The sequence below is a fragment of the Stigmatopora argus genome, chromosome 2 (assembly GCF_051989625.1).
Source record: "Stigmatopora argus isolate UIUO_Sarg chromosome 2, RoL_Sarg_1.0, whole genome shotgun sequence".
Classification (NCBI taxonomy): domain Eukaryota; kingdom Metazoa; phylum Chordata; class Actinopteri; order Syngnathiformes; family Syngnathidae; genus Stigmatopora; species Stigmatopora argus.
In genome coordinates, this window is record NC_135388.1 from 20,636,765 (window position 1) to 20,780,943 (window position 144,179).

The following is a 144,179-nucleotide window of genomic DNA, read 5'->3' on the forward strand; positions in this document are numbered from 1 at the left end:
AACTGATATAAAATGCACTTGAGTATTAGTTGCAGGCCTGTGTAAACTATGAAAAAAGTGCCACTTATAGTGCGGAGAACACAGTATATAAAAACAGTCAGTCGTGAAAATATGGTATATATGAAACAGGCTGTATTTATTTTTATATATATATATATTTTTTTATATATATATATATATATATATATATATATATATATATATATATATATATATATATATATATATATATATATATATATATATATATTATTTTATTATTTATATATATATATATATATATATATCATTGCATCATAAATTGTTACTAACAAAGTTTTTTAAAAAAATGGGACACGCAATTTACTGCACACACCTAAACCGCATCTGCTTACCCTGATGCCCAAAATCATCACATCTTTGCATTTATGTTGCCTAGATGTCATGAATAAGAGGATGCTTCAAAAAACGTCAGGTTGAAAAGTGGAAAGAGCAATAGAGTAATAACCTCACTGCGACATAAATGAGAAGGTGACACGAGGGTCAGACTGGCTAGATATTGTGGGTGGAAGGGCGCTGTGTTCTACAGGCATAGTGTCTGGTGTGCTGCTGGCTCTCTTTAAAAGGAGACAGTCGGGCAAATATTCACACAGAGCTTTGATAAGAAATGGTGAATCCCCAGTCCAAATGTTTCTTCACAGGCCAGCTAATATTTGAAACTAGTCAAGACTGAAAAGACCAGGGCTTTTCTAAGAGACCAAGCATGAAAGTGCAGGTTGGAAATCAATTTAATCATGCCTCAGATCACAGGTGTCAAAACTGATTCCAGAAAGGGCCAAGAGGATGCAGGTTTTCCTCCCTACAGAAACAGCGCAGAGAGTTAAGCCAATGAGGAGGTCTGCTGGAACAAGCAGCACCTGACTCCAATCAACTGATTACAGTTGTAAGAGAACTGATTGGTGAAAAGGTGTCGTCTCAGTGGGTTGGAACGAAAACATGCACCCACTCGGCCCTTTCTGGAATGAGTTTGACACCTATGCCTTAGATCAGGAGTCTGCAAACTGGTTCTCGGGGGCCGATGTGTGTGCAAGTTTTTGTTCCAACCGATCCAACACAAAAAGTTTAACCAATAAGGTTTCTGCTGAAATAAGAAGCACCTGACTTCAATCCACTGATTGCCCTTCTAAGATACCAGATTGGTGGAAAGGTTTCCTCTCATAGCAGGCATGTCCAAACTATTCCACAAGGAGTTGCAGTGGCTGCTGGTTTTCATTCCAACCCACCAAGAGGACACCTTTTCACCAATTTAGTGTCCTACAAGTGCAATCATTGGATTGCAGTCAGGTGCTTCTTGTTTTCTGCAGAAATCTCATTGGTCAAAATGTATGTGCTGGATTGGTTGGAACAAAATCCTGCACCACAGTGGCCCTTGAGGACCAGTTTGGCCACCCCTGTCTTATAGGTTGGAACGAAACTCCAAACTTTCTGAAATAGTTTGGAGACCTCTGCCTTAGATGATTTTTGGGTGGTGCCTTGGATCATTGTTTATTTTCTGACCCACAACAAACTCTCAGGTTCAATTTGACTGCGTTCTGAGTGTGGAGTTTTCCCTGTGCTAGTGTGGACTCCTTCCAGTTTCCTCCCACAATCTAAAGACAAACTTAACTTCCTCTTAATGAAGAATTGAAATTGTCCATAGGGGTGACTGAATGGTTATCATTCCGCCTCAATCCTTTGATTCACCGAGGAGCCATCGATAACTGCCCTGAGCTTCCCTGTGAACAGTGTTCCCCAGAACAGGGATAAGTAGGATAGAAAATGAATGGGCAGATGTTGAACCCTGCTCGTTGACTGGATCCATATTACACTGTCATGCGTCACTTTCCTCCCACTGTGGTGTTGGCTGCATGTGGAAGTAGAAGAGTAATTGGGTTGAATCTACATACCTGTCAACCTCTGCCGATAACTGCCCTTATAAATGATTATGATTCCCCTTACAAACCCCAAAAAACCTTACAAACACCGTACAAGTCGTACGGTGTTTGTAAGGTTTTTTTGGGGTTTGTAAGGGGAATCATAATCATTTATAAGGGCAGTTATCGGCAGAGGTTGACAGGTATGAATCTACAGCATTGCTCGATCAGGTTGGTTACCCATCATTGTCCACTGTGCAAAGTTAAGAGCACCATAGGGTTATGCAATGCAAGGTTTTCCCTTATTACCACACTAGATCCTGAAAAATAGGTCTCCATTTAAGTGGCTTCTCGTGAATATTTATTCATTTTTTGGTTGTTTAAATAACGTCGCAATGTTTTTAATGCATTGTGGGATACTAGAGTTATTTTGCTTTAAATCAATTCTGAACATTCATTCATTCACTTTTCAAACCCCTTATCCTCACAAGGGGCGTCGGGGTGCTGGAGCCTATCCCAGCTAACTATGGGCACCAGGCGGGAGACACCCTGAATACAAATTCAGTGTGTCACCGGGCCAGCAAATCGCAGGGCACAAGGAGATGCACACACTCATGCCATGCAAGTTTTTGGGATGTGGCAGGAAACCGGAGTACCTGGAGAAAACCCAATCAAGCCTGGGAAGAACATGTAAACTCCACACAAGAAGTTCTGGACTTGGAATCAAACCCTCGATCTAGGAACTGTGAGGCCCACGCGCTACCCACGCGCTACCCACTCGCCCCACCGGGCCGCCCAATTCTAATCATTCTTTTGTTTTTCTTACCATTCCTTTGGTCGCCATTTTCTGTGGGAAAATATAGTTCGGATGCACTTCCGTACAAAATTAGACATTGAGGATGAACGGCAAATTCTGTTTCGAGAAGCTTTTATGTCCGCTAGCTAGCGGGTTGACAAGGCACAATTTATATGGTTAGGTATGTATTGGAGTAAACACATTTTTTATTTTAGATTTTTCTGACACTATTATTATGAACAGAATACAAACAATGCTAATTTTAAACATGTGAAATGCTTACTAAAACATTAATACAATTATATTTACTTAGTAAATTCCGCTTTTATTGTCTCAAGTAATATCGTTGTCATGCCAACTGCCTCATTGGTTTGGTCTAATTTTGCAATGGCTTTTTTGGTTGTGTATTTTATTTTCTTATTTTCTTTCTTCTGCCATATTTCCAAAATAAAGCATTCAAATCAAATCGCCTGGGGCAACACATAGGTGCTGCTTTCGGTTCCATCTCCTATTCTTTCTCCAGAACCTTCCTCAATGGTGTCTATATGGCATCATCTCTTCTTTTAATCAGCTCTAGTTTTTGGCAACTTTGTTTTTCCTCTGCTCCCTCGCCCCCATTTCCCATCAAGTTGTGCTCCCCTTCCCCGCATGTTTCCTCGCCTACCTTTTTCCTCTTATTTATTTATTCAGTTTCTGCCTTGCAATGCCACACGCCACTGTCAGATTCCTTTCTTCTCTCTTTCCACCCTCTCCTCCGCTACTCTCTCATTCCTTGCTCATTTTCTGGCTGATAGAATACTCTCCAGCAAAATCTCCCACTCTCCTCACTGCACGTCTCTTAGTCTGCCTTTCATATCAGCCTCGCTCCTCCTGCTTTTTTCCAGCTTTGGAGCATCAGGGAACGGCAGCACTTTCACTCAGAGCTACAACCACTCGCATCAAAGAGAGGGAAACCTTTGCTTATTTATTGATGTTTCACCTCTTCCATTTTTCACTTCTTTCATTTTGTCTCATTATTTCTTAAAAATATTTTTGAGGACGCTTTTTCGACTCCATGCAAGCTGGAGCTTTACTGCTACTTGAGAATGACGTTTTTTCTTAGTTAATAGTGGAAATAGATAGAACAACCTTGTAAGTAAATATTTGTTATTTTAAATTTATTTCTTAAAAGGTTAAATCATTTTGAATATAATAACTGAGAATTTCAAATATGTGAGTGTAATCTTGATGGATATCTGTTTAACTACTGTGAGGGATCTCATTTGTTGTATTTGAAGACTTTTTGGAAGGATGCTGTGGCTTTCCTCTTCATTTTTTTTAACTGGCAAACAACAGTCTCATTTGAATGCAGTGGGATAAAAAAAATAGAGACTGCGATTTGAGAATAATGGACTCACCTGTAATGGCCACTGTCCCCGCAACGTCTTCTTCGGAGAATATTAGTCAGGCGTCGTTTGCCTTGTCAAGGTCCGCTCCTCTGCCTCCGCACTCCCAGGTGGCATCAGTGCTCATCATGGTGATTGTCACGGTCATCATCCTCGTGACGGTAGTGGGGAATGTGCTGGTTGTAGTGGCCGTGTTTACAAGCCGTGCCTTGCGGGCTCCTCAAAATCTTTTCCTGGTGTCACTGGCTTCGGCGGACATACTGGTGGCGACGCTGGTCATCCCTTTCTCCTTGGCCAACGAGGTGAGGTGAAAACAAATGATTCATCAGGACATTGACTCACTCAGTTACTTTTCTAACTTTAAAAGGTCATCCATCCATTGCTAACATATATAAGATGTGATATGAAAAAAGCTAAAGCTTAAAATTCTTTAGCATTTACATTTGTCATTGACACCCATGTGATATATGGGAAAAAAAACTTTGGAATCGATTCAGATGCTTGAACAAACACACTCACTTTTAATGTAAAACCTTTGGTTTTGATAGCCCTTTGTTAAACGCATGCGAACACTCATGAATTAGTTTAAGTTATATTGTATATAAGCTCCTTGTGAGCTTAAGTGGTTCGGAAAATGAATGAATGTATATAAGCTATAAATTAGGTGTCAAGATGTGGGGGGAGCAAGATGGACCCATGCGCGAGGGAAGCAGTTGGACACTGGGGCAAACACGAGGGCATGAAGAGATACTGGGGATGATGAATGGAACTGGACATGAAACGACAGAAACAGATGATCTAACAAGGGGTAGACAATGACGAAGGGTTTAACAAAACAGACGGGTTGACAAGACAATGTGGAACAGGTGGGTGACACAAGAGGCAACGAAGTAGGGGAGGCACGAGGGACGGGCAACAACAAATAAAATCAATGGGTAATCACATGGGCAAGTGTAACACAAAGTGAAAAACTCATGAAATCAACTTTCGAGACTAATTTGGCAAAAGCTTCTTCCAAAATTGTCGGTCATTCAATAAATATGGGGATTTTTTTTTGTATAAGGACTTCTTAAACAGATAGCAGCTACATTTTTTTTAATTTTGCAATGCATTTTCCCAGCACTGTCACACACTTCCCATTGGTGCACAAACTGCCGTATTCCCTCATTGTAAAAATCTTTGGACTGCAGTCTCAGCTAGTCGCTCACAACACTTTTGACTTTGTCACTTTCAAACTTGGTGTCAACGATGGTGAACGGCAGAAGCAGGTCAAGAAACACATAAAGAATAACTGCACGGGTCATCAGTCAGAAGGGCTCATCGTGGCTCATGACAAGGCAAGGCCTGACACAGCAGTCCAAATGATGCAGACCATCAACAAGCTGGGCTGGGAACTGCTCTCTATTCCCCTTTACAGCACAGACCTTGCCCCTTCACCTTTTACCAGTTTGATCCCTTTCCGTTCATGAGATCCAGTGACTAAGTTGGAAACAAAAAGTCTACATATATACATATAAGTCTACATAAATATATATAAGTCTACATAAATATATATATATATATATATATATATATATATATATATATATATATATATATATATATATATATATATGTATATATATATATATATATATATATGTATATATATATGTATATATATATACATGTTTCAGCACTATTTTCATAACTTTGGGAGCATTTGTTATAGTAAATATAATTTCAGCATTTTTTTTGTTGACAGTTATGTTTTTTTATATTTATGAATAATTGTATCTTTTTAAAATTATTTGGACAATTAGTTTACTATGGTGGCAAATTTGTCGATATTCACTCACACACCCACTCAGCCACTCACCAATTATTTTGACTGCTCGTGTAAAGGCATTTAAAAACAAGTTTTAATAAGTAATATTGCACAATCGAAAATGTATTGCAGAAAAATGTAAAACAAACAAATCTTTATGTTTACAATAACATTCATTTAGACCTGCTCCTAATTGGCGCCAAGAAAGCTCTTTGAAAGAGCATTGTATGTGAATAAAAAATAAAGATGTAGTGTATCTTTGAACTCTAAAGAATTGCACTCACACAAAAACATACAGGTCTTATTTCTATCAAGTATTGAACAACCAATACCTACTTATTTAAGTGACCACTTATTCAATGTTGACTACTTATCTATGTTGACCAACACTTACTACTTATTATGTTGACTACCACTTATTTATTACGTTGACTACATATTTATTGATGACCTATTTATTTGATCTGTTTGTTTGTTATTGTGATTTGTGTACTCCCCTACATAGTTATGTTGTGACTACTTATTTATTGTTTATTATATTTATTAGTTATTTTTATTATTTATTTATTTGTCTGTTTATTGTTGTAATTTGAGCACTTTGTGATGAAGCTTTAAATCTCATTCTACTTATTTAATGACAATAAAAGCATTCAATTCAATTCAAATCAAATACTTGAAACTCTTTAATCGATTACAATAATATTTTTATACTGCTTTTAACCGATTCTTACCGACACATTGAATCACGTTTTATTCAAAGAAAATTAATTATACAGCATGTAATTAGTAAGCCCATTACATATTTAGCTGCACATTTAGCATTCACAATGTGCCTACAGTAATTAATTAATAGCTGCATGAACTAGTCATAAGCCACTCGCGACTAGTGCTGGCTGGCTTCATACTAATCATTAACCAGTGACATATTTATGTCAAACATATTATTATTAACATTTTTTAAACCCAGAATGTTTTTAATGAATTTTTAAACACGACTCAGTTGAGCAAAATAAGATATTCGAGCACAATTAATCATTGAGACTTAATCTATATGAAAACACGCTTACCGGAGCTCAACATGAGTATTTACTCGACGACCACAGCTCTTCATGTTAACATAAATGAACCCTTATTTGTCCTAAGAAGCAGGAAACATGTTGGACACCCATATAAAATAGATAATCATTGTTTTATTTGATTTCTGCATTATATTTTGTTCATTTATGACACTCACAGGAAGTTTCTCAAAATGTGAACATGATAGATGAGAGTCATTGGAACACTACTAATTAGTAAATGAATCATTGAAGCAGCAAAATTGAATTTGAAGTGATTATTCTCATCATTACATACTTCATACAGTACTTAACATCCTTAATCTTCTCGGGTTGGAGTTAATCCATTTTCATTTTTCTTCACGTTAAGTACTATCAGTGTACCACTACTTGCATTGTTATCCAATCTGAATCACTTACAAGAATTAAGGCAATCAAATAGTGACTGGTCATCGAATGATCGCTGCCGACCCTCCCAGTCAAAATGGATTGCAAGTACGTATAGTGCCATCAACGAAGAGATGTTTATATATAATATGAATGTTAGGGTTAGTTGGGGTTTTGGTTGGTTTCTTTGCTTTTTGCCTCTTGTGTCCCTCCGGGCTTCCCTTCCTCTTGTAACCAGCTGCTGGTGATCTGGTAATCAGTCCATTTGTGTCTACTTAAACCCTGTGTGTTTGTGGGTCGTTGTTCGGGCCGGCCGGGACGACTCCCTGGCGGGCCAGCTCGCCGCGCTTCACGGGCCGCACCGGACGACCGTCGGAACGGCCGGACTACATTTTGAGGCCCCACCGCGCCCTCACCGCCTGGATATTTAATTTTTTTGTTATGGACATTCGATTAAGAGTCACAATTTGGACAGCGGACTTGCCCTCCTCCGGGCCCCCTGCCGCCCGCTTTTTGGGTGATGATAGTCTAGTTTTGGGACATCTGGGAGTCGTCTCTGGGGGGTGGGGGTTGGGGGGGGTTGTACTGTTAGGGTAAGTTGGGGCTTTGGTTGGTTTGTTTGCTTTTTGCCTCTTCTGTCCCTCCGGGCTTCCCATCCTCTTGTAATCAGCTGTTTGTGATTTGGTAATCAGCCCATGTGTGTCTATTTAAATCCTGTGTGTTTGTGAGTCATTGTTCGATTCGTCTACCTTGTTTGATTCATGTCAAGTTCCTCGTTACCCCATGTCTTTCCACGTCAGGTTTGATTTTGTTATTTGATGCCAAGTCCTTGTTATTTTCTGAAGATTCCTGCCCTTAAGTAATTAAAGGTTTGTTAGAGCACTCCTTCCAAGTCCTTGACTGCGTCCCTGCATTTGGGTCCAACTACGACGCCATGCTAACACAACAATGAACCTAAGTAAATGCAGTTGTGTATTTTTTCCAGTGCTGTGTATTTGTCAAGCATGAAATGACTTGATTATACACTAAAAATTAGTGACGGGGGTAATTGGAAGGGTAGTGATTCACATAACGGACCTTTCTTTATAAACAACATGGGAATTATATGCACTTGATGACACTGACACACAACACTGAACTGTCATGTCCTAATTGATTTCTACTCTTTCTAGGTGATGGGCTACTGGTATTTTGGGTCCACCTGGTGCTCCTTCTACTTGGCTTTAGACATTTTGTTTTGCACTTCATCCATCGTCCATCTTTGCGCCATCAGTCTCGACCGCTACTGGTCTGTCACTAAAGCAGTCAGCTACAACCGCAAACGGACCCCCAAACGGATTAAAGTGATGATCAGTGTGGTGTGGCTGATTTCTATCGTCATCTCTTCCCCACCTCTTCTCATGACGCACACAGAAGGGAGATGGGACCTCACAGATGAGAACAACGGCACTCAGAGGCAAGAGTGTCTTCTCATCAACCAGACATGGTACATCCTCTCCTCCTGCCTCGTGTCCTTCTTTGTACCAGGAGTCATCATGATACTGGTCTATTGTAAGATTTATCGGGTTGCTAAACAGCGTGCCTCCACTGTATTTGTGGCCAAAAACGTGATGGAGTTCCAGCCATCCCAATCTGAGACCTGCTTTGCTGGCGCCCATCGGTCTAGCCCGACAGCCGAAGCCAAGTGCAGGAAATCCCATTACAAGTTGGAAGACGCGCCGACGGAGAGCAGTCACAGCTCTACCAAGACGGAGAGCAACCGTAGCTGCCACAAGATAAGAGAGTTGGAAAAGATTAAATTAGAAGAGAGGACGAGAGAGGATGACGTCAAAACATCATTTTCTGCTTCACATCGCTTCTCCAGGAGATCTGGTGGGAAGGGGAAGATGGAGGAGACCAAGGGCACTGAAGGGCAAGCATCTAGGTTAAAGCCTCCTCCTCCATCCTGTGCTTCAATATCATGGGTATCATCTGATCACTGTTCCCGTCACTTCCTCCTCCCTTCTCCGGTGCCGCTCCGAAGCAGACAGATGTCGTTATCCAAAAGCAAAGTAGCACAAATTAGGGAGAAGCGATTCACGTTTGTTCTGGCAGTGGTGATGGGGGTGTTTGTCCTCTGCTGGTTCCCCTTTTTCTTTACTTACAGTCTCCAGGCACTCTGCAAAGAGAAATGCACCATCCCCGGCGCTCTGTTTAACCTCTTTTTCTGGATCGGCTACTGCAACAGTTGCCTGAACCCAATCATTTATACTATTTTTAACCGAGACTTTAGGAGGGCCTTTAAGAAGATTATCTTCCAGTCTTGTAAACGGGCATAAGAATGTATACTATGTGCTTAAATACAAATGTGCGCACAGTTTTAAGCCACCGTTGTATAATATGAACATTAAAGGGCTTGTCACGTACCGCAAGACTTCATTTATTATCTACCTCGTCATTTTTATTTCATTTTTGTCAGGCCAACAGCTCAGAAGAAGAGGATTTTTAGACTTTCGATGGTGAGTGATTTGAAGTATCTCAATATCAAGACAAATACAAACCCCTATTCCAGTAATATTGGGAGAATGAATGCTTGTTCAGCAAGTCGTAAATGTTTTTCACAATGATTGACACAATAGCTAATGTTGAAATCCATACATTTTATTCTATTCTATTGTATTTTTGTAAATATGCACTCATTTTCAATTTAATGCCGTCTTAGTGCTCCAAATAGCAATGACAGGGGCAAGTTTACCACTGGGTTACATCATTTTCTCCTCTAACACCCAATAATTGTTAGGAAGTGAGGAAGTTTGTTAAAGCTTTTTAGATTAGTTTTTCTTCATCATCTTGGCTAGAGAACAATTGATTAAATCATTGATGATGCTAGACATCCAATCATGTGTGCCCCACTGTTCTGAGATTGAGGGTTCGATCCTAGGTCTGGACTTTCTTATGTGGAGTTTCCATGTTCTCTCCAGACTTGCGTGGGTCTTCTCCGGGTACACCATTTTTTCCCCGTATCTTAAAACCATGCATGGTAGGCTGACTGCACACTCTAAATTGGTATGAGTGGAAGTGTGAATGGTTGTCCTTCTCTGCCCTGCAATTGGCTGGCCACCAATGGAGGTTGTGCCCATAGTTAGGTGGGATAGGCTCTAGCACCTCCTGCGACCCTTGTGAAGATAAACAGTATGGAAAATAAATGAATGAACGTGGATTAGCATTCTTAAAAAGATATGAGGTGGCAGAGAATACATGAAAAAATGAATTTACTGAATGAATCATGCCATATCATAATTGGAACACACAAGTGGATCCCAAAGAACATGAGATTTTACCATACAAGTTCAAATCGGAGGCTGAGGCACCATAACACGCCCCCCGTGACTAACAGAAAAGGAGAGACACAGGAGAGCCCAGCAGTGAAGCATCTTTGGCTCAATTTACATCAGATCTACTGAATGGTAAATGTGAGGGTTTTTATTTCAGTTTATTATACATTTGCCTGCAATGAAGTATAAGCTTGGCATTGCTAATTAAAAATGCTTTGCTCACCTTCAGTTAGGCACATATTATAATTATCATACTTGCTTGCAATGATATGCTCCTGAAAGCCTTGTTTAGTCTAAACAAAGGGGTGCCACGACACCCCGGAGTACTCGGGACCAAGTCATGGCTGACTCAAGGACCTGCAGTGAGCACTCCACCCTCGTCATCTCCACATCACCACGGACACTTCAATAGGCTTCCTGACGCTTCGGTGTTCATCTGTTTTGATTTTTATGAATGTATTTTGGTAGAGATGTACGAGGCTAAAAATCCAACCCACATGCACGCACAAACACAATCACACTCAGATGTCTCAATTGTGTAATCCACCTCTTCATTTAAAGTTGAGACATCCACGTAATCAGGGCCACCAAATGTAATAAAGCAACAGAAAAGAGGTGGAAGGTCATAACGGTGTTGGGGAGCTGTCCTCAACGGCTGTCTTCCTTGCAAGTGAAAAATCTGACAGAGTGTCTCCCTCTTTATTTGTGCATGTTTTTGGGAATGTCTAATGGTGAACCAGACAGTAAACATCTTTTTTTGTGATTGCAAATAATGCCTGCTATGTCTCACATCCGTGTTGCTTCATTTAAGAATGTTACTACGTCTAAACGGCAACGAAAATGATAACAATCGGCAGGAAGGTGCAATTTCTTGATATGACAAAAAAATGGGAACACTTACACTGCCACTTACACTCTGGTTTCCTCCCACATTCCAAAAGCATGCATGGTAGGCTGATTGGACACTCTGAATTGCCCCTGGGTATGAGTCTGAGCGTGAATGGTTTTCCGTCTCCTTGTGTCCTGCGATCGGCTGGCCACCGATTCAGGGTGTCCCCCGCCTCTTGCCCGGAGACAGCTGGGATAGGCTCCAGCACCCCCCGCAACCCTAATGAGGATAAAGCGGTTCAGAAAATGTGATGAGAGATGAGAGCAATTTTAACACAAAGAAGAATTTCAGACAACAGATCCAACAGCTTTTCAAATCACGTAATATAAGATTCAGATGACACCTTACAGCTTTAGGCTAAATACATTAAACATTTAAATGCAGCAAGCAGATGCGCTGAACTCTTCTAAGGGAGAGAAAGAAGGAAAGGGAAACAGCTTCACAATAGATGACATCTTCGTACGCATGGGGTTGATAATAAATCCCTGAAGCTGCCATGGGCCCAAAGACACAAAGCTTATATCTGCAAAGTGTCTGAGGGAGATGAGAGAGCAAACAAACCTAGAAGACATGCAGGGTCAGGCTTAGATTGGGAATTACATATATAATTATATTGATTCATATGCTTCATGGTGATTGAAGGGTGGTTTGTGCAAAAACAGAATCATATGCTTTTAATTAGAGAAAAGATAGAAATGTTAATCTTTCCCATCTTTTTCCCTTTCATCAAATAAAAACGAACAGACAAGAGGGTCACTTGTGATTGGCTTTGTGGTCTGTGCGCCATAAGAAGACCTTCAAACGTGCAGCCTCATATTTAGTCATAATTGGCAAGTGTGAAGATGATAAAAATATGCAAGACAAACTGGTACATTCTGCACTATGATGAGTTTTAATTAATGTTTCACATTGACATTCAAGTGGTTGAGCACACTCACCTCACAGTTCTGATGGTGGAGATTTGAATTGGGGTCGTCTTATATGGAGAATGAATGTTCCCCCTGTGTCCAGGTAAGATCTTCACTTTATGTCCCACGTTCTCCATACATGTTAGCAGTGGTGTGCCGTCAGGGCCTTCAAGGCCTTCTCTGCTGGCCTAAGAAATATCTGAATCACAGACTGATGTTAGTTATATTTTGTCCATGAATACTTATTAAATAATTCCAAATTGTCTGTTAGCTTCCTTTCATTGATTTTCTCCCTGGTTGCACTGCTTCCAGATGTGTGTTTTCATATTGAAGCATTTAACCAATCACATTTCAGCCATTATTTGTTGCCAGGGTCAGAAATCTGCCTCAAGGCCTTCACAATCAGCTCTGCAGGCTCTGCTACATTAAACAAGCGTCGATAAAACTGTTGCTTTAAAATCAGAATTCGATCTGGCGACACCAAGGCCTTCTCGCAGGCGTAGGGATACGTCATTGCCTTCTCGCAGGCGTAAGGATACGTCATCGCTTTCACCAACTGATTGGCTAGTGATAGAGTGGACTAGCCAGAGCTACCAAACTGTAGCTGGAGCGAGCTGCACAAGCAAATATATTGTTGTGTTGATTTAATAGCGGTTTTGTTAACCCGCAATGGCTGAAGGAGGAGAAGAAATTGATTTGTTTGCAGATTTGCTGTTAAAGCCATTTTCAAGACGGACTTTTCAAGAAAAAAAAGCTGGACATCATTAAGAAAGGTCAGACAACTCCAAAGCAAGCAAGCCTGTCACAACCGGAATCGAACATTTTCAGCACTAAATCGAATAAAAACGTTTGCCAGAAATACGACACGATAGGCTCGACTTTCAGCATTAGCTTAGATGCCGATAGAAAAGAAGGAGGAAAGAAAGGAGGATGGATATTGTGTACAGGTAAAAAGGATTTTTGGTGAGTAAAATATGTCTATATTCCTAAATAATATTTCAATTGTATGAGGTTATTATTGATGATTTTGTCGCAGCTGTAGTTGCAATAGAGGTTTTATAGCCATAAAATAGTTTTTGAGGGTTAGATTGATTCAGACATAGCTGAAGGCGTCGCTAGAAAATTCACGGACCGCCGCTGCATGTTAGTTGTATTGAAACTGTAAATTGTTCCGTGGAAAAAGTATTTGTCTCCTTCCTGATTTCTGTTTTTTTACATATTTATCACATACAAAGGTTTCAGATCAAGAAATAAATTTTAGTATGGCACAGAGACAACCCAAGGAAATACAAAATAGAGTTTCTAAATGATAATTTTATTTACCAAGGTTGAACAAATTGTCTGGAGTTCTGTGAAAAAGTCATTGCCTGCTGAACCTAATAACATGTTGTGCCAACTTTGGCAGCAATAACTGAAATCAAGCATTTACGATAATTTGTGGTGAGTCTTTCACAACGCTTTGGATGAATTTTTGTCAACTCCTTTGTGCAGAATTGTTTCAATTCTGCAATATTAGAGGGTTTTCTCGCATGAACACACATCACACTCTTGGAGTAATTTTAGTTAGCCGAGCACTCAGGGGAAGGTTTGCCACTGTTCCCAGTTCTCTCCATTTGTGGATAATGGCTCTGACATTGGTTCGCTGAAGCCCCAAAGCCTTGGAAAGGGCTTTGTAACCCATCACTTTTTCTCCACATTTTTTTCTTGAATTTTTTTGGAGCATGGCATGATGCTCTGATGCTCTAGCTTACTTCACTTTGTCTGACACATTCTATTTAAGTATTTTCTTGATTCAACACGTGGTAGTAATCAGGTGTGGTTGTGGCCTGTGAAATTGAAGTCGACTTTCCTACAATTGTGATTAGTCACAGTTATTCTGTGATTTAACACATGGGGCAATTACTTTTTCAGAGAGGGCCAGACAAGTTAGGATTTTTTCTGCCTTGGTAAATAAAATCGTCATTTAGAAACTGCATTTTCTCTTTCCTTGGGTTGTCTCTGTGTCATACGAAAATTGATTTGATGGTGTGAAACCTGTGTGTGATAAATATCCAAAAAACACAGAAATTAGGAAGGGGGCAAATACTTGCAATTCAGTTGTAGTTTTAGTTTTCAGGAAAACGATATAGAAAATAGAAAACTGGATGTTAACAAAGTTTGCTTGTTGTTATGTCTCCCCACCAATCGACTGTAAAATTACAATCGGATAGATGCATCAAGTGAGGTTTATGGCAAGTGAGGTATTAAAACGCCCTGAGAAGAAACAGAAAAGATTAAAAGGACATTTTATATAAAAGACTTAATTTATTGCAAGGCATTTAACGAGTTTAAGACACTGCTTGCTATATTGTACTTTTTTATAAGATTTAGTTTTACTATTTTGCACAAAGCAAATAATATTCTTTTTTTTCTGAGTGCATTTTCGTGTGTGCGTCTTTATGTGTGTGTGTGCATCCTTTGTATACGTACAATGTAAGGTCACTATAGGTGTAGGTCAATGAGCATGCATGCGTCACGTGTACCACTGTGAATGCTTACCATTTGTATGCGCACAATGAAGCAGACATTAGTCTGAGGGAAATTGACAGTGTGCGATGAATAACAACCCTTAACTCTTTTGGCTCATGAAGTAAATGGAACAAAGGTATGCAAACTAGCTATATTTATAGCACCTTTCTTGACATTCAAGGCACTCTGAATGCTTTGTGGTCTTTAGTGATTATGGTGTTGGTTACTATGGAAGCAACGTACTAACCAACAAGACTAATTTGCAGATTTCCACAACGATTAAAGATGTTTGTAAAGATTTTTTGTTTTCCCATCAGCAATAAGCAAGAAACACGGTGGCCTGAGTGATGGATGCAGTTTCTACAACAAATGACCAAAAATTCCACCAGTGTCACTAGTGTTTGATAGCATAAACGACGAGGATGTCTTTATTTTCATAATAAATTGAGCTTTCAGCACAAGAAAACACGAAAATAGGATTTCAACAATTAGTAAAGAAATCACAATTCACTTCTAAAAAAAAATGAAGCTCACAGAAAATCATTCAAAATATTTTCAAAATGATGGACTAGGTTGGAAATGATTTTTCTTTGATAACTTTCTCGATGTGCCATTACATTGGGGCAACCAGCCTGTGGCAGTCCCTGAGGGTTATGGAATTCCAAATCTCTTTAATAGTTGCTGTCCCATGTATGTATGTATGTATGTATGCGTGTGTGTGTGTGTGTGTGTGTTTATGTATGCATGTATGTATGTAATGTATGTATATATATATATATATATATATATATATATATATATATATATATATATATATATATATGTATATATATGTATATATATATATATATATATATATATATATATATGTATATATATATATATGTATATATATATATATATATATATATATATATATATATATGTATATATATATATATATATATATATATATATATATATATATATATATATATATATATATATATATATATATATATATATATATATATATATATATATATATATATATAATATATATAATATATAATTATTAAACAGGCAACGGAAGGAAAACTGAGTTCGGTTGTGCTTTATTTAGACATTTTACAACTTACTCACGTCATCATCACCCACAAATCCATCAAAGTCCTCATTTTCTGTGTCCAAATTAAACAATTGCCCAAATGAGTCTTCCAAAAGGCCCGCAGTTGTAGTTCTTAAGCCTCCGGGAATGACAGCAAGCTCCGAGTTATTATATATAATATATATACATAGTTCACAGTCTAGCTTTGAATGCTCTGTTGGCGTCAACTACAACCGCGGGACCCAGCGTTTTGGAAGACTCATTTGGGCAATTGTTAATTCGGACACAGAAAATGAGGATTTTGATGGATTTGTGGGTGATGATGATGTGAGTAAGTTGTATAATGTCTAAATAAAGTACAACCGAACTCAGTTTTGCTTTCAGTTGACGCCAACATTTAGCGGCAGGATTTCTTTTGTAAATACAGCCGAAATGACGGCCAGCACCAAATTAGTGTGGTCGCCGTCATACTAACTGTATTGAAGAACTGGGTGTATTAAGAACTCTATATCCCAGCAGTCACTGCGCAGTACTTTATCTACGGGAAAATAGTAGAGTCGGGGGCTGGTTTCCGTAGTTGTCCTATCGACTGATTTATTTTATTTTATCGTGACAACAATTTTAGTATTGGTCCATATATAAAGCGCACTGGATTATACGGCGCCCTGTCTATTTTGGAGAAAAAATTTGACTTTTATGCGCGCCTTATAGTCGTGAAAATACGGTATAAGGTAAGTGGAAGACAGTGAGAGGTAAGCGAGAGGTAAGCGACCTGTATCCACAATAGCAGAATGCCAATTACAAGTCCGTACTAGATTTAGGTCTTTTGCCGAGTAAACGTAGCTTATGGAGAAGCACCATCAATTTCGTCACACGCAGTTTCTGCGTGTGATGACAAGTAGGCTTTTTGTGTTGTGATAACTACAACAGGGGCCTATGTCCGATTATTATTATTATATTATATATTGTTAGGTTCACCAATAGGCCTTCCCAAATGCACGCACAAATATAAAGAGACAAGACAATCTTCTGGGTTTGCTTGCAAAGAGAATCAAACCTTACAGGTTTCTGTCCAGGTTCGTTCTTGCGTCACACGCATCTTTTCCTTGTTTATTAGCTTCGAGGACCCTAGTCACAATGGACGTCTCAGCTCTCAAGGAAGGGGTGGGAAACAGGAGTGAGACATCAATAGTCAAGGACCCTAGTTACAATAGACGTCTTAGCGCTCAAAACAAATGAAGGTCATGTAGAGCCGAAGGTTCTTCTTCACATTCCAGCAGTCCAAGAAGATTCAACCTTCCTGTTGTTTGATCTAACTAAGGAGCAAAGCATTTACTTTGTTGCAAGCAGATGTACTATAATAAGCTAAGTAAAGCAAAGCGTTCTTCATTGCGAGCAAATATATAATAATGTAAGACCAATAACCCTAACATATATATATACCCATATATATGTATATACATATATATATATATATATATATATATATATATATATATATATATATATATATATATATATATATATATATATATATGGTAAAAATTACGGGAAATATTTGACCTCTGTCATTGCCAAATGAGGTTTACATAAAAGTAATCGTATGTTGTTGAACCTACTCTTCACCAAATACCTTCTGCAACTGTAAACATTTTTTTTTTAAATTAATACATTGTAACTTCCTGGTATTTTTTATCTTTCACAAAGTTCAAGTGTACTTATGATGACAATTTCCATCTCAGTGAGATAACGTGTTAAATTGGTGGACGCTAAAGACTTGTTTTCCCCCACTGTGTACTCTGCTTTTAGCATGTATTTTTCCATTCTTCCTCCTCTAATGGTACATTACAGGATATAAGTGCACATTGAATAGGATGCATCATCTCCCCAAAGTAAGCTATTACATTATATAACCCATCTGTATTGGGTTCTTTTTCATCACCAAATGACAATGTTTACAGACTCAGAAATCAGATCATTTATGAGAATCCCTATATCCTACAGGATAATTATCAAGAGTTTAAAAGGTAGATCAGAACTCTAAATATCTAACATTCCTGTCAATAATTCATATATACAAACAATATTCCATTGTGGCATCACTAGTGCGGTATTTTTAGCACAAGCCCCTGGTCTTCTTGGATGGTCCTTTAGGAGCTGTTAGAGAGTAAAAGAAGTTAAAAGTTCCATAGTTCCTAGTATACTATGATTTGAATCATTCCAAAAAAACTCCCCGAGTACTTCTTTTTCTGCATTAACTGTACATGGTGTTTGTCTTCCATTTTTCCTTATTTCTGTCAATATCTATTTGGCAAATCATGTGAGTAATTAATATAATTTTATGTTTAGTTTAGTCTGCCAATATCTTCTTGGCCCGTCATTTCAGTAAAATAATGATTTCATTTGGTGTTTTTAGTTTAGTATACTTTGTGTTTTTATTTCTGTATGTTAAACACTTTAGTTCTGCCAAAAGCTACAAAAGTATTTTAATTTTCACACTTCAATTTAACACCTCTTACTTGACCTGGCAATCATGAGTAGAGGAAGGAGGGAGTTTAGCCAAAGAAAAGAATAACAGTAGTGGGAACTAAAAATTTGTTATACAGTATTTCTGACTCACAGTACTACAACACGTACTGTTTTGTTAAGACTCATCTCCGTAGTCATCAGTGCCCATGATTATGGATACGTGAACTGTGAAATCATTCGGGAACAGTTGTCTGCATCTACTATCAGATTTACTTTGCAATATTCTGCTTTAAAGTGTAAATACTGTGTTTATTGTTTATCTACAGTACTTTGGTTAAGAGTCTTAATGGTAATGGAAGCAAGGATTCATGCGATCTGAAAAAGATTTTTCCGTACCAGCCCCCCTTGAGGGTTTGGATCTTTGGCTCATCAAGCTGGGCAGTGGCCAACCCATAAAAATCAATCCCAAAGTCCTGCATCAGTCATCTCCACTGTTTTTATGTTTACTTCCGTTGGCAATGAGGCCAATGAATGCAAAATTGTCATTACACATCTGATGACTGGTAGTTGTGCTGTACACTGTCTATGACACTTCGCTCTCAGCGGTGTTGATTTATGTTTAATATCTGGTTTTGGTATGTTTCTGGGTTTATCTGTATTCACTATGGCGATCTGCCTCTCCTAATGACCTGAGTTTGACCTTTGTGTCATTAACCCTATTCTTTATATCCCCTCCTCTGTTTCATTGTGCTTTGCCAGTGCGTCACTTCTGTTGTTTTAATCTACGTCACAGCGATCATCTTTATGATATGGTTTTTATATCTTCATGTTTGTGATGCCATTGTTATGTCTATTACCTGGACAGTGAGAACCTGCCTGCTCAATAAACAAGGCCTGTGGAATTTATGACCCTCAGTTATCTGTGTGAGCAAAACAAGTACAGTCATACCTCTACCTACGAATGCTTCTCGGTACAAAAGTTTCAGGTTACGAATTTTTTTTATATGCAAATGAGTGACTCGAGATACGAAAAAGATCCAAATTACGAAATCCCCCCAAAATTAAATTCATTTCCTTGTCCATTATTTTTATTTTGAATTCCCCTTATTAAGCGATGAAAAACTACAAATGCAACATGGCACATATTTTCACACACATACACACACACACACACACACACAAACACACACACACAAGGCACACGTAAAAGTCTAAAATGCACTACAAAATGGCCAACTTTTGGCCCTGGTAGAACGGGCTCTTGCAGCCACCTGGCGGACAAACACGGGTATTACATCTATAACGGCCGCGGGGGGAGATATTTCAGCGGCGCGGGCACATTTTCATATGCTTTATTTATTTTAAGACATTATTAAATAATTTCCTTATAATCTCTTATTTTTGTGTGTTTCCTCACATCTTTCATACAAAATTGGGTCACTGACCAATTTTAAAGGGCTTAGTTGGTAGTTGTGTGAGGACTTTGGAAGGAATTACAGAATTTACATATAAAGTACACTTCTCCTTACGAAATTTTCAAGTTACAAAACAGTCTTGGAATTTCGTAAGTAGAGGTGTGACTGTATCTTACTTGACTTGTTTTCTTACCTCGGCAGGGGCCCCTTAAGGAATGTTTGGTTTGATGCTGGTTGTTGATGTCAGGGAGTACAGGTTGCATTTTTGTTCTCAACCCATCTCCTTTATTGGTAGCCTTTCTTTAGAACTGCATCACTATATGATTTGGAATCACACTAATTATAATGGTTACGTATATTTGCGTATTTAATCTGCATGCCTTTCCCCAGTGGAACATAATTGTTCCCTATGCAGTGAGATTCCGCCTTTATCATCAACCCCTGCATACTTCCAATGAGCCTTATTCATACAAAAACTGTTCTTACTCCTGCAAATAAATGGAGAATATGCTACTGTCAGATTCATTGTTCATGCATATACTGACCAAGCCTCTCTGCACACACATGCAAATGTCAGTGAATAAACATCCACTCTAATTTGCAGGTTGCAATCTGGATAAATCCTATTTCCCTATAAAAAGGCTGTCCATTTGAACCAGCTAAGACAAGTTTCTGAGGTCTAAACTTGTAACAGATGGCCCACTTTGTTACTTTAACAATCTATAATTATATTTGGATTAATCAGCTCGATCCAACTTTCAATTTATGAAAACACCTTTGGTCAAAATGGTCCCATTGTCCTAGAATCTTTGGCCTCAACCACCTTATGTCTTCTTGGCTGCCTGTCACGTACGGTAATCACAGCTCAACTGATTGGATTCACACAAAAAACTGCAAATTTCATGTTGAGGGCCAGAGAACTGGAACCCATTCCAGAAGCCATTGTAGGCTAGTTAATCTATCACTGTGTACACAGAAATGACATTTACTGTACCAGCACATTTAATTTGCCAGCCGTGTATTCATCATTGAGCTGTTGTAATAGGTTGACTTGATAAATGTTTCTTTACAGATTTATTTTTGACACATTTATAATAACACTGTACAAACAGCAATGCATCATTAGTATCATATGGATTAATTTTATGTCAGCTGTATTAAAAGTACAGTATTACCTCTGCTTACAAATGCTTTTACTTACGAAATTTTCAGGTTATGAAACCCTTTACATGCAAATTACTGTTTCTGTATACAAAAACAACATCCAAGTCATGAAATCCTCCAAAAATGAAAATGAATTTCCTGTATTTGTTATTATATTTTGAAATTGTTGCAGTAGCATTGGATCTTCTTGAAATTCACTCCACCTGCCTCCTATTGGCTTTTTCCCCAACAACAACGCTCCATTTTCTCCTCTAGTTTTTCGAGTGTAGTTAAAGCAACTTTCTTCTTTTTTTTAATTACTGTGAATGAAATGAAGAAGCAGGCATAAGCATAACTGCTAATCTCATTTTCTGAACCACATTATCCTCATTAGGGTTGCGAGGGGTGCTGGAGCCTATCCCAGTTGACTCCAGGCCAGAGGCGGGGGACACCCTGAATCGGTGCCCAGCAGATTGCAAGGCACAACGAGTATCCGTAGGGAAACCCACACAGGCCTGGGGAGAACATGCGAACATGACCTGGATTTGAAACGACGACCCCAGAGCTGTGAGGGCAACGCGCTAACCACTCGCGCCACCGGGCCGCCCATATTTGATAATGCAAATTGTATTTAATACTAAGTTGTTTTTAATTCATAATTTGAAGTACAGACACTCCCCTACTTACGAACATACGACTTACGAACAACGGTACATACGAACATGTCTGCAAATTGCGTTTATGTCGAAAAATGTTCGTAAGTTCGATTTTGTATTGCGCGCCTTTTTGCGAGTAGTGCTTCTTTCCGCCGCTAATACCGACGTCTGGCACTGTGAGCTCAGCTCACCCAGCATCCACCTTCCTCTGCCCAGTTCGTTGCAGTGCGTAAGTTGCGTAAGTGCGTGACGTATCTCCAGTGCGCAAAGAACCTTTTTCATTTTTATCATGAAATATCTCGTGCAGCCATTATACAATATGGTTGGTGAAAAGCGAAATGCTTCTAGTGAGGGAGGTGCAAGGAAGAGGCAAGCCATTTCATTTGAAACGAGTGGCAATAATAACGAAGCTTGATGCGCGTGAGAGTGGTGAGCGTTGCACGGGCATACAACTTGAATCGTTCGACCGTCAGTACCATTTATAAACAGAAAGATCGAGCAGCAGGACCCAAATATTGAACGTTGCACAAAGTTTGCAAATCAATGGAATGATGCCATACAGTGCTACCGCATCATTTATGATGAAAAAAAGAAGAAAACTGTGCAATCGTCGTTAGATCGCTTCTTTCGGCCAGTTTCTAATACATAAATCTCTCTCTCTCTCTCTCTCTCTCTATACAGTACTGTACATATGCTCTCCATTTTATTAAATGTTTTTCAGTACAAACCAATGCGTGTTACTTATACAAGCCTTAAACATACAAATGCACTTATATAAACCTTCAATATACTTATATAGGCCTTAAACATAAATTATAATACAAAATATAGCACTGAATCAACTTACAAACAAATTCAACTTATGAACAATCGCTCGGAACCTAACTCGTTCGTAAGTAGGGGAGCGTCTGTAATGTTGATGCGTGTTTATGTGCATGTGTTCGTGTGCATATTAACTTCCTCCTTACTACTTATGCATCAGCAGGTTGTTTTGCATGCTTGTTATCATTTTATTTATTCATTAATTCATTCATTTTCTGAACCGCTCTATTCTCACTAGGGTCACGGGGTGCTGGAGCCTATCCCAGCTGACTTTGGGCCAGAGGCGGGGGACACCGTGAATTGGTGGCCAGCCGATCACAGGGCACGGGGAGACTGACCACCATTCACCCCCACACTCATACCTAGGGGCAATTTAAAGTGTCCAATCAGCCTACCATGCACGTTTTTGGAATGTGGGAGGAAACCAGAGTACCCGGAGAAAACCCACGCAAGCCTGGGGAGAATATGCAAACTCCACACAGGTGGACTGACCTGGATTTGAACCCAGGATCCCAGAGCTGTGAGGCTAGCGCGCTAACCACTCAAGCCGCCAGCTCGCACGTTATCATTTTAATACATTCATAAACCATTTTTTTCTCATTTTTGTGTGTTTCTCACATCTTTCATACGAGTTGGTCATTTTTTTTAAGACCGAGAAACGAATTAGAGAATTTACATATTAAAATGCTGGCCTATTAACTTAAAATCCAGATTTCAAATCAAGTTCTGGAACCAATTACTTTCTGAAGTAGAAGTACCACCGTCCGTATACACGAAAACATGAGTCAATAGTTAGTGGTTAGCGTGTTAGCCTCACAGTTCTGGGGTCCTGGGTTCGAATCAAGGTCACTCCACCTGTGAGGAGTTTGTATGTTGACCCCCCAGGTACTCCGCTTTTCTCCCATTTTCCAAAAAATTGATGGTGGTCTGGCTGGACACTCGAAATTTCCCCTAGGTGAGCATGAATGCTTGTCTTTCTCATTGTGACCTGTGATTGGCTGCCCATCAATTCAGGGTGTCTCCTGCCTCCTGCCCAAAGTCAGCTGGGATAGGCTCCAGTACCCCCTGCGACCCTTGTGAGGATAAAGCGGTTCATAAAATGAATGAATGAAAAATTGAATGAATGAATGGGTTAAGGGGACAATTATTTGTTCATGGTGGTTCAGGTAGCTTTGAATAGTACTGTTTCCTGAGTAAATAAAATTATTCTTTTCACTAGGTTCATTTTAAGTTTGCCCACGTAATCCATTTGTAATATTTACATTTGTTTGATGATCTTAAAAATTAAGATCATCCAAAGGCCGCATGTTTTGGTAATGAGGTCAAAAGGCTGCTCTGCACGCATTTCTTTTTCATTTTAATTATTTATTTTTTGTTACAGCACTAAAACTTTTGTTTGTCTTTGGTTTCCATTTCAATTGAAATGTTGGCAGAGATTTCAAGGCTGAAGACATTTCTCAAAACAACTAAAAAGAAACGACATTTGAAGATCAGCGACAAAATGATGCAATAGTGTACCTTAATTGCTGGCATCTGCGGTAATTGTTCACCATTTGTCATTAGATTTGTAATTGTGTTTTATTCATCATCTATTTGTATTTGACCTTTATTCAAAGCTTTTATTATTTAATAAAAACATACATTTAAGTCTGAATACATCTCATTAATGAAAACATGCACCTATTAGATCTTGTCCTAATAGCACAATAGCCTTAACTTCTGTCAATAAAAGGTTTCTGCCCCCTGCTGGAGATACACCCAACATACAATTCCAAAAGTCCTGCTGCTCTAATCATGGATTACACCTGTTTTATCATCGTGAAATTGGTGATGTGTGCTGCAGGGTTTCAATATATTGTAATTTTCCTGGCCACAGCTCCATCTTGGGTTCCATAAACTGAAAATCCAAATGAGTTGCACAGATGTCATAAACAAAAATAGAGCCCCAGTCTTCTTATTTATAAGGAACCACAGCAGAGGCACATTTCACATAGCGACATTATATTTTATTTCAACACCTGTTAAACTAGAAAAACAAACAGTGACGTGACAATAAAGGAATTGGTAGAGCACAACAGAAGTCAAGACAAGGATGAGAATAAAGGAGAGATGTGAAATAATAAATATGAAATCATGAATATTTCATCATGTCTCAGACGTAGCCATGTTATCCACAATCCACTGTGTACGGGCTTATGCAGTACATCCATGGGTTTTTACAAGAGTATACATACATTGAATAGTTATAGTGAGTATATATTTAGGTTATATGTACATTATAGTTACTTTATTGTTCATAATGCTGTACTTGTACGATACAGTCCTGCTTGCTGATAGAATATGCCTTTGGTAATGTAATTTTTTTGTGTGTGTATTACAAAATGTGCTGCCAAAGCATCAGCTTGCTGGGTTAATAAATAAAAAATAAATGAAAATCAGTGGGACTATTGTAATCATTATATTATTTCATAGGCAGGCATCATCTGATCCAGCAAATCTTTGCAACCCAAATATATTTATATTTTCTGTTGTGGAATCTCCACGTTTAAAGTGCCTATTCTGTCTTTTGGCATTATTTTGCACTGCTGGGTCTACAAAAGCAATTGGTGAATGTGTAGAAAATATAGTAAATCACCTTTGAGTTGGTTGGTACAATTTCTTCACAATATATCTTGTTTTATCTCTTTAATAACTGTAAACCAAACTGCAATCTGTATGGTGGGATTAAATCAACAAAACCTGTAGCCAATGCAATTTTGGTGAGCATAAACTACTTGCTCGGAACGGACAGAATGACCAAGCAAGGAGGAAGAAGATGAAAACACAGAATTCTATTACAGTGATGGGCGGAGGGCCCCAAAGGAGGCAAACAAACACAAGCCAGCATTCTATTTATTATGAGTGTCCGTTCTGTAGGGCTATGCGAAGGTACAAAAGAAGCGTAAGGAAGTCATCTTGCGTAGCGTGGAGGTTGATAACCGAGAGGTCCGTAGAGGGGTCCAAAGCAAAGGTACAAGATGCATGGCCGAGGTTGAGATCATGATCGTGGTCGAGGTCGTGGGAAAAAAACAAGAGGTCGGCGATCAGGTGAGGCAAAACAAGGAAGTAGCGCGAGAGTGTACTTTAGAGTGAACTGATAAAGACAGCGCAGCAACGTGGTTAAGCTCTGGGTGGCTTAAATAGCTCAGTGATTGTGATGAGCCGCACCTGCCATTGCTTAGCTCATCAGGGGCTGGACCTGTGATTGGATGAGAGGAGCAACCACCCACCTGTCTGGCCATGGGCCTGACAAATTCTACCCCACCCTAATGTGTGCTATTTGTAGTAATGTCACCACTTTTAAAGTACAAACGTTCTCTGAGATCTTTTGACAACATTGTCGCACTGTTGCTAATCAATGATTATCAATGGGAGTATGCATGCAGAAGAATCTAATGTGAAAAAAATGTATAAAAGCCACACTAGAGGTAGTGTTGCCGCCACAATCCTCACGTAACGCTCCTATTGATGCATTCAGGACTGAGCTCTCTCAACAGCTGTTCCCATATTTTACCTCACAGTTTAGCGGAGAGCCGCATGCACCAATCAAAAGAGCCACATATGGCTCCCGAGCCATAGGTTCCCTACCCCTGCTGCAAAGTGACAGAGACGAAACGCCATAATGCAAGACAAATACAGTCATTTATTTCAAAATAGAGAAAGGATTGTTAGGTTCATCCAATTGTAAGTTTATCCTTAGGTTTTTCCAATTCAGCTTTCAATAAAAAAAGGCATCTGTAGTCACATCTCACCATTTAATTCTTGCAAGAAGAGAATACATCCGGACCGCTCGGCCGACCAAGATTATTCTAAAGAGCGGCATTATGTCCTGCCCATTTAAGGCTTCAAATCAAAACAATTACAAGGTTATCGACTCGATCCAATTGCGTAAGCAAGAAACAAAACAATTCTATAATCAAGCAAACCTAGCGTCACAAATTAAAACAATATGCTTGATAGCCATCCGCTGACCCAACAACAATTTAAGCGTCCTTCACAGATCTTCATTGCGAACTCGCATCTGGGGAAAAGGTTGAGGTGTATCTTCCAGTACTCAGTCCTCGGAGCAAGAACTCAGTGTATTGTTTTATGTCCTTGCGTACTTGTATCTCTCGCTGATCCCAGCTGTCCTGGAGAGCGACCTTGGCGTAAGCGTTAGCTTCACATATTAATTCAACTCTAACATAAAAGCGATCAACACATATATATATATTGTTTAATATAGTTACACATTTAGGATGAGCATTACTATTCCTAATAAGCAAATATATTGATTAATATAGTAAGCATCTATATTATAAGGCTTTATATTCATTGCAAACACATTTATAATAATGATTACTCCAACAAGGATAAACAGATAAAACGCTACACAAAATTTATTTTGACGTCTATGAATGAAATTCAAGAAAAAAATGCATCTTGCATAAAAACACTTGTTTGTGCCTGCCATTGTTCGCTCAGGGCATTGGCATCTTACCATAGTTAAACGTGCTCTGACTGGCCAGACGCGAGTAGCCTTTATAAATGTCATACCATGCCACCAAATCCCAATACGTAGTTGTTAAGGCTGATCGAAGGGGTTGCGGTCGATCATTAAAATATCAGACTTTATACCTGTGTAATGTGTAGCTCATGCTATTATTGCACACAGAGACTTGGTGAACACTAGACCACTATGGACACATTTCCTGGTTGTACTGTTCACGGGACTTCCTTTTTGAATGTGTCTACGTGCAGGCAACACCCTTTTGGAACACAGAAAGAAAATGACTGTACATTTGTCATTATGAAATAAAACAAAATTCTGCTTTGATTTTTTTCTTTTTATTTCTTGGTCGAAAGTGACAACAACTATTGCATTATTATGACCCATCAAAAAGAATCGAGATACTTCAACATTAGAAGCAATATGCCCACCATAACATCTTAAACTTCTGGTAAGAAAATTTTAATTTCTGTCATTAAAAAGCAAGTTCTCATCAAGATAGACTTATTTCTTTTTTCAAATTGAATAATTTGATATTTTGCATTTACAAAGACAGGCATATTACGTTCCTTATGATAATGACACAAATAATGTGCAATCCAGCAGACGATCCTTTCTATTCATGCAGTATCTCAGAAATACCACGTGCGATGATTTTTCATAAGATTTTTCCTCCAAAGTAACACATTTGTACTCCCTATTAAAACCATGAATATGGAGGTGAAAATTGTGAATCAGGGGCGTCTTATACGGGAGAAATGGTAAAATTCAACGATTATGTGTACGGTTTATACGCGGAGGCAGCTTATATGCGAGAACATATGGTATATCATCAGCATATGCCAGGGGCCCGGAAAAAAAGGGGTAGATAACATAAAGTTGGTTCCTTGAAAATAGATCTTTGTGCAAAAAAAGTTTAAGCACCACTACTCTAGACGATAGTTCGACAGTGCTGGCTGGGTATTTTGAGTAATTATACATTGTAATACAGCTCCATGTATGTGTTATTTTTAGACCTACTTTTCCGCAGCTGTGCCCTTTTTATGTCAGAAATGTCTTAGCAATTATATAATCTTTGATGTAAAATTTTACAAAGATGCGTTCATCTAGCTGAGCGAGTTTGGACAATAAGATAAGTAGAGAGATGAATGGAGTAAGGAGAGGGGGAGCGAGTTCTTCAATGTGCAATGAAGGATGGATGTCTCGCCTCATTCCTCGTTCACAATCTCCATGCGTGGGTTGGTGATGATTTTCCTGGCCTTGCCAAAAAATATATTCAGACCACAATGGCTTTAGCTATTTCCTCTGTACTCTTATCGCTCAGGGACTCAGCAGCAACCCATTTTGTGTAGAGGTTAGTTATGGTCACATTAAATGATGTCTTTCACACAAATACAAATTAAAATGTACTACACAAAGAAAATATTCTCATCTCATCACATTTTCTGAACTGCAATATCCTCACTAGGGTTGTAAGGGGTGTTGGAGCCTATCCCAGCTGACTTCGGGTCAGAGGCAGGGGACACACTGAACCGGTGGCCAGCCAATCGCCGGGCACCAGGAGACAGAAAACCATTCACGCTCACACTCATACCTAGGGGCAATTTAGAGTGTCAAATCAGCCTACCATGCATGTCTTTGGAATGTGGGAGGGAACTGGAGTACCCGGAGAAAACCCACACAGGCTCAGGGAGAACATGCAAACTCCACACAGGTAGACTGACCTGAATTTGAACCCAGGACCCCCACTGTGAGGCCGACACGCTAACCACTCAGCCGCAATGAAAATATTACAATATTTAAACTATTTGTAATGTATGGATTAATGCACTGACTGGGATTTTGGGTGTTATCATTACAGTCATTGGGCCTTTGGCTCCAGCAACCACCACGAAACCTAATGAGGATAAAGCGGTTCAGAAAATGAGATGAGATGAGAACTTTAATTAATATCAACATTGATTAAAAAAAATAGGTTTGTCGAAATGAAAATTTCCCCAAAATATTTAAGGTTATTCATATACTTTTTTCTGACTTTGGATTCAAATATAGTAATTGTTATCCCATCCAATCACAGATACTACACTCCTCAAATTCAAACCAAAATGTAGCACTAGTGGGGCAGCCGTAAAATGAAGTCACATTTTTAGACTAAATTGAAAAATAATAATAATAATATTTTCAACATGCTGAAAGGGTGCCGTGGACATATTATTTGGCTTTGTGTCACGCTGAATCTTGAAATGTAATTGTTTAAGGTACACTCTCCCGTGTCTCGCAATTTTTACGCTGACAGCCATTTTGCGACGAGTCGTGGATTTTCCCATTGTGCGATGAACGCAAACGCAGCACCACCAGCCTCACATGACCCAGTCAGCTGATAAAAGTCGACGTCGTTTGTTTTGACTTACACTCAAATTGCTCAGTCATTGTATAACGTCTTCGGCCACAATGAGAATCTTATATATCTTTCTTTTTTCGGCTTTAGCCCTGGCGAGTAATGCGATTGTGAGGTAAGAAAAAATCAAATTGTTCTACATCCCCATTCGAAGTTAAGTCATTCGAGGTAGCCATGTTAGCAATGTTTCTCTGAAACGCATGACACTTTAGAGATATTTTTTTTATTTTGTGGTAGATTTTTGGGAGGATTAGAGATTTGAAAGGAACAAAAGTATGACCATAAAAAGGCTTTTTACTCGTTTGAGTTTACACACGGTTGTGAAACGTCGTTTAAGATAAGAATTATAGGTTAGTGAGTCATACACTGCTACTAGCCCGCGACCCATCTTTACTATCCATCAAGCTGTCAATAAGCTTGTTTTTTTGTTGTTACAAGCAAAACTACGAAGCAAACCGTATGCTTTTCATTTTGCAGAATTCCTCTGAAGAAATTCCGCTCCATCAGGCGGGAGTTGACCGACTCAGGAAAAAGTACAGAGGAGCTTGTGGCTGACAAACAATCCCTCAAGTATAACCTGGGCTTTCCAGCGAGTAATGGTCCCACTCCTGAAACCCTAAAGAACTACCTTGATGTAAGCATCTATTCAAACACCCAACTTTTCTGGATAGGGTGTCCTGACGGCTAAAAGCGGCAACATCATACATGACACTGCTTTTTTTGTGATTGCTGGCCTCTTGGTCTCCCTGGAAAAATTCCCAGCTCTGATTCAATTTGCAGCAATCTTATTTATTTCACTGTTAAATCAGAAAGTGTTTGTGACAAAAAGGGGGAACTTGGGTGCATGATGACTTATTTGATGTTTCACAATCAGTTCTGCTTTCTTCAATCTTTTTCAGATTGAGATTTACAGCCACCCTTCTAAGAGGTGTCACCACTTTTTTTTTGGCAGTGGCTCCTTAGCCGGTAACCGGTTAAATAGTTCCAGGGGCTATTTAGCCGGTAACCTATTATTTAACATTAATGGAATAGGGGATTTTCTAAACCATTCAACCAATCTTATTGAAATTTGATGTGTTATTGCCAATTGATAGATTTTAACATTAGGTGAATAGGGATTTAATGACTATTATTTTGGCAGTGGCTCCGTAGCCGTAGTTTTTTACTATTTACCCCACACAGAATTCTTACCGGCTAAATAGCCATATAGGGCCATATAGGCTATTTGACCGGTTACCGGCTAAATAGCCATATGGGGCCATATAGGCTATTTGACCGGTTACCGGCTAAATAGCCTCTGGGACTATTTGACTGGTTACCGGCTAAGGAGCCACTGCCTTTTTTTGCAATTACAGTGGTACCTCTACATACGAGCAGCTCTACCTACGAGATGCTCAAGATACGAGGAAAATTTTGAGCAAATAATTATCTCTAGATACGAGAAAAATTTCGAGATGCGAGAAAGCCAGGTGGCCATGACATGAGAGGCTGTTTATCATTGTAGCGCACTGTCTTTTTTGCCGCATCTCTTTCGTGTATAACAGATATCTACGAGCACTGCGCGGAGCTTGCATTTTCCCATGTCACAGAGCTTGCTCGTTGTCATGGATGATATCGTGTCACTTGGAAATTCCTTGGGGCTGGAGGTTAACGAGGCAGATGTGAATGATCTAATCGCCGAGCACCACGAAGAACTGATGACACAGGATTTAATCGAGCTTTATCGTATTGTGAGGACATTTGTGCGCGTCATTTTCGAAACTATTTTGAAGGGAAGGCAAAAACAAACAACTCTTGATGCCTTCGTTTTAAAAACTCCCGCTGAACATCCGGGTGGAGTCAACCCGGAGAACAAAAAAAATTAAACCAAAATTAGAATTCAGTTTTGTGTAAAGTTACGTTAAACGTATGTTTGAGTGTGTCTGTATATATTAATCTAAGTTAATTTAAATTTGTTCCGTTACCAGTGTGTTGCCGTGGATAAAGGTAGACTGATTGGACACTCTAATTTGCCCCTAGCTATGAGTGTGAGCGTGAATGGTTGTTTGTCTCCTTGTGCCCTGCGACTGGCTGGCCACCAATTCAGGTTGTGTCCCCCGCCTCTGCTGGGATAGCCGCCAGCACTCCCGCGACCCTAGTGAGGCTAAAGCAATTCAGAAAATGAGTTTGAGAATCGATTGGACAACTAGTGTGATGTTTTTTAAAAAAATATTGAATGTTTTTTAAACAGCTGATAGCTTGGTGATCTAAGGCATAGGTCCCCAACTCATGGAGTGTGGGTCGTTTGGTGTCAAATATGAGTCTACCCTGCAATAGCTTAGGGGAACCAGGGAATGGAATTTCTATTCACAAGAATTTCTATGAAGGGGATTTAAGGAATAGGTAAGGTGTTGAAAAAAGTTTATATGGCAACCAAACTCAAATAATTACAAAAAAAGAATTCCTTTCAACCAATCCTTTCAAGAATTTCGACCTCGCACCAAATTTCACAATCTTTAACAGCTATCGAAAAAGGAACTGCCACTAAGTTTGACTGAGTCGACAGATGTGAATTCTCTATTTTTGTGTCACATGAAATGTAAATTAGTCTAGTTGGCAGGTTTTGAAGAAAACATGGTTATATTTGATGTGAATTGAACTGCTTGTCTCCTTAGGTGTTGCAGCACACCATCACATTGCTGATGAGAGTAGAACACACTGACTTATATTTACTGCTGGATTTGCAGCTAATCTTTCAAAGTGCATTTCTGGCTAATTAGTTATCCGTTATGGGTACCTAGCCTTTTTTCTCTGAGGGCCACTTGCAGAAAAATTGAAGGATATCCGGGTGAACTTGAAATCCTTCCACTTTGATATGTCAAACGTGAAGATATACAATAGTGTATATATGTTACGGATGTCCCTGACCCAATCTTGTAATCAAATTCTTTTCAGAGGATTTTTTCCCAGTTGATATGGATTTTATTTCTATAACTGTCCTTGGCAATGAATGATTTAAGGCCAACAACATAATGCAGAGGTAAAGATTAAAAAAGTGTAAATATTTACAGTATTGAAACGAACTTTGCAGGACAAAGTGAAAATGTCCAGTGACAGCGAGCAAGTTACGAAAATCACAAAATTCAATGACATTCTATAATTTTTAAAATGTTAAAAAAAATCCTGTTTCCTGAATTCATTTTAACATGTCACATTTGGATCCCTGGGCTAATGGGGAGTTACTTATGTGACTATCTCCATCTAGCTTTAAGGCTGAGAAATGCAACAGAAGAATATAGACTTAACTCATCCTTCATGTGCTGGCAATCTCATCTCATTTTTTGAACAGCTTTATCCTCGCTAGGGTTGTGGGGGTGCTGGAGCCTATCCCAGCTGACTTCGGGCCAGATGCGGGGATCACCCTGAATTGGTTGACAGCCAATCGCAGGGCACAGGGAGACAAACAACCATTCACGCTCACACTCATACCTAGGGGCAATTTAGAGTGTCCAATCAGCCTACCATGCATTTCTTTGGAACGTGGGGAAACCGGAGTACCCAGAGAATGGCCTGGGGAGAACATGCAGACTCCACACAGGTGGATTTGAACCCAGTTCTCCCACTGTGAGGCCGACGCGCTAACCACTTGTGCGACCTGTGCTGGGCATGCTTGAGAATATTTCCATAATTTGCTGCCAATCGAAACTGCGAAGCCGGCAACAGTTAGAACACCCTTGCTCTACAATTTCAATTGACAAGCTTTCCAGAGTGCTCTACAGTATTGTAATAACTCCAATAATGTCACCAGGCACAGTATTATGGCGAGATTGGCCTCGGGACTCCCCCACAGCTCTTCACCGTGGTCTTTGACACTGGATCCTCCAATTTGTGGGTTCCCTCCATCCATTGCTCCCTCCTCGACATTGCTTGCTGTAAGTAATTAGTGGCCTAAAATAGCAGTTCAAGACATGCTAGGAAATTGTATTAATTCACTTTAATCTCACTTTCTATAGTGCTTCATCACAAATATAACTCCGCTAAATCCAGCACCTATGTGAAGAATGGCACCTCCTTTGCCATCCAATACGGAAGCGGCAGTTTGTCGGGTTATCTCAGCCAGGACACGTGCACTGTAAGCATAACTCATGCGGCAGCATCAAAAATATGAATTTGCAATGGGAAAGAAAATCATGAGCTTGTGGGCAAACTCTTTTTCCAGATTGGCGACTTAGCAGTGGAGAAGCAACTCTTTGGGGAAGCGATAAAGCAGCCCGGTATTGCTTTTATCGCTGCCAAGTTCGATGGGATCCTTGGCATGGCGTATCCACGCATCTCTGTGGATGCCGTGGCGCCAGTCTTTGACAACATCATGAGCCAGAAGAAAGTTGAGCAGAATGTTTTCTCCTTCTACCTGAACAGGTAAGGAACCTTTTTTTACTGAAATGATGTAGAGCAAATTAGTGTTAGTTTTTTCATCTGATATATAAAAAAAATGTCATCTCACATGACGGGGAAAAAAAGGGAAATTGTTTAATTTGTGTGCAATTCTTGTGTATTAGGCTATTTAAGCAACGATTGGTTTAATTTAATGTATGCAATCCTGCTGTTAGTGGAAAAAAAATAATGTAACATGCAAAAACAGAGCACAATAGCAATCACTTGTTCATGTTGGGGTCCAGCCCAACATGACTTCTGACACTTATTTTGATCATTCCTGGAAATTTGTCATACAAGACAATGATGTTCTAAAAAAAAATGCTACCATTGGGCATTAATATCCCATTGAATTGTTAAGGCAGTTTTCCAATCACTTTTAAGCCAAGGCACACTTTTGCATTGAGAAAATCTTAACGCACACCACCAGCTGACAATCTTGAAGTACAACTATTTTAACAATATAAAGTCATTCTCATCAAAGTTTTATCAACAGTATTCAAATAAACACAAAACAAGATTTTCAATGTCTATTTTTTCACACTGGCCTAACGTCGCCCAAAGTTAGTCCATGGACTACAAACAACCTCTGGTTCACATTATGTAAAAATAAGCAACAAAACAACTTAAATCCCTTGATATTATGATTTTAATATTATAAACTAAATTGACTTTAATGTTGTAATATGACAGCACACCAGTGTCCTGCACCACATTAGTTGGGAAACACTACCTTTAAATAAAATTCAATAAATGTGTGCGTGCCTATACACAAATATATTTATTTTAGGATGCCAAAACCTTTGAGTTTTGATTGCCATATATCCTTTTAAACAATTCTTCAAATATTTAGAGAAAATAATACACACGCTTTACAAAATGAGTCGCACCTTACTTTTACACTTTGATTAGTGTTTGAGAAGGGTTTTGGTGGAACTGCTCGCTTGCATTTGTAGAGTACTAAGGTAAATAAATTAGATTACAGAACAGCTGAGTGCCATAAAACTTTACGGGACAAGACAAAGCATAAACAAGATGCGGCGTCCCTCTGGAATATAAATTAGACATAAGTTAATAAGAACAGAAAATTGACTGGATTCCCATGAACAAAAATATCGGGACTTACAGCGTCACTCCGAGCTAAATGTCTAAAGCAAACAGGCATCCATACGTCATAGGTTCTTCTACTCAAAGTAAAATTGAGTAAATTGTTGGATTGGGCGAAAGTAACGACTGTTATTAATAACCCTGCTACTTCTACCTATGAAATATTCCAGTTACAAAATGTGTCCATGGGAAAATATTGTCTCTGTATAAGAAAAAAAAAAGTTACGAAACATGAAGTCTCATAAATTCTACCAGCCCTGAAATGTAAATACACTTAGTGTGCTGTATTTATTTTAAAATTGGCACGATAAAAGCTTATTTCTCTGCTTTAGGAACCCTGACACTGAACCAGGTGGTGAGCTGCTGCTGGGAGGAACCGATCCTAAATACTACAGCGGCGAATTCAGCTACGTCAATGTCACCCGTCAAGCCTACTGGCAGATCCGCATGGACTCGTGAGTTATGAACAATAAAGAAGATGGTGGGACATTATTTATTTACAAGTGTGTCCATTCAGGTTGCAAGTGGGCAGCCAGCTGAGCCTATGCAAAGGTGGCTGCGAGGCCATCGTGGACACTGGTACGTCCCTAATCACCGGACCAGCTGCGGAGGTCCGAGCTCTGCAGAAAGCCATCGGAGCCACTCCACTCATCCAAGGAGAGGTGAGATCCTCAGGCCTCACGTCACTGTTTTGAATTTTCAGATCAATCCTGTTCAGATTTCAAACACTTGAAGAATACATCCTTTTAGGAAACGTTTTACAACCAACCCTTTCAGAGACCGTAGTCACTACATTTATTCCAAAGTTATCATTACCAGAACTGCCAGCCCAGGTCCCAGAGTATTGGTATCTAGTAAAAGAGGATGATTGCTATTGGAAACATGTTTCCATCCAGGGCACCAAAATAGTTATGTGAGGTTTGCAAGAGATTATTTTTTTAAAAGTATTCTCATAGCAAAATACACTGGGCCACAGTATTAAATGTTTCTTTTTTATTATTATCTTCCCAATATATTATTGTCATTTACCGTATTTTCACACCTATAAGGCGCATTTAAAGGTCCAAAAATGTCTCTAAAATGGACGGTGCGCCCAATCAGTCGGTGCGCCTTGTTTATGCACTAAATTCAACATTTTCTATTACCCAGACCTCTTGACTGAATTTTCTCTAAAATGGACGGGGCGCCCAATCAGTCGGTGCGCCTTGTTAATGCACTAAATTCAAAATTTTGTATTACCCAGACCTCTTGACTGAATTTCTTGCCAACTCACTACTTATTGCGATCAACCCAGTGGACGTTAACCCTAAGAATAGCCTGCCCGTGTATTCCAAGCATTACAATAATTCCATTCAAAACATCCCAGAGTGGCAAGGCGAAGTTGACTTTCGTGTGCTCCTAGCACTTCTAACCCTCCATACAAAGTCGCAGTTACGTGACGATTTGGAATGGATTGTCCATGCCTGGTCCAAAGTGCCAGCGGGGACTGTAGTTTGAGCTTTCGTCAAAACTGAAATCACTATTACGAAACCCCACGGCGACAACTCTTGACTCTGCCAATGAGATGGAACACCGCATCGTTGGCAAACTGGCCCACTTGGCTGAACTCTTTATGTCGGATATAGAAGATGAGGACTTTGACAGATTTGTAGATGTTTGAATACTTTGACTTATATTTTTGCAAATACACATTACGTCAATAAAACAGAATCAGTTTTGCTCCTGTTGCCTTTTAAAAAACATAGGCTAGCATGCATGCTAACATGTGTGACATGCTAGCACAACCATTGCAGTGCATCCTTTGAAACAAAGCACCTTTTGTAATGACAAAAAAACTGAAAATACACCCGCAACTGAGACGGCGCCCTTTCAGGTGGTGAGTTCTATAGGTGTGAAAATACGGTAATTTATAGTTGATTACTTATTTGTAATTATTTATGTCTTAATTTGAATTTTTGTATTGCCCAATGTAAATTATGTGCTGGCAGCACAATTGGATGGAGGCCCAAAATTATTGTCCTCTGAGCTGTAATTGCCCCATTTTTTAAAACATCTAAGGAAAAAAAACTTAGTACTTTGTGCATATTATCTAGGAAGAAGTATGACTCAAGTATGACAATGAAAAAGTGTTTCATAAAAATATTTTCCTACAGATCAGTAATGTGTCAAAATCAAATGTGAAGCAATTCTTTTTCAGTACATGATCAGCTGTGATAAGATCCCATCCTTGCCTGTCATCTCTTTCAATGTGGGTGGCCAATCCTATAAGCTGACTGGAGATCAGTACATTCTAAAGGTGAGAACATGTGGCTTCTTGTCCAGCAGGGGGAAACAGCGATCGCGCTTATGCTCGATAACAATACAACTCTGTGAATGAGTGTTACATCACCCGAAAAACAAACAATGGCATTCTCATTTGATTTTACAAAGTCATGAGGGGGCAGCTTTGTTATCCAGAGAGATTACACTTGTTTTGTTTTTCGCGTTCCTGACACAAGTTCTCGGCCGACATGGAATTTCTGGCAAATTTATTTATAGCGTGGTAGGAGGACCAAAACATGCAGCACAGCCTGACTGAGTTTCTTTCTCAAATGCAGGAGAGCCAAGCTGGAAAGACAATTTGTCTGAGTGGCTTCATGGGGTTGGACATACCTCCACCAGCTGGTCCTTTGTGGATTCTGGGAGATGTCTTCATTGGCCAGTACTACACCGTTTTTGATCGAGATAATAACAGGGTGGGCTTTGCAAAGTCCAAATAAGCTCAAAGGAGCTACTTGAATCCACACTTCAAAAGGCATAAATTGCTGTTGCACAAATTTTGTTGCTTTGCGATGAAACTATATGGCAATAGATTTTGTGTAGATTTTGACATGCACTCTGCTTAACCCTAGAATGGTAACCCTCTATTTCAGGGGTTACCTTTCACGCTTCTGAAATAGGGTTACCATGGTTACCGGGGGGAAAAATGGGTACCCTTCATTGCACCGTCTTGCTTAGGACCCATTTTTTCCCCGGTAACCGTCTATTTCAGAAGCGTGAAAGGTAACACCTGAAATAGAGGGTTACCATTCTAGGGTTAAGAAGTTGTAGACATCTGTGCTGCTTGTCTGCAATTTTAGCAAGTCGGTTTTATGAGTTGGTTTTCATTTTTCAGGAAGTGTTTTAAATTGTTATTTCAATTGATTTGAGTTTCATGAGAACGTGCTGCTCTACTACTGAACTTAGGACGGGTCTTATTGTGATTGGCTTTAATGCCTAAATAAATCAATTAACCAAATCCTGTGTAGAATTCTATGAAATTTATTTCTAAGACTATGCCACAAATGTGTCTTCCTGGGAATTCCATTAACGGCTATGTCAATTGCAAAGACATAATAACAATATTGGTTACAGAGAAGTGGAAAAAAGTTACTCAAAATCAACACAAGTAATCTGGAAATGCCCCGCACTTAATAGATGCATGTTTTTGGAATGTAAGAGGACACTGGAGTACCTGGAGAAAACCCACGCAAGCCCGGAGAGAACATGCAAACTCCCCACAAGAATGTCCGGACCTGGGCTAAAACCCTCAATCTCAGAACTGTGGGGCCGACATGATAACAACTCAACCACCTGGCTGACCCATTTTTACAGATGATTTTTTAAAAATCAATAAATTATGAATATAATCACATGGCCATAGGTGCACAGACCTTTTTCTGTGGCACTCATTTAACTCCGGTTATGTCCATTTGGTTTCAGATCCTCTTTGGGGTTCAGCTATGTTCGATTATTCTGGTTGGACCTGTAGGACTTCCACACACCTGTCCCTATAAAATCTTGAATAGCTCACGTTGAGCAAATTATGAGGTCAAAGTAACTGCCTGAAGAGTTCAAAGTCAGAATTGTGGCAAGGGACCGATTTGCTTAGTTATTAAACATTTTGCTGATTCTAAGTGAATCCACCTTTCTTGGGTTTAAGATATTTGGGGTGATGAGGATCATTCCAAAAAATTAAGCCACTGGGGGACAGGTGAGAGAGATTGAAGGAAGAATCAAAAAATAATTGTTGCTAAATGTCAGAGAGAAAGTTGGCAGACGGACAAAAGTTGTTTGAAGTCGAGCTTCACTGCAACCCTCCACCATTTGGGACTTCCTGGCAGGGTGGTCCAGTGTAAGTCATTACACGTTAGACCAGAGGTGGGCAAACATGTCCTCGATGTTCTGTTGTGGGGGCAGGTTTTTGTTGCAACCGATTGAGCAAAGACACTAACCAATGAGATTTTTGCAGAAAACAAGAAGCACCTAACTGCAATCCACTGATTGCACTTTTAGGACACCAGATTGTTGAAAAGATGTCCTCTTCTGGATTGGAATGAAAACCTGCACCCAGTCATCCCTCCCCTGTGTTAGAGGTTAGCTGTTGGATAAAATAAAATGGCCCACCCAGAGCTCGGACCAACACCCAATTGAGCAACTCGGGAGAGACTTGACATTTGGCTGTCCACTAATGTTAACCATCCAAAACGAGGTTCTTCAATCCAGAGGAGAGAGCTTTTTGCCTCATTTTCAAAAACAATGAGTGGGGCTTTGCTAAATATTCATCAAAGGGTATTATCAGGATTTTATTTAATATTATTATACATTGGCTTGCATGAAGAAAAACGCTTTGCTCCTCATTAATAGCATCATTGAAAAACTAAACGAGAAGCCAGAATGTCTGGGAGCGTACAGAACAAAGAGGTGACAGAACGCTTTGCAGTGCTGGGAATCTGGTCTGGGAACTGCACCTGCATCCACCACAAGGCTTCCTGACACTTCGATCCTCATCTGTTTTGACTACACGTATCAACGCACATACACACGTTTTCACCCCTCCCCTTAGAGTTGAGACATCCATATTGTAATCAGAGCCCTCGAATGTAATAAAACAACAGAAAAGATTTCTCGGGTAGGAATGGAGTTGGGAAGCTTTCTCGGCAGCTCATCTACTCGCAAGTGAAAATTCCAGAAGACTGTCTATTCCTCTTTATTTGAGTGTGAATTTGGGAATGTCTAATGGCGAACCTAACCGGTATTGATACTTAAGGCTGTGTTATTTTAGTTTTTTCATCCTTCTAAAAAAAATGCAACAACGTCAACAATTTAGTGTATTTCTGTAGTGCTGTCTGTACATTTGTGGGGAGAAAAGTGGCTGAAATATAACAGTGGGGGGCTTTCCAATTCAAGGAGAGAAAACAGTCATTACTTTGGATGAAATGTTTGTTCTTTTTAACAGTACTTTTCTAATAAGAGATGTGTTGGATGAAAACAATGAAAGTAGCATTCCCATTTTAAATCAACAGTATTTGTTAACTCAAACAAACAATGTTATTTATGTAGATTTTCCTAAAATGTTTGTAATACAGCAGAAGTAACTGGTACTTTACCAAACTGTTTTATGTACTATCAGACATTTTTCTTTTCTTAATACCTGTGTGATTGTCTTTGGATGTTCTTTTCTTCTCTATAACAAGATGTCACAGTTTAGTTCACTTGGCAAATGTTAAAACTTCCACACCTAAAAATTATTACTGACGATTAAGCATGAAGTAGTCAGCATAAGATACAAAAGGTATGTTTTTCAGCTAGTGTTAATAAAATCAATAATCTATATTTATTTATGTATATGTATATATATATATACATATACATATACATATACATATACATATACATATACATATACATATACATACATACACACACATATTAGTCATTATTTTAAAGACAAAATTCCTGAAAACTCACAGTAACAAATACAGTAATCCCTCGATTATCGCAGTGAATGTAGACCAGACATGGCCGCGATAAATGAAAACCCGCGTAGTAGGGTCCCCCCTATTTAAAAAAAAAAAATTTTTTTTACTTCAGTGCTGAGTCATAATAGCAAGCAGAGGACAGGGGAGTGGCTTCCGCTTGCAAATTTGAGCGTGCATTTTCACATTTTTATGAACTAAAAAAATGTAATTAACAAAAAAATTTTCTCCCAGAAAAAAAATGCGATGTAGTGAAGCCGCCATAATCAAGGGATTACTGTATATATCGTTTTGGTCCTTCAACTCTGAAGTTAAAGGTTGTTGTAGATGTCTTCTCAGACTGAACTGTTCAGACCTTGATGAAGCATCCAAAAGTGGCCCCCAACTTAAAATGACAGCTCTGTCAGCCTGTCTGCTCAACACCTTCCTTCTCCTTGTCTGGTGTGGCTTTATCATGTTCCTCTTCATCTCTGGTCTCCTTGCTGTGACTATCCCGTCCAACAACAGTGTCTGCGCATGGGCTTGTAGAGTCTTTGACAACTCCCTCCATCACCAATTCCTCTTCCAACTGCTCCTGTGTCTCCTCCTCCACCCGACCCACAGAGTCTGGGATGATTTCCACCTCAATGTCCGAGGTGTCCTCGACCTCCTTGAACCACACCGTCTTTAGCCCCTCCTTCCTCCTCTGCTTGGCCAGAATGGCCCTTGAGCTGTAATCATCTCCATCTCCCCTTCCTCTTCTGGAAGGTCTTATCGAAGGACTCCCTTTGGGTGAATGGTTTGTGAAGACACCGCAGGAGGAGCAACGGCGGTTGCGTCTCCCCAGCGGCATAACTCGGCCCCCGGGAAAGGTGCTCCGTCTGGGAAGGGCATTCTTCCAGCGCCCACGGCCTCCGTCAGACTCATTCAGGAAGCCGTCATTGGTGTACTGCAGGGAGTCTCTGTGACCTGTATTTGACTGCGTGGATTTCAGACAGTCCAAGCACTAAAAGTAGTGGAAAGACAAGAGAGCATTAACCCATGGGAGCAACTGCATTTAAAAATTGAAGCCAGCCTCCACATTGCACATCTACCACTGCTAAACTCATTTAAAGAGTTTTAATTTAATTTATAAGAGCCAAATGATAGGACGTGTATCAATGTCAATGGCACTGAAAAGGTTAATAGACAGCATGACAACATGGCTTGATAGTGTGTTTGAGGTTACTTTTAAGATTTTTTTTGACACTCAATTTTACCAGTTGTTTGGCCCTTGCATCCTTCAACTTTTCTGAAAGTGGCCCCATATTTATTTTTTGTTTTTTGGTGACACCTCTGATATTGGCACGTGTTTGGCTTTGGTTTATGTGAACGAAAATATCAAAAGTTTGAGATAGAAACAGGTGAAATATATTTGTGGCAAATGAGGCACCTTAAATGCCACTTTATCGGTTCACTGCAACCCATTTTACTGTATTTTTTAAGACTAGAAATCTCACCATCCAAAAATAAATGCGCAATTAAAAGCAATTGAAAACTAAAACAAATATTTTCAACTTTTCAGTTTAGCTGTTGACAAAAAGACGTCGACACACAACGAACATCAACATTCATTTTCTGAACCAGTTATCCTCAGAAGGATTGCGAGGGTGCTGGAGCTAATACAGCCCCCAGGCGTGGGAGACCCTGAATCGGTGGCCTGCCAATCGCAGGTCACAAGGAGATGGACAAGAATTTCCACGCTCAAACCTAGTGTCACTAGGCTAGTCGGAAGTTAGAGTGTTCAACCAGCCTACCCTGCATGTTTTTGGGATGTGGGAGGAAACCGGAATACCTGGAAAAACCCCCACACAAGAACATGCAAATTCCACACAGTCAGGCCGGGCCAGGGATCGTACCCTCAACGCCAGAACTGTGAGGCCGACGCTCTAACCTGTCAACCTAAGACTACATAGATCTGTATGACTGGCTACAAAAATCCTTGTGACACACAAAATACACTTTTAAATCAATAATGTAATCACGAAATAATAGAATGTGCATAATAATGTTTGAAAAAAACTATTACGTATATATGATTGGCATTGTACTCTGAAACTGCCTTCCTTTCCAAGTTCAAATGTTCCTCATCTGGCTTGCTTATAGAGCAAACAGGTCCACTGAGGATGCTATTGCCATTGCTCTTCATACAGCACTGAGCCACCTGGAACACCATGGGAACTACGTGAGGATGCTCTTCATTGACTATAGCTCAGCCTTCAACACCATAAAACCGGACATTCTGACTGACAAACTCTCCCACCTTGGACTATCCTCTTCAATCTGCTGCTGGATAAAGAACTTCTTGACCAACCGACCACAGACTGTTAGACTTGGCCCCCACCTCTCTTCCTCCATTACACTGAGCACTGGCTCCCCTCAAGGCTGTGTACTGAGTCCTCTTCTGTACTCTCTGTACACATACGACTGTACACCCACCCACCAGTCTAACGCCATCATCAAATTCGCTGACGACACCCCTGTGGTCGGACTCATCTCAGGAGGGGATGAGTCGGCCTACAGAGATGAGGTCAACAAATTGTCTTCCTGGTGCTCGGTGAACAATCTCACACTGAACACCACGAAAACTAAAGAAATAATCCTGGACTTTCGCAAACACGGCACAGATCTGGCCCCACTCCTCATAAATGGAGTATGTGAAGACAGGGTCGAGTCCTTTAAATTCCTGGGGGTCCACGTCACGGATAAGCTCTCATGGTCTACAAACATCACGTTGTGAATGAATGTTGTGATATACTTGGACCGGAAGTGGGGGATTTACAAAAGTAAAGGAAGCTCTTCAAGACAGTCTATAAGGTATTGTAGTCTAAGACTAATTGGATAACTTCATTCATCCCGTATTCGGGAAATTTCTTGGGTGCCATCATTGCACATACCGAAGCGAGTTTGTGGAAAAGCAAAGCGAAGTTAGATAAGTCTGGCAAAATACGGCAAAAGTGATGAAAAAAAACCATTGGCAAAAACTTGTGAATCCGTATGACTTTAGCACTCCGGCCGTAGTGTTAATTTTTCTCTCACAAATCCATATGACATAAGGAAAATCCTTATGGAATGACAGGTATGCCTCATGTAAGAACATGTGCTACACTGTAAAACTGACAGCTCGAAACACTGACCTGGCACATTTTGTCCATGCTGGAGTTTCCCTTCCACAAGCGGGAAATCAAGAAACCAATTACAATGAGGCAGAGGACCAGTAAAGCCGCCATAACCAGCCCGAGCAGAGCCATGTCCCCTGCACGGTAGCCGAAGTTAGAAGGGGACGGCAAGGCATCCGCTGCAGAGAAGATCGTGCCAGAAAGATGTAGATGTAAAATTTGTACATACATATGGCGAAATGACAAAGTCCACGATAGCATATTGCCACAACTTGTGTGTTAGATCTTTTCCAAATGTATTTAATCTGTTGATAGTTCTTGTTTTTTTCTGTGGACGAAGCAGTAATGTTCCTACCAGGTATAACCTGTACAGAGAGGGTGGCTGTACCAAACTCTCCCGTTGATGAGTCGACTGCTCTAAGCTGATTTCAAAAGAATGAAAGGGGAGCACATTACACTTTGTAAATAATCTCAATATATTTCGTATTCATTGTTGCTGCAGCCTCTCATGGGCATGCTGTTTACCTGTAATGCAAATGACTCCGTCTTGACAACTCGCTTCAGAATCACAAAACCGTCTGAGGTCACATTGACGTAGCTGCTGTACTGCACTTCATATTTTAAATCTGGATTCACACCCTAAAATACAAAAGACCATTTAGTTCATTTGTTTATACCGGTGGGCAGCCCGGAGGGCGAGTGGGTAGCGCGTCGGCTTCACATTTCTGGGGTCGAAGGTCCTCACTGTGTGGAGTTTGCATGTTCTCCCTGGGCTTCCGTGGTTTTTCTCGGGGTAATCCGATTTCCTCCCACATCCCAAAAACATGCATGTGGGCTGTTCGAATACTCTAAATTGCCCCTAGGTATGAGTATGAGTGTGAATGGTTGTCCATCTTCTCGTACCCTGCGATTGGCTGGCCACCAGTTCAGGGTGTCCCCCACCTGGTTCCCGAAGTCAGCTGGGATAGGCTCCAGCACCCCCTGCAACCCTTGTCAGGATAAGCGATTCAGAAACTGAATGGTTATTCCAGTAATTATTTTTGTAACTGATCCAAACCACAGCATTGACTGGAATTATTACACATTAAAATTAAGGAAAATTGCTTTGGTAAGATTATATTGAATAATTATACCATTTGAAAGTAGGTTTAATACCATTTCAATTCTTTCACTTCCGTTGATGGCAATGGATATCAAATCCATTTGATTTGGGATGAGTGGCAGATTGGACGTCTATCATCGTCAATGGAAGTGTATTAATGAAATACAATTAATAATTGTATGCACATTTTTTTTACCCTTACAGCACACCTAACCATTTCACCTGGGATAGGCAAATAAAAGTTTGTTTGTTCGCCCACCCACCCAGTCGAAGTGGATTGGCACTGAAAGATAAAAATTCACAAGTTCTCCCAGGATAAGTGAATTGGACATCTATCATCATCAATGGTATGTAATGAGTTAACTATTGTGAGAAATACAAAATCTAATTTGGAGTCTTAAGGCCGTAACCAGCATGTATTTTATGTTTGATTCATTTTAATATCATGAATTTAGCTTTTATTCATTAGTTTCCAAACCGCTTTATCCTCACAAGGGTTGCAAGGGGTGCTGGAGCCTATCCCAGCTGACTTTGGGCACGAGGCGGGGGGGACACCCTGAATTGGTGGCCAGCCAATCGCAGGGCACGAGAAGACGGACAACCATTCACGCTCATACTCATACCTAGGGGCAATTTAGAGTATTCGAACAGCCCACATGCATGTTTTTGGGATGGCCGCAGCTTTTGTTCATATTATACGAAAATATATTTATAATATTTATGAAAATATAAAATATTATAAAACATACAATACTGATGACAAATTTAAAAAATTGTAATAATTGCTAATATTTAACTTGTTTAACGATCCAAAATAGTGCTATAAAGGGAAAGCCCTTTAAAGGGCAAGTCATTTTTGCCAGCATCAGAATGACATAGATTGAGGAGCTAGCTATTCATGACAATGACCTGGTCTAGATATCATGGATGCATCACAACTATACAACAATGGAATTATTGTGTGTACTCTATTAAGTCTGTCTGGGTAATCTTGCGCTAATAGGCTGAAAGGATTGAAAATAATAGTCGATTCAAAGCAAAACTCTCGACCTGGCTGTGTTACATTTAAAAACCTTTTGTGCAAAAGACGTGAAAACCTACTGCAGCAAAGTCCTCATCTCGTGCTCGGACTCGAAAGGGTCTGTTGGTACTGTGGTCTCTTAAGATCATACTCTCGGGGATGGAGTTGCTGTAGATGAAGCCCTCATAACGCTCCTTCTCAAAGTGTGGAGGGTTCCTGCTCTTCTTGGTTACATCAAAGGTTACCTGCGTCACGGCAAACTGATCCCTGTTTGTAACTTGTGATGCCTGGTTTTCAAATCACAGCAAGAAAACTACTATAAATAAAGTAGAAAGAGAACGACACATGGTGCAATGTAATGGTGTGTTACCAGAACAGTGAGAGTTATTGGGCCGACAATGTCCACAGCTTTTGTCATGCTTATATTTCCTGTATCCTCATCTATTTGGAATATATTTCCTTCATTCCCTGTATTGGAAAAAAAAGTATATTCTTAAAAGTATATAACGCACACCCTCAAACATGATTTGATCACTGATACAATCTACAGTATTTCAAATCAACTTGAACTGATGGATGAACTATATTTTTGAACATGGCAATAATGAATGAAATAATGAAAGTACATGTTTAAAACTTGACAATTTATCTTTGACTTTCAGGGGTTTTTATTTATTTGAATTCCAAAAGATGGAGCATTTACACATTTTTGCTATTTAACATTGTCTACTTCATTTTTGTTGTTGTTTCATTGTCAAATTGAAAATATTTCTTTAATGGATATCACTTTGGAATTTTGTAGATCACATTTGGCATTGTCGCAAAATGTCCTAATTTAAGACTTGGGCCTATAATATTTTTTTTTACATTTTCCCACATTCCCCCTTGTCTTAGAGGTCGTGTCGTGAGAGTTTTTCCCAAGAGACATCAGGGTCTATCTTCTTGTTTTGGCATAATTAAGCAATACTTGGCTTGGTTTGATCTATATTTTAAGACCGCCCAGACAGTTGGAGTCTCAAGATCTCACCCGCTTTCTTCTTTTTGTTGACGACACGATGTAAAATTGCTTCTCTGTTATTTGTGGATGGATTAGAATGAAATTTGGTTGCTAAAACTAAAGACTGGGGCGGGACATTAAATATTTTATTTTGGAAATTTATTATTATTATTGTCATTATTATTATTATTATTATTGTTGTTGTTATTATTATTATTATTGTTATTATTATTATTATATAAATATTTTGAAATATCTTACATATTACATTGCTCTTATGACTGACTTTATTCAAACTTGTCATGAATACAAACAATTCCCGAAGACATGATTGACTGTGGAAAGAAGTTTGTCAATATGGACATGTAATATTCATAGGTAAACAGATTATTCGGGTTTTGAGAAATTACATGTCTAGTATGTTAGTATGTCAGTAAGTTCATCATAAAAATAAAAATAAAACACAATTAAAGGAATAGTAATCGTTTTGATCACGTGCAAAATGGCAGAAATAATCTTGTTTAAGAATTTTTTCACCAATTTCCGTAATAACAGCCAATATTTCGAAGTAGGCAAAATTGTTTTGAGCAAACATTTTATAAATACTGGAAGTGGTTTAGCCAATCAAATTCAAGTATTTCAGATAGTCTGCCGTTGCTCATGACGCCAGATAAACCCAAATTTTGCTTGGCTATTGGGGTGTTTTTTTATTTTTTATAAGTGAGCAGTGCCAGCCAACAGTGTGCAGAAACATCGGAATATTTGTCATTGATATGTAACGGTATGAAATTTATCATTTAATCAATTTTAACATTTATGATCTTTCTCCTCCCAATAAAGACGAAAGATGGCTCAATAAGCCCGCAGCCATTCTGGAAACTTATTTTTAAATACTTCTAATTGATTCATATGTTTAATTGTTTTCCCGCACCCGATAATAAAGTGGTTTTCCGCTTGACTTTGGTGTGGGCAGTCTGGGTTCGATTCCTATTCGGTGGGGTTGTAAGAGAGTGTCTGTTTCATTGTGCCCTGCGATTGGCTGGCAACCAATTCAGGGAGTGCCCCGCCTGCTGTCTGTGATTGGCTGGAATAGGCTCCAGCATCCCCGCGACCTTTGTGGGGAGAAGCGGTACTGGAGATGAATGAATGAAAACTATTTTTCCTAATGTTATGATATATGGGATTTAGATATCTGTTTTTTTTTCAGATTATTTGGTTTAAAATTTGAAAGCCCTGAAAAACTAGAAGAATCTGACCAAGCAATTAAGGCTATTAAATATTGTAATTGTGATTTTTGCATGACAATTCTTGATCAGGTTTTGGTGATCCTCCGCTTTTAAATCCTAAACCAAATACCCAAACAGAAAAGAAAATGAACATAAATGTTACTCCCTTACATCATTGAACATACATGCACACAAAAAATGAATAGATGTTAAGTATTTTAAAATAGGGATATACTTTTCAATCACACTGTACATTATTTGAAAATAGACTTATCACTCAAACCGAAGAACTTCAATCGCCATTTAATTTTGCCTCATGGCCCAAAATTGATAAACCAACACCCTGTACTGGTGTTCCAAAATCCTGGTTGACAGTCCATAAGTTACCTCCAGCACAAAGGAGTTTGGAAGTCTTTGACGTTAATTTACTCCCAAAACGTCAAATACAAGGCGTGTCATTTTTTCCCCATGTTATCTATCATAAGTCCCAGAAATTTCTGATTTGCAAATTTTGAATTTCTGAGCAATTCTTTCACGTGAAAGTCATTTTACCGTGACGATTAGTATTACTTTAAGCAAATTCAAGCAGGAAAATGGAACCTCTCAAAATCCGGTAACCAATCTGTTCACTCCGGTTCTTGTCTCCGTCTCTTGCAAAAACAGGGCCAGGTTCCAACGTCAGTGGTCCTTCCTGTGGATTCAAATTCTATTCTTATGATACAACTATCCTTTGTTTTAACTTTCTCCATGATGAGCATTTGTGATGTCAAAAAAAATCATGTATTAAGTGGGTCTGCATCAAATTAAAGTAAGCACAAAATGTTCTTTAACACATCAACGTGAAAACGTGGTGAAATGTGATCGTGCATGTGTGAGTGCAGATTTTATAATTGGAGGCAAAAATAAGCAGCTGTGGTGTGGACTCACCTCCTTCTCCGTCAGATTGACTTTGCCTCTATAGCCGGTGCTCACACACAGCTTGGCAAGCCCTAAATTAGTCCTTACACATGGCTGGAACCATGGCGGCCGGTTATCTACGTCCTTCACATTCACTGCGATGGTGGCCACGGATGTGAAGAAAGGCTCATTGGAGGCGGAATCATTGAATGTGTCCTGCAAAGTTTCAAACCAAGGTTCATGGAAAAGAAGCCTTAATCTAAAGGTTATAGGAACAGCACTATGATGACATACTGTACCTGTACGTGTAAAACCAGTGAGATTTTCTGTACAACATCGAAGTCTATTACACTTTTCACAAGTAACTTTGGCGTGTTGATATTCTCCAGACGGAAGTATTTATCCTAAATAAATTAAAAAAAAAAAAAACTGAAGAATATTGGGTATTGTGAAGAAGCACAGAGAATAATCTAGCACAGCGGTCCCCAACCTCGTCCTATTTTCTTGCGGACCGGCGTATGGGGAGGCCGTCAACTTAAGGAAAATAAGGGGTTCACGGACGACGTCCACGACGGATAAAAAGCAAGTCCCAAGAATAATAGCAATTAATTATTATTATTACAACAACCTTTCTCATTTCAAGTAAGAGGGCGAGATTCAAAACATTAATATTTATTTCTCTGACGGACCGGCAGCAGGTGGTTCATGGACCGGTAATGGTCCACGGACCGGTGGTTGGGGACCGCTGATCTAGTGTAGCCAATGGCGCATCCTTATAATAAATATGAATTAAAAAAATAAAATATTAAATAAAATAACTAAAATCTCATCTCATCTCATCTCATTTCATTTCATTTCATTTTCTGAACCGCTTTAAACTCATTAGGGTCGCGGGGGTGCTGGAGCCAATCCCAGCTGTCTCCGGGCCAGAGGCGGGGGAAACCCTGAATCGGTGACCAGCCAATCGCAGGGCACAAAAAGACAGACAACCATTTATAGTCACACCCGTACCTAGGGACAATTTAGAGTGTCCAATCAGCCTACCATGCATGTTTTTGGAATGTGGGAGCGCATCGGCCTCAAAGCTCTGGGGTCCTGGGTTCAAATCCAGGCTGGTCCACCTGTGTGGAGTTTGCATGCTCTCCCTGGGCCTGCGTGGGTTTTCTCCGGGTACTCTGGTTTCCTCCCACATTCCAAAAACATGCATGGGAGGCTGATTGGACACTCTAAATTGCCCCTAGGTTGTGAAAGGTTGTCCGTCTCCTCATGCCCTGAGATCGACTGGCCACCGATTCAGGGTTTTTCCCGCCTCTGGCCCGAAGTCAGCTGGGATAGGCACCCCCTGCGACACTAGTGAGGAAAAAGCGGTTCAGAAAATGAATGAATGATCGCATGAGTTTTGGCCATTTTCATCCTGAATTTCTAGAGTACCAGAGCGTTTATTTGAACGCTGCTTTGCTACTTGCAGAGATTTCTCCAAGTTCTTTGAATATTAAAGATGATAGTATGAGCTGCAGATCATGAATTCCTTGTATTTTTTTATTTAGAAACTATCAAACCCTATGACTTTTATTCCACACACATTTGATTACAAAGTGGTGATCCTTGCCCAAAACTTGCATGCGTCAAACTCAGAATGAGAGATTATTTGCGAGACAAAAAGAATTAATAATGCTTTGATACTTATATCTTGAATTTTTACATTAGGCAATTAAATATGGGTTGAATAGAATTTATTCTCCGTTTCTATTCATGTTTCACAGAGCATTCCAAGTTCTCTAAATTTTAAATCAAGGTCTTACCATTGCTGCCTCTAAACGATAAAACAGTGGTTCAGAATCAACATCAGTAGCTTCTATCAGTCCAACACTGGAATTGATAGGAGTCAGCTGTAAGATCAAAAACTTCACATTAAAATGTATGAATCCTAACATAATTTTTGGACTATAAATTGCACCAGACAAATAATGCACATTGAAGAGGGAAAAATATATATTCATATATAAAGTCGAACTTTTGGGAGGCCAATTTTTATTTGACCAGAAACCAAAAACAAACATGCTTTAGAGTAACAATATTAAAATGGAGAAAAATGCGATAAATTAGCAACTATTATTAAAATAACTTTTTCAGATAACTATAACATAAAAAAACAACAACAACATAACAGTCTGGCATGGCAAAAAACACTTTAATCTCACTTGAGTATTAGTCGCAGACCCAGCCAAACTTTTATGAAAATATGTCGGATTTATAGTCTGGATAATTCGGTAATTCAGAATATTGAATGGTTCTCCAGCTCACCTCGTCTATGTCCAGAATGTAGTGATTCTGAGCAAAATTTGGGGGGTTATCGTTCACATTTTCCACCAACACTTCTACCGACTCATTGACCTTATAAAGAGTATAAAATGATAATTAATTCAAGTGACATTGATTATACCAGATTATATTATACTTACAGATTTGGATCCTGGTCTGCTGCATTGAACCCATACCACCAGAGCTGCTCCCTTGGGTAAAGCCTTCCAAATATTCAACAATTTTAATATGATGCAAGTACAGAAAGTAGGAGAAAAAATAGGAACAAAATACTTTTTGTTTTATGTGTACTTATCTCTTCATAATATTAAATCTGCAAATTTAGACTACACAAAAAACATGTAAAATGAGAATGAGTGTACACTGTGGGATTGTTTATTAACAATGATATATAAAGTTTTATTTTTGCTTGCCGAAGTCAGATTGTATTACAGTGGTACCTCGAGATATGAGCTTACTTCGTTCCGGGACTGTGCTCATATGTCGAATTACTCGTAACTCAAATGAACGTTTCCCATAGAAATGAACTAAAAACAAATTAATTTGTTCCAACCCTCTGAAAAAACAAACAAAACAGGATATTGGATTGGAAAAACATTTTTATTTGTTCTAATTCGCCATCTAGTAACAAGGTAACACATTATTAGTGGTTTAATAGTACTTAAATGTGTTTATTGATACTAAAATTCGAACAGATTTTGCAGGGGGGTGAGAGAGAGAGACGGACAAAGAGAGAAGGGGGGACTTTTTGCACGGCAACGCGCTCGTAACATAACAAACAAATTTAAATGAACTTGGATTACGATGCAGACACACTCAAAAATAAATTTAATCTAACTTTACACCAAACTTAATTCTAGTTTTGTTTTACATTTTTATACCTTTCTTCTCCCGGGTGGGCTCTATTTGCCCCGCCTCCACCCTGACTTTCAGATGCAACCTATCGAGGGTTGTTTGCGTTTGTCTTCCCTTCAAAATATTCCCAAAATGATGCACACAAATGTCCTCACAATAGGATAACGCACAACCACCACCAACCAGAAGTAGTATATACTCCTCTCGTATTAGTGATCGCTCCGCCATTCACACTGACTAACAGGGGAAAAAAAACCACTGAAAAAAATGCAAGGCTCCGCCCAGTGCTCGTAGAGACATTACACGAGGGAGTTGCGATGAGACAGACAGTGTCCATGATGTTCTTATGAGCAGCCTCTCGCGCCCGCTGTATGCTCGTATATCAAAATTTGTCTCGTATCTCAAGATTAATATTTGTCCGAAATTTTACTCGTATCTCAAATTGCTCGTATGTCGGGGCACTCGTATGTCGAGGTATCACTGTATTTAGATGATAAAATTCTCAATTAACCAAATTAACAGACATCAGAAACCTTTACTGCTTATTAGATTTGTTTCATAATAGGTGAATTACCTCATAGTCGAGTTCTTTCTTTACCATCAGGGCTTCGCCTTTCAGGTAAAACATTTCCTCAGGGTTCACCACAACAGTCAGTGTTACATCACTCCCGGAGCTTATTTTAACCACCTGGAGGTCAACGGTATTGTTCTCTGGGACAGCCACAGGCCCAGCAGGCACTGTGCAGACTAAGAGCAGTGTGAAAAATCAGATTTGGTCAGGAAAAGCAATGACCCTGGCACATAGGCCTGGTGACAGAAACCATTAATTCAAATTGAGTGGAGGAAATGAGTCCTGTGACATTTTAGGTAGTTTGTTGTTTCTTTGACTATAGTAGTAGGATACATGTTGTGGTTCTGCTCCACATTCTGTTCACATTGCATAAATGCCCTTCTCCCTTCGTCTACTGGCGGCATGGGTCAGGGAGGGATCGTCTTTTCAGGAGTGAGGCTGATCAGGAATACCCGTGGCTCATTAGTACAGCCACTTAAAGCGCTGCTGTCATCTCGGGAGCTACTTTACTGAATTCAACATATTGGACTTCACGGAGCCCAAACTGTAGTCCCTTTCTTGGCAAAATTCATTTTTAAAAAACACACACAAAATCCAGCCCGATGGAGCGAGTGGTTAGCGCGTCAAGCTCACAGCTGTGGGGTCCTGGGTTCAAATCCATGTCAAGTCCACCTTAGTGGAGTTTGCATGTTCTCCCCGGGCCTGTGTGGGTTTCCTCTGGGTACTCCGGTTTCCTCCCACATTCCAAAAACATGCATGGTAGCCTGATTGGACACTCTAAAATTACCCCTAGGTATGGGTGTGAGTGTGCATGGTCTCTGATTCAGGGTGTCCCCTGCCTCTGGCCCGGAGTCACCTGAGATAAGCTCCAGCAACCCCCGTGACCCTAATGAGGATGAGGCGGTTCAGAAAATGAGATGACATGAGACAAAACCCAGTTTTAATACGATTTCGGTGTTTGCCAGGAAGACAGTCTCTTACTGGAAGTGGTGTAAGCAAAGGTGGGCTTTGTCGCATGTAGTGCCTTCATGCGTTTAGTTTTTTTGCTGTGTTGGTGGACAATGTTTTAGAATCTAAAACGTCTTAAATGGGCCACCTGATGGTCCAGTGGTTCTTCCGCCTGACTTTGGTGCGGGCAGTCTGGGTTCAATTCCCACTCGGTGGCAGTGTGATTGTGACTGTGAGTGGTTATCTGTCTCTCTGTGTGACCTACGATTAACTGGCGACCAGTCTATGGTATAGTCTACATTTTGCCCGAACACAGCTGGGTTAGGCTCCAGCAACCCCCGCACCCTTTCTAGGATGAGCGGTATGGAAGATACATGAACATCTACATTTGTTCCAAGAAAGTTTTTATGGTGAGAAATGGTTAATATGTGTTGTGTACGAAATAATGGTTAATACGCTATGTTGGAAATTGCCAACATGAACACACTAATATGAGCTCCATTATTTTCTGTCCAACCAAGGATTGAGCTGAGTGGATTGATAGAAGGAAGTGGACCAACTGGTAAGTAGCATATTTTGTTTGTTTGTTTTTGATCAAATAATTTTAATAAAGACTGCTTAGACCAAATGACAAATGACGTGTTGCAAATGAAGAGTTGTTACCAACGACATGGGAACCAAAACAACAAGGCCTTAGTCGGCGTTTGGGTGCCCAAGCCAAAGTTGCCATAAGTGCACGAGTAAAAAAAAATCTGGTCTAAAAATTTTCAGATGATAGGTTATTAGTTTTTTAATAAAAAGTTGACTTCAGGCCAGAGGCAGGGGACACCCTGAACTGGTGGCCAGCCAATCGCAGGGCACAAGGAGACAAACAACCATTCACGCTCACACTCATACCTAAGGGCAATGTAGAGGGTCCAATCAGGCTACCATGCTTTGGAATGTGGGAGGAAACCAGAGTACCCAGATAAAACCCACGCAGGCCCGGGGGAACATGCAAACATAGGTGGACCAACCTGGATTTCAACCCAGATCCCACACTGTGAGGCCGACGAGCTAACCACTCAGCCGCTGGGCCGCCCAACAATGTATTGTTTAAAATATTTTTTTAAAATATTAAGATAGGGACAAGGTCATTTCACAAACAGCACTTTTTGAATGCAAATAATTTTCTATTCTTTATTAGTCTTAGTTATGTTAGTACCCTGACTTTGACCCAATAAAATATGCACCCAATTAAAACCAAAGTGAAGGCAGCACACAAGCCGGAATGTCATCTCCATGGACAACGTTCAGACTTAATGCAGAAATAGAGATTAAAAAGTATTAAAATTATGGCACTAGCTACAATAACTTTACTTACTTAAAATGTAATTATAAATAAATGATTTTTTGTCAAAGTCTATAAGTTTCAAACTGAAATTCTGGGATTTTGAATATGAAGGACATTTTTAAAAAGATGACTTAAAAACAAGGAGAAAATGATTTGCTTATGCTTGCCGGTTTTCATTAAATTAAGACTTTTGATTCTTTGTTAGAAAAAATCAGTGTTTCCCTTTTTTTGTGGTTCAGTGAATTGATTTTGAGATGCCTGTTGGCCAAATAAAATTAGGTGAATAAAAGTTGATCAACATCCTCTTGCAGTCTCCAGCAAAGATGAAGCCCACAATAAATTTAAGAGAACTACTTACGTCTTTGAGCGGAACCAAACTTGCAAAAGCAAAGGGTAATGAGGCATCTCAAGATTACAGTCACAGGTTCTCTTTTCCATTTTTGATCCATGTCCTGATTTACGAAGCACCGACAGATGAAGACACAAGGAGGAAGAGGAGCCCGTGGTACCAGCTGGTACTTCCACATAATGCCCTGTCTGTGTTGCTTGCCGAGTGGGAGTCAACTACAGTTGCAATGTTTGTGACTTCATCTTAGGGGTGCATATTGCATTAAGCGGCTGTCAGCATAGGCCTCCCACAGAAATACTTGCATGTTATAATTGCTCTGAATGTCCCATTGCATTCTGGGGGGAATCAAGCTGAGAAATGTTAACATTGGGAAACATTTCTTTTTTTAAGTGCTGCTACTTGTTTGGTGAGTTTCAATAAAAATGACGTTTTATTATTATTTCTTTTTGGTGCGGGTTACGGAAGCATATTGCATTCATTTCAAAAATTTAAAAAAAAACCTGACCATTTTTCAAATTAATTTATTTTTGGGGTTGTTCTCTAAACGTTGTTTAAAACTCTGCTTTCTAAATAATTGATTTTCTTGGGTTGTTTTTTGAACCCAATTTTCTGATAAATTTATTTTAAGACCAGGGGTTGGCCAAGACCGGTCCTCGAGAGCCCCTATCCGGTCTGTTTTCCATATCTCCCTCCACCAACACACCTGAATCAAATAATCTGGATCAGTATCAAGCTTCTTGACAGCGTGCTGATGAGTTGATCATTTGATTCAGGTGTGGTAGGAGGGAGATATGGAAAACAGACTGGATGGGGGCTCTCGAAGAGCGGACTTGGCCACCTCTAGTCTAGACAGAAGGAAACCTGCTCGCAAACAAACCTGCTTTCATACAGTCTATTCAATGCAATCGAGTTTTATTTTGATATGGGGCTAAGACAGTGGGAGATAGTCATTAAGTCACATAAATGGGATTGTGATTACAGTATATAGGGTCGTGGGGGGTGCTGGAGCCTATCCCAGCTGCTGACTTCATGCACCAGGTGGGGGACACCCTGAATTGGTGGCCAGCTAATCGCAGGGCCCAAGGAGACAAACAACCATTCACACACACCTAGGGGGCCTATTTAGAGTGTCCAATCAGCCTACTATGCTAACCACTCGCTCCACCGGGCCGCCATATATATATATATATATATATATATATATATATATATATATATATATATATATATATATATATATATATACATATATACATATATACACATATAAATATATATTATATATATATATATACATACACATATAGATAAATATATATATTATATAACTATATATATAGTATATATATTTAACCCCAAGTACACCATGCCTACCGTCAAGCACGGTGGTGGTAGTATTATGCTGTGGGGCTGTTTTGCTGCCAATGGAACTCGTGCTTTACAGAGAGTAAATGGGATAATGAAGAAGGAGGATTACCTTCAAATTCATCAAGATAACCTAAAGTCATCAGCCCAAAGATTGGGTCTTGGGCGCAGTTGGGTGTTCCAACAGGACAATGACCCCAAACACACATCAAAAGTGGTAATGGAATGGCTAAATCAGACTAGAATTAAGGTTTTCGAATGGCCTTCCCAAAGTCCTGATAAACCCCATTGAGAACTTGTGGACAATGCTGAAGAAACAAGTCCATGTCAGAAAGCCATCAAATTTAACTGAACATGCACCAATTCTGTCAAGAGGAGTGGTCAAAGATTCAACCAGAAGCGTGCCAGAAGCTTGTTGATGGCTACCAAAAGCGCCTAATTGAAGTGAAAATGGCCAAGGGACATGTTACCAAATATTAGCGCTGCTGTATGTATATTTTTGATCCAGCAGATTTGATCACTTTTTTCTGTTCACCCATAATAAAGTCATAAAAGAACCAAACTTCATGAATGTTTTTGTGACAAAGAAGTATCTGTTCCAATCACTCTATCAGTGAAAAATCTGAGTTGTAGAAATAACTGGAAACTCAAGAGAGCCATGACATTATGTTCTTCAAAAGTGTATGTAAACTTTTGACCACAACTGTATATATATATATATATATATATATATATATGTATGTATATATATGTATATATATATGTATATATATACATATATGTATATATATATATATATATATATATATATATATATATATATATATATATATATATATATATATATATATATATATAAATATATATAAATATATAAATATATATATATATATATATATATATATATATATATATACACACACGTACTTCCATGCGGTTGTTTGCCTATTGCCCGAAATCAGACCAGTTTCTTGCCCCTCCCATCCGCCCATCCGTAATCCAGGTTTAGGACCGGTCATGTGTACTGGCCTGAAATTGAACCCACATCATCTGCATGAGAGGCAGCATTTTAAAGTGAAAGCCAACCTTTATCTTGTGCATCCCAGAAGAAACAATCTGAATTAATTTAATTTGCTTTGTAATGGTTCAGATGTTGACAAAAGTGCATCTTCGAGAGTAACTATTGTGGTCAATCTAAGGCACACCTGTTCAATTATTATGCTACTTGATCAGTAAAGGAGAAGCATCCAGAATCAAAGATTTAGATTGATTTGTGCACAATATTTATTAGAAATGATAACGATGGTTATATTTACAAAAAAATGGGAGCAAAAACTAGGAATGAATTTTAATAACTTTACCTAGGTCTACAATGTCTTGTGTGTCTTGTGTCTGTCATGGTACTGCAACCAAGAAATTTCGGGAAATACGGGATGAATTAATGTTCTAACCTAACACAGTGAACTAAGTGAAAACATGTTTTCTATTCTAGTTTCTTCAAGTAGCTTCTTTTTGCTCTGATTACTGCTTTGCACATTCTTGGCTGTCTGGATGTACTTCAAGAGGTGGTCACCTGAAATCATTTTCACTTCATAGGTGTGCCTTAGCACGGTTAAATAGTGGCGTTTGCTGCTTTTACAGTGGGGTAGCGACCATCAATTGTGTTCTGCATTACATAGCCGACAGCCCTATTGGACAACTGTAAAAATATGTCCATATAAACATGTTAGAATTCGTATTCTGACAAGAACCAATCAACACAAGTGGCCATCATTACTTCAAAAAGTGAAAGTCAGTCAATAAAGAAAATGCCTAAAATGCCTTTCCTATTCCTGCATCCTCACCCACTTGCCACTGGAACAACGAAATTTCCCGAATACGGGATGAATAAAGTTATCCAATCCAATCCAATCCAAAATAGCAAAACCTTTAAATGAGTCTCCAAGCGGAGTCATATAAACCTTTAAGTACGATGACAAAACTGTCACTTATGAGGCCCATCCGCAAAAGGGAGACCAAGACACACTTCTGCTTCTAAGAGTAAGTTCAATTGAGTCACCAGGCTAAAAAATGAGAGTTAACAGCAACTCAGATCAGAGAACACATGAATGCACACGAGTTCTAGCAGCAGACCCATCTTTTGAACCACTGGAAATCAGGCCTTCATGATCAATTAGCTGATAAGAAATTATACTGCTACGGAAAGGCAACAAGTAGAAGAGATTTGCTGTTTTATGATTGTTGCAGGGCTCCCCACTACTCCGGAGTTCCAGGAGTTTCCCCGGAAATGCAACTCAAACTCCGGGACTCCGGACAATCTCCCCAAACTCCGTAAATCCCCCCAAAATTTCACTTAAATTTTTGTTTGAGCAACCATTTGGGAAAAGTACCAAATTTCCAATTTAAATGCCTCGAAATTCACACCATCGCTACGGCTTCCGAATTCGGTTATACGAGCGCATTGTGAATCATTCAATTTACAAGTTCTGACGAAAGATTCGTCTTGTGCGACTTCAGTGTGGCAATCGATTCAGAATCGCTTTAAAATGTTCTTTTTTCTTAAGGGAAGTCGGTATTATTAAGGCTGACTAAACCAATAGTCTTTTGTTTTGAAACTAATCCTATCATTTCCGGTGTTGTTCTAAAGGAAGTAGGAGTACAAAGCACTCGTAAGTCTTATCTGCTCGGGATAAGCGCAAAATGGATGGCAATTTGGACGAAACTTCTAATAAGAAACCCAGACACTCGCAGAAGTTTATTTGTTCGTATTCGACGAAATAACCCATGTTGAAGCCGTCTCCAAAAGGACTGACGTTTGCCCACTGGAGAACATGCAAGTGCGACTTCAGCTTGAAACATGTTGGACTTACTGACAAAGATAAACTTATTTTCATGATACTGTACTTTTTCAATAGATTGCAAAAACTGAATATTTCAATTAATGTAAAAACAGGATAATAACAGTTTGATTTAAATTGTCCTACGCTTATTTATTTTTTTAATTTTATATCGATTTTGCGTCAATCGCATTCACCCCGGAAATGCTCCTGAAATGGGGTCGATGGAGCTTGGCAAACTCTAAACTCAAAGCTCTGTTGTTGTCTTAAAAAGCTGGGCATATATTTACACTAGGGGTCGAGAATCTTTTTGACAGAAAGAGACAGAAACAAGTCATGTTTCTGTAAATGTTATATCTTGAGAGTCTCAGAATTTAAAAGTCAAAATAAATGAAAATGTGTGCTTTTTTTGTCAGTACTAAAAGTATCCGAAGTATTTTCATAACATTGTTACGCTGTTCCTATTCAATGAAAGTATGCAGAAGGGAGTCTAATGAAAAAAATATAACCACAGTGGTGCCAGAGGTGGGCGGCCCGGTGGATGAGTGGCTAGCACGTCGGCCTCACAACTCTGGGGTCCTGGATTCAAATTCAGTTCGGTCCACCTGTGTGCCCCTGGGTATGAGTGTGAGTGTGAAAGGTTGTCTGTCTCCTTGTGCCTTGCGATCAGCTGGCCACCGATTCAGGAAATCCCCCGCTTCTAGCTCGAAAACAGCTGGGATAGGCTCCAGTACCCGCCGCGAACCTGATGAGGATAAAGCGGTTCAGAAAATGAATGAATGAATGGTGCTAGAGGTTCTAGGTTAGTGGATAGCCATATGCACCTATCAAAATATGGCTCGCAAGTCACAGGTTCCCTACCCCCGATTTACACACTGCCCTTGAGAAAGCAAATTTGATTTGAATTCTCTCTCGGGTCACTCGGAGGCACCCCCATTTTAGTCTGGCAAAAGACTGAACGGGATGAACAATGTGTCATATGGGACACCATATGTAAAGCTGCGCTCGGTTAAGAAGAAGGCAGCATTTTCTCATATTTAGCGCCACACAGTGTTTCAAATTGTACAATTGTAGTCACTTCTTTTTGGACAAAAACAACAATACGTATTTAGCAACTTCAATATTTATTTCTAAATAAATGCTAAATCTAAATCGCAAACCTATAAATATCAATTCTAAATCATACATTTAATTCAGGCGCCTGTGTGCATTTTGCATGTTCTCCCGGCCCTGTGTGGGTTTTCTTTGGGTACTCCGGTTTCCTCCCACATTCCAAAGTCATGCATGGTAGGTTTATTGGACACTCTTAATTGCCCCTAGGTATGAGTGTGAGCGTGAATGGTTGTTTGTCTCCTTGTGCCCTGCGATTGGCTGGCCACTAATTCAGGGTGTCTCCCGCCTCTGGCCCAAAGTCAGCTGGAATAGGCTCCAGCACCCCCCGCGACCCTAGTGAGGATAAAGCGGTTCAGAAAATGAGATAGATGAAATGAAATTTCTCAACTAAATATTTAGCTAAAATGTGAATTCAAACGAACGTTAACCGAAAGTAACAAAATAAAAGCCTATTTGTTACAAACTGAAACCTACTCAACGGAGCACACTATGGCTTTTATTTTTCACGATTTAGATTTAACATTTTAATTAATTAATTAATTACAGTTGGAATCCCATGAACTGCTTTTTTGAAGCAATGCAGCAGGACACTACCATGAGTGCAAATGATTCGGTCCACGAAACCTTGATAGAATCGCAGGTCGTAGGCTACTGCGCAAATCTTCGTTGAAAGAAATGTTCATTCATTCATTCATCTTCTATACCGCGCATCCTTGTAAGGGTTGCGGGGGTTGCTGGAATCAATACCAGCTGACTTCAAGCGAAAGGCAGACGACACCCTAGACCTAGACCGGTCGCCAATCAGCCGTAGGTCACACAGAGAGACAGAAGAACTATTCACACTCACAACCACACCACCACCAGAGGGAATCGAGCCCACGCATGTCCGCACCAAAGCTGGACAAGTAAACCACCACACCATCAGGCGGCTTGACAGTAATGTTGAAATTTAATATTTATTCCACACATTTTTATCGCATTGGAAAACTTCAAGAATGTTTGTGCCGTTTTTCCTCCTACAGAAACAATATTAAAAAGAAAAAAAATATTTCTCTCCCATTTTCAAACATATTTGAAAAAACTCAAGAGAACCACTAGGGCAGCACAAAAATGGCCAAATGCGGCCCAGAACCTATGGTTGCAGACCCCCGCACTACAGTAATACCTCAATTATCTTGGTTAATGGGGTGTCAGACCCCCCCGCGAAAAGTGAAAATCTGTGAAGTTTTTTAATTTTTTTATTCTAGTCGTAGCAAGAGTTGCTTCTGGTTACGAGTTTCAGCGTGGATTTTCACATTTTTATGAACTTAAAAAAATAATAAAAATAGTAAAAAAAATAAGCTGCCTTGTGGTGTAGAGGTTCACTCGCCTGACTTTGTTGCAGGCAGACGCGGGCTCAATTCCTGCAGGCAGCGGTATGATTGGGAGTGCCGATGGTCGTTGGTCTCTCTGTGTGCCCTACGACTGACTGGCGACCAGTCTAGGGTGTAGTCTGCCTTTCGCCTGAAGAAGGCTGGGTTAGCCTCCAGCAACCCCCTGCAACTCTTTCAAGGATGGGCAGTATGGTAGATGAATGAATGAACAATTTTTTTTTTTTAAATTACAAAATTCCCGGAAAAAAATCAGCGATGTAGTGAAGCAGCGATAACCGAACCGCGAAGTAGCGAGGTGTCACTGCACACCATAAATTGACTGGGATGACAATCATTACCTCTAAATTTGAGAGCGTTTTCCACAGTCTAAGAAAAGTTGGAATACCTTTCCAAGTTGAGGATTTTAAAACGAGTGACATCTTGTTTTTATGAGTGAGGGAAGAATAAAGTGAGAGATTGACAGGCAAATTGTTGCACCGTCTGCAGCGATGCAGACTTTGTATCCATCTGTTTTAGTGAAAGAAAGAGCTGAGCCATAAATCAAAGCTCTCAAAAGCATTCATCAGTCGATATAATTTCTTCTTACTTCACAATGGTCATGAACTATGTTGTGATAAAAGATATCCTGATTTTTTTCCACTGTTGGTCGAAAATAAAAGATAGGATTAACAGTTTAAATTTTTTTAGCACAATGCCCCCATCCCACATGAAGGCACTCACACGTAAGATGCATTGCTGCCTCTGATGGCTGCCAGCAAAGCATGACCAGAATATAAATTACGTACATTAAAATATTTGTTACAGCAAGTACAATACAGTAAGTTAGTATATATGTGTGTATATATGGAAAGAGATTTCTTTTTACCCTACTTCCACTGAATAGAAACCCCTTTGGAGTATTTAGCACAAGGGTGAATGACAGGAAAAAACTAAGCAAAATATTCCCCTCTGGCATTGAAGCAGCCAGAAAAAAATAGATTGATTGGAGTTTATTTATCTTTGACCTTTGAGTCAATGAATTGAAGTTTTGTTTCATCCACTCAATGAAATTTATTGTTTGATGTCTTTTTAAAAATAATACAGTATTGCATTATCTTCTTGAAAGTAAAAGATAGACATTGTCCCTCATTATTTGCTTAATTCCAGCTTTAAATAAAATACCTATTTTACAAATTTTTCTAAACAACTCTTAATAATACTTTGTTTCCAGCAGAATGAAACATTGCAATAAAACCCCCGGATGTGCGCCTGTTTGATACATCCTTTATTTTTGTACCAGTAGGAGACTTTCTGTGGGGTTTCTAATCTACCGCTGTCAACACAAAAAGGGTCACATCCAGTCTGTCAGTGTGGTCATGTTGCATAAATGCTCTTAATAGAGACCTTACTGTCTGGGCCATAAAAATCCCATCCAAATATTTTTGAAAACATGTAGACAATTTTAGTCTTTCTGACAACCGAATAATTTTTAAAAAGCGCAAAAGTTAAATACACTTCAATGCATTGTTCATGCTAAAGAACTGACTGTTTGTTATATATAACTCGGTTATCCAAAACATTACACTACAATCAATGATGATCATGCACACATTTTTTAATGTTAGAAAATTAACTCACACAAGGTCTTTATCAGATCGCCAACCCTTTGATACATTTGTTAGGAAAGAATAAAACTGCCATATTTGTAGCTTCATCTCTTCTTTAGGAAGCAAGCAAATCTGAAAAAGTAAAAAAAAAGTAAAATAATTGTTAAACCTATGCAATCACCACAGAAAACAAAATAATATATTCTACTATATTTATTGCCTTGTTTCGCAGCAGTCAAATAATGCACAAAGACAATGAATGAATATGTGTCAAAGTCCCAAAGGCCTCAATAAAAACCGCACTTTGGCACATAAAAGCGGCGCCGACACTCCCTCTGATGTCGCTACATTGACCAAAAAGGAGCGTCACGTTGGCACATAAAAATTTCAATGGCGCCGGCATAAACTCAGCGGTGCTTTCGCCATAATTTTTCGTTTTGTGAGAACCCCTTGCGCGTGCTGCATATAAAATCCTATGTTTATATTAGCAGGGGTTGGGATTTCAAATGGAAGGGAGGGTCATCACACCAAAAGCGGCAAAGTCCAGGTAATGCGGGGGAAAAGCAGCGTTCGAACTCCCTCTGAGCCAGGATGTCTCCCTGACTAGGGCCGCTGGTGTAACCCACTAAAACTTGCCCGCCATTCTGACCCAAACAGCTGAACAAAGCTGAGGTGAAGTTAAAGTAGCCAGCCTTCAGGGGGTGAAGCACAACGATGTGGGACCTGCCCCATTTGACGTTCAGCATTCCCGAGACGATCCCAAAGTCCTCGGGAGAGAACGAATCGTCCGACAGTTCCACCCCGAGAACTTTGGGATCATCTTGCCATCAGGTGGCCGTATCTGTTTACATAATTATTATTTTTAAATCATATAATAGGCTGTCAATAGTCAGAGAGAAAAAAAATACATGTATAAGTTGCACTTGAGAATGAATCGCAGGGCCAGCCAAACTATGAAAAACGTGAGCCTGATAGTCCAGAAAAAATACACAGTAATCCCTCAAATATTGCAGGTAACGTAGACCAGATATGGCCGCGATAAGAAAAACCACGAAGTAGGATCACCCATATTATTACTACATACCACACTACATGTTTTTGTGCCTATACAAAAATCCAAGTACACAAGTACAATTATCAAGAAGTGTATTTATTAAATATTACAGTGATATGCTTGTGAATATGAAAAGTATTAATATCTAAATATAATCTATAAATAAGAAATGTAAATATTTTAAGTACTGTACTCACAGTGAAAATAGTTCCTCTCCGCTTGATTTAAATAATAATGGAAAAAAAGGTTATTGGGAGCTTTAGTCCAAGTCCTCTTCTTCAGATTCGAGAGGCCCTGGATCATCGATGGAATCTTCAGGAGGCGCCGTGTCGGCAGAAGATGGATCTTTTGCGAGAGGTTTTTGGCGCACAATGAACATGGCGACCGCCGTTTCTTTTCTTGTACAAATATGCTTTTGTACAACAACATGACACTGTCAAGACGAGTGCCAAATTCAATAGCTCCGACCATGTTGTCATCAATCTCCATATTAAAGATCTCCTGCAGGGTACACGGTCGATTGGTCGCCGGTCTTTTGGTCGCCCGGATGGTAAGTGATAATTACCATTTAAATCGTTGCTAAAATTCCCTAAATACAAACTGCGAATTACTATTTAGTCATACTTAATGCCCTAGTAATTATTAGGCTAAAGAAAAGCTCCAAATTTCCCGGACTTTTATTGTTTTTTGTTGGAGAACTTGTTAAGAGCCTGACTGACGTAGCTTCTTAAAGGGACAACGCATGTACATACAAACTGTTATACACTCACACGTCGGCTCAGTGAAACTGCTCATGGCCATTGTTGGCTTTTATTGATGCGTAGACCGTGTTGTTTTACCTTGTTTTGTCGCCGGTCTTTTGGTCGTCGGTCTTTTGGTCGCCGGTCTTTTGGTCGCCCGTCTTTTGGTCGCCGGTCTTTTGGTCGCCCGTGGTCGGGGCGACCAAAAGACCGGCGACCAATCGACCGCACACGCTCCTGCAGATGTCTCGTCATGCCAGCTTCACAGTCGTATCAACAGCATAAATCCCTCACAATGCTGGTTCATTTTTTAATTCATAGTGGTTACCACTCGCTTAGTGTCCTTGGAAAAAGATATTGTGGCCTCCGAATGTTCGCTTCTTTCTCAATTCAGCGCTAAAAAAGAAGAGCCCTGACTTCTGCCATTTTTTATCCTGTCTTCTGCTTGCAAGTTTGAGTATGATTTTTTTTATGAACTTTTTTTTATACTGAACATAAAAAAACGCGCTGAAAGGAAGCTGCGAAGTGATAAAGGATCAAAAATATGTATATTTTAATATCTGTATATTCTAAAGTTAACGTAAATGTTACTAACTATTATAGTATTAATTTTAAATAGAAAAACTATTTTATGAAGTTCATATATCGCAAAAAGAGGAACAAGAAATAACCTGATATAATGCCTGTTACCTTTGTTAATTCTAGCGCTGCTATGTGATATTCTTCAAGATGAAAAGTGTAAGTGCTAATTGGGTGTAAAATTGACACGACTGGAAAAAAATTAGTTGCAAATGATGTCAGCAAAGTGTGAGTTTGAAGGAAAATTGTGAGTTTTGAAGCATGACAATGGCACAGGAATTACCTTCCACCACATTGGAACAAAAGCACCCAGTGTTCACATGAATAAGAAAAAAATTAGCAAAGAAGATCAACTTATAAAAGTAAACATTGCTTTTCAGCTTCTTTTTTTTTAAAGTTCATAAAAATGTGAAAATCCATGCTGAAACTCGTAAGCAGAAGCCACTCTTGCTACTAGGACACAGCACTGAAGAAGAAAAAAGGTAGTTATAATGGGGGTGATCCTACTTTGTGATTTTTGGATTATCGCGGCCATGTCTGGTCTACATTAACCGCTATAGTCGGGGGATTACTGAACACGTCCACACACAGACCAATGAAATAGGGCAAAAGGCAAAAGGATGGCCCCATGAATGTTCTGTATTGTGTTTTGCAAAATGCAATGCAATCAAAAGGTTTGTGTAACTGTCATTCAGCTTCATCTTCCATCCTCGAAAGGGTTGCAAGGGTTGCTGGAGCCTAACCCAGCTGTCTTCGGGCAAAAGGCAGACTACACCCTAGACTGGTCGCCAGTCAGTCGTAGGGCACACAGAGAGAGAAATGATCATCCGCACCTCAATCATACCACCACCAGCGGGAATTGAGCCCACACCTGCCTGCACAAAAGTCAGGCAAGTGAACCACTACACCACGAGGAAACCTTTGTATAACTATCAAAAAGGCTTAAACAACTCTCAGCAGGTACATTTGTCAGCCCACTTCAACTGCTCTAGTTGCCTCAGGTTTGTAAAGTGCTCACTTTAAAGAGCGTACTGTATTTCTGCTCCTATCGTATTCAAGATGCACTAACTAAATAAACAATAAACACACTCACACACATGGCAGGTAATGGTTAACAGCCAAAGTAAACATCCAGATGACAATTTTTCTATTTAAACATTTCAGACATGATTTTTTATTTTTTAATCCTCTGAGTCCTACTACAAGTTGACGGTTCTATTTTTGTGTTCAGTTCGTATTTTGCATTCTTAGTTTTATTCACCGACTCAGTTGAGTTTTTTAGACATGTGTTAATCGCGTTTTTTTGGCGAGCTCCCTTTGTTAATAAACACAAGTTTTGTTAATCTCGATTCCTTTTCCTGAGTTGTGTGTGGATCCACCTTCAACGGCTTGCCATACACAACAGAGGTAACTAGTGTGCTAAAAGACAAACCACAGAGAGAACATGTAAACTCCACACAAAATATCTACAGCAACAAATTCAAAACTGTAAGAAAGACGTTTTAAACACTTTTTACCATGTGACTCCAATCCGGAAAATAAATCATAATCAGGTTTGGCAAGACTGTGAGAAGCAGGATTTCCTTGCTTCAAAATACACACATTAACAGCATCTACCAGTTTTCCTCATTGGAGGTTTAAGTTTGTGCCTAAATCTCTATTTAAACAAAACTCTATGTGAACACATGTCAGTGAAAGTGAAATACCGCCGTGTTAATATTTACTATTTGTCTTCTAGGAAATGCTTTCTCTTCTCACAGGAACTTTAGACAAGCTGCATTGTAGAGCACTTTTAATTTTCTCACATCAAACTTCTTTTGAATCTGAACGTTGATAAAAAGGAACAGAGTTTTATTGTTCACCAAGCCATAGACTTTTGTTAGGTCAACAGATGGTTTCAAGTATGACGCATTTATTACATTCCTAAATGGTAAATTCGGATACAAAGGAATTACTGCCACTCACATTTACACCTGCGTCACATGCAGTGAACTAGAAGAACTAATAACAGAAGAGGAAGAAGCATTGTAGGCTACACATACGGCAATAACAGAATAAACTTGTTTTACTGGCTCTTGTTTATCTTTACATTAAGGCATGTATAATAGACTAAGAACATACATGAAAAAAATCACTAAAATAACTGACTTTATAACTAATAAAAATATCTTACACATATTTTACATGTAAACGACCGAATCCGTTCTAAGGTTTCCAATATACTACCAACTCAACCCTTTAAAAATGATCAGTATATACCAGTGGCGGTCGGTGCATTTTCTCGTAGCGCCTTCAACGTATCAATCCAACCCTCAAAAACTATTTTATGGCTATAAAACCTCTACTGCAGCTAGAGCTGCGACACATAAAAAATAATCAATAAATCAATGCACAAAAATGGGGTAAAATCCACTTCCTAGCAGATTTCATGATCAAATACTGGAGCTTTTCACACATTAAAACCAGGCCAGGGGGGCGATTTTGCCAGGAAAAGACAGCAATGAACGTCAATGGCGTACGGGCAAACATTGCCCAAAAATGGGGTAAAATCCAACCGAAAACAGCATTTATTTATTAAATACAAATACAGGAGCTTTTTAGAAATCAGAACCGGGCCCGGTGTATCATTTCCCCGGTAAAAAGACAGCAATGAACGTCGATACGTCCATACGTGAAATGACAAAAAATGCACTAAAATTAGGTAAAATCCACTTACTAGCAGCATTTATTGACTGAATACAAATACTGGGCTTTTGAGACATTACAACCAGGCCAGGGGGGTGATTTCCTCGGGAAAAGACAGCGATGGACGTCAATGGCGAAACGGCAAAAATTTAACTGGGGTAAAATCCACATCCTAGCAGCATTTAGTGATTAAATACAAACACTGGAACTTTTCAGATATCAGAACCGGGCCCACAATTGAAATATTATTTAGGAATATAGCCATATTATACTCACCAAAAATTCTTTTTAACTGTACACAATATCCATCCTCCTTTCTTTCTTTCTTCTTTTCTATCGCCATCGAAGCTAATGATGAAAGTCGAGCCTGTCCTGTCATATTTCCGGCATTGTGGGTGGAGTTTGCAATCTCTGGCTGCCTCGGCTTTGGCCCGCCTACTAGCCAATCATAGTTGATGAAAGCAATGACGTATCCCAGCCAGCAAAATGCTAACGCCTATGAAAAATCATTGTGGGGTTGCCAACTCGAAATCTTATTGGTTAAAAGCAACAGTCTTGTTTAATGCAGCAGACCCCGCAGAACTGATTGTGAAGGCTTTGAGGCAGATCTGATCTGGCAACAAATAATGGCTGAAATGTGATTGGTTAAATGCTTCAATATGAAAACACACATCTGGAAGCGGTGCAACCAGGGGGAAAAGCAATGAAATGAAGCTAAAAGACAATTTGGAATAATAAGTATTGATGGACAAAATATAATATGATTCAGATATTTCTTAGGCCAGCAGAGAAGGCCTTGAAGGCCCTGACGGCCCGCCACTGGTATATACCAATTTTGTATAGAATATGTAAGAAACCAAAACATTTGAAAACAGATACGAAAATTATTTATTAAGCCTTTAAAATTCATTCTAAACATTTTTTTATTGTTGTTGAAAGGCGAGTGCGTAGGCCAGAGAGGAGGAGCCAAACGTTTGGCAACTGACAAACATACAAACACATTCACGTAAACACATAACAACTTAAAATTATGAATTCAAAAGAACTTAAGATTCTTGGGTCCATGATGGGAAGATAAAGAATGAAATCGTTTTAAGCACACAGGGAAAACTGTGTTAGAACTCTGGGATGACTAATATATATATATATCAGGATATATATATATATATATATATATATATATATATATATATATATATATGTATGTATAAATATATATATATATATATATATATATATATATATATATATATGTATGTATATATATATATATATATATATATATATATATATATATATATATATATACCAGAAAAAGTCAATTGTTTCTCCACTATTAAGCACTTGCATTAGTATTCACATAATTTTGTTTAGACAGGAGCTTCTCTTTGATATCCCCCTTATGAATGCTCTCATCCTCTGAATTTCAAATCTTGTTTTTATTTATGTTTGTGTATTATTTAAGCATGCAAAAATTACCTCCCAGCATTGTTGTTTGGTGAAACACTGCCATCCTACCTCATATATTTTCCTTTTAATGATGCGCCGCAGGCTCCCAAGAGTGTGGAGGTCATGGGATGACGATGTTTATTTTTCAGTTGTATTTTTAAAGAGGCGGCCCGGTGCCTGGAATGATTAGCACGTCGGCCTCACAGCTCTGGGGTCCTGGGTTCAAATCCAGGTCGGCCCACCTGTGTGGAGTGTGCATGTTCTCCCCGGGCCTGCATGGGTTTCCTCCAGAATCTCCGGTTTCCTCCCACATTCCAAAGACAAGCGACCATAAGCGTTCATAATCATACCGCCACCAGCGGGAATCAAGCTCGCGCCTGCCTGCACCGAAGTCAGGGGAGTGATCCTCTCGAACATTTTATTCATTTATAATTGTATTTATTCTTGGGAGATATTGTAAAAAATATAAAAACATGGGAGGGAGGCTGCTTGAAGACTCTAAATTTCACTTAGGTATGAGTGTGGGCGTGAATGGTTGTCTGTGTCCTTGTGCCTTGCGATTGGCTGGCCACCAATTCCAGAGATCCCCTGCCTTGTGCCCATAGATAGGTGGTTGGGATTGGCTCCAGCACCCTCCACGACCCTTTTGAGGATATGCAGAAAGAAAAATGAATGAATATACCGTATTTTCCGCACTGTAAGGCGCACCTAAAAGCCTCAAAAAAATTTCAAAAGCTCACTATGCATGCGCCTTATATATGGACCAATATTACAATTGTTATCACGGTAAAATAAAAAAATCAGTCGATATGGTACATCATCCTCTACAGGTCTCGCAACTATGGCCTGCGACTTCATTTTCCCCCGTGCGCGGTTCACGCTGGGATATGTACTTCTTTTGTCAATATGCCCAGTATGACGGCGACCACACTAATTCGGTGCTCGCCGTCATTCCGGGGGGGTTGACAAAAGAACTACAGCCGCTAGATTGGTGTCAACAGAGCATTCAAAGCTAGACTGCTAACTATATATTATATATTGAGCCGCAACAGGTCTCGCAACTACGGCAAGCAGCCGCCGAGTGCATTATCCCCCTTTGTAGACAGCGCCGGACAATATACACCACTATCTGCCTGTGGATCTTAAATGCCTGGGCTGATATATCAGTTTCAACTGTGATTCGAGCTTTCAGGAAGGTAAGAATTGTCACTCAGCTGCCAGACAACCAAAGCGACACGGACTCGATTAATGACGACTTTGATAAGACGGAGCCTGGGTGATGGTTGCCCCATTCGCCTAGCTGTTCAATTCGGACACTGAAGACGAAGAGGGAATCATAGATGAGGAATGAACTGATAAAGTAAGCTTCACGTGTTTGTTTTGTGTTTACATTGAACAAGGTTGGTCATAATATGAATATGGACGTCAACAGGTGAAGGTTATAGTGCCTCTTTGTGTACGTGAAAGCCAGCACGGTTCACCCGCGTGAACAACATTGAGTTATTATTTGAGTTATTAATGTTATTTTTATTGATTTGCACTATTACAAGTGTTACTATATTGTGATTGCACTAACGTTAATGTGCCGTAATAACATCAGAATGTTTTTTACGTGTTTACTGAATGCAGGAAAAGTTTCCCTCCACTTTGTGATATAAATGTTGCACTTACATGTTATGCCTTGCTGTTGTTAAAAGATAAATCGTGTCACGAAAATACTAATACTTTACCTTGGAGAAAATAATAAAACAGTTGAATATTAATTTTGGGAGTGAATGGAGTTGTCAGAAAGCTGATTTGCAATCTATTAATAAAGTTTGACTGACCTATCTGACTGTTTTGTTGACATTCTATTTAGCGCAGTACCATCCAATGGATGCATATTAACGTAACTCCAGCCTCTACTGTAGCGCCTTATAATGTGGTGCGCCTTATATATGGAAAAGGTTTGAAAATATGTCATTCATTGAAGGTCCGCCTTATAATGCGGTGCGCCTTACAGTGAGAGATACACACATTCTCAGAAATAGTAATATTTATAGATATAATTCTTTTCTTTTCAAAAAATGATTTAGCGCGTCGGCCTCACAGCTCTGGGGTCCTGGGTTCAAATCCAGGTCACGTCCTCCTGTGTGGGTTTTCTCTGGGTACTCTGGTTTCCTCCCACATTCCAAAACATGCATGGTAGGCTGATTGGACACTTTAAATTGCACCTAGGTATGGGTGTGAGTGTGCATGGTTGTCCGTCTCCTTGTGCCCTGCGATCGGCTGGCCAACAATTGAGGGTGTTGTCCACCGCCTCTGGCCCGGAGACAGCCGGGATTGGCTCCAGCACCCCCGCGACCCTAGTGAGGATAAAGCGGTTCAGAAAATGAGATGAGACCTGACCACAAGCCTACCAAATGTGATGTCCACATTTGATGATATTATGGGGTTAATAATTATTAACTTATTATATAGTTTTATTTCTATATGAGCTACTTTTACCACATGTTATGCGCTTACGTGATCTTTGCAATATTGTTCATCTCCAATGGAAGGAAACGTACACGTACTGGTCACGCCTACGTATTGCTTTGAATTGTGTGATTATTTTCCCCACTCTGTACAAACCACGTGAATATCAACATTATGACTGGACTTCATGACAAATGAGATTATTGATTGAGCAAAATAAGCGCGCTCCCGCCCGCTGCGGGTGTGCAGTGAGTTGGTGAAAAGAATCGTCAGTCACGAGACATTGGCGAAGAACCCGAACCGTATCATCAGTATTCATTCACGGCATTTTTATCTCCAGCCTCTGCTTCGCCACACCACTTTTGCGGCGCGAGTTGCGCTCCCAAGTGTCTTCCCGGATCCCAAAATGCGGCGATCGGAATTGTCTCTTCTACTAACAGCATACGACTCCTAAATGAAAAGCACACCGGAGAAGCTCGTTCTTCTCATGCTATCACCATCATGTTGGACAACAGCTCGGATTTTAACAACGCTACGCAGACGGCGGCGGTCCCGCCGGGGGTCCACTACAACTTCCCGGCGCTTGTGTTTGGGATCCTACTGATCCTGGTCGTCATCTTCGGCAACGTGCTCGTGTGTATAAGTGTTTATTCGGAGAAAGCTTTAAAAACTACAACAAACTATTTCATCGTCAGTTTGGCCTTTGCGGACCTACTCTTGGCTGTTCTGGTTCTGCCGCTCTTCGTTTACGCAGAGGTAAAAACGCACCTTGGATCACCTCAACAAGTTGGATGTTATAACACACATACAACACCTTCATGTTAATTTACATAATTTACATTCATGATATTATAGGATCAACCCTTTTAGAGACATCTCATCTCATTTTCTGAACCGCTTTATCCTCATTAAGGTCGCGGGGGGTGCTGGAGCCTATCCCAGCCGATTCCAGGCCAGAGGCAGGGGACCCCTGGATCGGTGGCCAGCCGATCGCAGGGCACGAGGAGACGGACAACCATGCACACTCACACCCATACCTAGGGGCAATTTAGAGTGTCCAAACAGCCTACCATGCAATGTTCCCTCTAATTTTTCGTTGGTCTGGGAAGAAAGACAACCTCCCTGAGCGCACTGAGTACCAGTGTGAGCGACATCATCGGTACTCGGATGATTCGCCTAAAGACATTTCGCCAACGGACGTTTGACAGACAGGCAGGTCGCCGAATGGACGTTCCGCCGAACGGAGGTTTCGCCGAAACGGGATTCGTGCGCTCGCCCCGCCCCCGGATCGTGTGTGTACAAGTTTTTCAACCTCGGCCTGCGGGCCATATACAGCCCGTCAGGATTTTTAATCCGGCCCGCCGCCGGCCGGCGTTGTCCAAATTATAGTAAAAATCAATGATTCATTTCCCTTTGCCACTCATCACTCTCAATGTATTAGTCTACCATCAATGGCAGCCCGGGAATAAGCACTCTTGGGCGGGCATGGCAGCCCGGGAATAAGCACTCTTGGGCGGGCAGATATAGCAGAACCGAGCCGTAAAATGACAGCAATCGGGTCAAATCCATCTTAAAACAGCATTTAATGATTACATACAAATACTGGAGCTCTTTGGACATTAGAACCGAGCCCAGGGAAGTGAATTCCTCGGTAAAATGTCGCGATGGAGGCAAAAAAACGTCTATATACGTCCATTCGGCAAACAGCTCAAAATGCTCTCAAATTCGGTCAAATCCAGCCGAAAACAGCGTTTAATGATTAAATACAAATGCTGGAGCTCTTTGGACATTAGAACCGAGCCCAGGGAAGTGAATTCCTCGGCAAAATGTCGCGATGGAGGCAAAAAAACGTCCATATACGTCCATTCGCCAAACGGCTCAAAAAGCTCTCAAATTCGGTCAAATCCAGCTGAAAACAGCGTTTAATGATTAAATACAAATACTAGTATTTGTATTTAATCATTAAACTAACAAATACTAGTATTTGTATTTAATCATTAAACTAACAAATACTAGTATTTGTATTTAATCATTAAACGCTGTTTGAACGAACGTTCATTCGGCGACCTGTCCGTCTGTCAAACGTCCGTCGGCGAAACGTCTTTAAATGTCTTTAGGCGAATCATCCGGTCACGACATCATCATTGCTCGCTATGGGCACACCAGTATCACACCTGCCACAAGCAGGTGCATGTCAATGTTCCCTCTAATTTTTCATGTAAAACATGCTGTAAAACACGAAAAACATAAGAGTGGACAGAGCTACTGCCACTGGCTGCCGCTTAAACGGCGCCATCATGGGGAAAGGGGTAAAAAAAAAAATTGGGGGGATGTTATTTACTGCGCGCCATATGATTGCTGCTGCGCAGAGAAGACGAGAGTAGTGCGCAATTGCGCACGCGCGCAGCTTAGAGGGAACATTGCTACCATGCATGTTTTTGGAATGTGGGAGGAAACCTACGCAGGCCCAGGGAGAACATGCAAACTCCACATAGGTGGATGTGACCTGGATTTGAACCCAGGACCCCAGAGCTGTGAGGTCGACGTGCTAAACACTCGCGCCACCGGGCCGCCCATTTTAGGGACAGTGGCCAGTTATTCGAAATTTTCCTTTTCTTTTATGAATGTAATAAAAACACAAAAAGACATGTATGTAACACCCTTTTGGTTGAAGTGACTATTTTTGGCCATTTAAAAAATAAACAAGTATTTTAGGTCTATATATACATTCATTCATATTCATTTGGGGCGGCCCGGCGGGTGAGTGGTTAGCGCGTCGGACTCGCAGTGGGGGTCCTTGATTCAAATCCAGGTCAGTCCACCTGTGTGGAGTTTGCATGTTTGCCTGCGTGGGTTTTCTCCGGGTACTCCGGTTTCCTCCCACATTCCAAAGACATGCATGGTAGGCTGATTGGACACTAAAAATTGCACGCAGGTATGAGTGTGGGTGTGAATGGTTGTTTGTCTCCTTGTGCCCTGCGATTGGCTGGCCATCAATTCAGGGTGTCCCCGTCTCTGGCCCGAAGTCAGCTCAGATAGGACCCAGCACCCCCCACAACCCTAGTGAAGATAAAGCGTTTCAGAAAATGAGATGAGATATATTCATTCATTTTCTGAACCGCTTATCCTCACAAAGGTTGGGGGTGCTGGAGGCTGTCCCAGCTAAATATGGGCACCAGGCGGGGACACCCTGAATCGGTGGCCAGCCAATCGCAGGAGGAAACGGACAACCATTCACACACACATAAATACTTAGGGGCAATTTAGAGTGCTCATCCAGCCAACCAGTTTTTTGGGGATGTGGGAGGAAACCAGAGTACCAGGAGAAAACCCACGCAAGCCCCGGGACAACATGCAAACTCCACACAAACCGTAGTATAACGTGCAAAATGTTGTACCAATGTTGTGCGCGTTATACACGAATCCCGGTGAAAAAGTCCCCGCCACAGCCGTTATAATAGGAGACGTAAAACCTGTCTTTGTCCGCCAGATGGCTTTAATCTAGCTTGTTTTACAAAAGCCAGCCCTCTCCAAATACCCTTAGGCAAGTTTATAGGTTAAGAGGGGCAAAAATACAAAAATAAATTTGCTCCAGGGAAAGGTTAACCGGGCACCTGCTCACACAACTTCGCCCAGGGAGCGCAATCCTCGCTCGAGAAGAATGGAATCAATTGTTTGGGGAATCTGATGATGAATCAGACTGAAAATTTTTAAATATTATGATGATGAATTAGACTTTGAGGACAAAGCTGTTCAGAAGATTAGATGAGATGATATGAGAATTAGACTTTAAGTATTTAAAATTGTAAATTCCATTTGAGAATTGTGTTCATATTGGAAGTAGTTTGTTTTACCAGGTTTCCGTACCATGTTGTGAATAAATGTTTTGTCATGGCGACATGTGTTCAGCATTTTCCAGTTACCAGTACTGGTGCAATCCTTAGTGTGAGCTGAGAAAAAGTGGAAAAAATGTATACCTATTTTTAGTCACAAATTATGGGTGTGCGTTATACACGGGTGCGCGTTATACGCGAATAAATACGATAAGTCCGTTGGTTTTCCATTTTAGCAAGGACCAATACCTCAATGCCTTTAATATGCGCATTTCCTGGATTCCACAATGCAACAAACAACATGGTGACATTATTTAAAGGACAGAATAATGAGGATATGAAAAAACGACTTAATAAAGAACAAATGCAGATGGAGAGAGTACCATAATTATGATACCACAAGAAAGCAGGATAGCTCATTGCATGCCATTGACGGTGATAGATCGAATTTAAACTGGAAAGACTGGCTGTTTGCCCTTCCCAGTCAAAATGAATCAGATGTCTAGCTTCACCAATGCCAGGCAATGAGTTAAAAAAGTGCATATCAAAATTAGAATAGTAAATGATGAGTTCTTACATAGCGTTTTTACCACTTCCAAAGCGCTTTACATTAGTACCCATTCACCTACATCAGGGGTGTCAGAATCGGGTTGGTTCGCGGGCCGCTTTAACGTCAACTTGATTTCACATGGGCCGGACCATTTTAGATATAATATTTAGATATTTTTTTTAATAAATGGATTAAAAGAACTGGATTAAAAAACCTGAATATTCAGTTTTTTATAGATCTAAAACAATGTTATTTTAGCTTTTTTATATATATTTTTAGATTTTACAAAATGATTTTTGAACTAAAAACACAGAACAAATTGATTAAAAAAATTACAATTATTGATTTAAAAGGGGGAAAATCAGGAAATTTAATTTACATCCATACTCTTCATTTTAATTTGATCCCAAAACAGAAAGTCGCCACTCATGATTTACTTTCCCGGGCCACACAAAATGATGCGGCGGGCCAGATTTGGCCCCGGGCCGCCACTTTGACACATGTGACCTACATATTCACAAACCAATTGTTACAGTCACGCAAATCAGCTGCGCCACCGCCTCATTATAAGTAAATAACATTATTTAATAATAAAAACATTAATGCACACTGTTATTGTCCTCCATTAATATTTTAAAGTTGTTTTTAAATAGTATTTATCTCATTTCCCAGTGTTGACAACCTTAGAGGTTCAGTTCATTTAATCCTCGTGAAGTGGCTCTGAATACTCATTTTTCCGCACTATTGACATCGCTAGATGTCCAATCCAGTTCGACTGGGAGAAGCTCGTAGCACCTGAATGTCTAATGCCATCAATGACATCCGAAAAATTAATAAGGGCCTTATAAATAGTTGTGTTAAAAGTCACCTGTCAGCAGATTTTATAAATGTATGTATGACTCAGAGACCAATAGTGAGACCTCATCTTTAATTGGCTGCATCTCTTATCTTGTTATTGTGGATCACACCTTCAGCATATCTGGCAAATGACTTTTGTAGTCATACTGGTGGGCCGTCAACATCCATTCAGCTGCCTTAACAATGGGAAGAGTAATTATTTTTGGAGAAAGTCGGTGAGAATGTTGTCTTCACGAGTGACGAAAGGGTGAGGAGGAATAAAGCTATTTGGCTTTTCAAATAGAGAACAGCTGATGTGTATGTGTGTAGTTTCAGGGCGGAGTCTGGTCGTTGAATATGTTTTTATGTGATGGCCTGATGACCATGGATGTGATGCTGTGCACTGCATCCATCTTCAACCTCTGTGCCATCAGCGTAGACAGGTAAGGATGTTTCACACTGACATACATGGAATTTTCAAGCCACTTTGTTAGGTATATTGACAGCGCCTGTTGCGCACCAAGATAAAAGCTCTATAAAAGTATCTAGAGGGGCAACTTCCAAATACAGTGGTACCTCTATATACGAATGCTTCTAGTAGATAGTAAATATTCAGGTCACCAAATGCTTTGCCGTGAAACACTTTGTTCCAAGACACGAAAAACTGGTACTCGGACATTTCGTCAGAAGACGTTTGGTCCCCGGACGTTTGGTCCCCGGATGTTTGGTCGACCGGATGTTTAGTCGACCGGACGTTTGGTCGACCGGACGTTTGGTCGACCGGACGTTTGGTCGACCGGACGTTTGGTCGACCGGACGTTTGGTAGAACGGACGTTTGGTCGCCGGGTTCGCGAGTGAGTCACGAGACTTTCATTTGTTTAACCCTAACCCTATTCACTCAATGTTAAATAATAGTCATTAAATCCCTATTCACCCAATGTTAAAACCTATCAATTGCATGCGAACCCGTTCTACCAAACGTCCATTCTACCAAACGTCCGTTCTACCAAACGTCCGTTCTACCAAACGTCCGGTCGACCAAACGTCCGGGGACTAAACGTCCGAGGACCAAACGTCCGGGGACCAAATGTCCGGGGACCAAACGTCTTTCGACGAAACGTCCGGTCACGCGAAAAACTTCCCAAGTTAAAAAATGGAAAAAGAAATCAAACATCCCCCAAAACTTAAATACACTACCTGATCCATTTTTTTCCATGGTTGTGTTGCTTTCCCATCTCCTAACACCTCATCGACCACACATTCGCTAGCAGGAAGCGGTGTCTCCATGATGCCAGATTAAAGTTTAACGGGCTATAGAAGAAAGCCAGTTTGTACAGGATAGCGTCCATCATGTGAGAGTGGAGCACGGTGCCAACCCAATCCAAAATAAGCACGCTCTAGGGCTTGAGTCTAGGCGGACGCCTGGATGCCAGAGTCGGCCAGAAATAGAGTAGCGGCCACTGGCAGAATTCCAAGTCGACCGTCGGACCAAAAGCCCCTTGTCTTACACTTTTTAATCTTCTCTAGGCCAGTGTTTCCCAACCAGTGTGCCGTGAGCAATGCTCAGGGGTGCCGCGGGAAATTACAATAAGTCATACATCGTAATAATCCAAAAGAGAAATCTAAATATTAAGAGATTAAAATCAAACTATTACGAGGTTAAAATTAAAATATGGAATCATAGATTGTACTATAACAAGATTCAAATCGTAATATAATGAGATTAAAGTCATTTTGTTGCTTATTTTTATGTAAAGTAAACCGGAAGCTCTTTGGTTTTCCGGACTTCAACTTTTGTCGACGTTATGTCTGTGTGAGCACAAAACGGCTGTTGTCGTAATGTTAGATTAGATTAGATAACTTTATTCATCCCGTATTCTGGAAATTTTATTGTCACAGTAGCAAGAGGGTGAGAATACAGACAGGAAAAGACATTTTAGACATAAATAAATAGGTAATAAATAAGTTAATAAATAAGTTAATAAATACATTAATAAATATATAAATAAATAAGCGTGTTGCTGAAATTAGTTTGGTGGTTGAAGTAATAATTGGAGGAAAAAAAGTTGTAATATTACGTAATTTAAGTCATTTTCCTGTGTTTACGGTACATGACCTGGAAATTTTTTGTTTTCAGGGGCATCAACTTTTGGTGATGTAAAGTCTCTTTTTTCACGTTACTTTTTGGGAGATAAAATCAAAAATTAAAATAAGGTTAAAAACAATGCATTAATTATTTTAACATCAGTCAAACTGAAAGCTGTTTGACAACTTTGATGACGTTAGATCGGTGACGAAAAAAAAAGATTTTTGAATAATTTGGGGGGGAATTATTTAATTCCTGTTGATAAAACTTTGATGAGAACGACTTTATAATGTTAATAGAGGCGACATAGTTTTAAATTGGAAGATTTTCAGCTAGTGATGTGCCATAAGATTTTTTCAATGCAAAGTGTGCCGCAGCTCAAAATAGGTCGAGAAACACTGCTCTAGGCACATGGCTGATCAGCTCTGGCCAGCGGTGAGTTCCTGAGTCACCTCCATCCATGTGCTCTCGACCCTCGTTCCTCTCAAAGTTGTTCCTTGAGGTTTTCTGAGTATGCTTTACATAATTTTAAATTGTTAAGTTGCGTTTTTACTTGCATGTGTGCGTGTACTGTAACGAATCGGGTTACTACATGGTGTTTTCACTGTGTGAGTGATGAGAAAGAGAGAAATCTGCAGAAAAGATGGACTTTATGATTTTGGTTATGTTTCTTTGGTTTGGTTCGCATTGGCTATGGTGGACAGTCGCCGTGTTGTGTTATTCAAATTAAAATATAAATGATTAAAAACCTGACAAAGCTGGTAACATATTTGTCGATGTTACAGTATGTTTACTGAACTGCCCCTTGCAATTCCACCCCGTTGGAAATTATCTGCCTTTCATGTATTTTAATGTCTTAATAAATCATTTTGATTATTTTGCCTTTTTTTGTTGTATACTTTTTAAAGAGTTTAGGGGGTTGCATTAAAGATCCGGGAACACATTGTGTTAATTCAATGTAAAATATGCGTATAGTTCCAAAAAATCCAAGTTGCGCAACCACTTCTGGAACAAAATAATGTTGTAAGTAGAGGTACCACTGTTCTTAGAAATTGATGTAAAAAAAACTAGATGAAATACCAAGTATCCGTTCATAATACATACGCTTGGTTTTGCAGTAATTCTACATTTGGCAAGTCACCCGTCAGTTACTGATCATATTACTGGCAATATTCAGTCATCTGAGTTTTATAGCAGCTGACTATATCATTCATCTTCCTTCCTCTTATTCCTCACATGGGTCACGGAGATGCTGTTTGAATGATTAATAATAAAAAATTAATCATGCATAAATTTATACCTCTAAAGCGAAGAACAATGACGCACACATTTTCTCGACATTAGTCATTTCTTATATTTAGTGCAGTACTGTATCTAGTTAATCATTAAAATCAATGAACGCAAGAGAATATTTTGAGTTTGAAATTGATTTATTTAATAAAGGGACAGTATACATTTTAATGAACATGTACATGTTCATGTTAATGAACATATATATGTAAATATGTAAGATTATAGCCAAAGGCTTAGTTCCATCTTTAGTCCCTTGTGCAGTTTGAAGCTAAACGAGGAGACATATAAACACACACACACACACACACACACACACACACACACACACACACACACGTAGCACAGTTCTAGGCTGCTTTCTGACTTTCTTGGGTAGCTGGGGTAGACACACCACTGATAGTCATCCAGATGTGATTTTAACAGTTCCAATTCGTTGCCTTGCAGGTTCATTGCCGTTGCCATTCCTCTAAATTATAACCGCAAGCATGTGGACCATCGTCAACTCGTCCTGCTGTTAGGAACTTGGCTGCTTGCATTAGCTGTGGCCTCACCTGTTATCTTTGGAATCAATAATGTACCTGACCGTTACTCACGCAAGTGCAAGCTGGAGGACAATAACTATGTAGTGTATTCTTCTGTCTGCTCCTTCTTTATCCCATGTCCCATTATGGTACTGCTATACTTTGGAATCTTCCGCGGCCTACGACGCTGGGAGTTGGCGCGCAAGGCCAAACTACGCAGTAGCATCGACGCCTGCAGGAAGCTGCAGCAGGCGGCCATTGCAACTGCCCTCCCTCCGTTGGCGGGTGCAATCCCGGGATCATTGCCCATGCCTCTAACCAGAATCATCAAAAGGGACTTGGATCAGTCACAGCTAAATGATATGGACGACTGCATGAAGCAAGAGAGTCCTTATCCCCGTCAGTACAATGCCAACTTTATTCCCACAATAACCTTCAGCCATGATCAGCACAGCAAAAAAGGAGCCAAGATCAACAGCAGGGAGAGGAAAGCTATGAGGGTTCTGCCTGTTGTAGTAGGTGAGCTTTTCTCTTTTTACGTATTTTGTCTTCATGTGTGTTTAAAGTTCAGAATATGTTTTATTTTTTAAGGCACACCTCAGCAACAATAACGCTCGCTAATCAGCTTGAGATACCACACCTGTGAGGTGGTATGGAAGATTTCTACAGGGGAAAAATGCATGCTAAAACAGATGTAGGCATATTTCTGAAGAGTATTTGGGGGAAAATGACCACCAATACAGTAATATTTTGAGATACGAGCTTAATGCGTTCTGGGACGAGCTCATGTCCATTTACTCGTATGTCAAATCAATGTTTCCCATAGAAATGAAGTAAATACAAATTAATTCGTTCCCACCCTCTGAAAAAACACCAAAAACAGGATATTACAATGGAAACATTTTTATTGGTTCTACTTCACTATCTACTAACAAAGTAACAAATAACTAGTGGTTATGATGTTTACTACTAAAATGACACATTAGAGAGAGACAGAGACACTTGTTGGACGACAACTCGCTCGTAACATAACATACGTAAACATAAATTTAACTTAAATAAAGGGTTCTGGTGGTGTTGAAGGCTCCCCTTTTTCAGATGCTTACTTTGCTTTTAAATTCATGTAAATTCCGCTGGCTTTTTCGCATATTATCTAAAGGTTACGTTATCTCCCGCTAACTGTTGATCTTTTATCCATATTAAAAGAAGGCTCTCCATCTTGTTATGAATGTCAGCGCGCAGCTTGAAAATTATGGTTAGTCTTTGGAAGGCTTGATATCCTTAATAGTGTCCTACTGTTTCAGGATGGTGCATATTGTTGAAAAACTCCTCTCGTATTGGCAAGCCAGCTCCGTCACGTGTACACCACTCGTGGAAAAAAATGCATTGCTCCGCTCACTGCTCGTAGAGATCTTTACATGAGGGAGATGCGGCCTCTTTCGTCTCTCGTATGCTCGTATCTCAAAATTTCCCGTAACTCAAGGTAAATATTTGCTCGGTATCTCAAATTCCTCGTATGTCCGGGCACTTGTATGTCAAGGTAATACTGTACGTTTTATGTCTTGGATTACAACTCATGAAAAATGTAAGCAAAAACAAAAATTCTGCGCTGAGAATTTTAGTCATATATACGCAATACACGAAGTACATACAGAGACCATTCATTATTATTTAACATTTTTTTCATTTCATTTCTTTTTATGAACCGCTTTATCCTCACTAGGGTCGGGGAAGGTGCTGGAGCCTATCCCAGCTGCTTCTGGGCATGACGCCTGAATTGGTGGCCAGCCAACCGCAGGGCACAAGGAGACAAACAACCATTCACGCTCACACTCATACATAGGGGCAATTTATAGTTTCCAATCAGCCTACCATGCATGTCTTTGCAATGTGGGAGGAAACCGGAGTACCCCGAGAAAACCCATGCAGGCCTGAGGGAGAACATGTAAACTCCACACAGGTGGACCGACGTGGATTTGAACTCAGGACCCCCACTGTGAGGCTGACGCGCTAACCACTCAGCCGCTGGGCCACCCATTATTTAACTTGACTTGATTTAAGAAGTTACCTCTACTGGCTCAATTAATTGTAAGGACGTAGGGCTACGTACATGAATATTTAATAGAAATTCATTCGGGCAGTGACAAGATTTAACAAAGTAAATTTAACTTCCTTCTAATTATGTACCCATTCATTTTCTGTAGCGCTCATCCGCGCAGGGGGTGCTGTAGCCTGTCCAAGCCAACTATGGGGACCAGGTGTGGGGCACCATGAATTGGTGGCCAGGCAATCGGGGGGCACATGAAGACGGACAGCCATTTATAGTCACACTCAAACCTATGGACAATTTAGTGTTCAACCAGCCTACCCTGCATTTTTGGGGGGAAGTGGGAGGAAACCGGAGTACCCGGAGAAAACTCACTCAGCCTAGGAAGAACATGTAAACTCCACACAGGAAGGTACAGACCCGGGATCGAAACCTCGATCCCAAAACTGTGAGGCTGGCGCGTTAGCCACTCGTCCACCCAATTAATTAAACAATCTAATTCCAGCTAATTAAGTCAGGCTCACTGTATTGTGTATTCATCAACAAAACATGCAATTCATGAATTTACCAACTTTGAATGGTTGCCATTGTCACTCGAAAGACATACCCTCAATTCTTTGCACAAATCACTTGATCAAAGTTTTCTGTATACACCTTCCAAGTAGCTATTTTCCCTTTACATAGTCGGTTAATTCATGACCTGGTTAAGTGTTCTGAGAATAATTGATTTTTTTTTCAAGCATTTAGCCTATGAGATGACAGGAATCCAAACTAGATAACTAATATCCAACATCCACACTACATATTGGAAGCAGTGCAGTCAAGAGAAATACGAACAAGAAATAAAACAACACTGAAAACAAATTATTATAATTTCCTCCCCCAAAAATTACATATTTTCAGACTAAGGTGATATGAAAAAAAATATTATTCGCCAAAAATTGAAAGTGTGCCTTATAATTTAAGGAATCACATTATCTTCAACATAATCCAGTTTGCCTTAGGTACTACAGTGCTGTGAAAAAGTATTTGCCCCCTTCCTGATTTCTGTGTTTTTTGCATATTTATCACACACAAAGGTTTCAGATCATCAAACCAATTTTAGTATGACAAAGAGACAACCCATGGAAATAAAAAATGCAGTTTCTAAATGATGATTTTATTTACCAAGGCAGAAAACATTACAAACTTGTCTGGCAAAATCAAGCATTTACGATAATTTGTGATGAGTCTTTCACAACGCTTTGGAGGAATTTTGGTCCACTCCTTTGTGCAGAATTATTTCAATTTACAATATTGAATACCATGCTTCACTGTTGGTATTGTGGTCTTTTGATGAACTGTTGTGCCATTTTTTCGCCAAATCAAACGGCCCGCACACCTTCCAATAAGTTCAGCTTTTGACTCATCAGTCCACAGAATGTTCTTCCAAAAGTATGGAGGATGATCAAGGTGTTTTTTTGGTAAACGTAAGACGAGCCTTTATATTCTTTTTGGACAGCATTGGTTTTTGACTTGAAAGTCTGCCATGAATGCCAGCTTTTGCCAATGTTTTTCTTAGAGTAGAGTCATGAACACTGACCTTAACTGAGGCCAGCGAGGATTGTAGTTCTTTCGATGTTTTTAAAGGTTCTTTTGTGACCTCCTGGATGAGTCGTTGTCGGACTCTTGGAATAATTTTAGCTGGTAAACCACTGCGGGAAGGTTTGCCACTTTTCCCAGTTCTCTCAATTTGTGGATAATGGCTCTGACAGTGGTTCGCTGAAGCCCCAAGGCCTTGGAAATGGCTTTGTAAACTTTTCCAGACTGATAGACGTCCATCACTTTCTTTCAAATTTCTTCTTGAATTTCTTTGGATCGTGGCATATTGCTATGATCTTGTAGCCTACTTCACTTTGTTTGACACGTTCTATTTAAGTGTTTTCCTGATTCAACACGTGGTTGTAATCAGGTGTGGCCTGTGAAATTGAACTCAGCTTTCCTACAATTGTGATTAGTCAGTTATTTTGTGATTTAACAAAGGGGGTAATTACTTTTTCCCAGAGGGCCAGACAAGTTGGTATTTTTTTTCTGCCATTGTAAATAAAATCAACATTTATAAACTGCATTTTCTCTTTCCTTGGGTTGTCTCTGTGTCACACGAAAATTCATTTGATGGTCTGAAAGCTGCGCGTGTGATAAGTATGAAAAAAAAAAAATCAGGAAGGGGACAAATACTTTTTCACAGCACTGTAGGTATGTATATACAGATTGTGCTGAATGACACAAGCCTATTTTGTTGTTGTTAACCTTTATTGTTTGGCTCCAATAAAGTGACCAAGACATTCAATCTTGGTTCATCAAATCCATAAATAAAACAATTCATAAATAAAAGAATAATTACAATGTTAAAAGACAAAGAACAAATGACATGCAGTGCACTAATGCACTAGTGCAGTTTAAAATCAGGAGTCTTTTATGCATGAAAATAAATTTAATGATCGTCTTTATTATCAGATGCACACTTCACAGCCAGTAAAATACGGGTCACGTGTAAATCAGTGCTTATCAACAACAACAACAAAAGAACTGTGTTTTCACTTGAAGTTGTGAACGGTTCATTAACTCTTCAGAAATATTTCCCCAAGATTAACCATGTTGTTAACATTATACGGATTAAACCAGATATAGGTCAAAATGAGTTAGCACTTTGTTGGTCTGAATTTTCTCTGTGTTGATCAGATTAATTCTCTCCAATTAGATTTAGAATTTTTAATCTGGAATCATATGAGTGTAAATGGTTGTTTGTTTATTTGCCCTGCGATTGGCCAGTCTAGGGTACTCATGTGAAACAATCCAAAATCTTGAATAGACTGCAGTTACAGAAACGAGGAAAAGTAGAAAAGAAAATTGATAAATTCCATATTCTGTTCTAAAAGTCATTCACCCCTGCTACCTGATGTTACAGTTTATGCATTGTACAATTCGGGTGGCTGATTACTGAAATTCACTGTAATTATTCATTGTGTTGCAATTTAGGGAGTATATTTATTGAATCATTTGGCCACACTTGATCATAAAATTATACTTCCTCCAGTTTAAAGACTAAGCACAACCTAAATCTTGCATGTATGTTCATTCATTTTCTAAACCGCTGACCCTCACAAGAGTCGTGGGGGGTGCTACAGCCTATCCTAGCTAACTACAGGCATCAGGTGGAAAACACCCCGAATCGGTGGCCAACCAATCGCAGTCGATGTACTCTGTTTTGACCATTAAAGCAAATATTAATAATAATAATAATAATGTGTAGTTTTGAGTGTTTTGGGGATTGACTTCTTAACCAAATGCTGCACGATCATTTTGTTCTTACCACTATACTAACTTTGATAATGTGAAGCTCTAACGACTGACCCAATGTTTACAATGTAAACAAAATAATAGTCTAGAGTAAAAAAATAACAGGTAACGAGCAATAAAACGACAGACAACACAGGTCAAAACTTGTCCCGTTCATGCGATAAACACAGAGAAGTAATGACGTAATTGTTCCAAAATCGTTCTGAAGGGGGCCGTGAGGCGACGCATCATTTTTGATTGGCTGGATGACTGTGAGCATTCTATCTTGTTCTTATCACTTAGTAATTTTCTTGCAAACGGGCTATTTTGTACTTTCAAGATTTTTTTCAAAAAATGGATCCCCTTTCCCAACCAATTTAAAATTATCCCAAAATGTTCTCTCTTAGGCTGTTCTCCCTTAGGCTTTGAAGAGAATAGAACATTTACAGAACAATAAATCCACACACAATAGCAGTACCATCGAGTACAGGGGTGGCCAAGTCTGGTCCTCGAGAACCCCTATCTGATCTGTTTTCCATATCCCCCTCCACCAACACACCTGAATCAAATAATCTGGATGGGGATCAAGCTTTTGGACAGTTTGCTGATGAGTTGATCATTTGATTCAGGTGTGGTAGAGGAGGGAGATATGGAAAACAGACTGGATATGGGCTCTCGAGGACCGCACTTGGCCACCCCTGGTCTAGTGTTCTGTGAATGGAAGAATTTGAGCCAGTAAAGGTGTAAAGCATTTTGGGCACTCTAATGGTATATAATAATGTCGATATTAGCAGGGGTCGGGAACCCATGGCTTGCGAGCCAGATATAATGGGTCCAAATGGCTATTCGCTAAACTGTGAGCTAAAATGTAGAATCCGCTGGCAAGAGAGTGGAGTGCCGAATGCACCGATAAGAGCCTCGCGTTGGCACATCACAGTAACTGGAAATGTGGTAACGGGAACTTCTTAGCTCATCTCATTTTCTGGACCGCCTTTTCCTCATTAGGGTCGCGGGGGTGCTGGAGCCTGTCCCAGCTGTCTCCGGGCCAGAGCCAACCGATCGCAGGGCACAAGAAGACGGAAACCATTCACTATCACATTCATAACTAGGGGCAATTTAGAGTGTCCAATCAGCCTACCATGCATGTTTTTGGAATTTGGGAGGAAAACGGAGTTCCCGGAGGAAACCCACACAAGCCTGGGGATAACATGCAAACTCCACACAGGTGGATACTGGGCCGCCGAGTAACTGGAACTTTTCAATCGAAATGCATTGACTTTGGTTTATTTTTATTATTCATTTGTTTGTTATTTGTGCACTTAATGGTGAAGCTTTAAATGTCATTTTACATATAGTATAGTATACGTATAGTGACAACAAAGGCCTTCAATTCAATAGGCCATAGGCTTAATGAGATAAAACTACTATTCAGACTTTCCTTCATAAACAATTGATAAACAAACAAGAAGCTATGTCAAATGCTAATTAATAATGCTACTTTCATCTACTCGTGCAGGCTGCTTCCTCTTCTGCTGGACTCCATTTTTTGTGGTCCATACCACTCAAGCTGTGTGCTTTACATGTGAGATCCCTTCTGGATTAACGAGCACGGTGACATGGCTGGGTTATGTCAACAGTGCACTCAATCCCATAATCTACACTATCTTCAACACAGAGTTCAAGAAATTTTTCAAGAAATTATTTCGTAACTGCTGCTCCACACGCTTAGTCTGATTAATACTACGATGGTTTGCATTGTAACATGGACTGTGGATATTGTCATTCATCCAGACATTCTCAGGGCATTGAATCTATGATAGCACGGCTAGTACTGTCCTAGCTAACATTACCTGGCCTTGTTCCATAAAAGGATGAAGACTGCTCGGGTAAGAGAAGAATCATCTCCCAACACAACCAGTTGAGTCAATTTACGATGGATTCAATGTCGTAATATTATAACATTCACTCAATTGTTGATGTTAGTTGCAGTTGGCTGTTACCGTATTTGTTCGAATATAACAGCAAAATTTTGCACCAAAAAACAAGCAAAGTTCGGGTGCGCGTTATACATGAGGTCATAATTTTTAGTCGCAAATTCTGGGTGCGCGTTGTACTCGAATAAATACGGTACATTTCAATAGTGTAGTGGCAACTTGAGGGGATAACCCTAAAGTGGTCACCAACTACCTACATAGAGTAATCTATTAATCTGTGGTAACTCAGCAGTGTCAATTGTTAGTTTTTTGTGTGAGAATAACTGAAAAACAATTTGTTCTAGACAGTTACATATCAGAGGAAATCTGTATGAAAGCTTTTCTTAAGGACCATTTCATCTTCTGCGAAGTACGAAAAGGGAAGTCTGCCAGGAAAGATAATAAAGACCAAAATGTCCTCACTTGCTTAAATACCTCTTTAAAGATCCATTTGTCTTCTTTTAAATGTCAAGATTATGGCGTTACGTTGATGTCATGAAAGAATGTTCCTATGAATGCTGCCTCTGTTGCTGTAATTAGCAGTGCTTTGAAATTGAAGGCGTGATGATACAGACAACCCCAGGGAGATTTCTATTTAAACCTATACTACTAACCCACCCAACACACACATTTAAGGCAACTTAATTTTCGATCCCAGGTTCAGACCCTCCACTTTTTGTTTGTATGTTCTCCCCAATCTTGCGTGAGTTTTCTCTAGGTACTTCAGTTTCCTCCCACGCCACAAAAACATACAGGGGGCGCTGGTAGAGCAGTCTAAATTTCCCCTAGGTATGAGTATGAGGTGAATGGTTGTCCGTCTCCTTGTGCCCTGCGGTTACCTGGTAAGGCTGGGATAAACTTCAGCACCCCCTACGGCCCCTGTGAGGGTAAGCAGTTCGGAGAATGAATGAATGTTCACTTCCTTAGGGATCGAGAAAGGAAATCTGAGTGTCTTTATAGATTGAACAGTTTTAATGAGCTGCGTGGAAGTGTGATGTGCTCCCAATGTGGGTTCATGTTGTTGAATTCATTATGAGAAAGCTGCAGACTAGGAGTAATAACTGAGGACACAGATAAAAGAGAACAAATAACGAACAAAAAAAATACATACACATTGATACACACATGCTACCTATGAACTTTATTATTAAAATTGTTAAAATTCCATGGTCTGTCAAATTCAAGAGTGGGATGGGAAGTGTGGTAACAAGCAACAATTCAGATTGCGAAATTGGCCACCAATAAGTAACATTTGGAAAATCACCAAAATAGAATACCAGCATTGGGCTTATTTTCCTCCAGAGTCCCCAGTCAGCCAGCAACACTAAAATCATGCTGCGCTTCTAACATTTTGGAGGATTGTCCCTGATTCAAGATTCACCATGCAAATCACAACAATAAACCTAATCTTACCCTCTGGTCCATCTTAGCGCTGCTGTTTTTTTTCTCACATCTCATCTCATTTTCTGGTGCTGAAGCCTATCCCAGCCAGAGGCGGGTGGCACCCTAATTCGGTGGCCAGCCGATCGCAGGGCACAAGGAGACGGACAACCACGCACACACACCCATACCTAGGGACAATTTAGAGTGTCCAATCAGCCTACCGTGCATGCCTTTGGAATGTGGGAGGAAACTGGAGTACCCGGAGGAAACCCACGCAGGCCCAGGGAGAACATGCAAACTCCACACAGATGGACATGAGCTGGATTTGAACCCAGGACGCCAGAGCTGTGAGACCGATGCGCTAACCACTTGCTCCACCAGGCCGCCCTGTTTTTTTTTAAATTCTAAATGTTAACTAGCCACCAACGTTTCTGAAGGTATCCTCCAAAGCCCATGAATTTGTCTCAACAAGGGCTTCTATTCCCCACTGAATGTACTTTCTACTCAAGCCACTGGAACACAAACTTCACACTGGATGGGCCTTTATTTCTTATCTGAAGTCAGAACTGTTTCTCAACATTGATTATTTTAAGAATTATTTTGCAAGATTTAAGGCACACATTACTCATGATATATGTAAACCTCCCTAATGTTGCTTCCTCATTGAGTCATAAAACACAGTAGAAATCCAGATGTCAACATTTACCTGGTCGACCCTTTTGGTAACTGCTAGGCAATCATTGAAATAGAAAACGTAGTAATTAGGGTGTGTTTCTCAAATTTCTATCATCCGTAACACAAACTTCCACTGAAATTTTATTTTTTGTCATTTATATGTATAGGCTGTCATGTTGATATCTAGAGCTGAGATGCAAATTATTCAGACCGTTAAGTTCAAGCCTTGTTTGATTTAGTGATCAAGTGCATCACAAATTTTGCTAGAAGTCACATTTGAATGTGATTAAATTTACAACTTTCTTAATAAATATTCCTGATATTTTCTTCTGCGTTCTTTCGCTCATCCTTCCTCAAGACAGGCATATATGGCATTCTAAATGCCTTGTTGAGCAGAGGATTCAAATTTTTTTAGTTACTGTGATCGCTTACAATTACAAAAACGTTTTTTTAAACTGACCAGATATAATAGTCAAGAATTAAAACCAACAAGGAGTAGAGTGCACAAACAAAAACTTTAATAAACGAAGCAATGCTCTCTAAAAATAACAGACTTCAAAATCAAATACAGTATTACCTTGACATACGAGTGTCCCAACATACAAGAAATTTGTCTGCTGTGCAATGGGTACAATTATACTATAAAACTCATATTATAACTTGTGAGTTGCTACCACGTGTTAATTTGTTTGTCTTCCCCAGCATATTGATTTTAAAAAATCTACAAAAAGGTGTTGCTGCAAGTAAAAAGATAAAAGTTTATTTTCCGAGGCCCTCATTTTCATATACCATATTTTCTGGACTATAAGTCGCACCCGAGTATAAGTCACACCAGCCAAAAAAAATGCATAATTAAGAAGGAAAAAAACATAAGTCGCATTGGAGTATAAGTTGCATTTTTGGGGGAAATTTATTTGATAAAATACAACAACAAAAACATACAGGTCATCTTGAAAGGCAATTTAAAATAAAAATAAAATAGAGAACAACAGGCTGAATAAGTGTACGGTATACTAACATTACATGACTGACATGCCTGGTAATGTCAGTAATGACGTAACATATTAAGAGTTATTCAGATAACTCTAGCATAAAGAACATGCTATCAAGTTTACCAAATTATCAGTTTCACTCCAAATCACTAAATCCAATGAAATCTTCATCCTCGGTGTCACTTTTAAACAACTCCCCCAACTCGGGAAGTAGATAATTTCACACATAAGTCGCACCAGAGTATATATCGCACCCCTGGCCAAACTATGAAAAGAACTGCGATTTATAATCCGAAAAATACGGTATACAAGCTGTTCGCGTGTGTGTGGGGTCAAAGTAGGTAAGTAACACGCCAATCAATACTGTTCAAATTTCCCAATGTGCGCATAACGTGGCCAGTTGCGGTTTCACCGTGCGTAGGCCGTATGTTTTAATGGGAAGCGGACTTCTTTTTCACTGCACACTAACATTAGTACTTTTGCGCACCCCGTGATGTAAGGCTGGAGGATATCGGTTAGGGTGAATCAGGGATGTGGGTTTTCGAAGAAGTCGAGATCCAACCGAGGTTGTTGTTGCTTGTGTTTTTTTCTTTGTATGCATGGTATGCCAATGAATAGTTTGAGCGTGAGGTAAAAAAATACTGCTAAATTTTGCCCCAATTGGTCCTTCCGCTTCACTGCACGCTAACATTTTTTCTGAAAACAGCGTTTTGGGAAATACCGGTTTGAAGTTTTATTGATTGTTGAATTGTGGCTCTGTCAAAAATAATAATAATAAAACTGTAAAACTCGGCATGGACGTTCTGAACGGCCACATTCAAAACCCTGCCAATTTTTGTTCAAATTCAGCAGATTTTAGTCACAATCGGAGCGTATTGTTTTTTTTTAAAATATTTTATCGGTTTTCTTTGCTGTTAAGAGACCAATTATGTTTAAACTCCGGATTAACACCCCTCACGGCAGATTGCGAACATGTGTCGAATTTGGTGTGAATTGGACCACTTTTTTGGAAACCCGATTTTTCCAATTATCGATATTCGATAGTTGTCGAAGAAATTTCGATACAAAACCCATTCTATGACATCCACGGACGTTCAAAGCATAACTGTGTAAATTTTCAGATAAATTGGCTTATCCATTTTAGAGTCCACAGGGAACGAACAGACACACACACACACACACACACACACACACACACACACACAGTTCAGTCGTAGTTGAAATGGGTTTTGGTTTTTTTATTTTATCGATTTTCTTTGCTGTTAAGAGACCCATGTTCTTGAAACTCCGGATTAACACTTATGATGTGTGTCAAATTTGGTGTGAATCAGACAATTTTTTTGAAAACCCAATTTTTTTTAAGTTATCGATTTTCGATACTTATCGGGGATGCTTTGACACAAAACCTAGCCTATGACACTCCCAGACGCCTACAGAATAACTGTGAATTTTAATGAAAAGCGGTTCAGCCGTTTCAGTCCATAGGGATCGAAAAGATACACACAGACACACAAATATGCATTTATATGAGTTTAGATTAGATTTAGATTATATATACACACACATCTTCAATACCGCACATACTGGTAAGGGTTGCGGGAGTTGCTTGGAGCCTAACCCAGCTGACTTCAGGCGAAAGGCAGGCTACACCCTTGATTGGTCGCCAGTCAGTCGTAGAGCACACAGAGAGACAAACAACCACCCGCGCTCACAATCATATCGCCACCTGTGGGAATCAAGCCCACGCCTGGCTGCACCGAAGTCAGGCGAGTGAACCTCTACACCACGAGGCGGCCTGTAGTGTGGTAGTGTACCTGAAATCAATTCAAGTGATCCATGAATTCTTTTGAAGTGTTGATCCTTTGAACACTAATTTCATTCTTCATTTCTTTGTGTTGCACTCTGTGAAAAAAATACATGTTTATATATAAGTGTATTTAGTTTTTTTTTTATACTATATTTTTATATTTTATGTATAGTGTTTCTTTTAAAGCTTCCACTTTATTTCCCTTATCCCTTGCTGCTCATTAACTGTTGCTAGACAGATGGAAACTCACCCTCTGAGCAGCTGTTGCGATCAGAGCCTCCAACTCCTGAGTCCAACCAAGGGCATCGACCAAAGTTTGGACGCCGCTCACTACATCACCCAGTAGCACAACATCACATGGTCGGTTATTTTGCAATCCAAATGGACCTACTAAGTCCCTATTGATGAGCAGTCGAGGAACAGAGCCACGCACAGCTCCAGCCAAACTAGCAAAGGGCTCTACCTTCAGGGAGGATAAAGAACAACAGTCTCGTCAAGTCTTGTCACGTCATTAAGCGAAAGTGCATGGTAAAATCAAACACAAAGATGGATATGATTATATTTCTACTCAATTGCTCAATTTTACAGATTTCAGAGAGTTGCTCATACTGAAAGCTGTTTCCAAAATGTTGCCCTTTGCATCTAAAGTAGTGGTGAACTCTGCGCAAGACAATTTAGCTTTCATAAAAACATTACAGAAAAATTCTCTTTTTTTCAAATTAGGGTATTAAAATATCACTTAACATTGCAAGAGCGAAGGTGAGACGTTTCACTGTGACGCGGTGTAAAACCAAGTTAGTTTACCATTAACATCTGTATTAAATGTTAATCACAAGAAAGGAGTAAACACTTAAATTGATTTTGGCTTGATCAAAATGTCAACCATACATCAGCTACTGATTACACTTGGACGACAACAGATTCCTAAACAGTGGTCGAAAGTACCACTACATTACATTACAATATTTTGTTTGTTCATTTATATTTAGTACTCACACAAAATAAAAATGTAATTCAAAGAGTTTACAAATAACAGCAATATAAAAACTTAATAATTTTGAAGTTGGAAGACAAGTTCACCTCCAGTGACGTTCCCATGATGATCAGTAGATCTCCAAATGGAAAGTCTGTGAGATACTTGAAGAAGTGAGGTGGAAGCTCCTCTCCAAAAAATATTATGTCCGGCTTTACTACGCCTGTACAGGTTGGGCATTTGGGAATAATACCACTCATCAACTCTGGCTAAAAAAAACCAAGATCATTTGGATTAGGATTTTTTATAGCTTGGGCATTTAAAAAAATATACTCAATTGCTAGTGATTGAACCAAAGACTTGGCTTCATAACTCACACGCAGGTCTTCTCCCGTGTATTTCCTTCGGCAAACAGTGCATGTTGCTGTCGCAAATGTACCATGGGCCTCCACAAGCATCTCAGGAGGAATCCCAGCCACTGAACAAGAATGTTGTCATACAATCACTTCTGTACTTAAGGAATAAGTCAAGATAAATATATGAATTCATACATCTTTCAAGGCCATCGATATTCTGTGTGTACATTCTGAGAAGCAGCCTTTTCTCGTGCAGCAGCCGCACAAAATAGTGAGTAAGGTTAGGCTGATAGTTTCCAGGATACAACTCTTTGGCCAGGGCAAAGAATGGTTTAGGGTTGTGATGAAAAAAGGAAATTTCAAAAATTGCTTCAGCATATGGTAGGTTATACTGCTGTAGGTTGTCATAGAGACCACTTCCGGGGGACCTGCAAAGGAAAAGGCCATTTGTCAAAATTCCAAGAAATGTGAAATGTGAAAACCTGTGGAAAATAAACAAAAGGAACACAATCTTACCTGAAATCGGGGATTCCACTGGGGGTGCTGATACCGGCCCCTGCCATCACGATCACTCTCTTGTACTTTTGCTCTAGCATATTGCTCGCGATGCTTTTAAGAGTCTGTTGTTCAGCATCTTCCCCACCACCAAAGGTGAGTAGCCCTTTAGATCCATTCCACCAAATAGACTTTGCTTGTCTGGATGAATGAAAATATGAGAGTTCTGTCTAATCTGATGATTTACAATTGAGCATTTAAAAACAAAAACAAAAGGTTGTAAAAGGATTAAAGAAACAACATGTAAGATTGGTGGCGAAAAATGGTCCTGCAACCAAGGCCAAAATATTGAAGTGAGCAACATTCCTTTCCTGCCAGATAAATGATTTGCAGAATCAAGCTGTTATCACACCAATGCTGCAATTTAAGCAGAAACAAGAAAATGCCATTTCTGGAAAAATTGCATGGGTAGTTTTGCAATGCTGGTCTGTATACCTGTAGTGCAAGTTCACACACTTGTAGTATAAGTAGACATAGTATTTGAAGTACAAGTGCATGCAAGTACACACTTGCAGTACACACAAGTACAGGTGCAGTAATCCCTCGAATATCACGGTTAATATAGACCAGACATGGCCGCGATAAACGAAAAACCACGAAGTAGGATCACCCCTATTATAACTACCTTTTTTTTCGTCAGTGCTGAGTCCAAGTAGCAAGCGGAAGACAGGGGAGTGGCTTCAGCTTGCGAGTTTAAGCGTGGATTTTCACATTTTTATGAACTTAAAAATATATATATATTTTCCACCCCCCAAAAAATCTGTGATGTAGTGAAGCCGCGAAAATTGATTCAAGGGATTACAGTACATGTAATACATACAAGTGCACACACTTGTATTACAAGTACAGAGGTACTTCGAGATGCGAGTTTAATGCGTTCCGGGACTGAGCTCGTATGTCGATTTACTCGTATCTCAAATGAACATTTCCCATAAAAATGAACTAAAAACTAATTAATTTGTTCCAACCCTCTGAAAAAACACCAAAAACTGAAAAAATGCAACGAGTGCCCAGTGCTCGTAGAGACATTACACGAGGGAGTTGTGGGGAGAAAGACAGTGCCCATGATGTTCTTATGAGCAGCCTCTCGCGTCCGCTGCATGCTCGTATATCAAAATTTGTCTGGTATCTCAAGATAAATATTTTCTCGAAATTTTACTCGTATCTCAAATTGCTCGTATGTCGAGGTATTACTGTAACTATATTTGGGGGAAATTAAGTACACATTCTTACATTATAAGTGAACATACAAGTACAAGTGCACACTATTTCCATATCATCGTTTGTGCCATGACTCATTTTAGATGAATAAGTATTTAATGTTTTTCTTGTTGTTTTGATCTACTTGTAGGCGACATCTATTATTCTGACTGTTTGTGAAAGGGGCAAGGTTTGTGAGGTTTACGAAGCGGATAGTACGTCTGCCTCACAGTTCTGAGATCGATGGCCCAATCCCTGGTGGGTTATGACCTTCCCGTGGGCAGTTTGCATGTTCTCCCTTTGCCTGCGCGGGTTTTCTCTGGGTTCTCTGCTTTCCTCCCACCTTCCAAAAACATGCAGCTGATTAAATAGTCTAAATTTGCTCAAGTTATCGATGTGGGCATAAATGGTTGTTCATCTCAGTATGCCTGATTAGCTGGCAACCAATTCAGGGCGTCCCCTGCCTATTGCCCACAGTTGGCTGGGATAAGCTCCAGCACCCCCACAGCCATTATGAGAATAAGCAGTACGTAAAATGACAGAATCTATTTAGTCCACCAGGCAAAGCTAATTGAGCAGGCTGGGTGGATTCTTTCTGCGATTGACTGGGAATTTATTTAGGCCCTAAATTTATGGATGGGTGGCCCGGTGGGTGAGTGGTTAGCGCGTCAGCCTCACAGCTCTGGGGTCCTGGGTTCAAATCCAGGTCGGTCCACCTGTGTGGAGTTTGCATGTTCTCCCCGGGCCTGCGTGGGTTTCCTCCGGGTACTCCGGTTTCCTCCCACATTCCAAAAATGTGCATGATAGGCTGATTGGACACTCTAAATTGTCCCTAGGTATGGGTATGAGTGTGCATGGTTGTCCGTATCCTTGTGCCCTGTGATTGGCTGCCCACCGATTAAGGGTGTCCCCCTCTCGTCAGGTCGGATAGGCTCCAGCACCCCCCGCGACCCTAATGAGGATAAAGCGGTTCAGAAAACGAGACCAGATGAGATTTTAGGGTGTCCCCGCCTACTGACCGATGTTGCCTGGGATAGGCTCAAACACTCACGAGATCTTCGTTAGGATTAGCGGTGTTTTGAAAATGAATGAATGTTGGTTCTTTGTAATCACTCGTGTGCATGTTGCAAATGTTCCGAATGTGTCAGTGTCACCTACCCAGACAACGACGTCTCACGTTGAAACACGTTTCTTTGACCACGTGCTGTAAAACATGACATTTGTTCTTTAGCATACCGCACTGAAACTTGCATTACACACATAAATATCACTTGTACTGTACTGACCGCTAGCAGGGACAGTAATGTTAATTCTTGAAACCCAGCGGCGACACAAAAAAATCCTGGAGCGCATTGAATACGCTATAGCACACATTTTTAACTGCAAACCGGACAAAATTAGCTTTACATCGAAGCAATGTTTGTCAGTGAACTTCCGTGTTGTTACTTCAGCGCGTGACGTTGGCAAACACTGTCCTTAAAACAATTATTTGAGAAAAATATTTACAATGTATGCATTTTTTTTTAATTAATACAAATAATATGCGGCAAAAAATAAAAGTCAGAGAAACAAATGACAGACGAAAGTTCAGCGCAGTTATTATTGCCCACAATTCCTTGCATGGAGGCGGTGCAGGTCAACAACACTCCAATTCTTCTTCCTGCTAGCCCCCAAAACCACAGGCGCACATTAGCGAGACTTGAGTTTAAAGAAATTCTGCGTCGCCATCATGAGAGATGTTACCGGGTACCTTAAACAACAGCAGAGCAACAGCTCGACGCCGGAGATGGCGACAGAGTGGCACAAACTGGAGGATTTGCACAACAAAAGGTGACAGATGTTGCTAATTCGAGTTAGCTCTTGCTAGCGTTAGCTCCTCACATTCAGCGGACTGGCTAGCTGAGTCATGCGCCCAACTACAATTACATGCTGGGAAGAGTCTTTACTCGCTTTGTTGACTCTAATTCATTACTTCGACGAGAAGGAGTCAAGCAATTTTATTCTTACAACAAAATGTGTAGGCATTAGTTCTAGGATATGTCATGTGGTCTTTATGCAAACCATTACAGTCATTCCAAACTAGCCAGTTCGAATTTACTGTTATATTACAATTTAGTGCGTATTAAATCGTTTAATTTAAAATTACTGGGTTCGTTTATGAGTCGTTTGTAGCAATTAGTATTTTTCTTCTTTTTTTTTAAGACGTGTCCAATAATTTCTTTCATAATCGCTATTTGTATGTGATGTCGCGAATACATACGTATACTACAGGGTGGCCAATTGTATAGTAAATCCTCTAAAAAGGGGTTATAATCCAAATGCTCACCTTCTTAGTAATAAAGAAACAAATAAAAAAATGACGGTTTTAAAACCACTAACAGGACAACCAACTTTATCTACCACAAAATCTTATTTCTACTCACCATTTTTAAAATGATGACTTAGTTTGTAGCTATTTACTGGTCACACAGGCAGAATGGATGAATGTAAATTGTGTTTACCATAAGGCAAACATCTTTTGGTTATTTTTGGGACAAATAAAACACTATAAATCTGAGGTTCACAATGCATTTACACACCTTTAACAGCCTGAGTGTAGGCTTTGGACAACACATGTTTCCTCACCTTATTTCATTCATTCATTTTCTGAACCGCTTATTATCACAAGGGTCATGGGGGGTGCTGGAGCCTATCCCAGCAGACTTAGGGCACCGGGTGGGGTACACCCTGAATTTATGGCCAGCCAATCGCAGGGGACATGGAGACGAACAATGATTCATCTTCACATGCATACATAGGTGCAATTTAGAGTGTTCAACCACCCTACCCTGTATGTTTTTGGAATGTGGGTGGAAACTGGAGCACCTGGAGAACATGCAAACTCCACACAATGGGGACGCACCTGTGATCGAACCCTCGACCCCACAACTATGAGGCCGACACGCTAACCACTCTTCCACCTTAATTCTGGAAAATGAATTTTGAGCAAGTTGGTCAACTTGATCTAGCTTGGCTGTGATTTTCTTGCCCTTTTTTGTTTTTCTTGGTGTCATTCTCATTCTCTTGTTTGTTTGTTTCTTTTTTTATTTGTTTTGCATTATCCTTATACCTCTGGATTATTTTGTTGCGCGTAGCCCTTAACTCATTCACTGTCAGGACAGTTACAGACGCCTTCAATAGTAGCCAAAAAGTTCAAACATGAACAAATGCATCAATAAATTTAAAAACTCATCTTTTGTTTGCGATTCTCTGAAAATTTTGTGATCGGGCCTGAGTTTCAATCACGTGTTTGGGAACATCCCTACTAAATGCTACTGCTATGTTTGACAGGTTGTGGCATCAATTGACGCTGAGATTGACAGACTTGGTCAAAGATCCTTGCTTCAAAAACGGCGATGGCCTAATACAGGTGAATTTTCCACAGGATCTTGATCACTTTATTGTTCCAATGAACATGGTGGATTTTCAACCACATTTTTCACGTAGCATATCGTACAACATGCAATTAAAAAAAATTAACACCTATGAATGCTTGTATTAAACTGAATAACAGAGTTACCTGAGTATAACCTATATTTATATTATTATAAAAATATTTACTTCTGTGCTTTCTGCGGACCAGTCACAATGTAATTATTATTTTTTTGTATTGCAGCTTTACGAAAATTTCCTCAGTGACTTCGAACACAGGTGATCATAAAAAAACAACCAGAAAGAATACAAAAAGGCCTTGTCCTTCAATCTACTAGTGTATTATTGTTTTTTAGTTAATTGGATTTCTTTCTTTGTAGAATCAATCCTTTGTCCCTTATGGAGATTATTCTCTATGTTGCCAGGCAGATGACAGGTAAGACACAGTGTCATGTAGAAAACAACATTTTCGGCCAATTTTTTTATTTATATTGTGTGGGTTAACAAAATGTTTCTTTCCAGATCCCAAAGATGCAATCAGTTTTCTTGAGAAGACAAGGGAAAAAGTATGTTTACTTATACATGTCCATATTATTTGGTGTTAGGGCTTTCAAGGTCGACCAGTCAGGCGCTTGACAACTTGCTGTATGAATGCTACTAAAAAAATGTTGCATTGTGACGAAGAATGAGATGTAAATCCTGTGAGCCAACTAATGAACAAGCATCTGAAAAGAAAGAATATTTTTGGTTGACTGGCTGTCAGGTTATGTGTTTGACGTCATGTTAAAACATTATGCTGTCGCTAATATCGTATAACACAATAATTCAGTGCTAAAAATACATTTAATTCAACATGTTAGTTTTTTGACTTGGCTCTTTAAAGGCAGCTTTTGGAAATAAAACTTCTCGAAAGCCATACAGTAGTACCTTGAGATACGGCCTTAATGCATTCCGGGACTGAGCTCGTATGTCAATTTACTCGTATCTCAAATCAATGTTTCCCACAGAAATGAACTAAAAACAAATTAATTTGTTCCAACCCTATGAAAAAACACAAAAAAACGGGATATTGAAATGGAAAAACATTTTGTTCTAATTCGCCATCTATTAACAGAGTAACAAATAACTGGTGGTTATGATGTTTAATAGTACTAAAATTAGACGGATTTCGCGGAGGAGAGAGAGAGCGAGAGAGACTTTTTGCACGGCAATGCGCATAACATAAACAAATTTAAATGAACTTGGATTACGATACAGACACACTCAAAATAAGTTGATTCTAACCTTAGACTAAACTTAATTCTAACTTAATTCACACCTGGCTGTATGTTCGTATATCAAAATTTGTCTCGTATCTCCAGGTAAATATTTGCTAGAAATTGTACTCGTATCTCAAATTGCTCGTATGTCGAGGTATTACTGTACTTGGATATTAAAAAGAAAACAAAAATTTACAAAATGAAATTGCTTTTTAAAATGTTAACACCAGAGTATCACTGTATCAAAATGAGTTCAAGTTGAATGGATGATAGTCGTGTCTGTATTTATAGTTGTGTGAACATATTTTAAACACCATAGGCTGCAAGCTAATGATGCTTACGTAAGAGCAGCTCTTGGCTTGCCCAATAACATGTTTTAATGTTTAATCCGATTGTGGACTAATGCTCAAAATCATTAACTTGGACAAACTGATCATATTTTATCTGGTCCAGGTGAAAAGCAGTGATGAAGCTCTCATTCTCTGCAAGACATCCATCGGCAGTCTCAAACTCGAAATCAATGATCTTCCAGCAACCAAGGTGGGAGGAGCACCGAGTGCTAATTTTTGGTCTTGTTGATAACACGCATGAATCATCTTCAAAATGACCTCGATTTGAAAAAAATGTTGAGCAGATTATCAATGAAATGTACAAATGTCCCTATGTAGCATAATGTAGCACTGCTTCGTGAATGCAGATTAAAAGATACATTAGATCAAGTTCATTACTCCATGTCTGTGTAAAAAGTTTTGGAACTTATCTATTCAGTGCCATCAATGGCAGCTAATGAATGCTCCATTAAGCCTAATGGAAAAATTAAAAGTGATAAACATTTATTTTAGATGATTGAGTTCAGGTCATTGTACATAGTTGGCACAGATCATTTTTTTTTAAATATATTGAGATTGTTCATTTTAAGTGTCTGTGCCCCCCTTCCAATGAAGTTCACAAGCATGCCAGCGTGACTCACCCAATGATCTTCTGGCATGATAAATTCAATTCCTTATCTAATCCACCCATACTTAAATAAAATGGCCATGTTTGGTTGTGTCCGTTTTTCTTTTATCTCTCCTAGAAACTAATCGAGGAGGTTGAGGAAATGTTGAACAATTTGCCAGGTGTCACATCGGTGCACGGCAGGTTTTACGACCTCTCGAGCAAATATTATCGCATCATTGGGAACCACGCCTCCTATTACAAGGATGCCTTGAGGTATCTCGGATGTGTGGACATCAAAGACCTCCCAGGTTTGTTCACGCATGCCAAGAAATAAAAAGAACAGAAGCCGAATAACAAGAACAATTTGCCTCAAACTCACAGAGACGGAGAAGCAGGAGAGAGCCTTCACTTTGGGATTGGCCGGCCTTTTAGGAGAAGGTGTTTACAACTTTGGCGAACTGGTGGGGTGCCCTCAAAATCGTAACAAGGTCTTTTTTTAACATCATCGGTGCATAGCCGTATTGAATGTGTGCTGTTTTGGTTTGCAGCTGATGCACCCTGTGGTGGAGTCCCTAAGAAACACAGACAAACAGTGGCTCATTGACACGCTGTATGCATTCAATGCTGGCAATGTGGAAAAGTTCCAGGAATTCAAGTCTGCATGGGGCCAACAGGTTAGTTGTTAAAACAAGATGCTTTCCAATAAGATCAATCAAATGTATAATTATTAATTGTGTTATACAGTAATACCTTGACATACAAGTGTCCCAACATAGGACAAATTTTAAATACCAGGAAAAGTCCTTATAAATATTTGCCTTGAGATACAAGAATATTTTAAGATACGACAAATGAACGCTCTAAAGAGGCAAAATGAATTGGATGTTAAGTGTCGTGGTATTGCCACCAATTACCTTGTGGAAAATTTTGGTACCAACCTGTTGTTACCTTAATTAAACAAGGACATCTTTTTAAAACAATACACCAATTCTTGAGGAGAGCATATTAGCAACCTGTTGTGCTAAAAAATATCCCAATACACGATTATATCGAGATATTTTCCCACACCTATACTGTATATAAAATATATGTGTTTTGCCAGGTTGATTGCTATTTGTAATGAATGCAAAAATCCTCCAATTATTCAATCTGAATATTTCCCTCCAACATCTCTTGGTTTTTAGCCTGACCTTGCAGCACACGAAGCCAAACTGATGCAGAAAATCCAACTTCTCTGTGTGATGGAGGTGAGCTGTCTGTATATTCAGGTTAAGGAAGTGCATCAAATGAGGTCTATGTTAATAATCTCATTGGTTATGAATCAAGCTTGCTCAAGACCAAATCCACAAAGGGCCAAGAGTGTCCTCAATTTCGTTCTAGCCATTACTACAGCACATACAGTTTAACCAATGAATTTTCTGCTAAAACAAGCGGCCTACATAGTCAATGGGTAGTCAAGTCGATCCTTTTGGGCTGGTGTGAATACAAACCGGATATGTATTTCTGTTGCGGACGGACCAAACAACCAGACTGAGACCTCGCCAGAGAGGTGGTCTTGATTTGCTTCAAAGCGTGGTACGGTTCACTTTAACTACTTAACGCAGTTAAGGTAACACTCATCTTGGAACTTAGCTTGAAACTTAACTTGGCGACAAACCTACAGTAATCCCTCGAAGATTGTGGTTAATGTAGATCAGACATGGCCGAGATAATCGAAAAATCGCGAAGTAGGGTGACCCCTATTATAACTACCTTTTTCCCCCTTCAGTGCTGAGTCCTAGTAGCAAAAGCGGCTTCTGCTTATGAGTTTCAGCGTGGATTTTCAAATTTTTATGAACTTTAAAATAAAAATTAAAAAAAATTCTTCAGTGCTGAGTTCTAGTAACAAGCAAAAGACAGAGGAGTGGCTTCCGCTTGCGAGTTTCAGCGTAGATTTTCACATTTTTATGAACTTTAAAAATAAAATTTAAAAAAATAGTAGCAGAAAAAGTGATTTCGCGATAAGTGTCGAGGGAAGACTACAATTCATTTCGACTTGGAAGGGTACCGCGGTAAATCATGGCTAGCCCTCCTATTTAAAACGTGTTGCTTTCAGTAGCACTAAAATTGTCCCAGAACTTCCATTTAGAATGGATATCTATTGCAGTCAGTTCATATAATCTTATTGCACATTGCAAAGGAAAGCCACAGAGAAAATGTCTTCTTTGAACATTGAGCGACTTCATAATCAAGCTTTTCTCATTTGTATTTTCAGATGACTTTCACACGTCCGGCGAACAACAGGCAGTTGACATTCACTGAAATCTCTCAAAGTGCCAAAATCCCAGTTAATGAGGTTTGTGGGGTTATAATATTTTAGATATCAAAAATATTTGAAGTGAATTATAGACAAATGAGGAGAACGGAACTTGCAGAGGTGTTCTCACTTATCTGCATGTACTGTGTGTATATATATATATATATATATATATATATATATATATATATATATATATATATATATATATATATATATATATATATATATATATATATATATATATATATATATATATATATATATATATATATATAGATATATATAGATATATATAGATATATATAGATATATATAGATATATATAGATATATATAGATATATATAGATATATATAGATATATATAGATATATATAGATATATATAGATATATATAGATATATATAGATATATATAGATATATATATAGATATAGATATAGATATATATATATATATATATATATATATATATATATATATATAGTTAGTTCAAAAGACATATTTTATTCTCCCCTATGTCAAGAGTAATAAATTGCAGCAGATTTGACACTTTCACATTCACCTTCTATTGTGGGCTTTTGGCTTTGACGATGGTTCCTTTAGTCTCGCCTAGAGCTGGGCGATAAAACGATAATGCTAATTATCGAGAAATAATGTTTGTCAACAATAATAAAAACTAAACCGCAATGGCACCACCCGACCACCAAAGAGAACGGGGGTACTGTTGTGACATGAACATTAGTTCCAGACCAACGCTCAGTAGAAGAGGATGATAAGGAAATGTCTTTTTACCTTGGTTAGCATAAAAGCTAACACGAAGCATGAACGCAAAAGGACAATAACACGGTCAAAATGAGTGATTATGAGATGCAGGACAACACAGCTGATACATTAAAAGATCCAAGTGAATTCTCCCTGCCGTTTTCTTTTTCTTTCTTTATTCTTTTTAAAATGCCTTGTAAATACCTGTGCACAAAGATCAGCTTTATTGAAAATGACCTTAAACCACTGACCTCATTTGAGGACAGCCTGTAATATTTTTCTTTTGATAACATGTTTTCCCATTTTATGTAAATGTTCTGAAAATGTTTCAAAAATCTAAAACTTGTTAACCCTAAGTTCATCCAACTTCATTATATTTTTTTGTAAATGGCCATATGTGAGATAAATTTTCTCTTTCTTTTTGTGAGGCTGAAAATAGTCTGCTTGCCAATGATGATGATAAAAATTGGCATATTTAATCTTCTCCTTTCTTATAAAGCAAGATAACATCGTTGCTTTCATATTTGAATAAGGGGGTAAGTAATTTATTTACTTATTCACAGAAGTTTGAAGTGTAAGCTTTGAAACAAAAAGATGTGGTAGTTATCGTGATAATTATCAATATCGATTGATTTTTGTTTTTTACCGTGATAACAATTTTTGTCATATCGCCCAGCTCTAGTCTCGCCTAAATGTGAGAAAGGATAAATTAAAAAAACAAGTAGCCGATAAGTCATGCGCTTGCCTACCTTCATTTTTTTTCCGCAAACAATTTACTTTTCTGTATAATTTCACGTATGTTCTAAGGCACTTCATGGACCCTAACGTAGTTGTGCAAATTAAAAGTTTCCCATAATACTTTGACATTAAATGGTTTTTTTATCAGGGTGAAAATGTTTCTAAAGCATTGTAGTACCTAAGCTAATGTGCTACTTCTGGGCAGGTGGAACTTCTTGTCATGAAGGCTCTGTCCGTTGGACTTATTAAAGGCAACATTGATGAGGTGGACAAGAAGGTGCAAATGACTTGGGTGCAGCCTCGAGTGTTGGACCTGCAGCAGGTGAGACTCTTTCAAAGATACTGGAACTCCTGACAATTTGCATTACTTATATTTATAAATCATTGGTTGTTTGGATCTGCAACTTCATTTTTATTTATCAAAACATCACACCAACCGTCACCTTTGCATGTCTTTTTCTTGGGCAGCCCGAACTTCAGTGTGTTTTCAGCTTTAGTCAGTTATTTTGATGAATCCATTAATATTTTTGATAAAGCAAAATGAAGTACATAGCAGATGTAAACACCCAATAATTCATAAATGGAAATTGTCCATATTGCGCAAACTTTTTTTTATACAACTGTACATGCACTTTAAAAGGCCAAAGGTTTTCTATTCAGAGAATATTCCAGATTTGGTGTTGAATCTCGTTGCTCATACTTGCATGTTCTGCCCAATTCAGATCAAAGGTATGAAGGAGCGCTTGGACTTCTGGTGCGGAGATGTTAAGAACATGGCTATGCTCGTAGAACAACAAGCCCACGACATCCTCACCTAAGACTGTTGCTCTCCTAAAATACTGATTCATCCCTCTGACCAGTTATGCCTGTTATTATCTTTCCTCCTTGGACAGCATCGTTTCAGTAACAAGCAGTTTTCATAAGTAACATTTATGTTTTACAAAAACAGTGCTCATAATATTATCACAGTATGGACAAATTATGTCCTTAATGTCAATAAAATATCTAAAAAATTGAGTCTGATTATTTCCTCCTTAATACAGTGGTACCTCTACATACGAGCTTAATTCGTTCCAGGACTGAGCTCGTATGTCGATATTCTCGTAACTCGAACGAACGTTTCCCATTTAAATGAACTAAAAACAAATTAATTCGTTCCAACTCTGAAAAAAACACCAAAACCAGGACATTGGATTGGAAAAAAAAATATTTCATCTAATCCGCCATCTATTAACAAAGTAGCACATAAACACCTCCAAATGTTCACTTTCCTGGAGCTCGATTAAATCCTGTCATCAGTTCTTCGTGGTGCTCGGCGATTAGATCATTCACATCTGCCTCGTTAACCTCCAGCCCCAAGGAATTTCCAAGTGTCACGATATCCATGACAACGAGCAAGCTCTGTGACACGTACCCCACTCATATTTTTCAATTATTTCGCGCTTAATGTTGATTGTCAACGTTCGCCTTTTCTTTGCACAACTCTTCATTCCACCTGTTTGCTTTGGATCCATTGTTCACTTTGTATTATGCATTGACTAACGGGGAAAAAAAACAGGAAAATGCAAGCTCCGCCCAGTGCTCGTAGATATCTGTTATACACGAAAGAGATGTGGCAAAAAAGACAGTGCGCTACAACGATAAACAGCCTCTCATGTCTTGGCCACCTGGGTTTTCGCATCTCGAATTTTTTCACGTATCTAGTTTGTTCAGTTGGCTCGAAATGTTCCTCCTATCTCAAAATGCTCGTATGTAGAGGTACCACTGTATACTGATCTAATACACAGGAACCATAGTCTGGGTTATTTTTCTAGCTCTCAGACTCAAATGACATTTCACTAAATTGACTGAAATATGTTTGATAAATGCACAATATAAAGTAATACCTTGACATATGTGTCCCAACATACGAGACATTTGAGATACGAGAGAAATTCAGAGCATTTTTTGGCCTTGAGATACGAGACACATTTGAGAGACCAGATTGTTCCCGATACGGCCATCCGGCTGACCGAGTAGGCCAGAGGCTGCTTATGAGAACAGCATCATTGCATCGTTTTGTCTTTCTCGCTGCATCCCCCTCGCATAAAGATATCTACGAGCACCATTTTTGCATTTTTTTTTTACCGGAGATAGCGGGACTGAGTCGATAATCTGTGAAAAAGCCAGGGGGATCTACATGGATTTGAAAGCAAAGCAAGCATCTGAAAAAGACCCCAGCAAAAGCACCATGAGGCATGGAGAATCAGGAAGTTCCGCCTCGAAAGCCGCGGTGGAATACATTAACAACATCTTTGCCTCGGTTATCACACAAAGTTTAAATTTAGTGTAATTTAAGATTAAAACTAATTTTCAATTGCTTTTAGTATAGTAATCCAAGTTCATTTCAGTTAAATTTATGTTACGAGCGTGTTGCCGTCAAGTCTCTGTCTCTCCTGTCCTTTCTCTCTCATCCACGTTAAGACACTACCGTCTCGCTATACTGAATAATGTCACATTTTAGTATTGAAGATCATAACGTCTAGATAGATAGATAGATAGATAGGATGTTTCTTCATTGTAATATAACTGTTTTGGGTGTTTTTTTCAGAGGGTGGGAACGGATTCATTTGTATTTAGCTCATTCCTATTGGAAAAATTGATTTGAGATACGAGTATATTGACATACGAGCTCGGTACGCAATAAACTCGTATCTCAAGCTATTACTGTATATCACTTCACTATGTTGCTTACACTCCCATCTAAGGGTGGATTTGTATAATCGCAATCCTGTTTATACAAATGCTGTCCTGCTTTGGGTAATGCAAAGTTCCGCTTTCCATGTAAAAAACATGTAAAAGTAAAAATAATGTATTCGAGTTAGAACTGCATAACTCAAGTGCAACAACAATGAGATAGAACACTTTTTGTTTAGGCATTCAAGTGTTAGTGTTTCGGCTTTATCTTCTTTTAAAGCACTGATGTCAAAGTGGCGGCCGCCATATCAATTTGTGTGGCCCACAAAAGTAAATCATCTGTGCTAACTTAATGTGGAGGGTACAATACAAATGATCATCGTTTTGTTGAGAATACGTGGCTATAGCGCCGCATGCGGCTCCCAGCCAAAATAAATGCAGCTCTTTGCTTATGATGTTTTGTATAAACTGTGGCTCTTTGCCTCGTTTCATGTTTCTCTTATTTTTCATCTCATCTCATTTTCTGAATCGCTTCATGCTCATTAGGGTCGCGGGGGGTCCTGGGGCCTATCCCAGCTGACTCCGGGCCAGAGGCAGGGGACACCCTGAATCGGTCAGCAGGACACAAGGAGACACTCACACCCATACCTAGGGGCAATTTAGAGTGTCCAATCAGCCTACCATGCATGTTTTTTGGGGGGGTATGTGGGAGGAATCCGGAGTACCCGGAGGAAACCCACGCAGGCCCGGGGAGAACATGCAATCTCCACACAGATGGACGTGACCTGGATTTGAACCCAGGACCCCAGAGCTGTGAGGCCGATGCGCTAACCACTAGCCCCACTGGGCCACCCACCCATAATTTGTGATAAAAAATCGGTATACATTTTTTTTTAGTTTTTCTCAGCTCACACCAAGGATTGCAAAGACAGAATTGATCCTGTAATTTTGCTTATTGGTGGATGGTGGGACATCCATAGTAAAGATAGAGCAAATAATATTTGACGAGCTGACAATCAACCTATAAAATGAGGAAAAACTAGGCTGAACCATTGAGTTACAAGTACAAATTTACCAAAAAACAGATTTCTTTTATTTCTATTAAAATATTATTGCCATTTAATGAATAGGTAATTCAAGTGCATTTCTTACATATGGCTCCCTGCTATTCATTTGCCTCAATTGAGTCTTTAAAGGATATTTTTGTGTTCTCATAGTTGGTGGATAGAAAAGCCATTCATTTTCCGCTGATTTATTCATTGTCACACACTTGTCACATTCAAACTGCTAAAAATATAAGTATCAGTTTTTTGCCTTTTATCGTAAACATAATTAGATGTAATCATCTTCAAGTAACTACTAGTCAACATGACCTTTTAGTTGGTGGTAATTAACTATAATATTTCACGAAATGCTTGCAAAGTCCCCCGCCTCTTGCCCGGAGTCAGCTGGGATAGGTGCCAGCACCCCCCGCGACCCTAATGACCTAATGAGGATAAAGCGGTTCAGAAAATGAGATGAGATGGGGACCTTAAACACACAGACATGGAGTAATGAAACGATGAGTGATAGGTGGGTGACACGAGAGAAAACCAATTGCTAGTTACTGTATTTATTCGAGTATAACGCGTACCCATAATTTGTGACTAAAAATTGGTACAATTTTTTTAACTTTTTCCTCAGCCCACACCAAGGATTGCACTGGTACTGGTAACTGGCAAATGCTGAACACCATGACAAAACAATTATTCCCAACATATGGTACGGAAACCTGGTAAAACAAACTACCAGTATGAACACAATTCTCAAATGGAATTTATAATTTTAAACCCTAAAGTCTGATTCAGCATCATAATATTTAAAAATTGGTCTGGTTCATCATCGTCAGATTCACCAAACAATTGATTCCATTCTTCTTGAGTTATTTTCCTAGGTATGAGCACCGGCCAATGCCGGTGGGGCGGGCCCTGAAGCCTATCCGAGTAGCGGTCCCTGGGCGGACTCGAGTGAGCGGCTGCCCCGCTAACGTTTCTCTGGAGAAACTTTATTTATTTATTTTACCCTCCCCTATAAACATGCCAAAGGCTATATGGAAAAGGCTGTTTTTTGGTAGAACAGGCTCGTGCGCGCCATCTAGCAGAAAAAGACAGGTTTTACATCTCCCATGATAACGGCTGTGGAGGGGACTTTTTCACCGACAAAGGGCAGTTTTTCACCGGGATTTGGTCATAAAAAGCGAAGACCTCATGTATAATGTGCCCTCGAACTTTGTTTCAATTTTTTGGTACAAAATATTGCACGTTATACTTGAATAAATATGGTACACAACAAGGAGGCCAAAACAGGTGAAATCAATAGGTGAAGACAAACCGAGACACGCGAATAAATCCAACACAAACCATGACAGTCTTCTTTAAATGATTAAAAGACTCATTCTTCAAAATGTTCTCCATATTCCTGCATATAGTCAACTATTATTTTTATTTATTTTTAAGGTCTTAAAGGTACCTCTGTACTCATTAACACCAGAGTGTCAGTTATTATCCACTGGTTCCAAAAAGGCTAGAAAAATTTAGCTGGGTAGATAGTAGCAGTGGCGCAAGTGGTTAGCGCTTTGCCCTCACAGTGGGAGACCTGGGTTTAAATCCAGGTCGGTCCACCTGTGTGGAGTTTGCATGTTCTCCACGGGCCTGCGTGGGTTTTCTCCGGGTACTCCGGTTTCCTCCCACATTCCAAAGACATGCATGGTAGGCTGAATGGACACAGAATTACCCCTACGTATGAGTGTGAGCATGAATGGTTATTTGTCTCCGTGTGCCCTGCGATTGGCTGGCCACCAATTCAGGGTGTCCCCCGCCTCTGGTCCGAAGTCAACTGGGAAAGGCTCCAGCACCCCCCACGACCCTAGTGAGGATAAAGCGGTTCAGAAAATGAGATGAGATGAGATAGTAGCAGTTCTTAGGGCAGCAGTTTGCTGACTACCCAGTTTTCAATCAGAGAGAATCAGCGCGAGGGAGAGTGAAATGAGGCTGGATAATCAAGAAAGCAGGCTGTATACCTGAAGGGAGAGGGCATAGAGCTCCATACATGCTGCTGTTGGCACCATCCTCCTGTCTCTATCGCTTTAAGAGGCACGAAAGAGTGTGTATGTGTGTGCGTGTGGGGGAGGGGTATTGGCTGGGGTGGAATAGTCCTGCAATGAGTAGATACAAGGGAGACGAGAGATAGAAGGAGAAATATTCCGAGCGCTAAAAATCAGGATAAGGGCAGATCACTGAGTGGAATTGAGGGATACAACAACAATTCAGATGCAGGGGGACACTAGGATGGAGAGGACAATGCAGAGGAATATTTTTGTCTTGCTTCTCTTGACACCCTAAGGAGAGAGCCTCCTGTGCAGACTGGAGAGAGAGGAAGGAAACAGGAGATAATCACACTTCACTCGGCTTTGGCCTGTCAGTCTGTGCCGAGGCTAAATGCTTGTTTCCTAGGCACTACAATGTAAAAGATTTTCCTCAACTTTCTGCTCTTGTCATTTTTCTCCCTCAACGACGTACCAGTCCGGGAGGATGTCAATTTCGTATCTCCACGTCTGCCGGTGCGGGAGGGACGCTGGGATGCTCTGATGGCTAATTGAGCCGAGCCCAATCGCCGCTGTCGTCGTTCCTCCGTAGGCCTGCGGGACCTCTGGAAAAGCCTAGCCCACTCTTGTCTGGGGTGCCTCGCCGCAGGACGGAGACGACGGGCCGGCGGCCTCCCCGACTGGGTGAGGGTGGAACTGATACTGACGAGGATGAGGAGTGCTGTTAGCATGCTTGCCCATGGGAAAGAACACTTACGACGCCTGTCTTCGTCTCTCTGAGCAGATTTGTGAAGCTTCGATTTCTTCTACAACAGATGATGCTCGTAAGGCCTTCCTCTTGTTCCTAACAGGAAACTGGATTTCACATTTGGAGGCAAGGAAGTCAGGGGCCCGCGCCTCCCGCTACCTGATCCGAACAAAGCCTCCTCCTTACTTGCCACGCTGAGCGAACCAGATCTTTGCATTTCTTTTTCTTGACATTCTAAGGATTTGTCAAACCTGTTTCATGCATGTCCACTGGAGGCAGGTTTGACTTTGATGATGGGGGGTCGTACTGTGGGGGCTGGGAACAGGGAAAAGCCCATGGCAGAGGGGTTTGCACGGGACCGCAGGGTCAAGGCGAGTACGCGGGGGCATGGAGTCATGGCTTTGAGGTCCTCGGTGTATACACGTGGCCCAGTGGAAACAGCTATCAGGGCACCTGGGCGCAGGGCAAGCGGCACGGCGTTGGAGTGGAGAGCAAAGGCCGCTGGGATTATCGAGGAGAATGGACGCAAGGGTTCAAAGGTCGCTACGGACAGCTGGAGAGCACAGCCAGCGGTGCCCGCTATGAGGGAACGTGGAGCAACGGTCTCCAGGATGGATATGGAACTGAAACCTACTCTGATGGAGGTAAAGTTGATTTTCATCCTGATATTACCCCCTACGCAACTGCTCGTACAACAAATCTTTTTGGGTGCTGAAAGCTGAACAGTCAGAAGCACTGCACCCCACTTCGCAGGGTAGGCCAATTAAATCTTAGATCCGCGCTGCCTGCTGGGATTTGCATGTACTCGTGCCTGGGTCATCTCCGGGACCCTCCCAATATTCTAAAACATTCACATTAACAAAACCAATGACTCAGTGGGCACTTTCGCACGTTATCGGTAATGAAAGTACATGGAGATTGATCCATTTATCGAGCCCGGTGACAAATCCGCAACTTCTAAATATTATGTGGGGCACATCCCGATCAAATTATTTACATACCAGCTAAAATAGCGTGGAAAAGACTGATGTACACAACACATCCGCTCAGCATCACAGGCTCTGTGCTATAAAGTTGCCATGGTAACGCAAAGACATCAGGTCAGCATGTCACTAGAGACTACAGCACAGCTCTCATGTCATCTGATTGGCTACCCCCCTCTCACACACACACAGTCTTCCCCCTGCTTTAGTCTAATGTAGGCCACTTGATGTGTGTTGCAGTGCAAGCCAAGCATAGAAGAATGTTGGGAGTTCAGTAAAAGATGGACAATTGAACACAACCTTGTGCATTGTAAAGAGGGCCCTTGATGTTAAGTTAGTGTTATTAGAAGCACCATCACTGGAAATATAAACTCAGTATAAGGTGGGGGGATACTTTGATTTACACGTCCTGTCTGGTGTGGTCTTCCGTTCACGTGGAGGACCGCCGACAGACGAGTACAGCATGCACGAGCTGACACATTTTCTCCAAGCCAGTAAATCTAGGCACACAACGTACAGGAGTGCCAAAGCGGACATGAATTGGGGGCTGAGTGAACAGGCCCTCACAGCACAAGCTTGCTTGTTTTCAGCACCATTGACAGCTCCTGGTCACATCCAGGTCAGTTAAACAGGAACTCCAGATGGTGGTGGAAAAAAACATTAAAATAGCTTTATGCACAAATGTCTTCAAAGTTATTTAACCCACAACGCAGTTCGTTTTTTACAAAAGCAAAAATTGTTATCCAATAAAATAACAGCTTGTGAAATAACAAATGAAACTTATAAATGTTTTCTAATAGTATACCAATAAATGCAGTTTTTGTGTCTCAACGAAAATGAGTCATCTCTTTAAAACAAAAGTTTTATTTTGACTCCTGTCGATGTAACAGTGTCATAACAGCAACCATTAGGCTGATCTAATGGATTTTGCTACTAGGCTATGATCCTTCTAGACAGTTAATTGTGTCTTTACGACATAGTAAAGTTTAGAGAATGGTTAATGCCTGGAAGTGACGATTTTTATCATAGGCAAATATAGATATATGAAAAAATAGCAAAGCCATTTCAGTATATACTGTAAATTTGACATTTTCATTCATATTTTAAATTGTTTATCTAAAAGTGTGGTAGGCTCCAGCACCTCCCACGACCCTAATGAGGATAAAGCAGTTCAGAAAATGAGATGGAATCGCTAACAGGGTTCTGGACAACTTGCTAATGAGTTGATCATTTCCTTCGGGTGTGGTAGAGGCGGGAGATGTGGAAAACAGATTGGATAGGATAGGATAGATAAGTTTTTTTTTAAGTTCCTTTTTTTCATAGTTTGGTACAACTTGTACTCTATAAAAACCTATTTGCAAAATTATTAATGTGACTAACACATTTTGGGACTATACTGTGACACTCACGAGACAGTGCGGGACAATTTGCATTTCATTCCTAGAAGTAAAACGCTTATTTACTGACACTTGTACTTACACAATGACGACAAGTAATGACTGGTCATTAATTCAAGTGTAACTGAAATTATTACGAAATAAAAAAACAACAACTAGGAAGTAATGAAAGAACTAGAAGAGTAACTGATGAAATATTTGATTGGTATTGAGGGAATGTTTGACTAACAAAACATACAGCGTTTAAATAGACAGACAAGGGTTGATTAATAAGTACACACACCTGATCACATGAGGGAAGGGAAACCTTGAGGGACATATTAGGCGAAAACCAAACAAACCAACCAAAATTCCAACTAACCCTAACAAGGAAGTCGAATCTTGGATTCAGGAGGATCAGTGTGTCTTTCCACCGGGCCGAAGAACAGCTCAACTCTATACCCTAAGCAGGGTTCTTAGTGGGGGGGTCATATGAGCTCGCCCAATCAGTCTACGTGTGCTTTATGGACTTGGAGAAGGCATTCGACCGTGTTCCCCGGGGATACTTGTCGGGAGTACAGACACTCCTCAACTTACGAACGCAATTGGTTCCGAGCGATTGTTCATAAGTTGAATTTGTTTGTAAGTTGATTTAGTGCTATATTTTGTATTATAATTTATGTTTAAGGCCTATATAAGTATATTGAAGGTTTATATAAGTGCATTTGTATGTTTAAGGCTTGTATAAGTAACACGCATTGGTTTGTACTGAAAAAAAAAACATTTAATAAAATGGAGAGAATATGTACAGTACTGTAGAGAGAGAGATAGATTTATGTATTAGAAACTGGCCAAAAGAAGCGACCTAATGACGATTGCACAGTTTTCTTCTTTTTTTCATCATAAATGATGCAGTAGCACTGTATGGCATCATTCAATTGATTTGCAAACTTTGTGCAACGTTCAATATTTGGGTCCTGCTGCTCGATCTTTCTGTTTATAAATGGTACTGAATGTGCAACGCTCACCACTCTCACGCGCATCAAGCTTCGTTATTATTGCCACTCGTTTCAAATGAAATGGCTTGCCTCTTCCTTGCAACTCCCTCAATAGAAGCCTTTAGCTTTTTACCAACCATATTCAATATTGGATGCATGAGATATTTAATGATACAAATGAAAAAGGTTCTTTGCACACTGGAGATACATTCACGAACTTCCGCATTGCAACGAAGAAGAAGGTAGATGCTGGGTGAGCTGAGCTCTCACAGCGCCAGGCGTCGGTATTAGCGGCGGAAAGAAGTACTACTCCGAAAAAGACGCGAAATACAAAATTGGACTTGCGAACATTTTTGGACTTAAACGCAATTTGCAGACATGTTCGTATGTACCGTTGTTCGTAAGTTGAATGTTCGTAAGTAGGGGAGCGTCTGTACTCTGGGAATATGAGGACTGGAATCCCTGATATGCGGGGTCCAACCGGTGTCAGAGTATATTCCACGTAGCTGGTGGTAAGTCGGATCCGTTTCCACTGGGGGTTGGACTCTGTCAGGGCCGCCCCATGTCATCGTTTCAGTTCAAAATATTTATTGACAGAATATTTTACGTAGACATGGCGTTGAGCTGGTCCGGTTTGATGGCCTCAGTATTGCATCCCCTTGCTTTTTGCTGATGATATGTTTCTGTTGGATTCATCAGGCCGAGATCTCGAACTCTCATTGGAATGATTTGCAACCGAGTATGAAGTGGTTGAGATGAGAATCAGCACCTCCAAATCTGAGACCATGGTCGACAGTCAGTAAAATGTGCGGGATGAGCTCCTTCCCCAAGTGGAGGAGCTTAAGTATCTTGGGGTCTTGTTCACGAGTGAGGGGAAAATGAAGTGGGAGATTGACAGGCAGATCGGTGCGGCTTCTGTAGTGATATACCGACTCGGTCCATCCTGGTGAATAAGGAGCTGACCCGAGAGGCGAAGGTCTCTATTTAAGGGTCAATCTACTTTTCTACCCTCAATGGGCACGAGCTGTGGGTCATGACCGAAAGAACAAGATTCTGGATTCTGGTTTCCGCCGCTTAAATAAATCAAACTCAAACTCTCCCTTAGAGATAAGGTGAGAAGCCCAGTCATCAAGAAGGGGTTCGGAGTAGAGCCGCTGTTCTTCCACATCGAGAGGAGCCAGATGAGTTGGCTCAGGCATCTGATTAGGATGCCTCCATGATGCCTGCCTGGTGAGGTGTTCTGGGCACATCTCACTGGGAGGAGGCCATGGGGCAAACCCAGGACACGCTGGGGAAACTATGTCTCCCGGCTGGCCCGAGAATGCCTTGGGATCCTCCTGGAAGAGCTTTATGAAGTGGTTGGGGAGAGGAAAGTCTGGGCTTTCCTGCTGTAGCTTCTGGGCTCCAGCACCCTCCACGACCCATGGGAGGATAAGCGATATAGAAAGTGAATGAATTGATCTACAATGGTGTGACAGCAACAATTTTTCTGAGGTAACCTATAAGGGGCAAGAACGATTTTTCAAATACTATTTTTTTATTATCTTCTTCTGATGTTTTCATTCTTTAAGATCCTTTAAGGTTGATTTCCTGTTTGTGTGTTCTAATTGGAAATGATGATAATGTATTGTGTAATTGGGACACTTTCTGTGTCCCAATTACATTCTACATACTAATTATAAACAGATATAGCCGAATAGTATACCACCAGGGAAACAAGGCCACGTACCTTCTTCGTTCTTCTCTTTCTCTAATGCAATCAATTTAACATGTTTCTTTTTAGCGCTCTTTTACTGCAGTGCATACAGCGTCTGCAAGCAGACGAAGGAGCTCCGTAATGAGCTGTGTCTTGACATTAAAAATCAGAGCTTTTTGACGGTGTAATATGTAAGAACATCAACACGGATGGACCTGAAAAAAACAAATATGTTAAAAGAGGCTTAAGATGAGACAAATGGTAACAAAAAGACAAGTCTGAGAGGTAATAATATATGTAAATAAATGACTTTAAATGGAATTATGATGTAACGTATTCCCATAGCCAGATATAATCTGACATACATCACAGGAATTCATTTAGGGTTGATTTTACATGTTTGTTTCAAAATATTTTTCTGTCTTGGGTCATAAACATGCATTATTAATCTGGATTTTGTTTTTGCAGTATACTACAATAAAAAGTAATTACACATCCACAACATTAAATGGCAATCTGTGAAGAGGGATCAATAGCAAAATGTTTATGCGTTTTTATGAACTGGCCATGCTCGAAAAGTTGGCGGGAGAAATAGAGTGCACTGGACAAATCCTCAAGAGACAACAGGAAAAAATGTTTTACAAGGATGAGGCTTTAAACTAATGACGAGCGCACATTGGTCCTCCTGAATCCAAGATTGGACGTCTTTGTTAGGATTAGTTGGCGTTTTTGTTGTTTTTTTTGCTTTTCGCCTCTTGTGTTCCTCCAGCTTCCCTTCCTCGTGTACCAGCTGCGTGTACTTTGTAATCAACCCTTGTCTGTCTATTCAAACCCGATGTGTTTGTTAGTCATCATTGGATCGTCTGCTTTTTTTGTACCATGCCACGTTTCCATGTCAAATTCATCGTTACCCCATGTCTTTCACGTCAGTTTTGATTTTGTCATTTGATGTCTAAATCCTTGTTATTTTCTGAAGAACCCTTCCTCAGTTATTACAGTTTTGTGAGAGCACTCCATTCCACTCTTCCCTGCATTTGGGTCCAGCCACCTTCAAGGACAGAGCTAATCGTGACATAAATGCTCAAATAATTTCAGCCAACCTTTATTTGACACATGAAAAGAGCAGAGAGCATAGAAATATAGCATAAGTTATTGCTAAGAATTAGCCACATACCAATATAACAAAAACCAAGTAGTCTGCATCTTGCCTGTCCCATGCCCAACTCTCAGCGTTGATGCATATTCACCTGTCTAAGAAAACCACTGGTATATATGATCAAAAGCCAGGCTCAATCAGACACAGGAAGATGTATCAACAGCAATGTTCCCTCTAAGCTGCGCGCGTGCGCAATTGCGCACTACTCTCGTCTTCTCTGCGCAGCAGCAATCATATGGCGCGCAGTAATTAAAAAAAAAAAAAAAAATATATATATATATATATATATATATATATATATATATATATATATATATATATATATATATATATTTTACCCCTTTCCCCATGAGGGCGCCGTTTAAGCGGCAGCCAGTGGCCAAGACAGCTGAAGGATTTGATCTGCCTTGTAGAAAACACTTTATGTGCGGATGGATGTACACTGATGTACTAAGTGGCCAGAACTTACACAAAGACTCCGTATACGTGCACATATACTTGCTCAATTTATCACAATATAGGTGATATAGAATCTTGGTGACATTTTGACGATATTTATTGTAGATCAGTGTAAATTAAAGAGGGATTCCACCTGAAACATATTATCCAATCATCTCACAGAAGCCTGATTTGAACCATAACTACTGACTGTGAGTTCAGACATGGACAATGTGCAGCTTCTTGGCATTGAATAAAAGTCAAGTCAAATGAGTTTGACTGTTTTGTTCCAATGGAATATATCCTTTTTGCATGAAAAGACCCAGTCCCCATTCTGACAGGGAAACTTCAATTTGGCAGGCCACCACTCAAAAAGTCAGAGAACATGCATTCAAAGGTTGACCAATATTCCAATACAGTCGTACCTCTACTTACAAAATTAATTGGTTCCAAGACTTTTTTCGTAACTTGAATAATTCGTAAGTCGAGGTGTACTTTATATGTAAATTATCTCATTCATTCCACGGTCCTCACACAGCTACCAACTAAACCCTTTAAAATTGGTCAGTGTCCCAATTTTGTATGGAAGATATGAGGAAACACAAAAATGAGAGAAAATTATAAGACAATGATTTGTTAATGTCTTAAAATAAATAAATCATATGAAAATGTGCCCGGCGCCACTGAAATATCTCCCTCTGCGGTCGTTGTAGATGTAATACCCGTGTTTGACCGCCACATGACAGCAAGAGCCCGTTCTGCCAGGGCCGAAAGCCGTCCACTTTGTAGTTGTTACGATCGTGCCGAGACGTCGTGGTACGATCGGAGGGATTTGGACCCAGTAGGGGGGGAAGCAGAAGGAGGCGAGACAAACTGTGCTCATGATAGTAACTTTAATGACTCTAAACGCCTTACAAAATAACAAGGACTTGTACATCCCAAAACGAAACAAAACCGGAGCATTGAGAACAGTACCTTTGCAGCGATGTATGCTGTATCACGCAGGACGATCCGACAATGACTAACCACTTCCGTGGTGCTTAAGTACATACATCCGGAAGTAATCCCGAATCACTCGCAGCTGCTCTAACCTGACGGCAAGCCAGGAGGAACAAACGAGCTGCTCCTGACAGTAGTACATTTTACACTTTTACATGTGCCCTATGTGTGTGAAAATATGTGCCACATTGCATTTGTAGTTTTTAAATTGCTTAATAAAGGGAATTCAAAATAAAATAATGAATAAGGAAATGCATTTACTTTTTGGGGGATTTCGTAACTTGGATCTTTTTAGTATCTCGAGTCACTCATTTGCATATAAAAAATTTCATAACCTGAAACTTTCGTACCTACAGGCATTCGTAAATAAAGATATGACTATGTCATAATAAAAGTTATATGGTGATAAAAACGAAAGCCACTTGTTTAACTATTTACTCATCTCTCTTTCTGGGCCAGGAACCTACCAAGGCCAGTGGCTGGGTGGAATGCGTCATGGCTACGGTGTGCGGCAAAGCGTGCCATACGGCATGGCGGCCGTCATCCTCTTCCCTCTGCGAACTTCCATAAACTCCCTCCGTTCTGAGCACAGTCACAGCCCACCGGCCGCGCTTGAGGATGGTGTTGCCCATACACCCACGGACGGCGTGGTAGCTGGGCTGGCTGGCAGTCCTGTGGGTCGAGGAGGGTTTGCTCTCACTGCTCCAAGTGAAGCTGAGCGCCAGAGAAAAAGGAAAGGTCGCTTCCGGCAATCCATCCTGAATGGCCTAAAACTACGGCGCTCAGAATCCAAAAGCTCTCTCGCCAGTCAGCTGAGCAAGCAAAGTTCCTTCTGTAGCGAAGCCGGCATGAGTACGGTCAGCTCTGCTGCCTCCGACATCCACTCCAATGCTAGTGAGAATGAACACGGCACGCCTGTAGATGCGACTGTTACAGAAATGTATGCAGGTGAGTGGCGGAGCGACCACAGGGCTGGCTGGGGCGTGAGTCGACGCTCGGACGGCCTTCACTACACTGGTGAATGGGCAGGAAACAAAAGGCATGGGTACGGATGTACTACCTTTCCTGACGGTACCAAAGAGGAGGGGAAGTACAAGCAGAACGTGTTGGTGAGCGGGAAGCGGAAGAATCTGATTCCACTAAGAGCCAGTAAAATCAGAGAGAAGGTGGATCGAGCTGTCGAAGCTGCAGAAAAGGCTGCGGAAATTGCCAAGCAGAAAGCTGAGATTGCCATGTCAAGGTATCCTATCCTTTCATACAGTAATCCCTCAAATATCACGGCTTCAACTATCGTGGCTTCACTACATCGCACGTTTTTTTCTGGGGGATTTTTTTTTATTACATTTTTTTGTAAATTCATAAAAATATGAAAATCCATGCTGAAACTTGCAAGCGGAAGCCACTCCCCTGTCCTCCGCTTGCTACTAGAACTCAGCACTGAAGTAAAAAAATAATAATTAAAAAAATACAAGCTGAAATTCGCAAGCAGAGGACAGGGGAGTGGCTTCCACTTGCGAATTTCAGCTTGGATTTGTATATTTTTATGAACTTAAAAATATATATATTTTATATATATATATATATATATATATATATATATATATATATATATATATATACATTAGGACTCAGCACTAGTTTTTTGTTTTTAAATAGGAGTGACCCTATTTCACGGTTTTTATCGCGTCCATGTCTGGTCTACATTAACCACGATAATCGAGGGATTACTCTATACTGTATACCAGGGGTCGAGAACCTTTTTGACGGAGAGAGCCATAAACAATTAATATTTTCAAATGTTATTCCTTGAGAGCCATACTCAAAATTTAAAAGGAAAAATACACTAAAATGTGTGCTATTTGTAGTAATGTCACAACTTTTAAAGTACAAATGTTCTCTGAGATCTTTTGACAACGTTGTCGCGCTGTTGCTAATCAATGATAATCAATGGGAATATGCATGCAGAAGAATCTAATGGAAACAAAATGTTTAAAGCCGCACTAGAAGTAGTGTCGGCGCCACAATGATCACATAACGCTCCTACTGATGCATTCAGGACTGAGCTCTCTCAACAGCGGTTACCATATTTTACTTGACATTTTAGCGGAGAGCCTTATGCACCTATCAAAAGAGCCACATAGGTTCCCTACCCCTGCTGTATGCAGTACGTTGGTGTGGGGGTACACTTTTTGGAGTTGGTTTTCTCCGAACAGAAATGAAGGAACTTACTGAGCACTAAATCATCCAATAGTTCATGGGAATTTGTTTGTCCACCTGTCTGTCCAAATTTTTTCGGTGAGCGGGTGTATTTACGGCTTTTAAAGCAATTTTTCACAAATCGGCTCTGCAAAATTGTTTGAAATATGGAACCAATCATATACAAATCAGGTATTGCATTTGCAGCAGCTGACCCACGCCCAAGTCCAAGAAGCAGTTGCTGGGCGTGGCGATCCAATTTTGGCCTGCAACAGTGTTGCTTGCAGGTCAGAACCCCCTTCTATGTGTATGTCGGTCGTTTTCTTGAGATTTCCCGAGCTTTGGGACGCTTGAAAAGTGACCTTCACACCACGTTTTTGCCAAAACTAGAATAACTGTTTCAATCTCACTTTCCGACTTGAAATGAATGAAGAGTCGCGTGCTTGTGCCACTATGGAAAATAAATGCACTTGTGCTTGGGACTTTTGCCGTCATGTTGCATTCCATGCAATTATTGTACTTCATTGATTAGTACAGTAAAATAATAAATTGCAATTTATTAAAAAAAGAGAGAAAAGTACTCAGAATGCCTCTCCATATTCTCAGAGCTGCAAGCCATATGAGTGAATTGTTTCTGAATGTTGTGAGCAGAATGAGCCACGCACGTGGAAAGGCAGAGGCGGCTGAAAGAGTTGCACAGAAGGCCATGGAAGAATGTCAAATGTCCCGGATAGCAGCAAAAGAGCTCTCACCCTCCTTTGAGATCTACGACAATGGTGAGTTCTCTCTACACAATCCATTGTGATAGCCATGAAGATAGTAAATGTATATACAGCAGTGGTGGGCCGTCAGGGCCATCAAGGCCTTCTCTGCTGGCCTAAGAAATATCTGAATCATATTATATTTTGTCCATCAATACTTATTATTCCAAATGGTCTGTTAGCTTCCTTTCATTGCTTTCCCCCCTGGTTGCACTGCTTCCAGATGTGTGTTTTCATATTGAACAATTTAACCAATCACATTTCAGCCATTATTTGTTGCCAGATCAGATCTGCCTCAAAGCCTTCACAATCAGTTCTTGCGGGCTCTGCTGCATTAAACTAGACTGTTATTTTTAACCAATCAGATTTCGAGTTGGCAACCCCACAATGATTTTTCATAGGCGTTAGCATTTTGCTGGCTGGGACATGTCATTGCTTTCACAAACTATGATTGGCTAGTAGGCGGGCCAAAGCATTACCCGAGGCAGCCGAGATCGCAAACTCCACCCACTATGGCCGACAGAAGCAGAAGCAAAAACAAATTGATTCTGTTTGCTCACAAAGCTATTTTCCAGACGGACTTTTCCAGAAAAAAATGGACATCATTAAGAAAGGGCGGTCAACTCCGAAGCTAGCAAGCCTGTTACAGCCAGGAAAATGGTGTGTGTGGCACTTTCAGCGCGCTAACTTAGCTCCACAAGCAAATAGTATATTGTTGTGTTGATTTAATGCTATTTTCAAAACGGACTATGCCGGAAATATGACAGGACAGGCTCGACTTTCATCATTAGCTTCAATGGCGATAGGAAAGAAGGAAGAAAGAAAGGAGGATGGATATTGTGTAAATACCGGGCCCGGTTCTGATGTCTAAAAAGCTCCAGTATTTGTATTTAATCAATAAATGCTGTTTTTGGCTTTATTTTACCCCATTTTCGGGCAATGTTTGCCCGTACGCCATTGACGTTCATCGCTGTCTTTTCCCGGGAAAATCACCCCCTGGCCTGGTTTTAATGTCTGAAAAGCTCCAGTATTTGTATTTAATCATGAAATGCTGCTAGGAAGTGGATTTTACCCCATTTTTGTGCATTAATTTATTGATTATTTTTTATGTGTCGCAGCTGTAGCTGCAGTAGAGGTTTTATAGCCATAAAATAGTTTTTGAGGGTTGGATTGATACGTTGAAGGCGCTACCAGAAAATGCACCGCCCGCCACTGATATACAGAGGTACCTTGAGATACGAGCTTAATGCGTTCCGGGACTGAGCTCGTATGTCGATTTACTCGTATCTCAAATCAACGTTTCCCATAGAAATGAACTAAATACAAATTAATTCGTTCCCACCCTCTAAAAAAACACCAAAAACCAGGATATTACAATGGAAAAAACATTTTTATTGGTTGTAATTCAGCATCTACTAACAGATTAAGAAATAACTAGTGGGTATGATGTTTAATAATAAAATGAGGCATTACTTTATACAACGGGGAGTTCGTGGATGGGGAGAGAGAGTCACTTGACGGATGCGCTCATAACGTTACATAAACTTTAAATTTAACTTAGATTCCTGTACACACACTTTAAAAAAGTTTTAATCTTACGTTACACTGAATTTAAACCTTCTTGTGCAATAACCAAGGCAAAGAGGTTCATGTATTCCACCGCGGCTTTCGGGGTGCATTTCCAGCTTCTCTATACGTATTGACGAGCCAGCTCAGTCCCGTGTATACTACTCATGTTTATCAATTATTTCGTGCTTAATATCGATTGTCATCCTACGCATTTTCTTCGCACTACCCTTCATTGCACCGGCTTGCTTTGGATCCATTGTGTTTCCCTTAATTCTGCACTGAGTAATGCAAAAAAACCTGAAAAAAATGCAACGCTCCGCCCAGTGCTCGTAGAGATCTTTGCACGAGGGGGATGCGGCGTGAGAGACAGTGCGGTGAAATCAGAAAGCAGCCCCTCGCGGCCTGGCCAACTGGGTGTCTCAAATGCTCATATCTCAAAATTTGTCTCGTATCTCAAGGTGAATATTTGCTCTGAATTTTACTTGTATCTCAAATTCCTCGTATGTCAGGGCACTCGTATGTCAAAGTATTACTGTACCTATAAAATGTAGTGATTAACGTATTCAATTTAATTATATACACTGGGGATTCTTCAATAAATATATAAGAAACCAAAAAAACAAATGCATACAATTATTCATTCTGCAATTCATTTTCAACTGCATTAATCCTCATCAGGGTTGTGGGGCGCTGGAGCCTATCCCGGCTGATTTTGGACGATAAGTGGACTGCATCCTAAACTGGATACCAGTCAGTCGTAGGGCACACACATCGACAGGCATGCATTCACACTCCCAAACACACCGCCAGTGAGTCCATCCCATGCTGCTCGCACCAATGTCAGGCGAATGAAGCACTACACAATCAGTGACCTCTATACAAATATAGTGAATAGTACATTCTAATATTAATTCATTCAAAGGTCGTGGTAAAATCTAATAGCTTTTCAAATTATGCTGTGCATAATAACAGCAATCTTTTGTTTTGAATTTTTTTTCTCCTTGGTATATATATGATTGATGTTTTGCAACTGCAAGAAGTCTGTAGGGGTCCGCTACGAAATGAAGTTACAGGACAAATTCTAATCCTCCATTGTTTTGCATGTTGTGTAAAACTCCATGACGATGTGTCCACCTGGTAAACGGCAAATAGAAGTTTGTTAAAGCGAGAAAGGTCTAAAGATAGAGACATATTTTATTCCATACAATGAAACACTATTATAGGTTGAAGGACATGCTGCCTGTGCACTTTGTTTGCAGCTTATGTAAAATTATACATGCTTTTGACGCCGTATTCCCACACAAACACACACTGTCCACATAATGAGCTCAACGGGACTTCCTGCCAGTTCACTTTACTGGTGTAATTATCCAACTGTTTTTCTAGGGCTGGCATGTCAGAAGTCTCAGCACCAGGACGCCAAGGACAAAGACCACGAGGTCATCTCCACCGGAACAGACAGTCCAGAGCTATGTACTCCGGACACGACACCGCCTGTAACAACGCCTAATTTCAGTCCTGTGCTGAGTGTCCCCATTTGTCCAACTCGGAGCCCTCCCAAACTTGTGGATCGTCCTAGAAATGCTTGCTTCATGAGACAGAGTGCCGTGGATGACCAAGTCGGGTCAGAGATCCAAGTGTTGGTGGAATCACGGGATCCGAACCAGTTGAAAGGAGGTTCTAACAATTGGATGGATGGTGTGTACCCGGATCGAGCGTGTAGCAGCCGTTCAACAACGCCCTCTTTACTAGAAGAGCAGGAGGGACAAGTTAATGGCCACGATCCTGTCCTTTTGGCCAACCACAAGGTACGTGATAAATCAACGTCCAATCATAAAGTCTGGGAGCACACGTCTTCCCACAGAGCATGGGAGAACTCTGTGTCCAGCCAAAAATCCTCCAAGCATGCCTCTTCCAATCACAAGTCGAGGGAGTACACATCATCCAATCATAAAACATGGGATCCTTCATCTAGCAACCACAAGGCTTGTGAGCATGCCTCTTCCAATTATAGGCAGGTACACATTTTGTCCAATCACAAGACTTTGGAACATATCATGTCCAATCACAAGACTTCTGATCATGCTTCCTCCAATCACAACTCCCAAGATCATATCTCTGCCAATCACAGCCCCAACGACTACGTGGCCTCCAGTTGCTTTCGGAAACATGTCTCCAAGCACCTAAAGCAGCACAATCCTTCTAACCACAAGCATAATGAGCATGCTGTAATTGACCAAAGGCAAGATGGCCACGCCGAGGGTTGGACTGCAGTGAGCACCCTTAGGTGGAGCCCTGCCCACTCACGCCTCACGGAGCAAGATGAGGAGATGATGAATGAATACACGGTAGACATGAGGCTTCAGTGTCCGGAATCGCAGATATCGCAGGGGTTGGCTGAGGAATCGCCTGCACTCCTCAAAAACAATAGGCTGCGATCCCGAGCCCTGAGGCCAGTCAGAGAGCGATCTGTGGACTCGGTCCAGATGCTGGACAATTTGAGCGTGGGGGCAGAGTTGGAGGACTGGCCGTTGCATAGGGACCTCACCCTCTCCCCACCGCTTCAGTCTCAGCCCATCACACTGGAGCAGGAAGGAGAGCATTTCCCACTCAAATCAAACTCAGTAAGTCTATTTTTGTCTCGCTTTTTTGTCAAGTTAAAATTGTAACAATTTTTTTTACAAAACAAGAGGGGAAGTGCTTTTGTTACCGTATTTACTCGCATATAAGCCACCCCCACGTATAAGCCGCACCCTTTAAATTGCCTTAAAACTGTTGAATTTTACAATTTCTCGCGTACAAACCGCCCCCTGATTCACAATTTTCACCTCCATATCCATGGTTTTAATAGGGAGTACAAATGTGTTACTTTGAAGGGAAAACCTTGAGAAAAATCATCGCACGTGCTATTTCTGAGATACTGTATAAATCAGGGGTGGCCAAGTCCGGTCCTCGAGAGCCGTTATCCGCTCTGTTTTCCATATCTCCCTCCACCAACACACCTGAATCAAATCATCGGGATTGGTATCAAGCTTCTGGACAGCTTGCTGATGAGTTGATTATTTGATTCAGGTGTGTTGGTGGAGGGAGATATGGAAAACAGACCGGATTGTGGCTCTCGAGGACTAGAGTTGGCCACCCCTGGTATAAATGAAAAGCATATTATTAGGGTCAATATCATAAGTTAATGTGCCTGTCTTTGTAAAAGCAAAATATCAAAATATTCCATTTGAAAAAAGAAATAAGTCTATCTTGATGAGAAACCTGATGCTTTTTAAAGACAAAAATGACATTTTTCGTACCAGAAGTTTAAGATCTTGTGGCGGGCAAATTGCTTCTAATGTCCAAATATCGTGATTTTTTTCGATGGTTCATATTACTTTCGAACAACAAATAAATAAAAAAAATTAAAAAATCAAAGCAGAATTTGTTTTCATAATCACAAATGTACAATAATTTCCTTTTAAAAAGGAAGTGACGTAAGCACAACCAGGAACTGTGTCCATAGCGGTATAAAGTTCACCAACTCTCTGGGTGCAATTATAGCATGGGATACACATTACACAGGTATTAAGGCTGATATTTTAACGATCGACTGCAAGACCTTCAATCAGCGTTAACAACTATTGGGATGTGCTGACATGGTAAAAGCTACGAACACATCAAGGCTACTTGCGTCTGGCCAGTCAGAGCACGTTTAACTAGGTAAGACGGCGGTGCCCTAAGTAAGATGGCGGCGCCCTGAGCGAGCATTGACAGGAACAAATGAGTTTTTTCACGTTTTATGCAGGATACGTTTTTTTTTCTCAAACTTCATTCATAGACGTCAAAATAAATTTTGTTTTGCGTTATATCTGTTTATCTTTTCTCTATTTTGAAATGAATGACCATATTGGCCGCATTGTCTTGCGTTATGGCGCCATGGCGTTATGGTGTTATGGCGTTTCGTCTTTGTCACCTTGCAGTTTCATGCATGTCGTCTTTTTATGCGCATATAAGCCGTACCCTCGATTCAGTCATCATTTTTTTTGTCCGTTAAATGCGGTTTATATGCGGTTTAAATGTGAGTGAATACGGTAATTACCAAGATATTGGAGGACATTTGGGCTTAAAAATTCTAGAAAACAAGCTTTGAATTTACTTTTTTTTCCTGATACATACTCATGAATATAAGTTAACATAGTATCAAAGGCATGATTAACTGAGATTACAAATCAGATTTTTTATTACATACATGCTTTATTTCATATTTGAAATGGATACTTGGCATTATCACGGTAAGAGGGTTGCAATCTGTATTATTAGCTTTTTTTCAGAAGTAGAAATTAGTTGCATCTAGAAGTTAATAGAGGATAAAACTTGTGTAAATAAATCAAGGAAAAATAATGTATGTATCTTAGCTTATTCTGATCATATGCATAACAAGGTTGGATGAACTACAGTGTGACATTTAATCAAGGCGTACTATTTATTTAAAAAAAACTAAAATTACTAGACAACAAAAAAATACTGTTTTACCTGAGATTGCGGTTGGACAAAGGAAAACAATTCATTTTAGAAGGTGTACAGTCAATATTTCTTGTATTTTCTTTTTGTCTCACAACGAGTTAATGAATCCAGAAATTGCATATGATAGCATTTTTGTATGTTGATGATTTATAATTTGAAAAGTTGGATGTAAATGATCCTCCAATTCTGAAATGACCCATTTGGTTAAAACCTAAAAAGCAATGAGAGGAATGTATTCACTCGTTTTATGTGGTGCAAACATTATACAGGCATTACACTGGTGGACTAATTCTTCTTTTCACACTCTCGTCTTCTAGGGCTCCAGCTCCATTCTGGTGGTTATGGTCATCTTACTCAATATTGGAGTAGCCATTCTTTTCATTCATTTCTTTATTTAAGATGAAACAGTTCTGAGTACTGCATTAAATTATATTCTTACTTGTTGCAATGGACATTCTGCTTTTTCCACTGGAGCCCACAGCCTGGATGAGAGATACAGAGCCTCAGCGAAGAGGCCCATTTTAGTTCCCGCATGGTCACCATTTATTTTCCTCTTTCATTTTATTTACATTTCTGGGGATGGAGTAATGCAACCATTAAAAGAGGATTGATTATGATTCATATTAAAGTTAAAAAGTGCAGCTTTATATGATTGTGGCATTTTTGGACACATATGCATGGGTGTCTATTGCGTACTGTTAAATGGACTGTCACAGGCAGATTTGCTCCATGTTCCATCCCTTCAGAGAAAACCATTAATCTGGTTATCATGTAACATGCTAACCAAGAACACAAAACACATGACATTTTGACTGCATATTAAAACAAAAATGTTGTCTTTCAACCCTTTACCATCTTGGCCCCATTTTCCAATTTCATATACTATTCACATGATGCGCTACATACAGAACTATGCTGCAAGAGTAGATCATTTAAAGGGCTCAGCCATTATTTATTTAATCCATTCTAAACCCACTTGAAGCTTTTGCATGAGGTTGTGTGGAGTGTTAAAATGCATTGTCAATCCCTTTAACATCACTATTTTGTCTTCTACTGATTTTTTTTAATGTCATCCAAATGTTTGAAGACCTACATTTATTCTCATGAAACTTTGTCGTCATAACTCCTCGCATTTATACTCAAGAAACTTTGTTGTCATCACTCCTCGCATACACATTCGCACGCCAACCAATCTGATGACACTTTTAACTGCTAACATACGGAGAGGAATTCTGCCTTCTCCCTTTGTACAGCCTCCAGACTGTTATGTTATGACCACTAATTATACTAAATATGTGTATGTGTCATTATTATTCAAGTTTGACACATTTTTGCAAGCCAGAGCGAATGCAGAGTGCCTCATATTAATTCAGTTAGCATCTTCAATTAATTTTCATGTGAACTGCAATGAAACACACACTGATGCCAGGCTTAGAAGAAAGAAGAAACAACACAACTTACACTCCCCACTTAACCAGGAATGGCATGCACTGTTTTGACTCTGTCTCTTAGTCACCCTCTGGACCACATAAATTGGGAAAGTGGGGTTTCTACAGTGTCATTTCCTGACACTTTTTGGGCCGGATAAGATTTTTCCGCATGTTTGTTCAGCCTGCTCAATCTGGTGTCACTTTGTAAAGTCTTTCCTTCTCGTCTCTTTTATTAAGTAACACAAGGCTAGATGAGACATGGAGAGCAGTGTGAAATAAATGCAAGCTTTTAACTCTCAGTGGATATTGAAATGTCCTGAATTTATGAATGATATAAAAACAAAGTCTCTACTATTAGTATATGTTTTATACTTCGCACCCAGTGGCATCATCATGTTGTGAGATCATTGCATGCCCAAGCATGCTCTTTCTTACGCTTTGGTTTATGAGGTTGTTAATGTGGAGAAATTAATAAAATGTTTGAAATATTAGCCCTGTTGTGATGTATTTATTGCTAGTTACGTCACTGTTTAAAAATGTATGGTTTTACAATAGTGGTACACAAAATTCACACCATTAAGCATTATGCAGTGGTACCTCGAGATACGAGCTTAATTCGTTCTGGGACTGAGCTCGTATGTCGATTTACTCGTAACTCAAATGAACGTTTATAATAGGAATGAACTAAAAACAAATTAATTCGTTCCAACCATCTGAAAAAAACACCAAAAACAGGATATTGGATTGGAAAAACATTTTTACTTGTTCTAATTCGCCATCTATTAACAAAGTAACAAATAACTAGTGGCACTGAAATGTGTTTAATAGTAATAAAATTAGACAGATTTCACGGAGAGGAGAGAGAGTGACAGAGAGGGGCGAGAGAGTGACTTTTTGCATGGCAACATGCTCATAACATAAACAAATTTAAATGAACTTGGATTACGATGCAGACACACACAAAAATAAGTGTAATCTATTACACTAAACTTAATTCAAATTTTGTTTTAAATTTTGATACCTTTCTTCTCCTGGGTTGGCTCTATTTGCTCTATCTCCACCCTGACTTTTAGATGCAACCTATCGAGGATTGTTTGCTTTTGTCTTCCCTTCAAAATATTCGCAAAATGATGCACACAAATGTCCTCACAATAGGATAACGCACGACCACTTGCCAACCAGAAGTAGTATATACACCTCTCGTATTAGCGATCGCGCCGCCATTCGCACTAACGGGAAAAAAACACTGAAAAAATGCAACGCTCCGCCCAGTCCTCGTAGAGACATTACACGAGGGAGTTGCTCATTTTTTGTTCGGGGGGATTTGAAGCTATAGTGCCATAAAAAGTATTTTCCCCCTTCCTGATTTCTGTGTTTTTTGCATATTTATATTACACTCACAGGTTTCAGACCATCAAATCAATTTTAGTATGAAAAAGAGACAACCCAAGCTAAGAGAAAATGCAGTTTCTAAATGGAAATTTTATTTACCAAGGCAGAAAAATTACAAATTTGTCTGGCACTCTGTGAAAAAATCGAATTAACCCACTGATAAGTTCACCAATAGGCATTCCCAAATGCACGCACAAATAAAGAGACAAGACAATCTTCTGGGTTTTCTTGCAAGAGAGAATCGAACCTTACAGTTCTCTGTCCAGATTCGTTCTGGCGTCACACGCATCTTTTCCTTGTTTATTAGCTTCAAGGACCCTAGTTACAATGGACGTCTCAGCTCTCAAGGGAGGGGTGGGAAACAGGAGTCAGACGTCAAATAGTCAAGGACCCTAATTTCAATAGACGTCGTAGCTCTCAAAACAAATGAAGGTCATGTAGAGCTGAAGGTTCTTCTCCACATTCCAGAAGTCCAAGAGGATTCGACCTTCCTGTTGTTTGGTCTAACTAAGGAGCAAAACATTTACTTTGTTCCAAGCAGATATACTATAATAACTTTTTTAATGTTAATAAGCTAAGTAAAGCAAAGCGTTCTTCATTGCGAGCAAATATATAATAATGTAAGACTAATAACCCTAAGACCCCCTTGGTTAAATCACAAAATAACTGTGACTAATCACAATTGTAGGAAAGCTGATTTCAATTTCACAGGCCACAACTACAACTGATTAACAACACGTGTTGACTCAAGAAAACTCTTAAATAGAATGTGTCAGACAAAGTGAAGTAGGCTACAAGATCAGAGCATCATGCCACGATCCAAAGAAATTCAAGAATAAATGCGAAAAAAAGTGATGGACATCTATCGGTCTAGAAAAGGTTACAAAGCCATTTCCAAGGCTTTGGGGGTCCAGCAAACCACTGTCAGAGCCACTATCCACAAATGGAGAGAACTTGGAACAGGGGCAAACCTTCCCCGGACTAGTCGGCCAGCTAAAATTACTCCCAAGAGTGTGACGACGACTCATCCGGGAGGTCACAATAGAACTTAGAAAAACATCGAAAGAAGTGCAGGCCTCGCTGGCCTCAGTTAAGGTCAATGTTCATGACTCTCCTATAAGAAAAACATTGGACAAAGCTGGCATCCATGGCAGAGTTCCCAGGCAGAAACCATTGCTGTCCAAAAAGAATTTAATGGCCCATCTTACGTTTGCCAAAAAACATCTTGATGATCCTTCACACTTTTGGAAGAACACTATGGACTGATGAGTCAAAAGTTTAACTTATTGTAAGGTATCCGGCTCGTTACATTTGGCGAAAAAATGTCACAGCATGCCATAAAAACAGTGGTGGCAGTGTGATGGTCTGGGGCTGCTTTTCTGCCTTAGGACCAGGACGCCTTGCTGGAATTGATGGAAGATTGAATTCTGCTGTTTACCAGCAAATTTTGAAGGAGAAAGTCCGACCTTCAGTTCGTGCGCTCCAGCTGGGATAGGATCCAGCACCACCCGTGACCCTAGTGAGGATAAAGTGTTTCGGAAAATGAATGAGTGAATGAATCCTTTGTGTGAGATAAATATGCTAAAAACACAGGTATAAGGAAGGGGGCAAATCCATTTTCAGCTCACTGTAAACAAAGTCTCAAGATGTGTTATGACACATCAGCAAAGGCTTTAACGAAAGAAGCACACGATTCAAAATCAGACTTGTTATTGCCAGCAAGCAAAAGTGGGCATTCATTTGAATATTAGTGGGCATGTCTCAGTTTCGAAGGAACTTCCAAATATGGAGTTGTTTTACCATGGCTAGCTAGTCTTGGCAACTGTCTTATCATTCAGGTGCTTGAGAATAATGGTAGGATCCTTCTCATGGTATTTGGCACCAAAGCTAAAATGTCCCACGCCCCACCCCATCTCAAGATTGAGACGAAAAAGCCAGGGGAATCTACATGGATTTGAAAGCACAGCAAGCATCTGAAAAAGACCCCAGCGAAAGCACCCTGAGGCATAGAGAATCAGGAAGTTCCGCCTGGAAAGCCGCGGTGGAATACATTAAAAATATCTTTGCCTCGGTTATCGCGCAAGAAGGTTTAAATTTAGTGTAACGTAAGATTAAAACGTATTTTTAAGTGTGTGTATAGTAATCTAAGTTCATTTCAGTTAAATTTAAAGTTATGTTACGAGCGCGTTGCTGTCAAGTCTCTCTCTCTCTCTCGTCCGCATTGACCGACTACCGTCTGTCTGTACTGAAAAATGTCACATTTTAGTATTAAAGTGTAGATAGGTATTTGTTACTTTGTGAGTAGGTAGTGAATTAGAACAAATAAAAAGTTATTTCTTCATTGTAATATCCTGTTTTTGGTGTTTTTCGGAGTGTGGGAACGGATTAATTTGTATTTAGTTCATTCCTAGGGGAAAAATTGATTTGAGATATGAGTAAATTGACATACAAGCTCGGTCCTGGTACACATTAAGCTCATATCTCGAGGTATTACTGTAGTTCGCAAAGGCGCCATACGTCAGTGTTCTAGCCAATAGCAAAAGGGGATTAAAGCTGCTGAGTTGTTTAATTTAAAAACAAAGAGACTTTAGTTCTTGGCTCAACGGAGTCCAATTTTAGAAATTCAACTCCTTGTGCCCTATGATTGGCTGGCCAACAATTCAAGGTCTCCCCCGCTTGGTGCCCATAGTTATATGGGATAGGCTCCAGCACCCCCATGGTCCTTGTGAGAACAAGTGGTTCAGAAAATAAATGAATGAATGAATTATTTCAAATAGCAAATATATGTCTATATTTAACTTCCTAAGACCCAGACTCTTGCGAGGCATGCATTTTTATTTTTACTCTTTGATATTTAGGCTAATTGGGATCTGATGAGTGTAAAAACAAAGAATTATCTTTTTACATGATGTAGTTAGTTTCTGAGAAAAATAATGTCCACATCATAAGTGGACACCAGGACCTTTAAGTCCAAAATTTGGTGACAACCAAAAATGTGATGTCCACACGTGGACGCCAGGTCCTAGGACAAGGGTCGGGAACCTTTTAGATGAATAGATCCAGAAACAATTCATATTTTCAAACATTATTCCTTGAGAGCCGTACTCAGAATTTAAAAGTAAAAACACATGAAAATGTTTGCATTTATTAATCATTTCACCACTTTGAAAGTAAAAAGGTCTATTTTGAGAACATTTTTTCTCTGTTGCTAATTAATGAGTATAAATGAGAGTATGCATTCAGAAGAGTATAATGAAGAAAAATTTGTGTCGGCACCACAGTACCGGCGTGAGGCTCCCATTGGTGCGTTCGGGACTTAGGTCTCTCACCAGCGGTTCCCATATTTTACCACAGGTTAGCGGAGAGCCATATACACCCATCAAAGGAGCCACGTATGGCTCCCGAGCCATATGTTCCCTACCCCTGTCCGAGGAGGTTAAGATGGAAAATTCGTTGCGGAACCTGTGGTCCAGCCTAATCCCCTCTCCACCAAAAGTTAGTCAATGACAGCCAATGAGTTATTTCCGCCGAGTGTTTAATGAAGATCTAAATGAATGTATTTTAAAGCAATGTAAACGTGCAGTGAGTGTTGAAATGCAAGCGCGAGCTCGACTGCAATGAATCTGTGTCGACATGACTGGCTGAAACAGCGGCCCCTGGTGGCGCTCTGTAGTCCTTACATTTGTCGTTTCTTTCCATTTCCTCGTCGTCTTTGTTAGCTTGCTTGTTCTTGGAACCAACCCTGCGAGTCCTTATCACCGATTCCAATTGGTTTTCGTCGACTCTGGTGGAACTATTCGGTGGAGCGGCTGCAGGTTGTAGCCGAGATCGCTGCGTGGTTTCCGGTGTTTGTCCGTCTGTGGGAGGATGGCGTCTAGGTTCTACCGCATCCCCGCTACCGCCGGTCCTCCGCCCTCCACTTACTCTCAATGCCGTCGGCTTCGGTCCAAAGACAGGAGTGAAAATCATCACTAAGTGACCCGGGTAGGTTTTGGTGAACGAGTGTTGACACGCGACCTTTGCAGACGAGAGAACCTCGGCTTTCAGGAGGTGAATTTCTTCCTGCGGCTCGGCGGCGGAGGCCTAGTTTAGATTCGGGGTCAGTTCTCCATGGAGGCTGCTATCTTAACGCTAGACTCGCCAATCGAATGGTGGCCTCTCGGAAAACGCGACATCGGACAAAGTGGCGGCTGCTTTTGTTTTGTCGTCACGGACAATTAATTGCCAGGGCAGGATCTCGAAATTATTGAATGGAGTCTCGGAAGTGTTAGTTTGGTACACATAGCCTGTCATAATAGTGAAGGAGGTCCCCTTGTTAAGTAACGTCAGGGGGGCATTAGCCGTTAGCTACCGCAGCTAGTAGCTCCAGTTTTGGCTTCAAAACGGCGTTCATTTCTATTCCTATTTGAGACCATTTGCCTGCTGGAGCTGTATTTAAAGTAAGCGCATCTAGCTTAGACGAACCCGTCAATACATTGACGTGCAGGAAGAAATGGTTCAGGAAATAGACCCATGCAGGCTATGAATGTCGTACGATATTATTACACAGTCGTATTATTTGATAGTTGCATTGTCGCGACATCCGATAGATACACGCAAGTGTTATCATCACCACACGAAGCATAATACTTATACTATAACACTATAATACGGCACAGCTGTCATTCCCATACGGGTATTTTGTCTGCAAGTTGTTAATATTATGTATAGAAAAGCTGAATTAATGTCTCTGACACTATTTGTTTAAGTGGTTTATTTTCTCCCCATCTCATGTCATTTTCTGAACCGCGTTATCCTCATTAGGGTCACGGGGGTGCTGGAGCCTATCCCAGCTGACTCCAGGCCTGAGGCGGGGGATACCCTGAATCGGGGGCCAGCCGATCGCAGGGCACGAGGAGACGGACAACCATGCAGAGTCACACTCATACCTAGGGGCAATTTAGAGTGTCCAATCAGCCTACCATTCCATGCATGTTTTTGGAATGTGGGAGGGAACCGGAGTACCCGTAGGAAACCCACGCAGGCCCGGGGAGAACATGCAAACTCCACACAGGTGGACATGACCTGGATCTGGCCAGCAACATGTTGTGCAAGCTCAACAGGCCTCCATGCAGCTAGGGGGCGAAAGAGTGCACAGGTGGACATGACCTGGATTTGAACCCAGGACCCCAGAGCTGTGAGGCAGATGCGCTAACCACTCGTTCCACCGGGCCGCCCGTGGTTTATTTTTTACCCACTAAAATGGTGCCACTGTTCGTGAATTCACAGCCTTTAAGATGTCTCATCTCATCTAATTTTCTTAACCGCTTTATCCTCACGAGGGTCCCGGGGGGTGCTGGAACCCATTCTAGCTGACTTCTGGCCAGAGGCAGGGGACACCCTGAAATGGTGGCCAGCCAATCGCAGGGCACAAGGAGACAAACAACCATTCACGCTCACACTCACACCTAGGGGCAATTTAGAATGTCCAATCAGCCTACCGTGCATGTCTTTGGAACTCCACACAGGTGGACCGACCTGGCTTTGAACCCAGGTCCCCCACTGTGAGGCCGACGCGCTAACCACTCATCCGCGGGGCCGCCCTGCCTCTAAGATGTGTACAATGAAAGAACAAGCTACCTGCATCATACAGTCAGTCGCGTAACCATGCCAGTCCCCTAATCCTCGCTTTATTTTGTGCCCCTCCAGGTGTCAATGTTTATTTCTTGGAAGGTGTGTTAGCTACAGAAAGGTTACCTTTCCTTCGACTATAATCAGCTGTGTGCCCTCAAAAACCTCATCAACTCAGCTCCGAATCCTGAAGCGGAAGAATGACGGAGGCATGGCAGCAACAGCAGCACACAGTGTCCCCCCCGTCTGTAGTGCACACACTTTCCCAGACGACAGACACTCTGGCCTGCACTGTATACGGTGTTGTCCTGCAACCAGATTCCTCGCTACAGCAGCAGCAACTGGGCCAGCAGCATGTTGTGCAAGCTCAACAGGCCTCCATGCAGCTAGGGGGCGAAAGAGTGCACAAGTGTGGCGCCTGTGGCCACGACATATCCCACCTGGCCAACCCCCACGAACACCAGTGCATGGTGACTCAGGACAGGTCCTTCCAATGCACACAGTGCATGAAGATCTTCAGCCAAGCCACGGACCTCCTGGAGCATCAGTGTGTGCAGGTGGAGCAGAAGCCATTTGTTTGCGGCGTGTGTAAGATGGGTTTCTCCTTGCTCACGTCTTTGGCCCAGCATCACAACTCTCACGGCAACGGAAACAACCCAATGAAATGTTCCATTTGCGAGAAAACCTACCGTCCCGGTTCTGGAAACGTCACTCCCACCTCGTCGGCGGCCAATCCCCAGCAGCCCTCCGCCGAAGAGACGTCCGGCGGCGGAGCGGCGATCAGTGCCTCCTCCCCGCCCGCTTTCGAAGCCTCCGCACCGGACAGGCCGTACAAGTGCTCAGTGTGCCACAAGTCCTTCCGCCATTTGTCCGAGCTGACTCGCCACGAAAGGGTGCACACAGGTGAGAAGCCGTACAAATGCGACACATGCGATAAAAGCTTCAGCCAGTCCTCGCACCTGGCCCATCACCAGCGCACGCACAGCTCCGAGCGACCGTACAAGTGCGCCGTGTGCGAGAAGAGCTTTAAGCACCGTTCCCACCTCGTGCGCCACATGTACGCCCATTCGGGCGAGCACCTGTTCAAGTGCAACCTGTGTGAAATGCACTTTAAGGAGTCCTCCGAGCTCCTGCACCATCAATGCCAGCCCGAAGGAGAACGGCCTTTCCGATGCGGCTCGTGCGGCAAGAGCTTCAAGCGCCCGTCGGACCTGCGGCAGCACGAACGCACTCATTCCGAGGAGAGACCGTTCCAGTGCGAGGAGTGCCAGATGAGCTTCAAGCAGCAGTACGCCCTCGTACGCCACCGTCGCACTCATAAAAATCCGGCCGAGCGCCCCTTCAAGTGTAACCTCTGCGACAAAGGCTTTCTTCAGCCCTCCCACCTGCTCTACCATCAGCAGGTGCACGGCATGGAAAGCTTGTTCAAGTGCGCCTCGTGCCAAAAGTCTTTCAGCCAATCCGGGGAACTGCTGAGGCACAAATGCGGAGGGGAAGTAGAGAAGCCCTACAAGTGCGACGTGTGCGGCAAGGGTTACAAAAAGAACTCCACGCTTCAGCGCCACCAAAACACTCACTGCGCAGAGAAGCCGCTGAAATGCTCTCTGTGTGACAAGCGCTTTGTGTCCTCCTCAGAGTTTGTCCAGCATCGCTGCGACCCGACCCGCGAGAAACCGCTGAAATGTCCCGACTGTGAGAAACGCTTCAGGTACTCGTCCGAGCTCCAGCGCCACCGCCGCGTCCACACCGGGGAGAAACCTTTCAAGTGCGCCAGCTGCGACAAGAGCTTCAAGCAACGCGAGCACCTGGCCAAGCATCAGAGCGTGCACTCCCGGGAGACGCAGTTTAAATGCGTGTGGTGTGGTGAGCGTTTTGTCGATCTCGCTGCTCTGCAGGAACACACGGTCCAGCACACTGCCGAAGGAGAGAGTTTCCCAGAAGCGCCCTGCATCCCGTGACCACTTCCTGGATTCTTCTACACGCGTAGCCCGCGGAGCGATGTGTTACGGACTTCACGCTCACCTTTTCTATCGTCTTGTCGTACAGTAGCTACTGCTGGCGGACCCAATTGAGTAAAAAGGCGAAATTCAAGATCAGGATTCTTTCAGCCAGTTTATAATGGCAAAAAGGATTGTGTGATGTAAAAAGTAGAGACAGCTTCATTTGATGAGCACCATGTGTGGGACTACCCCCCCTCATCCTCCCAAATGTTGCATGTGACGTTATTGCATCTGTTCTTTTAACTGTATACTGTGTTGTGGGTGGCAAGACAGCTGTCGCGTGTGTGCTCTTGTATATGACGTCCATGTGCCTTTTTTTTTTCTACACGGATCTTGTTTTATTGAGTTGATGTTTTGTAATAGCCGACTACTTCCCATCCGCGCACAGTGTTAGCCCTGTGCAGCAGTATATTTTCGCATTTTAGATAGTATTGTCTGTGCATGAGTATTTATCACACGTAATCTCACTATTGTATTATAGGTTTTTTTTATTTAGAAGAATACCATCAGAGGGAAACAAAAAACAAAAGTGGATTTGTGAAAAGTATAGCTTATGTCCTATAAAAAAAGTGTTGTTGCATCTTTGTATTGAACGGATGACAGTTGGTAACTAACAAATACCTATCATGTCATTAGAACACTTGACATGTGCTATAGAAATGCACAATGTAATATTTATAACTACTGATTCATTGAATAGTCTACCCTGTTATTATAGATTGTGTGTATGCGCTCATGTAAACATTTAAAATGTAGTTTTGTTGCTTTATTTTTTATGAGTAAGCTTGCTGGTATTTTGCAAGAGTTTTAAGTTTCTGTTTGAACTTTTATGCTGATAAACTATCAAACAATGTTCACTAGTAAGGAATTAGGAAAATACTATGGTAGGTTAAAACTAAGGCATGAGGCTTAGTAAATCCTTTCAAGATTCCTCATCTATACTTGAGGACTGGACTCCGAACAGCCTCGAGATGTAACGTACTTTTATTTGTACTGACGGAAATGTACAACTTTTTACAGTATATTTAACGAATGGTTTGATGAATTTAAATCATGGACAATGAATTAGGCTTGAAACCTAAAAAAGAAAAAAAAATACAATTTAGACTCCTGTTCTTAACTGTGCGCACATGTAAAATAAACCACCTTCAGGAATATCAAAGTGTATATGGATTTTATGAATGCTGGTATTCATTTTTATTGTGTCAGGTTTTACATTGAGTAGCTATTTTAAATGTAGAGACACCGTCTGCAGACGTTGACAGTAAGTTTGTGCATTCCCGGTGAAAATATCTGTTCAGGAGAAAGTTGAAATGATTTCCAAATGTCATGAAGTTGCAGATGATCGTGTCCGACGAAATGTTTCATATTAATTGTTCAGATTTTCAAGATTAAAGTAAAAAGATGAAGTGGTACAGCAAAAGATTGTGCACATTATAATGATGTTGTAACTAGCTCATTTCTTTACTGGAAAAACATCGACATTTTAAACTGGCTGCCGTTGACAGCACTAAATGTTCGATGCATTTGCAGATCCAAATCAAAATGGTTTGGGCGTGTATTGCCGTCATTGGCAACCGATGATTGACCAGTAAGGGTAAAACAAAAAAAGCAATAATATGTGAATGTAAGGATTCCTAGGAAAGTGAAAAGCAATGCCACAGTGTGTGGGAATGGTTGTCACAAACAGCCTGACTGTCTTTGAATGATAATAAATCAGTTAAAACAGTTAAAATCACTGTTTTGAAAAACCAAAAGCATGTCTAATCCAAGCCAAGCCTCCCTGTAACAAATGAATAATTATTCCAAGATGTGCTCAATGGAAGATATTGATTTAAAAAAAAGTGATAAATGCCAACCCCGCTCTCCCTTACAGTGTTCCCAAGTTATGCCAGTGTTTACCAGGTCAGCTCAAAAGAAACATCTTTACGTACATTTAATATACGGAAACAAAACGTGTTCATTCAAATAGAATGTGGGACTTGTAGGTTTTTCCAAGAGTATAATTCTTAAATAACAACAAACACCCATCCTTTACCGAGTACATGCACATAGGACAGGGATCTCAGATTGGGCAACGCAGGGGTAATATTTTGCAGGGGTAATTGACATCCAATTGTAGTATGAGGTTTGTATGCGCGCATTTTGTGATGGCCAAAAAAATATAGAAACACTAAAGACATCAATTCAGAAAAGTGTGGCCTATATGGATTTTGCCTTGGGAATTTTTTTGGGTCTACTGCCATAGCTCAAGTCTCTGACCGCCATCGAAGTCCAATCCATTTTAACTGGTCACTCAAATGTTCACTTCCAGCCCATCCAAGTTGAAATTCCCTGTTGGCCAACTGTTGGCCAACAGTAGAGGTGAGATCTTTAGCCTGAGCCCAAAAATCAGGTCGGGTTGGGGCCTAAAATGTCAATCGGCAAAATTGATGATCGTCAAACATCTATATTATCATATAAAAGATGTAAATGTTTATACAGTCTTGTTTAACTTAGATTTCCTTACAAAAGACAGGCTTTAATCTGTTATCATAAATCACCTCTTCTCCCGACTCGGGAGTTCCGAGTCCTCACAAATATAATTTTGGGTTTGCTTCGGGCTGGGTACTGCAAATCAAGTTAATTCGCCGGGATTGGGCTGGGTCGGGTCAGGCTGGATTTTTTTGACCCGATTTTACCTCTAGCCAGCAGCAAATCTCAGGTATACATTGATTCCAACACATGGAAAAACTGAGATTATTAGGATTATGATGCATGCACATGTAACTACACATTTATTACCAACAACTACAATGCTGCCAACGGGCCAGAAAGCTTTGAGCGAATTTTAGCTGACTGCATTTACTGAAGAAATATTCTATACAAACACGTGATTACTTTCTGAGGTTGCTGCCTGCCACCGGCCGGCTGTTTGGCTCTCTTACACAATGCCCCGCTGAAGAGGGATGCTTTCCCGTCATAGTTGGTTGGCTGTTTTTGTTTTTTTAAATGTGGTCTTTTTTTTATTTTTAGAAGTAGAGGTAGGCACTTAGAATTAGTTGCCCTGTGTATATAATGGATTTATTGACCTTTAAAATGTCTTGAAACAAGTAGTGGAATTAATGATATAGTAACACACACACACACACATAGCGGCGGTCCGTGAATTTCCGAGTGACGCCTTCAGCTGTCGGAATCAATCCAACCCTCAAAAACTATTTTATGGCTATAAAACCTCTACTACAGCTACAGCTGCGACAAATAAAAAATCATCTTTACAATGTCTTTTTCTTGAGCCTATATCCGTTTTTGCTACCGCAACCAAGATGGCGCCGTTCAAATGGCAGCTTGCTCGTTTTGTGTTTTTGCTGCTTTTCTGTCTTAATGATTTGATTTGGTGATTCTTAATGATCCCATTTACTTTGCTTTGCTTTGTACTTTGTGCTTTTGCTTTGTTGTTCTGCGGCCTTTGCGACTGTACTGTCTAACTTGTAACTATGTGTAACTATGCCTTTCCTGCATCTGCATTCTCACCCTCTTGCTACTGTCACAATGAAATTTCCCGAATACGGGATGAATAAAGTTATCCAATCCAATCAATAATAACCTCATACAATTGAAATATTATTTAGGAATATAAAATCCATATTTTACTCACCAAAAATCCTTTTTAACTGTACGCAATATCCATCCTCCTTTCTTTCCTCCTTCTTTTCTATCGCCATCGAAGCTAATGCTGAAAGTTGTGCCTGTCCTGTTGTATTTCTGGCATACGTTTTTATTCGATTTAGTGCTGAAAATGTTCGTTCCCGGTTGTGACAGGCTTGCTTGCTTTGGAGTTGTCCGACCTTTCTTAATGATGTCCAGCTTTTTTTCTTGAAAAGTCCGTCTTGAAAATAGCTTTGACTGTAAATCTGCAAACAAATCCATTTCTTCTCCCCCTTCAGCCATTGCGGGTTGACAAAACCCCTATTAAATCAACACAACAATATATTTGCTTGTGACAAAAAGAGAAAAA

General features: G+C 40.2%; 8 protein-coding genes across 13 annotated transcripts; 6 read left to right on the forward strand and 2 right to left on the reverse strand.

Annotated features, from left to right (window-relative positions):
• Positions 1-3,436: 3,436 nt before the first annotated feature.
• On the forward strand, positions 3,437-10,509 carry LOC144089630 (alpha-2Db adrenergic receptor-like). Its single transcript, XM_077620672.1, has 2 exons — positions 3,437-4,375; positions 8,495-10,509. The coding sequence occupies exons 1-2, from the start codon at positions 4,034-4,036 to the stop codon at positions 9,638-9,640; spliced, it is 1,488 nt and encodes a 495-aa protein (XP_077476798.1). The 5' UTR covers positions 3,437-4,033; the 3' UTR covers positions 9,641-10,509.
• An 18,881-nt stretch (positions 10,510-29,390) lies between these two features.
• Positions 29,391-37,981, forward strand: ctsd (cathepsin D). Its single transcript, XM_077620684.1, has 9 exons — positions 29,391-29,574; positions 29,937-30,093; positions 33,247-33,370; positions 33,452-33,570; positions 33,658-33,857; positions 35,312-35,434; positions 35,497-35,641; positions 37,177-37,275; positions 37,577-37,981. The coding sequence occupies exons 1-9, from the start codon at positions 29,513-29,515 to the stop codon at positions 37,736-37,738; spliced, it is 1,191 nt and encodes a 396-aa protein (XP_077476810.1). The 5' UTR covers positions 29,391-29,512; the 3' UTR covers positions 37,739-37,981.
• A 2,708-nt stretch (positions 37,982-40,689) lies between these two features.
• cdhr5a (cadherin-related family member 5a) lies at positions 40,690-55,752 on the reverse strand. Its single transcript, XM_077620658.1, has 14 exons — positions 55,524-55,752; positions 52,888-53,060; positions 51,599-51,661; positions 51,441-51,530; positions 50,939-51,025; positions 49,436-49,540; positions 49,167-49,352; positions 48,840-48,930; positions 46,387-46,484; positions 46,097-46,303; positions 44,419-44,532; positions 44,249-44,315; positions 43,912-44,072; positions 40,690-41,741 (listed from the first exon to the last, which is right to left on the reverse strand). Exons 1-14 carry the CDS (start codon positions 55,690-55,692, stop codon positions 41,160-41,162), a joined length of 2,193 nt encoding a protein of 730 aa, XP_077476784.1. The 5' UTR covers positions 55,693-55,752; the 3' UTR covers positions 40,690-41,159.
• Positions 55,753-72,969: 17,217 nt separating this feature from the next.
• drd4b (dopamine receptor D4b) lies at positions 72,970-94,413 on the forward strand. 3 transcript variants are annotated; one of them, XM_077620712.1, is made up of 4 exons: positions 72,970-73,508; positions 78,303-78,415; positions 81,797-82,392; positions 94,303-94,413. In XM_077620712.1, exons 1-4 carry the CDS (start codon positions 73,254-73,256, stop codon positions 94,323-94,325), a joined length of 987 nt encoding a protein of 328 aa, XP_077476838.1. In that variant the 5' UTR covers positions 72,970-73,253; the 3' UTR covers positions 94,326-94,413. The 3 variants fall into 3 exon arrangements, with proteins under 3 accessions (XP_077476838.1, XP_077476823.1, XP_077476831.1); XM_077620697.1 differs by lacking the exon at positions 94,303-94,413 and adding an exon at positions 88,755-89,982; XM_077620705.1 differs by lacking the exon at positions 94,303-94,413 and adding an exon at positions 88,755-89,982 and having other exon boundaries at positions 78,309-78,415.
• On the reverse strand, positions 92,155-96,383 carry sirt3 (sirtuin 3). Of its 4 annotated transcripts, XR_013305130.1 has the most exons (7): positions 95,914-96,383; positions 95,593-95,825; positions 95,419-95,519; positions 95,149-95,310; positions 94,319-94,531; positions 94,076-94,163; positions 92,155-94,012 (listed from the first exon to the last, which is right to left on the reverse strand). XR_013305130.1 is itself a non-coding variant. In XM_077620737.1 (6 exons), the coding sequence occupies exons 1-6, from the start codon at positions 95,991-95,993 to the stop codon at positions 94,137-94,139; spliced, it is 816 nt and encodes a 271-aa protein (XP_077476863.1). In that variant the 5' UTR covers positions 95,994-96,381; the 3' UTR covers positions 92,155-94,136. The 4 variants fall into 4 exon arrangements, 3 of the variants coding, with proteins under 3 accessions (XP_077476863.1, XP_077476876.1, XP_077476882.1); XM_077620737.1 differs by having other exon boundaries at positions 92,155-94,163; positions 95,914-96,381; XM_077620750.1 differs by lacking the exon at positions 95,914-96,383 and having other exon boundaries at positions 92,155-94,163; positions 95,419-95,554; positions 95,703-95,831.
• Positions 96,384-98,756: 2,373 nt separating this feature from the next.
• psmd13 (proteasome 26S subunit, non-ATPase 13) lies at positions 98,757-107,577 on the forward strand. Its single transcript, XM_077620726.1, has 13 exons — positions 98,757-98,982; positions 100,483-100,561; positions 100,808-100,842; positions 100,944-100,999; positions 101,086-101,129; positions 102,276-102,362; positions 102,898-103,069; positions 103,143-103,222; positions 103,310-103,435; positions 103,946-104,008; positions 105,016-105,096; positions 106,766-106,882; positions 107,283-107,577. Exons 1-13 carry the CDS (start codon positions 98,882-98,884, stop codon positions 107,376-107,378), a joined length of 1,137 nt encoding a protein of 378 aa, XP_077476852.1. The 5' UTR covers positions 98,757-98,881; the 3' UTR covers positions 107,379-107,577.
• Positions 107,578-112,426: 4,849 nt separating this feature from the next.
• Positions 112,427-131,668, forward strand: jph3a (junctophilin 3a). The gene is made up of 5 exons (XM_077620567.1): positions 112,427-113,710; positions 121,172-121,952; positions 123,560-123,684; positions 126,625-127,862; positions 130,065-131,668. Exons 1-5 carry the CDS (start codon positions 113,329-113,331, stop codon positions 130,143-130,145), a joined length of 2,607 nt encoding a protein of 868 aa, XP_077476693.1. The 5' UTR covers positions 112,427-113,328; the 3' UTR covers positions 130,146-131,668.
• A 4,561-nt stretch (positions 131,669-136,229) lies between these two features.
• Positions 136,230-141,334, forward strand: LOC144068924 (uncharacterized). Its single transcript, XM_077593862.1, has 2 exons — positions 136,230-136,553; positions 138,258-141,334. Exon 2 carries the CDS (start codon positions 138,380-138,382, stop codon positions 140,135-140,137), a length of 1,758 nt encoding a protein of 585 aa, XP_077449988.1. The 5' UTR covers positions 136,230-136,553; positions 138,258-138,379; the 3' UTR covers positions 140,138-141,334.
• The last annotated feature ends 2,845 nt before the right edge of the window (positions 141,335-144,179 follow it).

Bases quoted from the DNA above. Each gene is read 5' to 3' on its own strand.
- LOC144068924 (XM_077593862.1), top strand. From the start codon at position 138,380: ATGACGGAGGCATGGCAGCAACAGCAGCACACAGTGTCCCCCCCGTCT.
- cdhr5a (XM_077620658.1), bottom strand. From the start codon at position 55,692: ATGTGGAAGTACCAGCTGGTACCACGGGCTCCTCTTCCTCCTTGTGTC. The intron at 48,931-49,166 runs GTGAGTCCACAC...TTGAATCCACAG, and splicing joins TCAATCTGACGGAGAAGGAG to GAAGGACCACTGACGTTGGA. The intron at 44,073-44,248 runs GTAGGAACATTA...TCTTCTCTGCAG, and splicing joins CTCTGTACAGGTTATACCTG to CGGATGCCTTGCCGTCCCCT.
- ctsd (XM_077620684.1), top strand. From the start codon at position 29,513: ATGAGAATCTTATATATCTTTCTTTTTTCGGCTTTAGCCCTGGCGAGT. The intron at 33,371-33,451 runs GTAAGTAATTAG...CACTTTCTATAG, and splicing joins CCTCCTCGACATTGCTTGCT to TGCTTCATCACAAATATAAC. The intron at 33,571-33,657 runs GTAAGCATAACT...CTCTTTTTCCAG, and splicing joins TCAGCCAGGACACGTGCACT to ATTGGCGACTTAGCAGTGGA.
- drd4b (XM_077620697.1), top strand. From the start codon at position 73,254: ATGTTGGACAACAGCTCGGATTTTAACAACGCTACGCAGACGGCGGCG. The intron at 73,509-78,302 runs GTAAAAACGCAC...GTATGTGTGTAG, and splicing joins CGCTCTTCGTTTACGCAGAG to TTTCAGGGCGGAGTCTGGTC. The intron at 82,393-88,754 runs GTGAGCTTTTCT...CTACTCGTGCAG, and splicing joins GGTTCTGCCTGTTGTAGTAG to GCTGCTTCCTCTTCTGCTGG.
- sirt3 (XM_077620737.1), bottom strand. From the start codon at position 95,993: ATGCTAGAGCAAAAGTACAAGAGAGTGATCGTGATGGCAGGGGCCGGT. The intron at 95,826-95,913 runs GTAAGATTGTGT...TTTCCTTTGCAG, and splicing joins AGTGGAATCCCCGATTTCAG to GTCCCCCGGAAGTGGTCTCT. The intron at 94,532-95,148 runs GTGAACTTGTCT...TCCTCCCTGAAG, and splicing joins TCATGGGAACGTCACTGGAG to GTAGAGCCCTTTGCTAGTTT.
- LOC144089630 (XM_077620672.1), top strand. From the start codon at position 4,034: ATGCAGTGGGATAAAAAAAATAGAGACTGCGATTTGAGAATAATGGAC. The intron at 4,376-8,494 runs GTGAGGTGAAAA...TACTCTTTCTAG, and splicing joins CTTTCTCCTTGGCCAACGAG to GTGATGGGCTACTGGTATTT.
- psmd13 (XM_077620726.1), top strand. From the start codon at position 98,882: ATGAGAGATGTTACCGGGTACCTTAAACAACAGCAGAGCAACAGCTCG. The intron at 102,363-102,897 runs GTGGGAGGAGCA...TATCTCTCCTAG, and splicing joins ATGATCTTCCAGCAACCAAG to AAACTAATCGAGGAGGTTGA. The intron at 103,223-103,309 runs GTGGGGTGCCCT...TTTGGTTTGCAG, and splicing joins TTTACAACTTTGGCGAACTG to CTGATGCACCCTGTGGTGGA.
- jph3a (XM_077620567.1), top strand. From the start codon at position 113,329: ATGTCCACTGGAGGCAGGTTTGACTTTGATGATGGGGGGTCGTACTGT. The intron at 121,953-123,559 runs GTATCCTATCCT...TGTTGTGAGCAG, and splicing joins GCTGAGATTGCCATGTCAAG to AATGAGCCACGCACGTGGAA. The intron at 123,685-126,624 runs GTGAGTTCTCTC...CTGTTTTTCTAG, and splicing joins CTTTGAGATCTACGACAATG to GGCTGGCATGTCAGAAGTCT.